Source organism: Medicago truncatula, chromosome 6 (assembly GCF_003473485.1).
Source record: "Medicago truncatula cultivar Jemalong A17 chromosome 6, MtrunA17r5.0-ANR, whole genome shotgun sequence".
NCBI classification, from domain to species: domain Eukaryota; kingdom Viridiplantae; phylum Streptophyta; class Magnoliopsida; order Fabales; family Fabaceae; genus Medicago; species Medicago truncatula.
This window is the reverse complement of record NC_053047.1, coordinates 688,100-825,127: the sequence shown is the minus strand read 5'-3', so window position 1 is coordinate 825,127 and position 137,028 is coordinate 688,100. Positions and strand designations below refer to the sequence as shown.

At 31.9% G+C, this 137,028-nt stretch overlaps 16 protein-coding genes across 22 annotated transcripts; 5 read left to right on the top strand and 11 right to left on the bottom strand.

Moving 5' to 3' along the window:
- Positions 1-25,322: 25,322 nt before the first annotated feature.
- Positions 25,323-30,945, bottom strand: LOC11429371 (phosphoenolpyruvate/phosphate translocator 2, chloroplastic). The gene is made up of 9 exons (XM_003618132.3): positions 30,479-30,945; positions 29,062-29,184; positions 28,786-28,938; positions 28,008-28,093; positions 27,583-27,667; positions 27,384-27,503; positions 27,031-27,108; positions 25,887-26,016; positions 25,323-25,676 (listed from the first exon to the last, which is right to left on the bottom strand). Exons 1-9 carry the CDS (start codon positions 30,890-30,892, stop codon positions 25,594-25,596), a joined length of 1,272 nt encoding a protein of 423 aa, XP_003618180.2. The 5' UTR covers positions 30,893-30,945; the 3' UTR covers positions 25,323-25,593.
- Positions 30,946-33,799: 2,854 nt separating this feature from the next.
- LOC11419675 (isocitrate dehydrogenase [NADP]) lies at positions 33,800-40,828 on the bottom strand. The gene is made up of 15 exons (XM_003618131.4): positions 40,509-40,828; positions 40,382-40,425; positions 39,743-39,852; positions 38,937-38,974; positions 38,472-38,549; positions 37,201-37,254; positions 37,010-37,111; positions 36,794-36,882; positions 36,586-36,689; positions 36,383-36,451; positions 36,178-36,293; positions 35,340-35,374; positions 35,097-35,239; positions 34,664-34,786; positions 33,800-34,249 (listed from the first exon to the last, which is right to left on the bottom strand). The coding sequence occupies exons 1-15, from the start codon at positions 40,756-40,758 to the stop codon at positions 34,156-34,158; spliced, it is 1,449 nt and encodes a 482-aa protein (XP_003618179.1). The 5' UTR covers positions 40,759-40,828; the 3' UTR covers positions 33,800-34,155.
- Positions 40,829-43,168: 2,340 nt separating this feature from the next.
- Positions 43,169-54,022, top strand: LOC11434901 (polyribonucleotide nucleotidyltransferase 2, mitochondrial). The gene is made up of 16 exons (XM_003618130.4): positions 43,169-43,597; positions 45,433-45,588; positions 45,666-45,836; positions 46,686-46,811; positions 46,888-47,049; positions 47,154-47,273; positions 48,075-48,212; positions 48,341-48,503; positions 48,782-48,907; positions 48,993-49,123; positions 49,558-49,777; positions 49,893-49,976; positions 51,747-51,826; positions 52,110-52,253; positions 52,372-53,070; positions 53,480-54,022. Exons 1-16 carry the CDS (start codon positions 43,301-43,303, stop codon positions 53,582-53,584), a joined length of 2,922 nt encoding a protein of 973 aa, XP_003618178.2. The 5' UTR covers positions 43,169-43,300; the 3' UTR covers positions 53,585-54,022.
- A 2,590-nt stretch (positions 54,023-56,612) lies between these two features.
- On the bottom strand, positions 56,613-57,656 carry LOC11433962 (agamous-like MADS-box protein AGL82). The gene has a single exon (XM_003618129.1). It carries the CDS (start codon positions 57,654-57,656, stop codon positions 56,613-56,615), a length of 1,044 nt encoding a protein of 347 aa, XP_003618177.1.
- Positions 57,657-62,611: 4,955 nt separating this feature from the next.
- On the bottom strand, positions 62,612-63,559 carry LOC11439437 (agamous-like MADS-box protein AGL17). Its single transcript, XM_003618128.1, has one exon. It carries the CDS (start codon positions 63,557-63,559, stop codon positions 62,612-62,614), a length of 948 nt encoding a protein of 315 aa, XP_003618176.1.
- A 3,936-nt stretch (positions 63,560-67,495) lies between these two features.
- On the bottom strand, positions 67,496-71,851 carry LOC11425321 (uncharacterized). Of its 2 annotated transcripts, XM_003618127.4 has the most exons (6): positions 71,656-71,850; positions 71,432-71,542; positions 69,646-69,708; positions 69,050-69,315; positions 68,837-68,884; positions 67,496-67,919 (listed from the first exon to the last, which is right to left on the bottom strand). In XM_003618127.4, exons 1-6 carry the CDS (start codon positions 71,750-71,752, stop codon positions 67,794-67,796), a joined length of 711 nt encoding a protein of 236 aa, XP_003618175.3. In that variant the 5' UTR covers positions 71,753-71,850; the 3' UTR covers positions 67,496-67,793. The 2 variants fall into 2 exon arrangements, with proteins under 2 accessions (XP_003618175.3, XP_024641265.2); XM_024785497.2 differs by lacking the exon at positions 69,646-69,708 and having other exon boundaries at positions 71,656-71,851.
- Positions 71,852-74,726: 2,875 nt separating this feature from the next.
- Positions 74,727-76,910, bottom strand: LOC11434421 (sirohydrochlorin ferrochelatase, chloroplastic). The gene is made up of 5 exons (XM_003618125.4): positions 76,570-76,910; positions 76,421-76,482; positions 75,679-75,789; positions 75,377-75,469; positions 74,727-75,126 (listed from the first exon to the last, which is right to left on the bottom strand). The coding sequence occupies exons 1-5, from the start codon at positions 76,799-76,801 to the stop codon at positions 74,998-75,000; spliced, it is 627 nt and encodes a 208-aa protein (XP_003618173.1). The 5' UTR covers positions 76,802-76,910; the 3' UTR covers positions 74,727-74,997.
- Positions 76,911-80,528: 3,618 nt separating this feature from the next.
- On the bottom strand, positions 80,529-85,310 carry LOC11421071 (sirohydrochlorin ferrochelatase, chloroplastic). The gene is made up of 7 exons (XM_003618122.4): positions 85,117-85,310; positions 84,151-84,233; positions 83,833-84,020; positions 83,684-83,745; positions 82,562-82,672; positions 82,297-82,389; positions 80,529-81,261 (listed from the first exon to the last, which is right to left on the bottom strand). Exons 2-7 carry the CDS (start codon positions 84,192-84,194, stop codon positions 81,157-81,159), a joined length of 603 nt encoding a protein of 200 aa, XP_003618170.1. The 5' UTR covers positions 84,195-84,233; positions 85,117-85,310; the 3' UTR covers positions 80,529-81,156.
- Positions 85,311-86,276: 966 nt separating this feature from the next.
- LOC11429372 (germin-like protein subfamily 1 member 15) lies at positions 86,277-87,571 on the bottom strand. The gene is made up of 2 exons (XM_003618121.3): positions 87,351-87,571; positions 86,277-86,846 (listed from the first exon to the last, which is right to left on the bottom strand). Exons 1-2 carry the CDS (start codon positions 87,466-87,468, stop codon positions 86,332-86,334), a joined length of 633 nt encoding a protein of 210 aa, XP_003618169.1. The 5' UTR covers positions 87,469-87,571; the 3' UTR covers positions 86,277-86,331.
- A 3,190-nt stretch (positions 87,572-90,761) lies between these two features.
- On the top strand, positions 90,762-91,744 carry LOC11433956 (putative germin-like protein 2-1). Its single transcript, XM_003618119.4, has 2 exons — positions 90,762-90,927; positions 91,095-91,744. The coding sequence occupies exons 1-2, from the start codon at positions 90,810-90,812 to the stop codon at positions 91,637-91,639; spliced, it is 663 nt and encodes a 220-aa protein (XP_003618167.1). The 5' UTR covers positions 90,762-90,809; the 3' UTR covers positions 91,640-91,744.
- A 331-nt stretch (positions 91,745-92,075) lies between these two features.
- On the bottom strand, positions 92,076-93,618 carry LOC11424092 (putative germin-like protein 2-1). Its single transcript, XM_039826801.1, has 2 exons — positions 93,431-93,618; positions 92,076-92,725 (listed from the first exon to the last, which is right to left on the bottom strand). Exons 1-2 carry the CDS (start codon positions 93,546-93,548, stop codon positions 92,184-92,186), a joined length of 660 nt encoding a protein of 219 aa, XP_039682735.1. The 5' UTR covers positions 93,549-93,618; the 3' UTR covers positions 92,076-92,183.
- Positions 93,619-95,860: 2,242 nt separating this feature from the next.
- LOC11425316 (germin-like protein subfamily 1 member 11) lies at positions 95,861-96,937 on the bottom strand. The gene is made up of 2 exons (XM_003618117.4): positions 96,757-96,937; positions 95,861-96,580 (listed from the first exon to the last, which is right to left on the bottom strand). The coding sequence occupies exons 1-2, from the start codon at positions 96,872-96,874 to the stop codon at positions 96,036-96,038; spliced, it is 663 nt and encodes a 220-aa protein (XP_003618165.1). The 5' UTR covers positions 96,875-96,937; the 3' UTR covers positions 95,861-96,035.
- An 838-nt stretch (positions 96,938-97,775) lies between these two features.
- On the top strand, positions 97,776-107,050 carry LOC11424098 (putative germin-like protein 2-1). 2 transcript variants are annotated; one of them, XM_003618116.4, is made up of 3 exons: positions 97,776-97,957; positions 98,125-98,636; positions 106,903-107,050. In XM_003618116.4, exons 1-3 carry the CDS (start codon positions 97,840-97,842, stop codon positions 106,933-106,935), a joined length of 663 nt encoding a protein of 220 aa, XP_003618164.2. In that variant the 5' UTR covers positions 97,776-97,839; the 3' UTR covers positions 106,936-107,050. The 2 variants fall into 2 exon arrangements, with proteins under 2 accessions (XP_003618164.2, XP_003618162.1); XM_003618114.4 differs by lacking the exons at positions 97,776-97,957; positions 98,125-98,636 and adding an exon at positions 106,034-106,214 and having other exon boundaries at positions 106,391-107,050.
- On the top strand, positions 100,325-104,851 carry LOC11430254 (DEAD-box ATP-dependent RNA helicase 21). 3 transcript variants are annotated; one of them, XR_003013214.2, is made up of 3 exons: positions 100,325-102,426; positions 104,235-104,323; positions 104,469-104,851. XR_003013214.2 is itself a non-coding variant. In XM_024786134.2 (2 exons), exon 1 carries the CDS (start codon positions 100,385-100,387, stop codon positions 102,383-102,385), a length of 2,001 nt encoding a protein of 666 aa, XP_024641902.1. In that variant the 5' UTR covers positions 100,325-100,384; the 3' UTR covers positions 102,386-102,426; positions 104,235-104,851. The 3 variants fall into 3 exon arrangements, 1 of the variants encoding a protein (XP_024641902.1); XR_003013213.2 differs by having other exon boundaries at positions 104,235-104,380; XM_024786134.2 differs by having other exon boundaries at positions 104,235-104,851.
- A 4,795-nt stretch (positions 107,051-111,845) lies between the features above and the next one.
- LOC112422656 (uncharacterized) lies at positions 111,846-115,456 on the top strand. Of its 3 annotated transcripts, none has more exons than XR_005646616.1 (7): positions 111,846-112,124; positions 113,434-113,658; positions 113,757-113,986; positions 114,109-114,213; positions 114,575-114,874; positions 115,095-115,168; positions 115,280-115,456. XR_005646616.1 is itself a non-coding variant. In XM_024785979.2 (5 exons), the coding sequence occupies exons 1-4, from the start codon at positions 113,436-113,438 to the stop codon at positions 114,872-114,874; spliced, it is 858 nt and encodes a 285-aa protein (XP_024641747.2). In that variant the 5' UTR covers positions 112,945-113,435; the 3' UTR covers positions 115,280-115,456. The 3 variants fall into 3 exon arrangements, 1 of the variants encoding a protein (XP_024641747.2); XR_005646617.1 differs by having other exon boundaries at positions 113,429-113,658; XM_024785979.2 differs by lacking the exons at positions 111,846-112,124; positions 115,095-115,168 and having other exon boundaries at positions 112,945-113,658.
- Positions 115,457-133,326: 17,870 nt separating this feature from the next.
- LOC11434424 (cyclin-dependent protein kinase inhibitor SMR6) lies at positions 133,327-134,222 on the bottom strand. The gene has a single exon (XM_003618109.4). The coding sequence runs from the start codon at positions 133,893-133,895 to the stop codon at positions 133,560-133,562; it is 336 nt and encodes a 111-aa protein (XP_003618157.1). The 5' UTR covers positions 133,896-134,222; the 3' UTR covers positions 133,327-133,559.
- Between the last annotated feature and the right edge of the window lie 2,806 nt (positions 134,223-137,028).

Here is a 137,028-nt window from a genome sequence, read left to right as displayed (position 1 = left end):
AGGCAAGAGGATAACAAAAAAAAGGGAAGAGGATAGGAATGATATTGGTGCGATCCATTTTTTTAGTATTAAATAAGTGTACAAAATATTTCCTTAAAAAAGAAAGTGTACAAAAAATTGTCAAAAAAATCCAAAAAAAAAGTATAAAATAGAAGGCATCAAACATTATCATTGATATGCTGATAATTTCTAGAACAAACTTGCAGCATCAAATAAGTGTAGAAAATATTTCCTTAAAAAAAAAGGCAAGAGGATAGAAATGAAATTAGTGTGATGCATTTATTTTAGATGAAATTTGTTTGGTTAAATAATTGCAAACCTAATAAAGCAAATGAGTGGGAAAAAAATTAGGTTAAATTGCTGCAGACCTAACAAAATTAATAGATAATAAATAAGGAGGATATAAATGAAATTAGTGGGATGCATTTTTTTTAGATAAAATTTGTTAGGTTAAATAATTGCAAACTAAATGAGCGGGAAAAATTAGGTTAAATTGCAGCAGACATAACAAAATTAATAAATAAGGATAATGATATGCTCATAGTTTCTAGAACAAACGTGCAACATCAAATAAGTGTAGAAAATATTTTCTTAAAAAAAAAAAAGGCAATTGAGAGGAATGAAATTGGTGCGATGCAATTTTTTAGATAGAATTTGTAAGTTAAATAATTGCAAATCTAATAAAGCAAATGAGCGAGAAAAAATTACGTTAAATTGCTGCAGAACTAACAAAATTAATAAATAAGGATGATAAAATATACTATTATTATCGTCTTAAATTCTGTTACATTCAAAAAAGGCAGTGGCGCGATTCGATTAAAAGAACGCTACTGCATACAAGTCACAAGAACTAAGAAAGATGCATTCCTATTATAGATTTTCTTTTTTGTACACATTCCTATTTTTTTAGAAATTTTTACGATTTTTTTTAATAAATATAATTATACTTATTTCCTTTTTTATAGATTTTCTTTTTGACGCATTCCTATTTTTTGAGAATTTCTTTTTTTTTTTTTTACACATTTTTTTAATAAATAAAATTATAAACCCATGCGCATAAATTGAAAAGTCGGAATTGGAACCTAAATCGTTGCATGGAAGACTCATAAATGGGTAAGAAAATTTGTAGGAAAGGAAATTTTGTCAAATAACCTTCATCCTCCCACCGGTGAGTGATGTGGCATATACAAGTTCTAGAGAGTAGTCTGGTTACTGTCGGTGCTGGTTATCGGTGTCTTGTGTTGAAAAAATTAGACATAGAATTGACTGAGGCGTAAGAAACTTATCAATCTTATTGAAAAATTAGACATAAAATTAGACATAGAATCAGAATAAATATTAACACAAATAAATTGACTTTGAATAAAATAAAATTGAGTATAAGAAACTTATCAATCTTATTGACCGAGGCGTGCAAATGTATTAGGGAGTATTTCTCCCACCACGAATAAGTTACCCAATGCGTTAGGTGTCATGGCTAGTATTCTTCAAGATACAACAGTCATTTTTTACTAGCACCGCACGTGAATTAACAAGGTCTCATGAACAACTTTTTGGAGTTTCATCGGAACTAATTTTTTTTTTATAATTTTCACTTATAATAGTTATAGGTATAAAATGGTATACAGGAAGAATAATCGTAGCCCTCTTCTCCTCATGTAACTCACCTTATCTCTCTTATATATTAAGCCAAAATAATAAGAGTTGAATAAGTATAATTGATATGCATTCAAATTGTAACCTAAATAAAACATGCATAGCACAAGGATATTACTTTGTCATTCCGACCAAGTCAAAAAACTTAATTAAATAATAGTAATTATATTTTAAATACATAATAATTAACTTTAAAATAAATTATAACATAAAAATCCAACATCTTGTTGTTTGTTTTTTGCTTCATTGTTGATCCTTTTGCATTAGTTGTAATTGATAGTGGCTCTCTTCTTTATCTATGGTTTTTAGATTTGAATTCTGCTCTTTATCCAAATAGATTCGCTCATTCCTAAAGTAAATGTACAAAATACACCTACGCTAGTGTTAAATTTGCGTGAGTTAACTCACACTGCGTGACTTAAGTCACGCAAAAAAAAAAAAACACATTGAAATCCAGTGTGAGTTAACTCACGCAGGTTTTGTTTCCATTTCCAATAATTCAATTTGCAAAACCACTACCTATATGTAACAATCCAACACTAGTTATAATCAGCATGCCATCAGAAACTGAGTGGGGTAAGCATGACTATATATCATTTATCCCGAGTGCATGAATAATTGTGGTGGTGAAGTTATTACTGAACATGAAAATCACATAGAAGGAACTGAGTGGGGTAATCAGAAACTATTGGCTTTGTAAATAACAATGACAATCTTAAACCAAATACTCAGCATGAGATTGTAAATAATAGAAAAGAACACTTAAACATGGGGGCTCAGCTCATGCTTGTAAATAGCAACAAAAGGCTTGAAAATGAGCAACAAAACCAGCGTGAGTTAACTCACGTTGGGTTTCAGTGTGTTTTTTTTTTGCAAGTCACGTAGCGTGAGTTAATTCACGCAGTGTGTGTTAACTCACGTTGTTATTTATACTAGCGTGAGTTAACATACGTAGGAGTATTTTAGACATTTACTTTGAGAATGAGCAAAACTGTTTGGGTAAAGAGCAGAATTCTTTAGATTTGGGTATTCAATTGAGGCCTTTTTAGGAGGAGTCTATGATTGGTGTACATTGTCCATATAAGCTGTCATCTAGGCCACTTAATGTTGTATTAAGGAGTTTCTATGGTGTTAATCTTAAGGACATCAAGTGCAGACTTTTGTATGATCTTGAATTTCTAGGTTCCTTTTTAAGAGGTTTTACCTTTTAGTCATTACAAGGTAAATTAAATATCGTCTTTTAATTTCTACGAATATATATATATTAATAAGTTTAATTATGATGAAATTATTAATAGTCTTGCAAATGCAAATTTTGAGGGACTAATATACAAATTCTAGGAACTAGGTTCTCTCTCTTACTTGGCACAAACTTTCTACTCATTCTAAACTTCATCCTTTTGCATGTTCATTTCCAAATTATTTATGGATAGGATGTGACATCTTTACTTGTTTCTAACGGTTTGGAATCAAGATGCATCTTAATTCAAACATCTCCAAATTAAATAATCTTTAAAAATAGACATTACGAGAAGATATTCACACACACAAGTTGAATATTTGATACGTAAAATTAAATGACTGAAATTAATTTGTTTTAGCTATCAATAATACCACATCAATATTAGTATATTCTATAAGAGTTTTCTGCAAGAAGAAATCACAACTCAAAACAACTGATAAGAAAATGACACAAAGGTAAGTTCATAAATTTTATAACTACTGCATGAGGTTCTCTGCCCATGTGAGCAAGTTTTTAACACACTTATAGCTTCAACATTGGGAAACTACAGCTTGCATCCAAAACAAGCACTAAAAGAATTTCATGTGTCTCAGATTAATCCGAGGTGATTAATTCACCCTACTTCTTTTTGACAGGGTTGTAAGATGCTACAAATGTCCTGTGAAGAGCATGATAAAATAGCTGCGAAGAGCCAATTTATAACACACACTACTATAGGCAGGTAGGCTGCACTCTGAGCATTAAATCACATATACTTTACCAAACTACATTAATTATCTCATTTGGATCTAAAATCTTTTGATATCTCACACCTACAACTAAATTAATTATGTCATGGTTTCAACTTTCAAGGTTGTATTTGTGTCAGTGTATCACTGTCAGTGATCGTGTAATGTTCAGTATCGATGTCTGTGTCGGTATTTCATAGCTCGAAGTCTTCTTCTCTATAGCTAAGACAATAATTTGGTTTTGTTTTTAGGGAAGGACAAATTTAGTTATTAGTGGCCAATTTTTAAGAAAAAGAGGGAAATTAGTATATATATTGAGTTTAATTTCATCAAGGTCACTCTAATACTTTTAAAGGCATAAAACAAACATCAAAATGAGACCTTTTAAATAAGAAAAAATTACAACAACAAAAAAATGTCCGAAATTAAATTAGAGCTCCCAAGGCATTACTAGGGTTTGCATCCGAAACTAATTAACAAACTGAGCTGCATAAACAATATGCAAAACATCAACTTTTTGGTTATGGTTATGATAGGAAAGATATGTAGTACTCTCATTTGTTTTTCCTTGTATTCTTTGTTAAAATAGGCCATCACCCGACCTAATCATAATGAAGATTTGAACTTCTGTTCTTGAAACGTGACATTGATCGTTGTTGGAATTTCGAACAAATTTTCTAATATTTGTCCACGTTGACTAAGTGGTCCATCGTAAAAACTTAACAACATAACTACGAAATACAAAGAAACAATTTTGTATTTATGTACCCTATTAGATATATATTTTTTATTTTTCATAATTTTCTCCACCGTAATTCAATGACGAATCATGTATTATAAGTCTAGGTCCTTTTACTAGACCCAACCATTCTGGTCTCCAACATATCAATTAAATAATTACCATTTATAAAAGAGATAATGCAACCATATATCTTTTCCAAAAACTATAGTTTTACGACATAACCGTAAACGCTATATAAAATCAGTATGTTTTTTTGCAGGATAAAATTGGTATGTTAGACACCATATTTGACAAGATGTACCAAATCAAAAAAGCCAACAAGATGCATATAATTAGATTAATAAATTAGCAACTTGAATTCAAACACAAATGGTATCAAATGGGTACTCCCATAAACCAGCACTCTTAAGAGACAAATTATTAACCTTATCCTAGTTATTGGTATCTTTGTTGGACAAAACTTGATAACATTATATATGTTTGTAGTACTCTTGTTGTGTATTCAGGTATTGCTTTTGTGGTTTTTTAAATTTATGAATTGTAGTTCTAAGGTTCTTTAAAAGTTTGGTTTGGTATTAACATGGAGTTGATTAAAGGTTAAATAACTAAATGACCTCTCAAAATATACAAATTTTTGGTTTTGGTCCCTCTAAAATACTCTAAAGTAGGTTTCAAAATAGTATTTGGAATAATAGTATATGGAACAATTTTTGAACAACTTTGTCTCTCAAACTCTCATTGTGCACTTATTCTCTCTCTTTATCTTTCTATTATTTTGCACCAATAAAAAAAAAAAAAGAAAAAGATTGTCCAAAAAATTGTCAAAATATCGTTACTCGAAAAAAAGATTGATATTCTTACTAAAACATATAGTGATTAAAGTGTGTGGTACCTAGATCATAATTCTAAGAGGCCAACTATACTTTGGTGTTTCAATTTGTGTGTGGCATATTCATCCATCCCCATTCATTCAAGTCTTTGGTGAATTACCAACTTTGGTGGGATTACTGCCATTCATAAATGGCTATAATAATAATAATAATAAAGAATGCTAACAAGTACCTTTGGAGTATTTGTTTAAGCAACTAAAACAAATAACTTTTTAATAAAGATCATTTAAAAAAAATCTACTTATTTCATGCATATATGATCTTGATTTAACAACTATCAATACCTCATATTTCAACTACATACAATCAAAATCTGGTAATCGTGATTTCATACTCTAATTTTAAAGAAATGCATATCCCAGTGTAGATGCACGTGCCTGTATATTGCTCAGGTCAGGTTTAATTAACAAAATCCAACATATGATATGGTCAGGCTAAGTAGAAAAAGAGCTAAGAAAAACAGCAACATTTTCCAATATTGGAACTCTTCACCACACACCCTTTTCCTTCAATAAATTCAACAATAGCTATAAAAGGAATAAAAAATTCAACGCATAATATATGCCATAAACAAACAACCAGATTTTCCCCAAAAATAAAATATACACACACTATCTGGGGATTTTCAAGCATGAAAGTGGCGGCAGAATCCTATTTGTTTTGTCAAATAGTTGTGCTGTTCAATCTTTAATGATAGAGAGGGTATTGTCACATTGTTTCAAAACGAAAACAAAAAAAAAAAGTTTGAGAACCTCGATCGATTTATGTGGAAGACAGACAATATGTATGGAGTACAACATCCATGCAATCACATACCATTGATCAACAGCAATATATGAATTGTATACACAATCTCTATCAAACAAAATAATAGCCATAATATGTTCATGAGAGTGGATGTTCATATTCATAGACCCCAACATTTGATTCACAAGATGATGATGTACTTATTGTACCCTAAAAATTCAATGCTAGGGAAAGAAAATTTAGTGCCATATGTAAAAGCTAAAGCAGTTTTACATCAAACCAGCTAAGAAACAAAAGCATACTATTCCTGAAAAACAAACCAAGAATTTGATTCAAGAACCCCAACTACAAAGTCAACTGCACAATACTCTTCAATGCAATCCTGCAAAAAAAAAAATGTAATGAAACATCAAATATATTATTATTATTATTGACACGAGGATAAGACGAGAACACAAACAAGCAGTGCATAATGATGGTGCCAATACACTTCTTGGTATCTAAAAGGATGACTAACGTAGTAGTAGTAGAGCAAACAAATATTTATTGATATAATTTAGATACATTGCAAGGGTTTAAGAAAAAGATTTTTTTAAATCTGATTTTTTTTACTCAATAAACTTTTTACCGTGGGTAAAAAGATTTGTCTTGGGGTATAAGAAAAAATCAGATTTAAATTTAGCCCAAGGGTTGGTGATGTATTTTCCCCATGAAGGCGGCTCACTATTTTACCCCACGAAGATTTTTCACTTTTTATCCTAATAGGGAGAAAATAAGTAGAATAAATTAGTGATTTCGAATAAATTGTTGTATTATTAATTATTGTATTGTATGAATTCTATTAATAAAATGAGATATTGTTATATGCCTCAATTTTTATTCATTCCTTTTTATTTTATATTTTCTTTTATCTTCTAAATTTGTATTTAACGAATAAAATAAATAAAATAAATTGAATATAGTAAATAAAATAATTTGAATTAGACGAAATTAGAATAAATAAATTAGAATAAGTACACATCATTAATTGAAATAAAATAATTAGAATAAATATTGCGATAGCGTGAGTTTGAATAAATATTGCGATAGCGTGAGTTCGAATAAATAAAAATGGCGTATTGAATAAATAAATTCAATAAGTACACAACATTAATTCTTAGACAATTTTATTTAGTTATAATTTCATGTACGTTACATTACATTGTGGTATCAATATATTACATTACGTAAAAGACATGTACGTCAACTATCATTACATTACATTCGGAAAAAGCAGGACTCCGGCATTCGTCCAGAAGTGCTTTTGTTCCATTCCAAATGTTAATTTTTTGTTGGTCTTGGTTTTAACTGACAGTATCCAAGTGCCAACGGAATGAGGTCCAAACCTTGACACTTCGATACCATCATTTAAACGAAGCCAACAAAAAATTAACATTTAGAATGGAACAAAAACACTCTCGGGCGAATGCCGGTGTCCTGCCATTTAACAAGTTTGTACCTTCCAACTACAACAATTGTCTTACCTTTGAATGGGGTAAATTCAAACTGGCAAAACGACAGGACTCAAGCATTTCGCCCGGCATTCATGTTTTCCTTTGAAAAGAAAAATTCTTGTTAGGCTTGGTTTAGATAACGGTATTCAAGTGTCAAAAGAATGAGGTGCATTCCTCGACACTTCAATACCGTCATCTAAACCAGCCTAACAAGAATTTAATCTTTTCAAAGGAAAAACATGAATGCCGAGCGAAATGCTTGAGTCTTGGCCGTTTCGCAAGTTTGAATTACCTCATTCAAAGGAAGACAATTGTTGTAGTTGGAATGCACCTTACCCTAACTAATGACGATCTTCTGGCGGAATCAAACTTTTGATGATATCTTCAGTTGATCTCAGCAACGTCACCCGCATATCGATCCACTGGAACATGCTGTGCTCCCAAAACATGGTCGTCACGTTTTCGTCGTTCTTTAACTCTACCCAAGTGAATGACACCTCCCCTCGTCGAGCTTTGGACGTTTATACCAAACGTATTCCACCCTCCTTGTGTCTCTGGGGTCGACTTCTCGGTTGAATTCACTCAGTTGATCCTTGAGACCTCTTAACGTTACATCAAGGCACCGAACCTTCAACCTCTTAGGTTCTCCGCCGTTGAATTCTGCATGAATGTCGATCCACCCGGCCATTGCTTCAAATCTACACAATAAGAAATTAAACACAATCAATGAAAAACTCATTCCAACATTTTATCAAACACTTGGAGTGCACATTATACATAAACCCTAAAAATGATAACTACAACATAAACATGCAAACATCTAAATAATTAAGCAATATTACTCATTTGCATGTAACATTGTATCATATCTTGCAAAAAAAAAAAATAATTTAAACAAACCCTAAATCTAAAAAAAATCTCTAAAACTCAAAACTACTACATAAACATGCAAACATCTAAACATTTAAACAACACAAGTCATTTACATGCAAACATTGTATGATTTCTTGCCAAAAACACCAAGATTGGAAAAAACTCAAAATCTAAAAAATTTCTAATTTTAGAGAAAAAATCTAACATGCAAACATAAATGGTTAATGGTGTTTGATCATGAAAACTTACTTGTTATTGGAGTGTTGTTTGATTTGAACTTGAAGGAATTTTGGATTTGGGTGATTTGAGAGAGATTTTTTGAGATTTTAGATGAGAAATGAGGAAATGAGCTGCTCTGTCTTGTTTAAGGCAGCACGTAGCGTGAGTTAACTAGCGCTGCGCTAGTTAACTCACGCAGCGCACCTTAAGTTGCGCACAACTTAACACTTGCGCAAGTTAACATGCGCAGGGGTAAAATTGGAACGGCTGCAGGGCGCGAGCAAATTGTGCTGGGTGTAGAGCAGTATTCTACACTCGAAAATGACACTAAATACTACACATAACAACAACATTGAAAAATTATTAGGCTCGTCCAATATTTTATATGTGGACGCACAAATCCTCCAATTCTAGGATAGCTGAATGTATTGTTGGTGAACATTGTGTAAGGACCCACATGCACGTGGGATAACCAGCCAAAGCAATTTGCTGAAGCAAATTGTCACACAAAGTCTCATGCATTTATTATAGGTTGCATTTTTCTTTCAAATAGTAAGCCTATGGTATAGCTCGGTGCAGAAGCATAGCTTGCTAAGTTTGAAAGCATGACATTCATACACAGGTTTCACACTTTTGTTAGATGACTTTGGTGTGAAAGGATTGCATAGCTTTGCAACTTTCACGGTTCACTACATCTATAAATAGAGGTGCATTTGAAGGAAGAAGCATCAGAAGCAAAAACACAACAACAACACAAGTGAGTGAATTACATCAATAGAGAGTAAGAGAAAAACTCAGTGTGAGAATTTTAGAGAAAATTCTTGGGTGTAATTGGGTTGTGGGTAGTTAGAGTTTGTGAGTGTTTGTAAACACATATATTTCCCTTTTTATTAAAGAGATATGCAGCAGTCCGGAGAGTAGGCATTATTGGCCGAACTTCGTTAACAATTTTGTGTCTTATTATTCCGCATTTATTTCACTTCCACTTAATCTGACTATGGGGAAATTGTGCCTAGTTTCCTAACAACTGGTATCAGAGCACCTGGTTCGGTATCCTTGTTAATTTTTGGCAAAAGTACTATTCACGTGAATAGTAATTTTCGTGAATAGTGAAATATTGGTCAGCGTTACCAATTTGTTCACAGAGGTGTTCTAAAGCACATTAGTTCACAAAAATTGTCAAAGAAGATCCAAAGGAAGTTAGATTCAAGTGGAAGTCATGGCTGCTGACGAAGGAGAGGTGAAAATTGAAAAGTTCGATGGTGCGGACTTTGGCTTTTGGAAGATGCAGATCGAAGATTATTTGTATCAGAAAAAGCTACATCAACCTCTCACAGAAAAGAAACCAGATTCGATGAAGGATGACGAGTGGAGCCTTCTCGATAGACAAGCACTTGGTGTTGTGCGATTGTCGTTATCTCGAAATGTTGCTTTTAACATAGCAAAAGAGAAAACCACTGCTGGTCTTATGAAGGCTCTTTCTAGCATGTACGAAAAGCCTCCATCATCAAATAAAGTTCATTTGATGAGGCGGTTGTTTACGCTTCGGATGGCAGAAGGCATGTCAGTAGCGCAACATATCAATGAACTTAATATTGTCACAACCCAATTAAGTTCAGTTGGTATCGAATTTGACGATGAGGTACGAGCGTTGATACTTTTGTCTTCCCTACCAGATAGTTGGAGCGCTATTGTCACGGCTGTGAGTAGCTCATCGGGAAGCAAAAAGATGAAATTTGATGATGTTCGTGATCTAGTTCTCAGTGAAGAGATCCGACGGAGAGAGTTGGGTGAATCTTCATCCTCTTCAGTATTGCATACAGAGTCAAGAGGAAGAAATTCAACCAGAGGAAATGGACGTGGTAAATCAAAGGCCAGACGATCCAAATCCAAAAATCATCGTAGTTCTCACAACTCGAAATCTATCGAGTGTTGGAATTGTGGAAAGACGGGACACTTCAAAAATCAGTGTAGGCTCCCAACAAAGAATCAAGAGGAGAAAGATGAGGCAAATGTTGCTTCCACCTCAGGAGGAGGTGACGCGTTGATATGCTCTTTGGAGAGCAAGGAAGAGTCTTGGGTGTTAGACTCTGGAGCGTCTTTTCATGCTAGTTCTCAGAAAGAATTCTTCAAGAATTATGTCCCCGGTAACCTTGGTAAAGTTTACCTTGGAAATGAACAATCTTGTAAGGTTGTGGGCAAAGGTGAAGTTAAGATTAAGTTGAATGGGTCTGTATGGGAATTGAAAAATGTCAGACATATTCCCAACCTCACAAAAAACTTAATCTCCGTAGGCCAGTTGGCTGACGAAGGCTACACAACAGTCTTCCACGGTGATGATTGGAAGATTTCAAAAGGTGCAATGACAATAGCTCGTGGTAGAAAGAGTGGTACTCTTTACAAGACAGCTGGAGCATGCCATTTGATTGCAGTTGCAACAAATGAAAATCCTAATCTATGGCACAAGAGACTAGGCCATATGAGTGAAAAGGGGATGAAGGTTATGCACTCAAAAGGAAAACTACCAAGTCTTCGTTCAATCGAAATTGACATATGTGAAGACTGTATACTTGGAAAGCAGAAGAGAGTCAGCTTTCAGACAAGTGGAAGGACCCCAAAGAAAGAGAAACTCGAGCTTGTTCACTCTGATGTTTGGGGTCCAACAACTGTCCCATCCATTGGTGGGAAGCATTACTTCGTGACTTTTATCGATGATCACTCTAGAAAGGTATGGGTATACTTTCTGAAGCATAAGTCTGAAGTATTTGAAGCTTTCAAGAGATGGAAAGCCATGGTGGAAAATGAGACAGATTTGAAGATCAAAAAGCTCAGAACCGACAATGGTGGTGAATATGAAGACACCAAATTCAAGAAGTTTTGCTACGAGCACGGGATCAGAATGGAAAGAACTGTGCCAGGTACTCCCCAACACAATGGTGTAGCTGAGCGTATGAATAGAACATTGACTGAGAGAGCCAGAAGCTTGCGTGTGCAGTCAGGCTTACCAAAGAAATTCTGGGCAGAAGCAGTCAACACATCAGCTTACTTAATCAACCGAGGTCCATCGGTGCCATTGGAGCATAAAATACCAGAAGAGGTATGGAGTGGAAAAGAGGTAAAACTCTCACATCTTAGAGTTTTCGGTTGTGTAGCATATGTGCATATTAGTGATCAAGGTAGAAATAAACTTGATCCCAAATCCAAGAAATGCATTTTCATCGGTTATGGTGAGGATGAGTTTGGCTACCGCCTCTGGGATGATGAAAACAAAAAGATGGTCCGCAGTAAAGATGTGATCTTCAATGAAAGAGTGATGTACAAAGACAAGCATAACACAACCACCAACGACTCAGGATTGAGCGAGCCTGTTTATGTAGAGATGGACGATGTCCCAGGAAGTCCCACAGATAAGAGTCCCCAATCAGGGGAATTGGCAGAATCAAGCATCAGACAACCGTCTGACACACTAGTGCATCCTACTCCAGTTCCTGTATTAAGAAGGTCTTCTAGACCTCATGCTCCAAACAGGAGATACATAGACTACATGTTGTTAACTGATGGAGGAGAGCCTGAAGATTATGATGAAGCATGTCAGACCACGGATGCTAGTAAGTGGGAGCTTGCGATGAAAGAGGAAATGAAGTCTTTGATCTCCAATCAAACATGGGAGCTAGCTAAGTTACCCATAGGAAAGAAGGCACTTCACAACAAATGGGTGTATCGAGTAAAGGAGGACCATGATGGCTCAAAGAGATACAAAGCCCGACTAGTGGTCAAAGGATTCCGGCAAAAGGAAGGAATTGACTACACTGAGATTTTTGCTCCAGTGGTGAAGCTCAATACTATCAGGTCTGTCTTAAGTATTGTTGCCAGTGAAAATCTCTATCTTGAGCAGTTAGATGTGAAGACTGCATTTCTTCATGGAGACTTAGTGGAGGAAATATACATGCACCAACCCGAAGGATTCTTAGAAGAAGGGAAAGAGAATATGGTGTGCATGCTAAAGAAGAGCTTGTATGGCCTAAAACAAGCTCCAAGACAATGGTATATGAAGTTTGAAAGTTTCATGCACAAGGAAGGTTTCCAGAAATGCAACGCCGACCATTGTTGCTTCTTCAAGAGATATAAGTCTAGTTATATCATTTTGCTACTTTATGTTGATGATATGTTAGTAGCAGGCTCAAACATTGATGAGATCAAAAACTTGAAGATTCAATTGTCAAAAGAATTTGACATGAAGGATTTAGGTCCAGCAAAGAAAATCCTTGGTATGCAAATCACGAGAGATAAGCAAAAAGGTGTTTTGCAGTTATCTTAAGCGGAGTACATCAACCGTGTTTTGCAAAGATTCAACATGGGCGATGCCAAACTGGTTAGCACACCTTTGGCAAGTCATTTTCGCCTATCCCAAGAACAATCACCTCAGACGGAGGAAGAAAAGGAACTCATGGCCAAGATTCCATATGCTTCAGCAATTGGAAGTTTGATGTATGCAATGGTTTGTACAAGGCCAGACATTGGCCATGCAGTGGGAGTTGTTAGCAGGTTTATGTCAAATCCAGGTAAAGCTCATTGGGAAGCGGTTAAATGGATTTTGAGGTATCTAAGAGGCACCACAGAGAAATGTTTGTACTTTGGCAAAGGAGAGATAAAAGTAGAAGGCTATGTAGATGCAGACTTTGCCGGTGAGGTTGATCACCGAAGAAGTACAACTGGATATATATTTACTGTTGGTACTCGATCAGTTAGTTGGATGTCGCGAATACAAAAGATTGTTGCTTTATCCACAACAGAGGTTGAGTATGTGGCAGTAACAGAAGCCAGCAAAGAATTGATATGGCTTCAAGGATTGTTAACAGAGTTAGGATTCATGCAGGAGAAAAGTGCTTTGTACAGTGATAGTCAGAGTGCGATACATCTGGCAAAGAATTCAGCATTTCATTCGAGAACAAAGCACATAGGTCTTCGTTATCACTTCATTAGATCTCTACTTGAGGACGAGGTTCTAACATTGATTAAAATTCAAGGAAGTAAGAATCCCGCAGATATGTTAACAAAGGTGGTGACTATCGACAAACTGAAGTTGTGCTCAACTTTAGTTGGTCTGCTAGAGTAAGAGGCCGGAGAAGGCTGCTGCATGATCAGGTGTGAAGACCGATTGAAATCAGTCTTCAAGTGGGAGATTGTTGGTGAACATTGTGTAAGGACCCACATGCACGTGGGATAACCAGCCAAAGCAATTTGCTGAAGCAAATTGTCACACAAAGTCTCATGCATTTATTATAGGTTGCATTTTTCTTTCAAATAGTAAGCCTATGGTATAGCTCAGTGCAGAAGCATAGCTTGCTAAGTTTGAAAGCATGACATTCATACACAGGTTTCACACTTTTGTTAGATGACTTTGGTGTGAAAGGATTGCATAGCTTTGCAACTTTCACGGTTCACTACATCTATAAATAGAGGTGCATTTGAAGGAAGAAGCATCAGAAGCAAAAACACAACAACAACACAAGTGAGTGAATTACATCAATAGAGAGTAAGAGAAAAACTCAGTGTGAGAATTTTAGAGAAAATTCTTGGGTGTAATTGGGTTGTGGGTAGTGAGAGTTTGTGAGTGTTTGTAAACACATATATTTCCCTTTTTATTAAAGAGATCTGCAGCAGTCCGGAGAGTAGGCATTATTGGCCGAACTTCGTTAACAATTTTGTGTCTTATTATTCCACATTTATTTCACTTCCACTTAATCTGATTATGGGGAAATTGTGCCTAGTTTCCTAACATGTATAACTGGATCAACAACTACAAAGTTTAAATTAAATAGACCAATCAACAACATAAAGTACAAAACCTAAGGATATCGTGGGTAGGAGACAAGTTTGGCAAATGCTTAGAAAATGTAATCACTTAGAATCAAATGACTACCGATACCACATAATCATTCCAATTTATATTGTTCAGTGATATCATGTGCTCTAACGTTTGTTACTTTGTACTACTTGTTATTTCTTTTAGCCTCATGATTTGACATGACTTCTTTGGTTTATTTTGAATCGCACACTTGACTGTTTATTTTGAATTACACCTTACTTGGAGCATCAAAATAAAATAATGTGTTGCATCTGCTCTAAACCAGTCTTCTTTTCTACTAGTCAATGTTGTCTTGTTAATATAACATATACCGATGTTTGTTCTCAATCCAATATATTCATAATTTGAAGGTTTGAATTTGAATACGATTACATTGGGCTTATACTAATCGCAGCAGAAAGTTGTGATCCATGCACCTAAATACTATAAGAAGATGACAAAGTTTGATGTGCCTATAAAATATCATGTGCTTGGAAGGTTTTTAGGTTGTCATCCACTAGGAAGAGAAAGAGCCAAAGTGTAGCTCGACCAGAGACAACGGAGAAAGCCCTTCTTTTGTATAATAATGTAAGAGGAAGGCGTGGGGTTGAATGATTTCATTTATCAGGACAACCCATTCATCGCCTACAAAGTGCTTACAGTTTAAATTGTTAGGAAAAGTTTTTATTTTCAAATTTATTTTAATTTCTTCTATATTTGCAATTAATATCTATGTTTGTTCGGTCTCTGCGGAATTTGAACTACGAAAAAAATCACTGCATTAATACCAATATAAAATAGTATTATGTCTTTTTTTAACTGCATTGTGGTTGTATATGGTTTCTAAGAATCTTTTTTACTTGCTTTTTAATGAATATGTGGTTAAGAAAATGTGATAAAGTGATAAGTGCTCTACAATTACAATTGGAGATGTCATTGGTGTGGAGCTAATATGATACAATATTGTATTATGATCTTTAGCGAACCTGATAATTATATTTATGTTGAAATTTATTGATATATGACATATCGAGTACTTAGACCATCTACAATGGAGAGTCCTTCCCCTATTAAGCACCATTGTAAATATGCACCCCCTTTGTGACACCAATGAATATGGTGCTTATGAAGGTGGGTGCTTGTATATGCACCCTCTCTCTCCTATTACTCATGGGTCCCCCACATGTACAATTAATTCTATTTTTTTATATATTTAACTATTGTATTATTTTGATATTAAAAAATAATTATATAATAGTTGTAGATAATAGTTGAATTTGATTCCTTAAAAAAAAATAGTTTAATTTGAATTTGCTTGTAGCATAGCCGTTGAAAATTTTAGTTGACATTTCTTGTATTCAATTACTCCTTAAAAATAAGCTTAGTTTTTTTTTTTTTTTGACAAGTAAAAATAAGCTTAGTTGTTATTTAGAATATGCAAATTTTCATCATTCATATATATTTTTTTTTAAGTTGTAACTTTTTCTTATTAATAAAAATAAAATAAAAATGTTTGTTTTTTTAATAATTTATAATTAAATTATTTTAATATTTTAAAATTATATAATTATGAATGAGTATAAAAATTATTGTTAAAATGTAATGATATAGAGTTATTGTTGGGACCCAATTAATAATTAGTTTGTGGTGCTGGGTTGGAGAGATTGGGTGCTTATTATGTATTAATTATAAAACGAATGACTTGTACAGTCGGGACCCATTTAAGCACTCAAATGAGGTGCTGCATTGTGGATGGTCTTAGGATATTATTATTGCATTGATGATAAATTAAATTGGATAGATAATTCATTTCAATTCCAAATGGATGGTGAGCTGAATGGTTGAAACATGAAGAGGAAAATGATGATTGGATTTGTTGAAGCAAAAATCTTTTTGATGAATGTTTTAATGATAACAAACCTCATGGAATAAATGATAAGTTTTATGAATGTTGATCTACTGATGTTTGCACTTGAGTTTTTGTTTAAAGAACAGGAATCACATAAGTGGATAAGCTAGAAGCCACCCACATTGATAAGTGCATTATATCTACTCAACAATGAAAAATTGAGTATATCATCAGTTGAAACAACGAGATCATATCTCCATGAAGATTCATAGCTCAAGAATCATGATGGAAGAACTTACATCACAAGCTACACAAGAGTGTGCTTGAAGTTATGTGACAAAACTCACATTGAGTTTTATGTTATATGATAAAAGGAAATATGCATACAAGCTAGGAAGATTCTCAGAACCTCCTCAAAGAATCACACTTCCAAAGCTTCTGAAGATAAGAAGTTCTGAGTTCAGAATGTTCATATGAACAGAGATCAGAATGTTCATATGAATGGAGTTCATAATAATCATGAACATTAACCCTGAATATATCCAGAAATAATAAAGGATTACTTCATGGATAAACAAGAATATTTAAAGTCATCGGTTGCATGCAATGATGAACTAGATGGAAAGAAATATTCTTTTGGACTTCAAAGAAAGAATCATCTTGTTTGTCAAAACAAATGATCTCTCATTTATATGCTTCAAGTAGTTCTTGAAGGAAATAAATAAACAACCTTCATAAGGTTCAAAGTGTTGAAGAACATCAGAATGTTCAGCACAAAGTACAACCGTAAAAAAGGAAGGAGCCTAGAAGAAACATTTTGAGGTTCATATGTATGAACCCAGATGGAGTTCAGAAGGTTGTTTAGAAGGTTGCTCAGAAGGTTCATTAAGAGCAAACCCATGAATCAATGTCCACACCAAGAACATGCATGAACAGATGTGACGTGAACATATCTTATAATGATTTTGACTTTGGATAAAGAAATCATTAAAGGCATCTATGGTGATTAAAGGATTAATGGACTTTGATAGTTCTTGGTATTTGTGCGTTCTTGAGTGATTAACCAAGACACAAACAAGGTTTAAATAATCCCAAGATACAAGAAATCAAAAGATATTGAATCCATGAACTAATTCTGAAGTTCAGAAAGTTAGTTCAGAATGTTGATCAGAGAGTTGATCAGAACGTTCTGATGATAGTTCAGAAGGTTGTTCATAAGCAAACCCAGAATCATCAAGAACATGACCAAGAAGATGCAAGCTACATTGGGACATGAATGTACGTCCAGGAAAGCATCATTGCATGGGTCAATCAATAACTTAAGGCATTAACAAAGGAAATGTCTAAAGGATCTTTAATGTTCATTCAAGACTATGAACATTAAAGTACTAGGAATATTCCAATGAGAATATCATCCTAGATGATGCATTTACTGCACTTCAGTTGTGTTGTTACTATTAGGTTTGATTACATTAAAAGTTAAGTCTTACAAATCAACCTAAAGTAAGAACAAATGGAACATTCTGAAGATCAGAATGTTCACTCCTGCACATGCTTCCAGCCATGAACAGTGTAGTTGGTGGAAAGAAGAAAAAGCTAGCAAAAGGAGATCTTGCATCAGAGATAACTTGTACTCTTAACAAAATCAAGCAAATCTCCTGGAAGCATGGGCCTGAAGATTGCAGATCCACTATCCTCTCTTCCTGCACAATATCCAAGGCAGATTTGGTTCAACTTTATCCTACTTTATCCAGCAGCTTTTTATGCATATGGAGAAGTTACTTTTTGGTGGATAAAACCTAACAAATCTCATGTCACGCCTTGAGAAAACCCAGAAACTCATCAGACATTCATCATTGATGAACTCAGATGAAGAACATCATGAATATCAACATTCTGATGAAGAACACAACAACATTCTGATGTTCATCCTGGGAACACAACAACATTCTGATGTTCAGAATGTTCACCCAGAATTTAAGTAAAAGCTTGTGGGGTCCAGTACACGTGGCATAACACCATTGGACATCTTACAACGGCTATGTGAGCCCAAAGACTCTATAAATAGAGATCATGGCCTTAGCAAAACTTGCACCATTGCAAAGCATACAAGAAAACAACTTGATGTTGTTTGAAGCTCTTGCAATTGAAATTGATTATCACTGAAGGCTCTCTATCCCTTCTTGTAGTGTACATCAATACTCTTTGTTATCTCTTGCAAAGATAACTTCTTCTTCCCCCTCCTCTGAATTGATCATCACTGAAGATTATTTATATCTTCTTGTAGTGTAAATCAATTATTTATGTTATCTCTTTAAAGATAAATTTTTCCTCCATTCTTCTTTTGTGTGTTTCTGCAAACACTCAAAGTTCAAACATCTTGTAAAGTTTCATCTAGCTTTAGGGGTACTAAAGTGTTAGTTTGAGCTAAAGGTGCAAAAGTCTAAGTGGGTAACTTAGCAAGAAGGAAAGAAAGTCTCATCTAGCTTTAGGGGTACTAAAGTGTTAGTTTGAGCAAAGATTGTAAAAGTCTAAGTGGTTAACTTAGCAACAAGTTGCAAGCCTGCTGAGGCTTAGAGAATACAGAGTTGTAAGTGTTCAGGTGAGCACAAATTGTAAGGTGCAGGATTTGAGAGGTTATCTCAAGCATCATAGTGGAAACTCTCACAAAATTGTGAGGAGTGGACTAACCCACATTGGAGGAACCACTATAAATCTTTGTGTGTCCTTTCTCTCTTCCCTATACTCTTTAATTTCAGTATACACCACACACACAACACAACACACATACTTGATTAAATCAGTTTCTGCATAATCTGCACAAGAACGTCAGAACGTTCTGAAGCAATTTCACTAACTTAACTTTTCCAAGTAAACTACTTGAGAATTAACTTTAAATTGCAGGTTAATTTTTAAAGGATCACAATTCAAACCCCCCTTCCTTGTGACTATTTTATCTACTTCAGGATTTTGGTGTTAAGTTGTAGCATTTTGATTGGAACTGGTATTTGTTATGATGATTTTAAAATGATCATCCACCTATTGTACTAGATAGAATTACAATGAAATATGGAGAACATGTTATCTGAAAAGATGCATGATGTTGTATATGATAGATCATGTTCTAATTACTCACTAATATGTGCTTTAATTAGCTGTCAAATAAGCTTCATCCTCACACTACATCTATGCAACATTTGTAAAAAAAATTCTCATTTACCCGTTTCCTTTTTCCTAGATTTTTCTTTATTTCACACATTCCTATTTTTTGAGAATTTATTTTTTTTACACATTTTTTTAATAAATAAAATTATAAAAGAAATTATAAACTCAGACACATAAATTGAAAAGTCGGAATTGGAACCTAAATCGTTGCATGGAAGAGTCATAAATGGAATCTCGGTCAAAACATTCGATCTAACAATTTTGATATATTTCCCTGTACCAATTTTGTTGCGGTAGTTTGGCTTATTAAAAAAAATCGACATTTTTAGCAGTTGAGTTAGGATAAATTGATCAATATAAATTCATCTTTATTGTTAGATATATTATTATTTGAATTTATGATTTAGATATTCATGTAGTCAAACCTTGACCACCAACAAAAAAAAAAAAGATAGTTAACATGATCAAAATTGCTCATTAGTTCATCCACATCTTTTGTGTATACCGTATAAGTCTCACATAAATTAGATGGACTTCATATAAATTATCTTTTTAACCTTTCATTTCTCATGAAAAAGAGGTATGATATTCCGAATTGCAATATTAAGGTAAATAAAGTAAGGTTAATATTATTCTAGTTAGGATTTGAACCCTTTATCTCAAAGATTCAACTTTGATTGAAACTTATTACGAACAACTTTCATCAAATTCACCGACTACTCATATAAATTTTAATCTATTACAAAAATGTTCAAAAAGTGTATCTTATCAATTTTGTCGACGCTTTTGTTTAACCAACAGAAATTGGGCTTTTTTTTTTTTTGTGTGGTGGTCGGGGTTTGAACTCCGAACCTTGCATATATTATGCATTGTCCTTACCAACTGAGATAAGCTCACGAGGACAGCTGAAATTAGGTCTAGCATATGAGATTGATTTTCCGCAGTAAATTAAAACTCAAATATCAGTTAGTAGATATGCATCTAAAAATAATTAAACTAAGAAGCAAGAAAAGAAACTAAAAAATACAAATTAGAAAATATAGTTACAAGGAAATTTAAAACATGGAAATCAGATAATAAGGTCAATTTCAAAGTTAGAAAATAAATATATAGTAATAAAGTAACAAGAAAATTTGAAAAAAAATTAATATAAGGAAAAAAAAAATTAGAAAATATAGTTACAAGGAAAATAAAAACATAGAAACTAGTGGTAACTATTAAGGAAAATGATGTAAGCAAGGGATCTTTGAGGTTAAATAAAGTATTTAATTGAACTTTAGAACCATATATATTTGTATAATTCATAATTAGGTTAGTAAACTTAAATAAATTGTTATTAGGTCCTTAAGTTGTTTGATAGTTAAGGATAAAACTTTAACATATATTCAATCGTGAACTATTAAGGCATAAAATTTTAACATTTATTTTTTCTCACCGGAAATGCTAATTGTCCCGAGAAACAATTTCTCGAGAACATCACGACCTTTACAAACTAATATTTTTATCTAAATAATTCATGAAAAGTTCGTGATGTTTTCTTTCCCACTAAATAGCATCGCTCTTGTCTCTCCCTTCATGCAAAGCCTTGTCTAAATTAGAATTTCATGACATGCATTACACCAAACTTTTCATTATGAAAATTTTCAAAACCAGCCAAATTCTCTTGTTGAACATTTACTTCCTCGGATGGTTTTCCTTCCTTCATTATTATTAGTTTCACCATAACCTAATACAAACCGAGCTTTGAGATAACAAATGTGTTTATCTAATACATATGCCTCATATTAACATGTTGGTTAGAGAGAGATAAAAAAATGTTCTTTTAATTAGAATAAAAAAATAAATCACAAATGAATCCAAGACCCAAACAAATATAGTGTTACAACAAAAATAAATGGAATTAACCAAGGCAAAATGGGATAGTTGGTATTTTTGTACAGCTCAGAGGCTGAGTCATGACATCTTTTGAACCTTAGAATGCAAATATCCAAATTATATCCAAATCCTTAATTAAAATTTTAAAATGAAAAGGTAAACAACAGACATACTTTAGAAATGAATTCAAATGATTATGAAAAAGAAATTGCCAAATCAAGAAAAGAAGGAATGAACAATCGATGCAAGGAATTCCTCAATCACGAGATCAGAAAAACGAAATTGAAATAAGAAAGGAATCAAGAACGTGACACTGAATCGGAATCAGTGAAAAAAGGAAGAGAAAATGAAGTGAGAGAAAAAAAAATGGAATGAGAAAAAAAAAATGAAGGTGAGAAAATGCAGCGGAAAATATCCTTCAAGGTGGATACCATATTTGCTCTGATACCATGTTAGGAAACATGTCATCCATAGATATAGAGAGAAAAGTTTGGAAAACTATTGTATTGATGATACTTGAAATGATACAAGAATGAGAAAGATCGGTACAAATGAGTCAATCATATGACTTATATAGTAACTAAACTAGTGTCCTAACTACCTATATCATTATTCTTAATATTTACTGTTTCAATTAATATTCCACTTTCTAAGATGTTATTGTGTTTCATTTCATAAATTTATTGGTAGTTTATTACATTGTTGTTTAGTTCTTCCAGCTTTTTCTTCCTTTTCTCAGAATAGGCAAAACTCATTGTTCATTTTTCAAGAAAATGACTAATCCCTCATTTTGTATAGAATGATTATATAAGCAAAATCTAACTTCTCTATACTATCCCTCTCCTTTAGTTTTATATAAATTCTAGTGACCAAATATATTAGCCATTGAGGGTGATTTAGATAACAAAATTAATTTTTTATTGAGTGTATAAATTAAATGTGGTCAATAACTTTTCCTAATATGCGTAATTTAATCAATCTTGGCTTATATTTCATTTCACATTTAGAATCTGACAAGGGTTTTGTTCTAACAATTTTGACGTTGATGACTCTATTTTCTTGGTATTCCAACTTAAATTAACCAATATATTTACACTTATGAACTAAGATTTAGGCTGAGATCATGTGGGAGTGTCACCATCTACTATGATTGACCCAGACAGTACAAGAACAATAGATTGTGATCTAGGATATTTTCTAGTTGAATTCCTTTTTGCCTTGTACAAATTTTATTGAGTAATAAGGGTCCTCTACTGAGAGAAATTAAGAGCTTCATTGCTAATATTAATATTTCTATACTTTAATTATTCCTTAAGACTTGTGCAAGAACTAAAGCATTAAAAGATAAAAAATGAAGGGAGTAATATTTTTTGAGAAATGAAGAGGATCGCTACTTAAATCGGTAATCGGTTGAGGATTGCATATGTCAAGAGTTTGGGCTATACTTTCGACGAAAAACTAAGTTTAAAATTGAGTCATTGACCCTCTTTTATCAATAAAAAAGTCATAAACCAGAATTGATTATCGTATTTTTGAATGCCTTTAATTTGTTGTTACATACTAAATTTGGTACAATGTTATATGATTTGGTGCTAACTTATCAAGTGTTCTAACTTTCCATAGAACACCATGTGAGTTTGTATATGCTGTCCATAATATCTATGATGATATTGTGTGGACTCATGTCTTGAGAGGCCAACCCCCTTTGTTGATCTTTCAGTAAAATCATCAGTTTTCTTTAGCCATGCTTGCACACTTCCTCCTATACTTTGTTTTGCCGAAAGTGGCTAAATCTTTGCCCAAATGCATACACAAACCAAAAGTGAAGCCAACCATTTCCTTTTCCATCTCTACCAAATCCAAAACTTTTGCCAAAGCCTCAAAGAAATCAATCATAAACATATCCCATGGTTACAAAGGTTTACCAATAGTGTCTATATATTAGAAACCAAAATCAAAGGCATTGAGTAGAAAAATGTAGTAAAGGAAGAGAGTGGTTCAAAGGTTGTGGTACGTAGCACTAAATTTCAAAACCAGTAACACAAATATCCCTCCATCTTCAATCATCATCTTAGTTTTGCTGGATTTCAAATAGAAGAAGAGTAATAAGAAGATGTTATGCACAACCACCTCAGAGGAAGGAGAAGAAGAAGAAGATGGGATGCACTCCCACTTCAACCATGTTTTCGACCGTGATTTCCTTGATTAAATATAGGTAACAAAGTTTCTATCTCATAACCAAGCAAAAAATGATAATTTGGAGTTTCAATAATAACTTGCTTTCCTTTTTTCAGCTTAATTAGATTTCTTGTACCTATTTGTTAGCCTTTTGAAATAACAGTGGTTACCTATGAAGCACGGACACAGACACGGACACTGATAAAATTTTCAAAATAATGACATAATTCAATGTAATCACAAGTGTCGGTGTCGTGTCGGTGTCGAACATGATGTGTGTCGGACACCAGGACACACCTTCAATCAGAAGTGTCCGTGCAACAGAGGTGGTTACATAGTGTAACTTTTACAAAATTACACTGGTTCAACTTAGTTTAGGTAAATAATCATGATGCTAAACATACACATAGTTTTAACTGCAACTGTTTGCGTTGTGGAGAAATAAATTTGATGTTGATGTCTAGATTGAGTTGCTGTCTATTAGATGACTTTGAAATGATATTATTCAAACATTTTGGAGAATTACTTTTTTTCTTATATTTTTTGTGCTCCTCTAATTTTTTTTTTTGTGTTATCAGCTCTAGGATCTTTTTGAAAAGACGTGAATCATCATCTTGCAGTTGAGATTCTTACAATCTTTTGTGATGCAATTAAAACAAAATCTCAGGAGGAAAGAACTTGGAATTACAAACCATTTGAATTTGCCCCCGAATGTAGATAAGAAGATGAGACGATTATGTCACATTTAAATTTGCCCTCGAATATAGACAAAGAGACGATTATGTCACAATTTGAATTTACCCTTAGACGAAAAGACGATTATGTCACAATTTGAATTTACCCTTAAATGTTAACTTTCAATTTGAAACCTTGTGCCTTTTCTTTCATAAATTTTTTGTATTCTTTTTTGTTTTTGTTCATAAAACAAGTCAATGTAAATTTATCGTCAAACATATTTGTGAATTATTTTACATATAAGACAGAATTATTAAACTCTTACAAATAAATAACATTTTAGAACAACTTTCTAAAAGTCTGGTTCAACTTCTTTTTAGAAAAGAATCTAAGATAGAGGAGTCAAAACACCATCTTATCTTATCTTAATACAATAAAATGTTAATCCTTAGTGAGAAAGAGGAGCAAAGAATATATATAATAATATAGAGGAGCCAAAACAACCATAATTGTTTTTGTCTATTGGATGCATGAGTATATCAATTTAATGTCTATTTATAAGAGAGATAAATAAGTGATAGTTTTGTGGGATCCACTTAATCACTAAGATATCACATGTCTATCTCTCTCATAAATAAAAAAACTAAATGGAGGAGAGTCAATATCATACTTACGACAAAAAGTGTATCTCTCATAAATAAAAACTAAAAAGAGGAGCCAAAACACCATCTTAATCTTAATACGATACAAAAGGTTAAGTGAATTTCTTTTCCCACTTTGCAAACCTATTTCGGATTATGAAATTCGGAAGGAAAAAAAAAAAAAAAAAAAAGAGGGTGTGTTGTTAACGTGAAGACATTTCAAATTATATAATCCAAAATTTGTAGGGTAAAAAATATCATAAAAAATATCAATTTAAAAGGTTGACATCTTGGCAGATGTTCTTTCAATTAGAAATTCAGTTATCTACCAATTGGATCAATGATGTTGGTACCATTTTACATGATTAGTACATACTAATCAAATATTACCAAAGCTGTTTATGCCAATTGGTTGCATGTGTTTATCAGTTCAGCCTCATTCCAAACAAATTTAACAAGTGATCAATAACATCAAATGCATAAAAAATTGAAACTTGGCATGAAGAAGCATATATCTATACAAGAAAAACCAATTTAAAGACATTTCTTGGCAAATTTTAATATCTGTAATAGTATTCTAAGTGATTAGTTACCAAGATTTGATCATAAAGTAACCTCAAAAAGAACATACTCCTAATATTGAGATCCAACCCCTCACCCAACAAAAAAAGAAAAAAAAACTTGATGGATGAGTTGGTTATTTTATTTCTGAAGTATTTACTTTTCCCTCTCTCTATCTCTCTCTTTTCCTCATTCTTTTGAAAGAGTTAACTATGCTTCCTTTGTTTTTGGCATTGGCTTAATCCTCTTTGCCCTTGAATACAAGAAAACTCCAACAAGTGCAATAGCAGTTCCTGCAGCCAAAATTAGCACCACAAAAAAGTAAATGAAAATGGCGAGAAAATATCGAATATATATTCTATCATGTTTATTGGTTGACGTGAAAATTAAAAGAAGAAATATGGATAGTAAATGGTCCCATAAGTTGTAGCAATTTTTGTGACTTCGAAGACACCAAAAATTTGCAAGTACTTGAAAATATGTGGACCATTAGAGAGACTTACCAAGGGCATTGATAGGTGAGACAGGAGTTTGGAAGAAGATAACAGAAGAGACGATGACAACGACACGCTTAACGCAATTTCCGACTGAGTGTGTCACAGGTGACACTTTCTCTAATATCCCATATGAAACCTGCCACCAAATGAATTAAGCTCCAACATCGATATGCAACAATGCTCAATAAGTAAGTTACTATTACTACGGGAAATGTTCTAACATTAGCAACTAAATATGGTAATCTGTACGTGTAAAGAAGAACACGAGAATATAATAATGCCACCAAAATACCAATGTTACATACTCTAATATGGTCTGTCTATGTTAAGGATCGATGCTCTACAATGCATGTATTAATGTGAAGGCCTAACACTAATTTGAAAATAGTGTCAACCTCCATGATAAGTTACTATTTCCCTTATTTAAATATCAACAATAACTAAACGAAAAATATCTTCTGTTTTACATGAAATATGGAAGATTTATCACTTTTCTACACAAACTTAAAATCAGTCTTTTCAAAAGCTTAAACAAACGAGTCCATAAGTCAACATTATTATTCACACTTTTGTTGAATACTATTCTATACTTGCCTGAATAAAGTACAAAATTCGAAGAAACTTATTGTGTGACAGCGAAGTAAGAAGGTTCAATCAAAGGGTTGATTGTAAGGTAAAGAGCTCAGGATGCAAAGGGGGAATGAGATAGTAAAACATTGTTGACCAGAAAAAAGTTGCATTTTAAAGCAAGAATTTAAATCTAAAGTCTCCATTGCACATGTGACAAGTAGGGTTGCTTATGGATAGAATATCATATAATCAGTCCACATCCATAAAAAAAGCATTTACTATAATCGGATTTTAAAACCAATCCACATAACTAGATTTGATTTCACCGGAAACGTGATTTATCAACAACAAAATCCATATCCGGATATAAAAAAACCCGGATAAAATTGATTGGAATTTTTAGAATGAGCAAGTAAATTTGTATTATTTGATAAGTCATCCAAAATGTCGTAATAAGTATCTTTTGTTTAGGTACAGCTTGTATTTTCCATGCAGATTATAATTAATATGAAAAAATTCTAAATAGAAAATCATTTAATTCACAAAATCAATGCAAAATACAATATGTGAAAAACCTCACCTGCTGGTATGCATGGAAGCAGAAGGCAGCCAAAACGGATCTTATACATAGCTCTCGAACATTCAATCCTTGGCTTGCCTATATAGGAGGTAACATACTATATCTTAGCCACATTTTTCTCTTCCTCGATTATTTAAATAAGTATATATATGTTGTCTATAAAATTCACGACCTTTTATGCTTAGTCCCTGCATAAATTTTATTCAATTTTAGTCCTTGTTTTGCTTTCGTGGGGACTATTGAGTAAAGTTTACGTAGGGACTAAACTTCAAAAGCCGTGATATTATAAGGACTAAAAACATATTTAAACCTGTTCAAAATCGAATAGAAAAATGTAAAGCTCAGTTACATACCGCAGTTTGCAGGTATGAAGGAGTAAACTTAACACCCTCCGAAAATATAGCATACGGTACCAACAAGAAAAATGAAATGATGGTTATAACCGAGTAGAGATTGATATTGTCCAAAGCTTCCTGTCAGAAACATACTTCAAATGATAAGTCATAACTTTTTAACAGAATATATTGTAAGAGTTTCAATAAGTAACGTTACCTCTTCATTAGCCATTAGTTTTTTGCTCAAAACATTCCGCGATTGATTCGTAAGGTTGGATGCCATTGCAGTGCCGAATCCAATCCTATTTTGAGACGAGAACACGTTAAACTCCAGAATCAATCTTACCTAAGAGTAGCAGAACTACATACTATTTGGCAGAGCTTATGAAAACAAATTATGACATGTCCGTCAACTGTTTTCAGCATATTTCTATAAGCTCTCTTAAGATAATTTATGAAAAAAGCTTATAGCTTATATTATTTTTACTTTATTTTATCTTTTATTATAGAAATAGCTTATACATTAGTACTTATACGCATAGGTGCTTAATTAAACAATATAGCCAAACAAGGTGTTATTAGATAACAGATATTGTCCACGAAGTTATTCTTGCATGTAGCAGCTTTAGTTTGATGAATTACCAATTGAAAGAGACTTCAGTCATCGATGCCAATGCCACTCCCCCAACTATAGGTAGAAGAGAAGAAACCACCCATAAAGTAGGCATCTGTTCATTTAGGAATCAAAACTGAATGTCAGAAAACCAAAACATTTAGATATCGGTCACTTTCCCATTTATGAGCATCAATAACAACCGAGTCATTTTCCACTATACAGCCTTCATGTATCGAATGACGCCATATATGTAACAAGGACATTTTCTTAGGGTTAAATATGTGTCTAGTCCATGTAATCATTTGAATTTGGTTTTTAGTACCTTTACTCGATTTTCAGTCCTACAAATTACTAAACTGCGTGTTTTTAGCTGAGTAATCGTTATTTTGGTCCCTAAATATACGGGGCGGTGTCATTACAGTCCCTAAATGTATTGAAATTATAAAAACATCCCCCGGTTTGTCTCTGCTGGTTTTAAACCAAGAAGGAAAGGTGTAGATTGCATGAATCAAACCAACCAATCGACTAGGGAAACCGGCAAATTACAAAAAACATCCATGAGTGTGTCTTTTGTTAGTAAATTGACAGACCAAACTGATGAACGGAAAACACATCCAGGGATCAAACTAACTAACAAAATAGATATTTGAGGACCAAACTAATTAAAGGACACATTCAAGAACTACAGTGACAACGCTTGACACATTCAATGACCAAAGTTGATGTTTTTCAATGGGTACAGGAACTAAAACAAAAAAAGTAAATATTAGTATCTAGTAAAAACAGACTTCAATTCAACATTACCTCACCCAGAAGAAGGGATGAAAGTACAACAGTGAAGAAAGGTTCCATAGATTTGATGGTGTGAGTGAAAGATACGGCAACCTTGCCAAGACTAATGTTCGTCAAAAGGTTCCCTAATGTATGAGCCACGGCAAGTGGAAGGATTGCCGTAAGCTGTGAAACACAAACAAGTCAATCAATCAATCAGTAAGCAAAACAGTTTCAACATTAAAGTGATGATACAAGACATTCACCAAATAATTGGACTAGTCAATTTTCATGTAAAATCAAAATTACCTGTGATCTACTAATTTTTGGTCTGGGATGAAGATTCAAAGTCCATATCAAATTGCTCACCAACGAAGCAAAGCCAAATTGAAATACTGTAACTGTTGCTGGAAATGGATAGACTTTTAGAACCTAGTAATAAACAACCAATGCATTGCAATTGAGAACAACCAAAAGAGGATAAAAAAGAAACAAAAACAAAACAATACAAAGATACATAAACACCTAGAACATGGTTATCAAATCGATATTCAAATCACGAATCAGAAGACCTATTTTCTGAATCATGAGTAAAATCTAACTACGAATCGTAAGATAAATTACCGATAAAAGTATGACAATTTTTAAGGAGAAATAAGTGACATAGCAAACTTATAAGCTAATATATCATATAAAAACCTCAATAATTCACGATTCAAGTCATGAATCAAACGACAATAGAAAATTTGCTAGCACCAATAAAATAGTGACTAACTACAGTTAATTTAAGTAGTGATTCATTTGAATGAATCAGACTTTATCATAGAGTATCATAATTCAATATGGGATTCATGTCCACAATATACTAACTCTCTAACTAATCCAATCACTAAGTTGTTATGCTAACTAACTATAGCAGCTCTTAACTACATTAACTACTCTATTTAGCCATTATTCCATATCCTAACATAGTGATTCAATAGAATGAATCAGACCTTATCTACATAGTGTATCATAATTCAATATGAGATTCATGTCCAAAATATACACACGAGATTCGTTCAGTTTGGTATCGAATCTAGACACTACTAACATGTATCGTAAGATACCGCTAACCATGACCAAATTTTTTTCATGCCACCGGACACGACACTGAAACGTCGACACGGCAATAATTTGGAAAAATGGCATAATTATATGTAATTAGAGTCGTGTTGGACACTGACACGTGTCAGACAACGAATATGCCTTCTATTAGAATGCTGTGCTAAAGAGAATGCAAGTCTATATTTGAAATTTCCAAAATTTCATTGTCAAAAGAAAAATCCATTTGACTTTGACCCTTTTCCCTTCCCACCACAGAATCTAAGTAATTTACTCCTAATCATCCAAATAAATGCAAAAAAAATAAACTTTTTCTCTCAAAATAAATGATAAAAAAATGTTAAAAGTTTTACAGCTTCAACAAATCACAACCAATCAAATGAACAACTTTATGATAAAGATTAAAGGGTTAAACACTGACATTGTAAAGCATTTGTACACTGACAGTGTATACGAATTAAACCTTAAAAAAGGGTTAAAAAACCAATTGAATGACTTAATAAGTAATTATGAATAAATTCAAACATTATTAGTCATATGGCGGTTATGGTTATTGTTGACTGACAGTGTAAAACAGTTTTACACTGAAAGTGTAAACTAATAAAAACCCTTAAAAAAATACCTGTTTGTTGTAAATGTTGAAGTAAATATTCAAGAGATACCAAGTAGCAAACATGAAACCAAGCTGAAGAGACTGAACAAGCCCAGAAGTTTGTTTCCCTTCATCACTCTGTGCCTCAGGTACAGAAGAAGCAGCAAAGACTCTAAAAGAATCCATTTTTGGATTTGAAATGAAGAAAGGTGAAGATTTTCCAACAGTTTGGAAGAAAGAAGAAGATGGACATGCAAATCCATCAATGGTGAGTCTAAGTGGTGAAGAAGAAAAATTGTGAGAATGAGAATTTTGAAAAGGGTGAAATTTTGGTTTGGTTATGTGGTTTGAAAGATGTAAGGTTGAAGAAGAAGGTGAGACATAGAGATTGTGCATGTTGAGGTTTGATGAGAGAAAATAAGGAGACATAGTTGTTTGTTGCATGAAGTGAAAGACACAGAAAAAGGTTGTTTTTTTTATGTTGTCTGATTCTGACATGTGACAATCAAAATGGTAAATAAATATTGAATATTTTTTGAGTGAATTAATAACCTTTGTAGAACAGAAAAGTAGGTGAATTTTGTTTTCAAATTTAGTTAAGGAATTGAATATGTTCCTACCTAATTTAATTTTTTATTTTTTTTTATTATCTTCCTAATTTAGTTTTCTGTGATTTTTGTTGTGATTATTTTCCAAAAATTTTATTTAGTCTATATTTCTAGTAGGCTAAAATATGGTTTTAATCCCTGCAAATATGCCTCGTTTTAGTTTTAGTTTCTGGTAAAAAAAAAAAATTGTTTTTGGTCCCTACAAAATTTTTTGTTTTTGAAAATAGTCCCTGACCCCACTTTTGTGATGATTTGCATACGTGGCACATTATAACTGAACCAATTTTGTAGTTTTTGATCCCTGCAAAATATTTTGTTTTTAAAAAAGGTCCCTGCAAAATTTTTTGTTTTTGAAAATAATCCCTGGAGGGACTATTTTCAAAAACAAAAAAATTTGCAGGGACCAAAAACAAATTTTTTTTTACCAGGGACTAAAACCAAAACGAGGTATATTTGCAGGAACTAAAATCATATTTTAGCCTTTCTAATATTTTGTTATTTGAACTCACCGTTTTTTTTATTGGATAGTTTTTATGATCGAGTTGATGTCTAATCCTCAAATCCAAAGTCGTTAACGAAGCAAATGTTTAATAAGACGCCCGAAATATATAAATCTTATTTGTATTGGTAAAAGACTGCAAAGTATAAAATTAGATGTTCAATTAGTTTGAGCTCTCAACGAAATCAACCAGACACCTTGCCTTGAGCCACAGAGGGGTAATAACCATCAAATGCGCAAAGTATTGTACCTCTTGAGAATCTATAAATAGAGCACCTCAATTCAAAATCACACACGCAATTCTTATTTTATGATATTCTTCAAAACATTGTGAGACCTCACAAACTTGAGAATCAGAGTGCCTTCGCAAGTACACCACCTCATGTCGATGAAGAACAACTATGAACCAACGTCAACAATCGTAGTTGTACCATGGCCACTTCCAACCATCAAACTTATGATCACGTTAACCAATGACTTCGTCTGTGGAAACTTCGTTCTCATATCATTGTTCCCTCATAAAATCAAATAAAAGAGACTATTGTAAATTTATTATTTTAGTTCTTCATTTTGATGATTTTGAGCATTACACAGTTTTAATAAATTGATGCTTAGTACATTGGTAAGAATTAAATTTCCTTACCTATAATTAGGCAACTGAACGGTACAAAAAATCATTCAAGAAGCATTTGGAAACTTTACCAAGAATCAAAGAAGAAATAAATTCGTAAGTGAAAACGAAATGAAAATGTTTCTTGAACACAAAACCCAACAACGACACCATATCAATATACGATGGTTTCAAAGCTTCATTGTCCAAGATGTATAATGTATCTATATAGAGTCCAACTTTAATGTAGGTAAATAATACAATACAACTGAAACAAAAATGAATGAGATAGTATCATAATTAGTTCTCTTAATGGAAAGAATGTCAATTTACAAGCCAAAAACAGCAAGCTAACTTGTTAAAAGAAGAAGAAAAAATAAAAATCAAAGAAACATGTTTTAATTTTGATGCTAACATAATATAATAGACAACAAAAATTGAATTGAATTATTAAATAGTATTATAAAATGGACCACGTTGTCTGAATTTAGAAGCATGCTTTAATTTTGATGCTGATATTACCATGGGACCATGACAAGTAAACTAGGCTACCTGTAATTTCAAATTGTTGTTGCAAATATTTGTGGCTTATACATATTTGTATATCCAATAATAATGCTGTTGTCTTGTAGAGGTGATTGGTTGAAAATCACCTTGAAATACATAAATTAGAGATACACATAGCTGAGTTATTTTATGTGATTTGTATGAGTTTAACGTAGGAGTATAGGACCTACCAATAAAAGGACGTGGGTATTTCTAGCTTCATTTTGATTTGGTAGGTCTTGCGGGGGTAATGTCGGAAACTAAGAGTGTGTTTGGATAGGAAAATGTTTTGAGGGAATGTAATGTTTTGAGGAAATTCAACTACTTTAAGGTGAATTCTATTGTTTGAATTTAACTTAAAGTAGTTGAATTTCCTCAAAACATTACATTCCCTCAAAACATTTCTCCATCTAAACACACTCTAAGTTGATGGAAAATGACATTTGTCTGACTTGATAAAGAAAAGGTGGATCTCTAATTTGACCTTAATTTGAGTTTTCAAGTGTGGAAATTTCTTAATCGAAAAGGCATGACACACGCTGATGTATTTTTTTTAACATATTTAAGGTGAGGTGATAGTGCTTTAATTGAAGACGAAAAAGAGCTTAAAGTTCAAAAAAATTATTTGATAAAAAAATTATTAATTCACAAAAAAATCAAAGACAGTCCTATATAAGGAGATAAAAAAAAATCTTCAAGGACTTATACTTAGAAATGAGGTATTTAATTGTGTAAAACGAAAATCAAACCAAGATAGTTTCTGATTTGGAAGTGGTTCCTTACACAATTCTCATACTTCCCATTCAATCATGAGTTGTGACAAAACTGGGTGAAACAGATGGATCTATCCTAAAATTGTTCCCTAAAATCATGGATTTAAATCATCTGCGGCGTGGCACCATGGCCGCTACAAGGGATATATGTCCACATAACTTCTGCAAAATTATGGTGGCGGTGATTCTAACCAAACATGCACTAAATCATCAAATCAAAATCAATACTGCATGGAATCTATTTCCATCCCAGTTGCCACTCCAGTTTTTTATCCATCCACAAAATACTTAAAAAAACAGGTTCATGCACAAATCTTGAAAGCCGCTGAATCTACACAAATCATATTCCCTCGTGTGCAATTTGTATTTGTTCGCATGAAAATTATTGTTCAACTATTACAGTTGTGTTTCTCTCAACAAAAACCTCTACTGCAGTAGTGTTAGCCTATGTTTGGATAAACTTCTACACATCGTCTTGATATATGTTGGCTGTGATTTATCATAAGTGACGCACCACAAAAACAGACACTAACAATGGGGAAGCCAATGGTAGGCCGAAGTCCCAAAGAATAATTGTACAATTTATCAATAGTCCCCTCTGTTCAATGCTTTCCTAACATTCTAGGGCTAGGGTTTCGACCGAGCTCAATGCATCTATCAAACCATATATGTTAGACTGTTGCAGGCTCTCGGAGCTTTCTCTCAAGATTACTCGCCACAGCATCAATAAATTCCTCGGTGTTCAAGTAAAATTCCCTTGATACCCTGCACACAATCCAATGTCAAAACAATAAGACATGCAATTTACCTACAAATATTTTAACGACACCTTAAACTCGAAAGAAAAAAAAAACTTAAACTACAAACAGACATATCATGTGAAATTAATGTTAGTATGAAGGAAAATAATATTGTAATCAAACAATAAGCAAGAGAGGTTTTAGTAAAAGAGTAACATAAATGATGTTTTATTGAAATTTTGCGGATAAAAATGAACAGAATATTTTGTTTCAAGATCCAGACACATCATCAAATAGTAAAATCTTAGAAGGAATAATTGCTTTGAAGCAGGATACAAGAATTAGGAAGTTAAATTAAAATTTAAAATACAAAGTTCAGAAGTTTGCAATATCAAAATATTGAAATGATTAAACATGGTGGGGAATCAGATTCACTTACTTAGGCCCATGAATCAGAAGGGCAAGATCTTTGGTCATCTTTCCTGATTCCACTGTCTCGACACATGCAGCCTCTAACTTATCAGCAAAATCCAGTAATTTTTCATTTTTATCCAGCTTGGCTCTGGTACATAACAAACTCATGTCAATAACAGATTCAGAAAACGGGAGAAGAAGAAAGGTAGAGAAGTTTTTTTTATTTTTAAAAAAAGTACATTTATAGAAGATCACTTATCTATGGATATCAAAAGACTAAACTTGCTTTCATGAATATTCACACACGCAAATTACATATTAAAATCTATCCAATTATATTCATCTACATCAACTTTGACAAAGTTTCAAAGCAATAATATCCTCAATTGACAAAGGAAAAGTTCAAAAGAACATCAAAATGCACAAGAACTTGTTATTTGAAACAAGCAACAAAGTACCTATGTTCCAGTCCTCGTGTCCATGCAAATATTGAAGCAATACTGTTCGTACTGGTTTCTTGTCCCTTTTGATGAAACCGAAAATGCCGAGTTACAGTTCCATGAGCTGCCTCAGCTTCTAATGTCTTGCCGTCGGAAGATAACTGCAAATTTTTGTTGCAAGCATAACTTATAACACCCAATAACAAAAAATAGAGATAACAGTGCTGCTGAAAAATACTGTAGTAAGAATTTAATACATACCAGCACAGAAGTCATGAGACCCAATGAGCCGAATCCTGCAAACATTCAGATTTCAGAATTATTTATTACACAAAAAATTCAAATGCTCTCTTTTGCATTTCACAAATACATTAAACTAATGAAAATGAAATTGACAACCAGACCAGAAAACACACATTCACAGGGGTAATCGACTACATGAGTTGGCAATAAAAGACAGAAATTTCAAGATTTAAGTAAAAACCAATCAAAAACAAGGACAAATGCTTCCCTTGCCTTGCAACTTTCTGCAAAGTGTAATAATGTTCATTCACTTTGAAGAGAAAAGCAATACCTTTCTTTATGCACAAAAATATACTAAGGTAAATGTAATGCAAAAGGAAGTAGTGTCGCTTGTTTGTTAAGTATAGCACTTGAAACACTTGGGTAATTGCTTATTTTCCTCACAAATGTTTTTCTTACAGAAATTGTTCATGTCCTTTACAAATTGATAAACGTACCCATATTAAAAAATTTGCGTAAGTTAAATTATTTGATAATCAGATGTCAATAAAATAGAAGATTCAAACAAAGCAAATAACGATGGTATGGTCTCTAAAAATAGTTTATTGTCCTCTATAATAAACAGAGCTCACTCAGCTAGTATGCTCCCAGTAATCTGATGTACACACCAGCTGAGCCAAAAGGCTTGGACAAGGATATAATGCATTTCTCTGTATTGGAAAAAAATTGACCACTTTCCATGGCTTGGGTTTCAAGAATCGATTTTACTAGTCATCAAAAACATTGGCGAGGGTTACTACTGACTAATATCATGCAATCATCATGCTTCAAATAAACGATGAGTTCACTATATTACCTTGAGCAAGTAAATCACTTTGAACGTCTCCATCATAATTCTTGCAAGCCCAGACATATCCACCTTCACTTTTGAGTGCATATGCAACCATGTCATCAATTAGCCTATGCTCGTACCTGAAGTAACACAAGTCTCAACCATAAAAGTGTATATGTAATGCATCAAAAGATTCAAAACAATTTGGCTCATAAACATCAAAACAAACCATATTGAGTGTTCTTCAAACTTTTGCCGCCACCTTTCTTCATAAACCTCCTGAAATATGTCTTTAAATCTGTAATAAACTCAAGCTGTAAATCATCTCCAATAGCAACAAATAAAAAGAAAGGCTATCTGAATGAAAGAGAAGTTTTGCATACGAAGGCGACAATTGAAAATATGAACCAACAGAGATATAGCAATAACCACCTGCCATCATATTTCTTGAGAATTGTGTTTTTGGTGCTCAAGTAAAGTGGCCACTTCTTTGTAAATGCCAGTGACATGGATGATTCAGCAAATGCTCGAATTGACTGGCATATTAGGAAAACAAGTGTTTGAATGCAATAAAAAAGCAACAAAAGCAAATGTTGAACATTTAGTTAGCACACACGCTGAAAATATAAAATGGACAAACCTCGTCAACATTATACATAGCAAGAGCTACACCAGGGCCTTTGAAATCATGAACATCAAGCTCCACTGGAGTGTCACCATCTTCTGGGACTGAATTAGAAATAGACAGAAGTTTGTAAACTACATATATGATGTTTAAAACGAAAAATTGACAGAAAAAGAAGAAGAAAAAAAATTTCAACTACAACAGAAAGTGGGTCTTCGGAAACTAACATACCAAATACCAGCTTAAGCTTCCCTGGTCCATTGATTACTGTATCAGTGGCACGATACTGATCACCAAAAGCATGCCTACCAATACAAATTGGTTTCTTCCATCCTGTAAACTAGAAAATTAGTTCCAAATGGTACACTTCGGTATTTCAACTCCATTAAGAATGAAGAATCGAACTACAGTTAAGACATTACCAGGAATAATTCTGGGTATATTGCGGCATATTATGGGTTCACGAAATACAGTACCTGGAAGGAAATGAAAAATACCACCAAGAGAAATTTAGAAATGCTTAATAGAAGTGATGTTTTCAACAAACAAACAGAAAATCAAAGCTCAATCAATTCAGGTTCAAAACGTGTATTCTAATTATCTTCTAGTGTAGTATATTGAGATAGCTTGGGTCCACATAATGTATGACAAGAAGCAATGAAAATTAATTTCCGGAATAAATTCAATACTCCTCATTTCCTCTAATCCGTGTTCAAATTAATTTTAAATGGCCAGCAAAGTTGGCAATAAGTCAAAAGGCCCATCTCCTGTTATCTATCTTATATAATGTGCCACTCAAATAGATTTTTTTAACATTAATGTCTTGTTTAAAACGACTAAACCCTGACTCTGCCATTTACTTTCAGACCTCTTAGGATTTCCATTTTTCCCTTAACTGAAATTGTAAACCGATAATATTTATAGCAAGTCACAACCAATAGCAGTTTATTTAAAGTGAGGGAAATTGATGCATATAAAACAGAATAAAAAAACAACATTTACAGTTACAATGAAATATAAAAAACACCAAGAATATAGGGGTGCCTCGAGATGATAAGAATAAGAAAATGATTACAAGATGCAGTCCCATTTGCGAAAAACAAGGAAACAAACTGGTTTACGCAAGATAGGAATCTGATCCCTATGGTCCCTGGTCTATACCCAAATCCCAGGTGCTTAAGAGCTTAGCGCAACCTTAGGTGGTAGTTACTAATGGTGGGAAGGCAGAGTTAGTAATAGATAGAGCAAAGGGAAACATAATCTGTTTTGTAGAGGAGGAGGAGGAGGAGGAGGAGGAGGAGGGGATAAGGTTTCATTATGTTGAGAGTATTTGTTGATTTCTGTAGCCTATAGAATTCTCTCTGGCTTGGGGGCTTGACTCTTATTTTCTAGTATTATATCATTACACTCAGTAATACGAATTTTATTTCAGATAGTATGATAAATTTAGCATACATTTGTATATGTTCTAAAAATAAGTAATCAAGTGTGAAAATCCCGCGAGTAAAATAAACAAAACTACACACACCAGTACTTTTCTATATGCAGACTAATATCTCTTCAACTGTATTTATGTACATAAATGCACCTACAAAAAAACACATGTGGGAACTGACATTGATGCACAGAAAAGATGATAGCTAACAACACAAGATTTGATGATTGCATTCAATAATATGTGCATACTACAAACCATTTAAAATGTTCCTTATTGTTCCATTGGGGCTTCTCCACATAGACTTCAGTCCAAATTCTTTGACTCGGGTCTCATCTGAAAATTCAGAATAGAGTTCAGATAATATTATTTTGTAAAAAAATTATAAACAAAAGACTTAAGATCATGAGCTAGGGTCCACTTGCAATGCACTATGTAGAATGTTTAATAGTATGAGCTAAATTTGTGAGTATGTACAAGGTCAAATGACTCGTAATACAGAACATTAAGTCTATTTAAGTGTTGTTAATAGCAGACCGCGGAAAAAGCGGTTTGTTCAAATTATGCCATGTTACAGTCTATAGCGCCACTGCAGCCGCTATTTGACAACCCTTTGTACTAAATAGCGTATCACGGAACAATACCGATTTGTTCAAATCCCGTTATACTAGTGTTATAGCACCACTGATTGACAACAAAAAATTGAAGCCCATAACAACTTACCAGGAGTTATGGTTGCGCATTTCACAGCAACATTGTACCTGAAGCAAATAGAAGTTTCAATTAATAAATGGGAATGTTGTTCGAATTTATTTATAAAAACAGAACGGGTGAATGACAGCAAAGGGAGCAGGATAAGAAACTCTCCAGGGTAAAAAGAGAAAAAATGCATTATGTGAAAACAAGGAGAACTTGCAGTAAAGCTACACAATCCCAATACAAGCATGTCAGAAAAATCCCATGAAACAAACATTGGCAGAGCATCAAATACTTAGAGGACAAAAACATAATTATATGCCAAAGGATTACACGAAACAAACACTGCCACATTTTTTTTAGTTCCCCCCTTTTGGTAAACGGTAAAAGTAAAACAAACCATTAAAACTAACCACAAAAATGTAGCTGAAGTAGGAGAACAGGCACAAAGCTTATCAAGGACCCTAAAGGCCTAAACAAATTGAAATCTTCCAGAAAGATCTGTGACATCAATCACCCTGACGAAAATCTAATAAGGTGAACAACCCTAACAGGTTCCCCCAGTAAGCAATTAGTTTATGCCTCAAACAACTTTAATGAAACTATCTAAGGGGCACTACTTGGCTATCAATTCTGACCGTATCCAAAAACTCTAATATATACTTCATTATTTATCTATATTCTTCTAATTAACAGGACCTAGTTGCACCTTCCAATCTAACATTCTCAGCAAAGACACAAATCATTAATAGTAAAATAAAGATAATTAAATTCCAATGTGTTATATTATGCATGTTTTGATGTTTCCATTCATTGAAAAAAAAATCACTCACTTGAGAGTGGCTTCTGCGCTTTCGACAGTCACTCTGTCTTCAGTAGCATCACGATTCAGAACCCCCAAATCAAAATATTTTATGTTCAAATCCAAGTAAGGAAATATAAGCTGCACTCGCATAACAAACAAAAAAAAAACACCTGTTAATGTCATAAGCAAATTGCAGATAGTCTACTGGTCTATTTAGATTGGCTTAGTTGAGCATATCTATTGGTATAAACACTTGTGAGACTGTTTGGATGAACTTATGAAAACATCTTATGACATGTTCATAAGCTGTTTTCAACTTACTTTCTTAAGTCCTCAAGTTAGCTTATGAAAACAGTTTATAGCTTATACAAAAAAAAATTAACTTTATTTTAGCTTTTGTTATAGAAATAGCTCGTACGTTTTCTATAAGCTGCAAATTAAGTTGTTTATCCAAAATGACGTATCTAATTACATTCATCACTTTCATTTTCTCAAATCATTTTCTTAAATTATTATGAGTATCTATCTAATTACATTCATCACTTGCAAATTAAGCTGTTTTGCCAAACAGAGTCTTAATAACTTTGGTTTTCTTAAATTATTATGAGTATCTATCTGGATATAATTTGATAAAAAATAAATAAATAGAGAATTGATTGATTCATACTTTATCCTTGATCATCTTCCATATAATCCTTGTCATTTCATCACCTAAGAAGCAAAAAGAACAATACTAAATAAATAAAGGTAGTAAAGTAGTGAATTACGAAGAGTGTGAGATGGAATATTATTACCGTCCATTTCGACGATTGGATTGGCGACATGAATGGGAGTCGAAGAAGCGAAGCATCGAAGGGGGATAAAGGGATTGTGATTGTGATTATGGAAGGAAAGAGAGTTGGGAGGATGAGGAAGGAAGAGTGATGATGATGGAGTTGAATGGAAGAGAAGGTTGTTAGGGTTTCTGAGAGAACAAGAAGAAGATAGCATTGTGAGAGTGCTGGTTAATCGAAACAGTGATGATGAAGATGATGCTCGAAGCATAACTAAACTAACTTCACTCTCTTCTTTTCTTTCCAGGGTTTTTGACTTTACTCTATGATGATATCACCGTCCAACTCCATTATTACAATATTTTTAGTAATCTCGGTATTATTTTATTAACACTAGATTTTTTATACTAATGCCTTCAAACAAAATGTCTGCTATTTTTTTTAAGGGTTAAATATTTTTTTGGTCTTTATAAATATATCAATTTTTCGTTTTAGTTCCTTTAAAATTTTCTTTCAACTTTTAGTCTTAAAAATTTTTCCATCTTCACTTTTGGTCCCTCCTTTAAAGTAAACTCATATGTAAAATTAATATTTTTTAATAAAATTTTGAATAAAAATTCATAATATTTTAAAAATCTCTCCCAAAAAAATATAGAATTTTTTAACAAAACATGAATTTAATATAAATTTTTATATTTTTATGGTTAAAATTTCATATTAAATTTATGTTTTCTTAAAAAAATTCTAATTTTCTTTGGGAAATATTTTTACAATATTCTACACATTTCTGCATAATTTCATTAAAAAATATTAAAATTAACTTAAAAATAGGGACCGAAAGTAGTGATTGCAAATTTTATAGGGACTAAAAATTGAAGGAAAAATTTAGAGGGATTAAAACGAAAAGTTAATATATTTATAAGGACCAAAAACATATTTAACCCTTTTTTAATGATATGTATATACCACAAACTTGGTCCCACATTTTCCTTCCTATAAAAATATAAGAAAGATGTCCCAAAAAATGTTTTAAAACCCTATAATTATATGCAACACCACAAAAAAAAAATATATATATATATATATATATATATAATCATGACTAATTTTTACTATTGCACTAAATTGAACGAGCTCAACAGATTAAAGAACGACTCGTTGAAATCAACCACAATTTGTTTATTATCTAATATAAAGTTGTTGTTCGTCGCATATATTATATGTGCTCACATCCGACAAAAATGTATCAATTCGACTCATCAAATAAATCACAAAACGAATAAATGTTAGTGTAATTGTGCAAATAATGATAGGTCTAAGGAGATGACCTTAGAAGTTACAACTAATATCCACCTTCTCTATTCCCAAATTGTGGCATATGGTGACCGAGTATAAATCACATATATTTAAAGTTGGTCTGACTTAGTCTCCTCCAAAATTCGTGTACATCTTAGTGATGGATTTATCATGTTAATCCTATTCATATATGTGCTTGTATCTGTATGTATTAGATTATTTATCTCCGCAATGGTCCACATTCGCCCTAAGCGCAAGGCACAAAACAGCTATATGCTTGAAGTAGAAGGTTGATTCATGAAGTCCCAAAATGGCTCTATGCTTAAAGCAGAAGGTTGATTCATGATGTACCCTGATTCCAAAACGTAATTTTCAAATCTTATATAATTACACTGTATATTTGAATTTGAAAATGAAATAAGTTATCAAGGGGGCGTTTGTTTGAGAGTTACAATAATAGTTTCTATGAATCTAAGGATGAAATTAAGTATTCCTCTGTTTGGTAGATGAGAGTAAGAAAAATATGCATATGAATAAACTTTACCACATTTACCCATGTTCCACTTATGTTTTCCTCCCTTTTATTCCCATCAAATAGGTTTGAAAATTTTATTCTGAGGTAGTGTTGTAAACTCATGATCTCTTATGAAAAGTCATTTATGATATTGTCATACTCGCTAAATATTCTCTCAAAACTGCAATTCTAGAGAAATTTGTTTCATTTTCTTTGATTACCGTGGTGTTTATCAGTTGCATGCTATTTGGGTTTTTCAATTTTTGTTCTCACTTCTTGCTACTTAGGTATAAGATTTCAATCTTTATATTTATGAATTCTCTTAAAGTTAATCTCAAGTACTCCCTCCGGTCCTATTTACAAGAGATAATTTATTTTTTAGATACATTAAATAATTTATGTATTTGGTTTAGGTTATTGACTAAATACATACATTATTCAATGTATCTAAAAAATCGACTTTCTCTTATAAATAGGATCGGAGGAAGTATAAATTTATAACCCTTAAACAAATGCCCATTAAAAGTACACGAAAAGGTCACACAAGAAAGTAGTCAATGCTCAATAATTTTAGAGTTGTTTTTTATTTGTTAACTTAATTTTTTGTTTTTTTACATATAAAACATCACACACATACAATTAAATAACAACAATCAAATTTAAACTTCGAAGTAGACGATCATATCTAACTGAAATTATCAAAACAACTGATAATGAACAACTTTCTTTAGATAACGATACAAGATATTGATGAAATGAAATAGGTTGATTATTGTAAAAGAATATTCCTAAACTTGGTGAAGAAGCCAATTGTTTTTAATCATTTTTTATTACAATTTCATTATTTAAAAATAAAAAAATAAAAGAAAGAGAAGCTAAAACCCTAAACCCTGGCGTGAAGAATCTTAACACGCTAGTTCAGTAAGCAGCTACATAGAGCTTTTTCCTCCGGCAAAGCCATTTTCCGGCGAAGACATTTCCCGGCGAACGTTGAATCATTCCGATGTCAATTGCACTGCGGATACGAAATGCAAAGCCACTTCTCCGCACTTTACACCGTCACATCGGCGGCTCCCGCCGCACATTTTCCTCCGGCGACGGTGGTGGTTCGGGAACAAAATTACTCGAAACTTTCACGGAGGAATTCGAAGTCGGTAACCGTCTCATCACATTTCAAAACGGGAAATACGGTCGTTTCTCAAATGGAGCTGTTGTTTTGACGATGGAAGATAACAAAATCCTTTCAGCGGTTAATACCTCTCGAGATGAAATTGCTCGCAATGATTTCTTGCCTCTCACTGTAACTAACTTTTTCTTTCTCTTCTCTTTTATTCAAGTTTGATTTCATTTCTAGATGAGCTAAATTTGATTCTGGATGTGGATGTGTAGAATTGATTCTGACGTGTTTGGTTGCTTTTAAGTAGAACTGGTTTTGGCTCAAGAATTGATTCTACTTGAAGCTATGATTTGTAGCTTTTGATTCTAGAATTGATTATTAAAGAAATTTATAGTTCAACTCATTTTTACAAGAAGAATGTATGGAAACACAAATCACTTTACTTTCAACTTACTTTTAGTTAGAATCAATTTTACACAATCATTTCACTCAAAATCAATTGTTGTGACCACAAAACCAACCATATGATACACTTATTCGGTTCACACACGTTAATCATAATAATTTCCTGTTCAATTAGGATTCACACACCGACTCACATATATAGATGTAACTATAAAATGCATTTAGCATGAAGCTTTCTGATCCCATGAGTTTGTATGTGTGGTGGCGGTGGTGGTGTAGGCTTGGGACCTCGGAGCGTGCTTCTCTCTAGGTCTTAGGTCCAGTCTAGCTAGCGGTTCATGTGTTGGGTTCAATTGGGCCCCACCAGTGGACATTGGGATTGGTCCCAAATTTGTCAGGCCAAATTAGGAATGAAAAGAAAAAAAAGTCCTTGCGGCTATCACGGGGACAAGGCGATTAATATGCACGTAAAATGGATATCCAATTGGGCCCCGCTAGTGGATGATGGGATCTGTCTCGAATTAGTCTGTCATTGGGCCAAATTAGGGATGACCAAAAGACCCGTGTCCGCCATGAATAAAATCCGCCACGAGCACAAGGCGGTTACCTTAATGGATATCCGCACAAAAACTAACCCTATACTTACCCGTTACTTAATGGATATGGATGTGGATGTGGATTTAATGGTACCCGTGCCCGTTGGTATCGGTACCTGTATAAATTATTTAAATATCTTAGTTGAATGTGATGAACTTTGGTTTGGTTAGAAATGGAATATATATTATTATGTATGGATATTGTTATGTTTTGGTAAAAAGAAGGAAATGAATCTAATGAACTTTTATTGTTAAACTGAGAGTGAAATGAATGTGAAGAACTTTTGTAATTAAATTTTAGGTAATTACTAAAAAAGATATATATATTTTTTTAAAATGTTATCTGTGGATATCTGTAAATACCTATAGGCAACTAAAACTTCATGGATTACGGGGGCGGGCACGTATATCAATATATGTGCCCATGGATACTCATTTTCATCCTTGGGCCAGATAGCGAGTTTAAAGAAAAAAAAAAGCTTCAAGCTTTCTCATCACAAATTTGCAGTTGTTACTAGTAAATGCAGTTATTACTGTAAAATGCAGTTATTGCTAGTAGGTTGAACGAGGTAACACAACTCACGAGTTTTTAACTGTAAAATGCAGTTATTACTAGTAGCTTGAAGCTTTCTCAACACACAATTGCAATACTTTCTGGTTGAATTAGGTTTCACACATGTACACACAGTTGTAGTTATATGAACGTAATGTAACTGTAAAATGATATTATTTTGCTTGAAGCTTTCTCAACATACAAAATAAGTTATGGTTGAATTAATTAATTTGCACGAAATTTCAATCATCTCTGGTTGAATTAGATTTCACACACATGCGTTTACAGTTGCAGCTATATGAGTCCATGATTAGTAGCTTGAACCTTCTCAACATGCAATTTCAATTTAGGTAGAATTAGGTTTCACACACATATACACAAATATATGAATGTAACTATACAATGTGTTATTAGTAGCTTGAAGCATTCTCAACATGCAATTGCAATCATTATGATTGAATTAGGTTGATTATGAAGAGAAGCAATTTTCGCATGGCTTGATTCCTTCTACGTACATGAGAAGAGAAGGTGCTCCTAAGGAACGCGAACTTTTGTGTGCTCGAATCATTGACCGTCCTATTCGACCTCTGTTTCCACCTGGATTTTATCATGAAGTTCAGGTATTATGCCACTGTTATTTATTTGTTTATTTATTTTGTTTCGTTGATTTGTGATTGATTTGTTGTTGATTTTTAAGGTGACGGCTAGTGTTCTTTCCTCAGATGGAACACAAGATCCGATTGTGTATGCGGCTAATGCGACGTCTGCTGCACTTATGTTATCAGATATTCCTTGGGGTGGCCCCATAGGAATGATTCGAATCGGTAGGATTTGTGGGCAGTTTGTGGTGAATCCTACGATGGATGAGGTAATTTTCAACATAATTTGAACCGACTTGGAACGAAGTGTCTTTTGTTGTATCATGCAGTTTCATTGATTCCTCTGTATTACAATAACTTGTATGTAGCATACATGACCGGTGTTGTTCAATAGGGGTCATTCTTCTACCGTGGCGGAATGGCGTGGCAGATTTTTTTACACCCGTCATAGGCAATTTTTGAAGGGATTCTCGTCATGGTGATGCCATAGGCTGCATTGGCGTGCTTATATGGTGTTTTTTGTGGCCTTTTGCCATCTGCCATTGACAATATTGTACATGACATAAACACTTAAGTAGTTTGGTTAAATTTATAAAAATAACTTAGGTGATTATCAAATAAGCATGGGAAAATTAGCTTTTGTTGCTTAGGTGATTATGATATAAGCTCTCATGGGATATGTGCTTGACTAGATTGAGCTGTTTACCTAACTTTACTCATCTGTTTGTCTATGTCAGCATTATTAGTTTATCGCGACTTCAATTTTTTGGGTGGGTGCATGGGTTTGAAGCTTTAAAGTTATTAGCAGTTTGGTAGTTTTTAAAATTTTATAGATGTTTTATACTTTTGATAGTTTATTTCGAAGCACATATTTCTTCAGTTTTCTTTATTTCCTTTTGATTATTGATATTTTATTGAAAATGATTACTTTCTGAAGTCTAAACTGTTGTTTGTTGGAAGTTGGTTTGTACCATAGTTTGATACTTTAATCTTGATAAATATGTTTTATTTTATTTTTATGCTGGAAAACAGTAGAGCATGACTTCACTGATAAATATCTTGGTTAGTTGAAAAGCATTCTTCCCCATTTCTCATTGCTTTGTATTGCCACATTGCAGCTCAGCTTAAGTGATCTTAACTTGATATATGCCTGTACAAAGGATAAAACTTTGATGATTGATGTCCAAGCTCGTGAGATATCTGAGGAAGATTTGCAAGCTGGATTAAGATTTGCTCATCCGGAGGTAAATTTTATTGTTTTTATTGTCAGACTCTTTTCATAATTGAATGCTACTGAGATATGTTTCTCTGATTGTTCAGGCAGTAAAGTATATTGAACCTCAAATTAGACTTGCCGCTAAAGCTGGTAAGTCTAAGAAAGAATATAAATTGTCTATGTTGTCTGACAAAACACTGGAGAAAGTCAGTAATTTGGCAGAAGCACCTATTAAAGCTGTTTTCACCGATCCTTCTTATGGAAAGGTGTTATTACTCTCTTTCTCTTGTTTTATTACTTTTACTGATCAAGAATGTTACAGAATTTACACTCATTATATTTATCGATTTTTTGTTATAATTATTTGTAGTTTGAACGTGGAAAAGCATTAGACAATATCACACAAGATGTAAAGAAAGTGCTTGAAGAAGAAGGAGATGAAGAAAGCATAAAGGTTTTGTCAAAGACAATAGACACAGTGAGGAAGAAGGTGTGGAGCATTCTGTTTTATAAATTAGAAATTTAGAGATTATTGCTTGTCTTTTTTTTTTTTCTTTCCAAAAAAACATATCCTAGATTATTCACTCTTAAAGTTTTGACATTTTATCTGAAACCGCAGCTGGTTGTAAAATCACTCTCCATCCATAGATACTAGAGTAAGTATTTCACAGTAAAGACTGATACTTGAGAGAAAGAGAGGGAATGAGAAAGAGAGAGAGAAGGCGAAAATTGAGAGAATTCGAGATAATCACAAACTGAAGTCTTTTTTATTTTTATTAATATGAAAATGTAATCGATTCCAACCGCGATGAGTCTATTTATTGAGATAATTACTAACTCATAATCTAAGTATTTAACTAACATGTCAATGGTAACTAACATTAGAACCTACCAGATCCTTGCTTTACTAATCTTTTAATGCTCAGATCAGCCAGACATAATGTAGGAACTAATTCTTATTTATATGACACCTGACGAAGTGACCCTACAATCTTATCTTATATCAGTGCATAATCCACTATTCACTATAATATTTAAAGAGAATTGATGGGTGAGTTGTATGTTATTAAGAGTGTTACCAGTGCTTTGGTCTCTAAATTCAAATTAATATGTTATATTCTGTTTTTTTGCCACACTCTAGCAGCGGCAACAGATTGTATCAGATTTTTTCCTTGTAACTTCATATCTCCCCGGTCAAAATAAAATTTACATATTTTCTTGTCATGTTGATTATGGAATTTGGATGTACTTATTGAACTTTTGTGTTTATTTATAATTTCAAATAATGTAGGTGGTCCGTAAAAGAATTATTGCAGAAGGATCCAGAGTTGATGGAAGACAGTTAGATGAAGTAAGACCCTTGTACTGCGAAGCTGGATGCATTTCCAAGCTGCGTGGATCTGCAGATTTTTTCCGTGGCGAAACACAGGTCAAATATGTTCTCTGTTTTTCTGTTATGGGTTGCTGAAAGTTAAATGATCGTAATGACATGAAACAATTATTATTTTAAGCGATTTTAGTTTTATCTGAGGTGATATTTTTTATCGCCATGAACAGGTCCTATGTACAGTAACACTTGGAGCACCTAAAGACGCTCAACACTTGGACTCTTTAGTTGGTCCTTCGTCAAAACGGTTTATGCTTCACTATAGTTTTCCACCCTACTGCATAGGTGAAGTTGGGAAACGTGGTGGTCTAAATAGGCGTGAAGTTGGTCATGGTAAATGAGTACCTTGCTAATACTATTTATAATATTATTTGTATATCCTCTTTACGTTTTGGATCATAGATAGAGAGCATAAATATCAAAGGCCAGACCATCAAGAGAAATCTAGAATTAAATGGTCTCCCTTTGGATAGAGTAGTGCCAACACACTTTTTTTTTTAGCACCTTGAACAAGATTACCTCCCATGGAGGGGACATATGTTAATCGGAGTTTGGCTTCACACAGCTTCGTTAGCTAAAGAGATTGACTTTTTGTTGTTTTGCCTTTGTAGGAGCACTTGCTGAAAAAGCTCTTCTTGCTGTTTTGCCTCCTGAAGTTGTTTTTCCATATACTGTTCGTGTTAACTCTGAAGTCATGGCTTCAGACGGTTCAACATCAATGGCAAGTGTATGTGGAGGTATTATTTTAACCAACATCACAGCACAGACCTAGTCTATGTACAAAATAGACAGAAAATTTACTATGAATCTTTCTGTTTGCAGCAAGTATGGCTTTGATGAATGCCGGCATTCCAATAAGGGAACATGTTGCTGGTATTTCTGTGGGTCTTGTTAGTGAACTTGATCCATGCACAGGCGAAATAGTGGACTACCGTATACTGACTGATATTTTGGTATTTTTCTGAACTTTTGAATTATACATTATGCTGTACAATGTCTGTTTACTTAATACCCAATTATAATATCAACCCTTTACACTTGAATCATTACCTGAGTATCATGTGATGCTTAGTAATAATTGTTATCAGTATATTTGAATTTAATTTATATATAAACAACGCTCAAAAAACATGATTCATTTTTTATTATAGATTAATTGAGAACTGAGAATATAATTTTATATAGATATGTGGAGATAATCTAGTTTCCTAGTTTTGAATATGTAACATTTGTTTATTTTAGCGATTACGTTGCACTTTTGACTTCTACTTTCATGGTACCCCCATTCCTGATTCACGTGTTTTTATGTTACCAAGTAGACAGATAGCTATCAAACAAACAATGATTATTGATTTCATCCAAATGTATTACATTTTAATTTTTGAAGGGCTTGGAAGACCATTTGGGTGACATAGACTTCAAGATTGCTGGAACTCGAAAAGGAGTTACTGCCGCTCAATTGGATATGAAACCAGCTGGAATTCCACTAGATATCATATGTGAATGTTTAGAACCTGCACATAAAGCCCATCTACACATTATTGATCACATGGAACGGGAAATTAAAGAACCATGTACCAAGCAGGGCAGTTCTTCTCAACAAATAGGTTGAGATCTTTAACTTCCTTTTCTCCTTTCATTTGTTTGGTAATGTTTTCAGTTAGATTCCTACTTGATGTTTTAGGATACCCTAATGTTTAAAATTTATTTTTGATGATGCAGTCACATTGAAGTACAGCAACGACGCTCTTCGTCGCTTAATTGGGCCAATGGGTGTTCTATTGAAAAAATTGGAAATGGAAACAGGTCATTTTAACTTATAATTTCTTAAAATGTGTTTAACAATTTTTTTTTTTGAGATTTTGCGCGTGAGGATCGCTTTTTTTCTTTTTATTCTGCTGTAATAGTTTTTTTTTTTTCTTTCTTTTTTTGCTCTTGTATTTTGGTTGATCTTTCCCAGGTTTGTAAATGGGGTTAAAGTGAAATTTGATTTGTAAAAGGGATTAGTTTCAATTAATTATGTAAGATGGTAAAAGTAATATGTCATCCGTAAAGGAGGCTAGATCAACAGGTTAAGGATAAAAATACTCTGTTTGAAAGTCAAAAGGATTAGGTTTGATTCTTATTACCAACATTTGTCTTGGTAAAAGATATGTAAACATGATACCAAGCTCTTACCGAGGCTTTTGGTGTGCCTTGGCCTTGGGAATATGGTGGCCTCCACCAAGCTCTTACCGAGGCTTTTGGCATCCTTGGCCTTGGGAATAGGGTGGCCTCCTATTCCTCTAAATTTTTCCTCGAAAAAGAGAAAGGTTCCTTCAGTATTGTTAGATAGACTTGAATCTCACTCTCAAAAGATAGCTCTTAAAATGAGAGTTCCAAAGCACATATACACATTGCACAGCCTAGGAACTTCGGCAATGTCAGACTCAAATACAACTTCACTAGCCACTATCATGCCTAGCGCAGGCCTGGATCCAATTTTCAAATGTCCTAGGGCATCAAGCTCTGATACCATGTGTTTCGGCTATCATCAGGGGATGATATTTATAGTCTAGTGAAAGTCACGTTCTCACCCCCAAATCTCTTAAAATGACTGGTTGCTGTTTAAAGAATTTAAGTGTTGGTGGTCAAAATAGGTGTATATATGCAATGGTTTGACAAACTTCATTATCTGTAGTTAATGCAATTGTTTGACAAACGTCAAAATAGGTGTATATATGCAATGGTTTGACAAACTTCAAAATAGCTGTATAAATGCTCCAAGTGATCTTCATTCACTGCAGATAAATGGATAAATGTTATACATGTCCAGAATTTGATTGTGGGTGGGACCTATCACATTGGATGGTCAATGATCCTTTGCTTGATCAACAAATGAGTGCAAAAAGAATCCAAATTGTCACACTCTTCCTATTACAATGACATTTTACTTGATCACCAATAATATATCTATCACTTGCATTCTATAAACAGCTAACAAAGCCCTTCTAAGATAATTGGGTGAAAACGTTACTTTCACAAGACTAAAAATATTTGCCCCCGATGATAGCTCAAACACATGGTATCTTAGTCGGATTTTGTAGGGCAAGTTTAGGCCCATGCTAGGTGTGAGGGTGGGCATTTGAATCCCACATTCCTAATGTATATATGTGCGGCACCCTCATCTTATATGGTGAGGGTGTCCAAGCACATATATACATTGCACAGCTCAGGATCCTTGGCAATGTGTGGCCCAAATACAATTTCGAACGTATTTCCTTGCACTTTACTTCTAAATAATTATTTTCAGTATTAAATAATATTAACCTATTTTGGCTTTTTGATTCCTTCTTCCTCTGCTTTGTAAATTGTATTCTGGTTCCTGATACAATTTTTTAGGAAGAAGTGCGATTTGTACACTTTTTTTTAACCTGCTAGTTCTGATCCTCCTTGATCTTGTTTTGAGAGTTTTACAATTTATTGTCAAGTTTTTATCTAAATCATGTTAAAGATATTAAAATATTGTCCTTTTTTGGCTTCTAAAAGAAAGTTTTTGTTTTTCCTGCTGAACATGCTATTATTTTCTACAATCAGGTGCCCGGCTGTCTGTAGGAGATGGAACACTTACAATAGTTACCAAGAATCAATCTTTAATGGATAAAACACTAGAAAAGGTAGTTCTTACATGTTGAACTATTATTTTTAATCTAATCATGTTTTTTATTTAGTTTTATTATTATTATTATTATTAGAGTCCTAAGTGAGACAAATGTCTCAGTCCTGATCAGAAATCCATGTTATGATAATATCATGCAGTAATGTTTTCCTTACAGATTTCTCTTGTAAACTACTTTGTTATTTTCATATGCAGCTTAATAACACAGAACTTCATGTATTGAGATATTATCATAGTCCCTTTCCGTCTGTTATTCTAAGTTCAACCTTGTTGCTTGTCAGGTTGTTTCTATAGTTGGCCGGGAAATTGAAGTTGGAGGTATCTACAAAGGTGTTGTCACCTCTATAAAAGAATATGGAGCTTTTGTTGAATTTAATGGTGGCAAGCAGGGGCTTCTCCACATTTCTGAGTTATCACATGAACCAGTATGTATGACTTAACAATTTTAATTTCTCATAATCAAGATCTATATGTTGAATCGCTTTGCTATCAACAGCATAAATTCGATATAATAATTTATTTAAAAAACTGTGCTTTCCCTAGGTTTCCAAGATTTCAGACATAGTCTCTATCGGCCAGCAGCTTTCTTTGATGTGCATTGGCCAAGATGTTCATGGTAACATTAAATTATCCCTCAAAGCGGCTTTGCGTGGTCCCGGAGGATCAGAGACTAATTATATAGCCGAAGTATCTGCCACATCTGCAAAAGTAACTACCAACAGTTGGGCACCAGTTTGGGACGCATCTAGCATTACACAAGAACAAAATTCTGCTTCCAAGTTGCCTATAGAAAAAAATGAGGTGGGCGAAACAAAACCCTCAGCCTCCCAAACACCAGTAATTGTAATACGCAGTGCTGCAGAATGTGATGAGGAGGAGAAATCTATCAGCTTGGATCACAATCAAACTTCAAATAGTCCTCTCATTGATGATGGGGTAAAATTGGATAGTAGTAAGTCGAAATCTCCATCCAAGTCAAAACCTCGTAAATCTCAAGATGCAGTTGATTCTCCATCTCAGTCAGGTTCCTTGCCAAAGAAGCCAAAACTTTCAATGCAAAAAAAGTTGAAATCTGATACTCAAAGGGCAGAAGGGAACGAGAAGAAAGATAAAGACAATGAACCATTGACTGCAAAAGATTTGCCACTTGGAACCAAATTTAAAGCCAAAGTTTTTCAAATTCGTGCACATGGGTTAGTGTTAGATTTGGGTGGAGGAGTTCGAGGAATGTACCGTTTTGAGGTAGAGTCATCTTTATGTTTCATAAGTGGCAGTTTCTTTCTGATATGTATGGTTTCCCTTGTCTTTTACCTCTTTTGCCAAACATTTTTTACTTACGATTTTTTTTTTACAAATCCATTTTTTTGTATGGTTTCTTGTTGCAGAGACCAAAAACTATTCATATTCTCTAGTTAATTTGCACTTTTTTTGAACGTTATCTTAGCTGATCACATAAAGTTGCTTGCACACAGTTTAGTGTCTTGCTTTCCTCTTCATGACTTCCATCTTTGCTATAATTAATCAATTCGATTGTAGCATCAAGAATTCCTTTAACTTCTTAAATCCATACATTATTTTGCTCCATCGTTAAATTGTGTGTAACATGAGCCATCCAATTCCCTTATCGACCCATTATTGTTCTGTATTGCAGGGAGATGGGAAAACGGACTTGAAGGTAGGCGACGAGATGCCAGTAGTTCTCTCAAGCTTTTCTAGCAAAGGAATTCCCGTAGTGTTTCCCGTGGATGATAAATAACTTCAGTTGATGCTTCTTTCACGAGACAGCCCATGGACGTAGACCGCCAAGATGATGGCCTGGAAGAAATTCTTCCAGCTGTAAAACCAAGATCAATAATTTTATTGAAAATCTGCTTTTTGTTAGTTCAATAACATCAATCGATCAATATAACCAACTTCCGGGGTATATTTGCTCAATTTTTGTTGAACTGGTGGGAATGCCTTGGTAAATTTTTGGAATTTTTGCACTACTGCCCTTGGATTAACTGTATGAAGTTTTAGAAAGCCATAGGAAAATGAGTCTTAGAGTTGAATGGTGAACCTCTTGGATTTCCATTATTATAAACATACATTTGGGTGCAAAAAAGTATGGCCTGAATGTATGATTGAATGATGAGTGTAAAATTATTATAACTGCACATATAAAATGAGTAAGTACCATGAATTCAGGGATCAATATTGGTGTTTTGCTGTATGTGTCTATTACTACATTTTTGGAATGAATAGGGGATTTAAATTGAGACATTTTCAAAATTTGTGACATTAGTTAGACATTTATACACCAAAATTCCAAAACTATATAAATCTGTGACTTTAGTTATACATTTATACACCAAAATTATAGCGGTCAAAAGAAAAAAATACAATTAAACTATAGTCATGTAGATGTTCATTTCTTTTAAGAATATGAACATAATCAACACTTACAAATAACTAGGAACACGTTTCTAGTTAATGACCAAAAAGTGTAAGCCTAAAATAAAAATGAAGATATTCTTTGTTACTTATAAATATAAGATAAACAATAATGTTTAAATTGTCAAATTAGTATGAGAAGATTTATAAAACAATTAATCAACTTAATTTTTAGGAACATTTTGTTTTAAACTAAAAAAAGAAAAGTTATCAGTTTCAATGGTTTATAGGGGGTGAGGCATCATGTGTAGGGGGTATAGTGTAACAACTGATCAAAGCATTGAGTTGGCCCAAAATATAGAAAACCCTAAATCAATCCTTAATGCTGAGTATAAATTTTCTTCATCTACATCTCATCTCATGTCAATACTCTGAAATTTCAATTCAACCATTTCACAACTTCCACCCATTTTCTTCTGTTTGTATGTATCCTCTTTGATCGAGAAATGATATTTGAACATTCATTTTGTGACAACTTTTGCAACAACTTTTTCTCTCATACTCACATTACTTTTTACTTTATCTCTCTATTGCTTTGGTTTTCGTGCAAATACCAACTTTTTCTTTGTAAATTATGGTTGTTCCAAAAATTGTCAACCAAATGGTTGTTCAAATAACACTCCTCTTAAAAAAAAAATAGGGTTTTCACCTTTTTAGAGCTGGAGTGGAAGAAAATCTTAAGCTCAAAACCCTAGCAAACCTTGTAGTAAACCCTATGACCTAGCTTTCCAGGATAGGAAACAGGAAAAGAGAAGAGGCATTTGAGAAGAAATGGTTGAACGATTCCAGGATAACTTCAATGTGAATTAACAAAGAATGGGAAAAGCAAAACAACAGTTAGAGAATGAGAGGCATGTATCATGGTATGGATGGATCGTTGTGACTAGGCAGTAGGATTTGGTATTAATTTGAATGTATTTTCATTGGACAAATTGACTTATATTTGATATTAAGTTGAATGTATTTTCATTATGAATTACGGAGGCAATTTGCACTCTTTTGGATCATTAATTTGAATTTGGATCATTAATGAAGTAATTGTTGTTTTGGGTTTTCCATTAACTTGGTTGCACTTTTGACCTCTGTCTGTTTTTCCTGGTATCCTGATGTAACAAGTGTTTTTATATGACGTTTTCCCATAGATTCCTTGATGTTTAAAATTTATTTTTGATGATGTAGTCACTCAAATTAAGATTTCTCGAACACTTTTTTACGAAATTAAGATTTTTTGAACACATTTTCATTCATGTGGGGTATGAGATTTTTTATTTATTTAAAAAATTTCATGGACGAAACTGGAATTTAAGAGATTTTGTAGGGTAGAAATATAATTGTTCGAATATAGAGTAAAATCTTTCAAGAACATGCTTCTAGTTAATTACCCAAATAGAGAAATATATTATGGTAATATCGAACCATATGACGTTTTTTTACGCTTATATCTATCTAGTTGAAGGGAATTACTTAGATAAATAAATTGGATGTAATGGTAGAGGATCATTAAGGTGTTTTAGGTATTTAATAAACTAAGGCGTTTTGTTCTGTAAACATAGTTTAATTGGTAGGACAATACATTATTATATGTAGGGGTCGGGGTTCGAACCCTGGACACCCCACTTATTCCCCTTATAAGATGAATTCTAGCTACTAGACTACCTGACAAAAAAAAAATATGATTAAAATATATAATATTTGTAACAAAACTAGAACCATAACAAAATCATGCATGCCCTCATAACAAATCCCAATCAAAACATATCCATGAAATTTAACGTAAAGTTGTACATGGTATATTATATTTGGCTTGATCTTGCTTTTGCTTGTTATAGTATATATAAGTATACCTAGTTCAATTCGAAAATAATGTATAATCTAATTGTTATTGGGTGCATAAAGTTAAAATAACTTCATTTATGCACATCGACATTAGATATATACCACAATTTTCCTATCAATTATTTTTTTCTAAATTGAGCATATATAGAGAGTACTTGATTTAAGAAAGAAAAAAAGCAAGTTGAGGGACCTTAATCTCCAAAATGGAGCATACATATTTGTAAAATTAAACAAACAATAAAATTGCATGATTGAATATTTGTTCTGTGACATAAATAAGGATCATATTAAATCCTTCATCTATATTAGTACACATATATGTCAACCGAGACTTGCATGCAACAATATAACATTGAATTAACCAAGCAAATTGTTCCACTTAAAAACCAAAAAAAGAAAGTCATACTAGTTCAATAAATTAAACAAATAAATGACAATGAAGTCTAGAAAAATAAAAAACCAAAGTCAACAATCTTATACTAAAAAGTTAGCATGAATGTCTAAAGCATAACCAACTACTTCCTTCCATCCATGTAGTTGAACATTTGAGTGTGAAGAACATCTTTATCATAGGATCCATTATTTAGATGTTCATGGGATAGGTTTGAAAGATTTTGAGAAGGAAGAGTAGACATAGCAATAGGATATGATTGCATTATCATTCCATTTCTATTGTAATAATATGGTGGCAGAATTTTATCATTTTCAGCTTCATCCTTCTTCATATCAATTTTGGGATGATGATATGTAACATTACCATCAACATGATGAGTCCAATTACCATCAATCTGCTTGCAAGGGTAAGACTCCACATGGTAGAAGCTTTGTGCACTAGAAACCATAGGAGAAGGTTGAGAGCTTTGTGCAGTTGAAACCATATGAGAGGGTTGAGAGCTTTGTCCTGATATAAGTGGCCAAAACCCTAAAGGGTTTTTATCATTGATATTCATCAATGGTGGATAAATGTGTGCTTGAGACATGTTGTTTTGCGGGAGATTGAAGTAGCTACTTGGATTTGAGTCCAAGTAAGGAGAACTATTAAGGTTATCAATCTTGTTTGTTTCAAGAGCTATTGATTTTCCCCTAAGATCTCCCTTTAGCATATTCATCTTTAGATTGCATGCATCAAGCTTAAAATCCAAGATGCTAGCAAATAACCTTAATTGTTCATCTTCAAGAAAATTGAATGATTCATCCCAAGTTTGATACTTCATCTTAAACTTCTCTTTGCGCACTTTGGAAATCTCAAATTCAACTTTTTTCATCCTTTCTTTAAAATATTCTTGAACATTATAGGTCTTAAGACGCCTATCAATTGTTGTGTTATAGTACCTTTGAAGAATTCTTTGCAACTCTTTTGTGTCTTTAGGCCATGTTTCAGGTTCATCATACCCTTGGCCTTCAAAGTTGGGAGCATAAAGAATCACACAAGCATCAACATCACAAAGAATGGAAAGTTCCTCAACTTTTGTCATTAAACCAATCTTTCTTGTTTGCAATGATATCTTTCTAGATTTCTCCTTTTGAATAAATTCCACAGATACTCTTCCACGACCCATTTGCTGCGAACACAATATAAGCATGTGTTCATACCATTGTATGATATATTTGGTAAAAAAAACAGTGTAGTATATCTAGAAAAATAATATAATTTTTAATTGTAATTAAAAATTCAATAAAATATTTGTAATTATATACAATAAGCAAGCAACAAGACAACTAGTAAAAAAGAGCAGCAAGGTAAATATAATTACTCAAATAGTGAATGTACACAAAATCAATGGAAGCACGAAAATTGTAACTTATCATGCTGCTTTAAACAAAAATATAGAAGATAGTTCATACGACATTCAAATTAAATCATCCCATAGCTACTCTTTATTACAAGGTATTATTATAAAAGTATTCTATGCTTGAAATCGAATAGAGTTATCAAATTCTCAGATGTACATTCTAACATTATGAGTACTAAAGATATATAGGGTTCAATCCCAGCATATAACAAATAATGGATTTACACGAGTAGTAAAAGAGTTCGACCCCTTAAACAAATGAAATGGGAGAATCAACATTGTGTACCCACAAATTTCACGACAAAATTTAATCATTGATAAACGATGGTGAAAATTTCGTATCATTTCATACCAATATCATGATAATAAAAAGATAAATTTTTTATTTGTATATGGGCTCAAAAGCTCGACTTCTTTTTCCAGTTAAAAAAGAAAAGAAAAAGGAACGTGTAAAAAAATAGAGAATGAACTACAAATGCATGGACCATAATATATTAAAGTTTAATTTTGAACCATTAGTATAAAAAATAAAGAGAGTTTTAGTTAGTAAATTACAATCAAACATTACTTAAAAAAATTACAATCAATCATATGAATGATTTAACACGAAATAATATATATGTATTGACAAATGCAATTGATTTATACCATAAATCGTTAAACACAAACATAGACACATATATCAACACGGATAATAATTTAAAAAAAAATATAATTTAATGTAATGTAATTATAAATGTTGTGTCGGTGTCTGTATCCGATACCAAGACACCCTAATTTGAAGAGTGTATTTTTCTTAGCTACTTGCATAAGACAAAAGAAAGATATTTACTCAAAAGAGTGTCTCCTCACAAAAGCTATTTGTGCAAGTGCAACAAACAAAAAAAATTACGAAAGGTTCCCCCAAAATTATTGAAATACACAAAATATAAAAACATACATACATATGCACCTCTAAACGATAGCCTGAGAAAGTATCAACACTCAAACAAAGAATAAATTATGCATTTCATTGATGGAGATCAAAAGAAAGACCTTGAACATAGTATTTAATCCAAACTATGAAAGAAATTTTACCATCTCGATGATTTTACAAAACAAAACAAAATTATGTTACAGGTTTATTAATCAACAAAACAAAAACAAAAATAAAATTATAGTGGCAAATAAGAAAATAAAAAACAAAAAAGCAAACTAACCTTGTTTTTCTTCTTCTTCTTTTACTTGTGTCTTCGTTTATCTTTTCTAGCCTTCCACACACTGTTTCTCTCCTCTAATTATAATGTTATTTTCTCCACTATATGTTTTACTATATATAATAAAAATGAATCTTCTCTCAAAAATAAATGAAAATGAATCTCTCAAAAAGGAAATAAAAAATATAATATATACGTTTCTCTAATTGTGAATCTCTAAAAAAAATGAAATAAAAAAATAATCAATCAAATTGAAGGTGGATTATTGCCCAATTTATACAATAGGCACGTGATCAAATTAAACTTTTCAATTAAATTGAAATTGAAGTATTCGATATTTTTTTAATGGATTCAATCGATTTTTATGTAACAATGGATTCAGTTGATTAATGTTTTTAATGTGTTATGGTCCGATTATAAAAAAAATAAAGTGATTTCCGTACTTAATTATTTAGATTAATTTCTTGGACCAAACTTTACATATCAAAACTTTGAATTATTACGGTCCCTTTCTCATGAGGCCGGAGTGTCAATAGAAAAATATTAATCAAGAGATTTTCACTTGAATAGAAGGCAAGCGGACAACAAGCTGTGTCGTCAGACGTTTTTGGATGGCAAAATCAATGAGTAAATAGTCAATTTCCCTCCTGAAATTGTAAGTTTCATCAATTACCCCCCTGAAATTAACAAAACTTCAATTACCCCTTTGAAATTTCAACGTTAGTCAATTTACCCCCTCCGTCAAATTTTTCTGTTAGTGAACATGACGTTTTACAAATACCCCCCCTGAAGTTTTGCACTTATGTGCAAAATGCCCCCTAAACTTAAAAATTTATATTATTTTTTTCTTAAAAACAAACAATTAATAGTTAAATATTAAAACTAACTATTAATTTTGGAATTTTGGAAAACTACATGCATATATACATCAAAATAGGCTCCAAAATGGGGAAAAATATGTATTTTTTAAAGTGACAATAATGGGATGATTTGTGGATTAATATTGGGGGTTGTGTAGTTTAAATGGTTTGAGCAAATTGTTGAAGGAGTTAAAAGACTAAGATGGTGAAGGAGAAAATATAAATTTAAATCTTATTATTAATTTGTTTATAAACCTCTAAAAATAATAATTTGTCTATTAGAAATAACCATTATTGTCACTTTAAAAATACACATTTTTCCCTATTTTGATGTATATATGTATGTAGTTTTTCCAAACTCCAAAATTAATAGTTAGCTTTAATATTTAACTATTAATTGTTTGTTTTTAAGAAAAAAATAATATAAATTTTTAAGTTTGGGGGGCATTTTGCACACAAGTGCAAAACTTCAGGGGAGTATTTGCAAAACGTCATGTTCACTAACAGAAAAATTTGACGGAGGGGGTAAATTGACTAACGTTGTGAAATTTCAGGGGGGTAATTGAAGTTTTGTTAATTTCAGGAGGTAATTGATGAAACTTACAATTTCAGAGGGGGAAATTGACTATTTACTCCAAAATCAATACTCGTAAAATAGCAAATTGTTTTGTGTTTGTTTTCTAGAACAAAAATCAGTTTTTTTAAAATGAAAAATCACATAAAATAAATAATTTTTCGATAAGCTACTAATATTAGCTTCTAATTTTTCTTTCTTACTTTTTTTTTTTTGGAAAATATTCAACCAACGAAAGAAAACTTCTAAAAGAGATTTTTGTTTTAAAAATGATTTTTTTTTTTTCATGAAAAAGATATAACAAATGAGCTCTTAATATTCTATTATGGTTTTGATTCCAAATAAGGGTGAAAATAGGTTGAGTCAAGTTAGCTTTACAAAATTTAAGTCAAACTTTGTCAAAAAGTTTAAGGCACTGTATGATATTTAGTTTGGAGAACTGATACATATACACACTTAGCTGGCCAACCCCCTTTTACACCCTAATATGTGGCATTTTTAATTAATTTTATCAAGGGTAATTTTGTCAATTCGCGTTCACCTTCTCTCTTTTATCTGAAACACGTTATTTCTTCCTTCCATCCACTTACCTCTTTCTCTTCACCCCTCTTCACCACCACCTACCTCCTCCTTTCTCTCACCGACCACCGTCAACACCGCCGCCCACCACCTTTGTCCACCATATCAACGTCAGATCTCACCGTTAGATCTCACAACCGTCGTATCCTGTCGTCTCACCCTCGGATCTGACCATCACCACCGTCGTTGGGTATATCAAACTCACCACCAGAACACATGCAACGCCGACGGTCATGAACACAGCACAGGACAAAGGTGAGATTGAGAGTTCCGTGAGAGAGAATTGCAGAGAGAGATGAGCTGTGTGAGGAAAAACAGATTTCAAGGCTTCTTCATTTTCTTCCCAAAGGTTTTGTTCATCACACTTCTTCACGACCAGATTTCAAATTTTTTATTTTATCTCCTCATTCTAAATAACATACCAGTAACAAATAAATCCCAAAAGTTCTACTTGAAAACATGCACAACAGATTGAAAAAAGTTTTGTAGCATAATTAACAACAAAATCAAACCCAAATTTTGCATAATATTAACAAAAATCAGAATGAAACTGAAAACACATAGGTCACAATTGTTGGAATAAATAAAATTCATTCAACTGAAAGAAAAAAAATTGACACTCTCTTAGGCGTTCAACAATCTTAAAGATTTGTCTGTAGAAAATCAAAGATTTGTGTGCCGTGAGAAAGAAAGCCCTGAGTTTTCAGTATTTTTTTAGTATGTTTTATTGTATTCAATAATACTTATTATTTGAACCGTCAGATTAATCAAATGGCTAGAACGATGCAGACAAGATGTTGTGTTGATTTTCTTCTTTAATTAATAAAATAAATAAATGCCACATAAGGAGTGTGTATGGATGGTATAAGGAAAGAGGGTGTCCATGTATAATTATTCTTTAGTTTGCAATAGACTTATTTTTAAATCCTAAGTTTTAACCTTTTGGTATAACTTGTTAGCATTTTAAAAAAAAAAAATAATAATAACATAGAAGTTCATTTCTTTTAAGAATATGGACATAATCAACACTTACAAATGACATACAACATGTTTCTAGTTAATGACCCAAATAGAGAAATACATTGTGATGATATTGAACCATATGATATTGTGTCGTTAAATGTTTTCACACAAAGTCTAGTGTTGAACAACAAACTATAATTTATTGTTAGAAAGTAAACAGACATTTATTTAAGTAAAACAATTATATGACTAAATATTTGTTCCGTGAACATAAACAAAGATAATTTTAATTTTTCATCAATATGAGTACATGCATATGTCAAAGGGGACGTGCATGTGTTAATACATATAACATTCAATTTTCAGTAAAAACATAACAAGTAAGAAAGTTACCAAGCTATTTGTTCCATTTAAAACTAAGAAAAGAAATTGTTATACTAGTTCAATAAACTAAACAAATAAACGGTAATAAAATCTAGAAAAATTATTAAAACCAAATACAACAATCTTATACTAAAAAGCTAGTATGGATGTCTAAAGCATTACATGCTACTTCGTTCCATTCTTGGAGTTGAACAGTTGAGCTTGAATACTATCTATATCATAGGATCCATAAAGTAGATATTCATGGGATAGGTTTGCAAGATTCTGAAAAGGAGGAGTAGGCATAGCAATAGGATATGATTGCATTATCATTGCATTTCCATTGTAATAGTATGATGGCAAGTTTTTGTCATTTTTAACTTCATCCTTCTTCTTCATACTGATTTTTGAATCATAGGTAACATTAGCATCAATATGCTTGCTAGGGTAATAGTAGGAGCTTTGTGCACTGGAAACCATAAGAGAATGTTGAGAGCTTTGTCCCAATCGAATTGGCCAAAACCCTAAGGGATTTTTATCACAAATATTCATCAATGGAGAGTAAATTTTAACTTGAGATATGTTGGTATGCATGAGATTGAAGTTGGTACCTGAATTTGAGGTCAAGTAAGGAGAACTAATAAGGTTATTGACCTTGTATGATTCATCTTTTCGCATATTCATCTTTTGATCACATGCGTCAAGCTTAGAATCCAAAAACCTAACAAATGACCTCAATTGTTCATTTCCAAAAGAATTGTAAGATTCATCCCAAGTTGGATACTTCATCTTTAACCTCTCTTTACGCACTTTGTAAATCTCCAATTCAACTTTTTTCATCCTTTCCTTAAAATATTCTTGAACATCATAGGTCTTAGGACGCCTATCAATTGTTGTCTCATAGTACTTTTGAAGAACTCTTTGTACCTCTCTTTTGTCTTTAGGCCATGTTTCAGGTTCAATATATCCTTGGCCTTCAAGGTTAGGAGCGTACAAGATCAAACAAACATCAACATCACAAAGAATGGAAAATTCCTTTGCTTTCTTTATTAAACCATCCTTTCTCTTTTGCAATGTTATCTTTCTAGATCTCTCCTTTTGAATGAGTTCCATAGATATTCTTCCACGACCCATTTTCTACGAACACAATATAATCAAGTATTCATAATGTAGTATAGTATATTTGGTAAAAAAAAACATGGTATAGTATATCGAGAGTAATAGAATAAATTTAATTTTAATTAAAAATCAAACAAAATGTTTGTAATTATATACAATAAGCAGACACCAAGAAAATAACTAGTAAAAAAAGATAATTAGTCAAATAGTGCATTCTAACTTAACAAAGATGTACACAATCAAACGGAAGCAAGAAAATTGTAACTTATCATGCATGCAAGGATGCTTTGAACAAAAAATATAGAAGACAATTAATAAAATATTCAAATTAAACCATCTTATAACTATACCCTTTACAAGGTAATATAAAAGAAATCTATGTTTCAATCAAAAAGTTGTCAAATTCTCAAAAGTGCATTCTGTTGATATGAGTTGGGACCCTAAAGACATATAGTATTTGATCTTTGCATCTAACAAATTTATAATCCTCTAAGATACAAGTGCGTTAAGTGTAAAATATGGATTATTTTTAAATAAGTTGTTCAAAATGACAATTAAAAAGATCATAGTGGAAATGTAAAGTAGACAACAAATCAATATTGTACCAAAAAACAAATAATTGTCTTAGAGGTGTGTGGTTAGAGCCACATAACGGTCATAACTATCGTTGTAATTTAATCATTAGTGTCATTATTATTAATAAAATTTCTCTTTTTCCCGATTTGTTTTTAAAAACAACATAATATATTAAAAAATTATGATAAACAAAAATGAAATGAAAAATCACATGAAGTAGCATCTAGAAGGTGATGCACCCATAACACTTGTTTGTAGCCAAATAAATAAATACAATGATTAGGGTATTAATTCTCCTAAAAAAATTGATGAAGTATCAATTCTTTCTCTCTTTCCGTAGTATTTTATTTTGCTTATCAATTCTTTCTCTTTTTAAATCCATAAAAAAACGCACGATCAAAGTTGTTGGCACATAATCTTTTATTGTTTATTTTGGATTTTGGGTTCACAAAACTTGACTATTCACAAAAGCTATAATTTACCACATAAAATTTGCCACAAATAAAAAAAAGTGAAATATGTTTCCCCAAAACTATTGAGATACACCAAACATAAGAACATGATACATATGCCCCTCTAAACTAGGGCTTGAGAGAGTATCAACGCCCAAACAAATTAAAGAAGAGGTTGCAAACTCCACTAATGGAGATCAGAAGAAAGAAAAAAAACCTTGAATCTAATATTTAATTCAAAACTACGAAAGAAGTTTTACCATCTTCCATGATTTTACCTTGAACTTTGTAAAATTGATATGACTAAATAGTTTAATTATTAGAAATTCAATTCTTAAAAATAAAAGAGTATTTGTAACGTTCATTTTAATTGAGTTATGCTACGGTTACTTGTAAAACTGTTTTACTAATCAAACAAGTTATTTAGTTTTAATTTTTTTAAAGCAATGAATATTTTTAAAAGAGAATTCATATACTATATGACTTAATCATCTAAATCACACAAATTATCAAAACCTACTATATAATTTATGTTATAGGGGTATAAGAGAACCACTAATTCTACAATTTAGATCACTAGTACTAGTCATTGGATCATCTCTTACCTCTTAATCAAAATAAACACAAAAACAAAAAAAATACAAACAAACAAATTAAAAAACCAAATTTTTTGGAGGTAAATAAGAATAAGAAAAGAAAAGACAAACTAACCTTGTTATTTTTCTTCTTCTTGTCGATCTTTTCTAGCCTCCAACACACTTGTTTCTTTTCTCCAATTATGTTATTTTCTCCACTTTATGTTTTACTATATATACCAAAAATTAATGGGACAAAAAAAGGAAAGAATAATAAATTTTTCAATCAAATTGAAGGTGGATTTTTGCCCAATTTACAGTAGACACGTGATCAAATTATACTTTTCAATCAAATCAAGATATTCAAACTTTTTTTTTGTCAAGTAGTCTAGTGGCTAGAGCTCGCACAATTTAATTGTGGAGAAGTGGAGTGTCCGGGGTTCGAACCCCGGCTCCTGCATCTAATATGCAATATCCCTACCAACTGAGCTAAGCTCACGAGAATTTTTAATGGGTTCAGTTTATTTTTATGGCAACAATGGATTCAGTTGATTAATATTTTTAAGGATTTTATGATTCCAATTAGGGGTTTAAACTAGGCTTTGTAAACTCTAAGTCTAACTGTCCTCGTAAACTAACTCAGCTGGTATAGACAATGCATGATATATATAAGGTTGGGATTCGAACCCCGACCACCACCAAAAAAAAAAAAAAAAAAAAAACTCTAAGCCTGATCAACAAATTTAAGGTTATGTCTCACTTATAGTTTGTCCTAGACTTATTTTCATACCTGAATTTAGCTTATTGAAGGTCTAGTATAACTTATTAGCATGTTTAAATTCCATTTTATAAAAAGTATTTAATCATGTTTAGATAGACCAACAAACTAAAGATACTAGTGTTTTTTTTTTTTTTTATAATTATGTTTTGAGAGGAGAATGTAGCCATAGTTTTTTTTAGGGGGATTGTAGCCAACAGATTACAGTCGAATTTGGGTTTACTAAAATCCATTTCCACTTATAATCCGAATAATCCGAGGGTTGACGAAAAAAAAGACTGGTGCTAGTCACACCAAAAAAAAAAGGTTACACTCAAATTTATTTAAAATTTTACAATAATACCAAAATTGCTCTCTTCGTGTAAATTTTTAAAAATCCATCTTTTATGATCATTCTGAACCCTTACCCCCTTTCATCCACAAATCACCATAGATGTGCAACCAATATCTGAATCAACATCTTTGTTATTGATCTGTACTATATTCATAAAGGTTAGTGAATTTCATGAATTTCATTTTCGATGAGTTTCTATTTGTTTATTGTTTGTTTTGGTATGAGATATGTCTGTCAATTTGATTTTATGTGAGAGGTTAGTGTAAATTAAGTTTACGTGTATGTATATAAAAGGGGTTAGTGTAGTTTACATATGTAGGTTAATGTAAATTCAAGTTTACGTATGTTCAATTTAGGTTAGTGTAAATTCAGTTTACTTACATTCAATCTAGGTTAATGTAAATTGAGTTTTCTTATGTTCAATTTAGGTTAATATAAATTTAGTATACGTATGTATATAAGAGGTACTGTAAATTAAGTTTACTTACGTTTAATCTAGGTTAATGTAAATTAAATTTACTTATGTTCAATATAGATTAATGTAAATTCAGTTTACTTACGTTCAATCTAGGTTAATGTAAATTAAGTTTGTAAATTCAGTTTACTTACGTTCAATTTAGGTTAATGTAAATTAAGTTTACTTATGTTCAATTTACGTTAATGTAAATTTAGTTAATTTGAAATTTTTATTTTAGTTAAATGGTATATTAGTCATTCTAGGGTGTAACTTATTTTTTTTGGGTGTGACTAGCACCGGTCCAAAAAAAATGTGATGATTATGACCTTTACGATTAAAGACCACAGATTGTATCTACACAAACACTCATTACACTTGACGCGATGAACTCATCCAATTTCCTAATCGATAGGGTTTTTTTGTGTTTGTATTGCGAAAATTATGAGATATATTTTTATATGGAAAAGACTCTAGTACTAAATTTTTATTCATCGCTCTACATATATTCTATAGAGTTAAGTTGTAATACAAAAAATATGCTCAAAAAAAAGTTGTAATACAAAAATATATTTTTAAATCATATATTTAAATAAAGAACAAATCCTAACAATATTCTAAACAGAAATATAAATTAAATCCTAATGATATTGTCCCCTAAACAAAAATCTTAATGATGTCGTATATTTATTTTAAATTTAAAATCTAAAAAAATGAAATAAATAACAAATCCTAACAATATTCTAAACCAAAATATAAATTATAAAAAAAATATTTAGACATTTTATTATGAACATTGTTAGGATTTGTATTTCCAAGTAAAGTCTAATTAACCACTTGAGCTCTGATGAAATATAATATTTTTATTTACAGCAAAGTTCCCAAATGGGTTCACCATTCCACTATCTAAAATTATAAACATGAGCTTGTTAATCACACTAGAAGACTTGAAAAAGACAAGCCCTTTTAAAGAAACAAGAAAAAAAAAGTCTATAAAGGTGTAGTTTAGAGTTCGATTCTACTACCATAAATCCCCTCTCCCCTAACAAACTAACCACTAAAACTTGCCTCCTAAGATGGTTAATGTGGTAGAGTCCACCATGTACCAAGAATTCCAACCAAGGTGAACTTGTGATCTCTTACTTCAACATCAGCCAGGCAAAGAAGCTTATAGTCCTGTACTTCAACTTTGCTGGCATAAAATGACTGCAGATAAAAGAAGAATCGCCATTATCAGTAAAATTCTTAGTATATAAAAGTTCTTTACCAAGTTCCCTCAATTTTATTGTTAAAATACACATAACAAATTCACAGTCAGCATATCCAATATATTGAAGCACACATGATTTTACCCGAATATCTAATGTTGCCTCTCGAGACCACTTAATGAAATCTATAGTGGGACAATACTTTGCAAACAGAAATCATATAACTGGGCCATGTTTTGGATAAACAATTTAATTACGTGCCTGTAGCAGAAGCGTTTATCATATAAATGCTTATGTATAAGCTATTTTTTCTATAACAAAAGATAAAATAAAGTCAACCATTTTTACTAACTATCCTGGAGAGCTTATAGAAATATATGCTGAAAATAACTTATGAACATGTCATAAGTTGTTTCCACAAGCTCTCTCACACTTTCTCACAAATGTTCATGACAGTAGATAATCTCAAATAAGTCAATACAAACAAGCCCTAAACAAGCATAGTAATGTGGCAGATTATCAAACAATGTACTCTCTGCCAACATTGGGAAGTATCGGGTACAGCTAAGTGTAATGTAATATGCAGAGAGTAATGGTATTATATAGTTGGGCATTATTATATAGTTGGGCATGAAATTGGACCATTTATGCGATATTAAACTATATGTTCCACAAATTGTCTTCATTACGACGCAAATATATAAAAACATTGGTATCTAAACATAATAAAATCATCCCTCAAAAAAAAAAAATCATGTAATTAAGTGCTAGAGAAAGAGCGAAAGAGATCCATTCCTTCTATAAGTAAATCATAAAATAATATTAGATATCTGTGTAACATACTAACATGAGAGAAAAAACCCGATATAGATTTCCATGCTACAACAAAATCAATTAAAAGAGACGAGGATGCACCTTTCTGTCAAAAAACTTGGTATCTTTGCATATAGATTGTCGGCACAACTGCAATATAAGAATTTGTAAATCAACACATTGTCAAGTAAAACAAAATCACGTGAAGTTACCAAATGAAAAATATTATGACAGTTGAACAAAATGGCAACAAATAAATTCAAGTATGCTGTGTAGTATACACTTTGTGAAATTATTATTACTGCAGTATCTGACCTGATCAACAAAAACATAGACAGAAAATGGATTGGGATTTGTGCTGAGAAGGAATAAGGTAAGTTTGATGAATAATATTGTAAATGGGTAATCCAAGTTTGTAAGCACTGTCGCAACGAAAAAAATTGGCAGCCAAAATCTCCTAACCAATTTCCAGAGATATTCCATGTATCTTTCCAGCCAAATTTTTACAAGTAATGTCGTCAATGGGTAGTCCAAGTTTAATGAATCGCTACGACGATGATCATCCACCAAAGCATCTTCAGCTAATTGTTGGAAATAAAAACGGTCAAGTTATTAAGAGAAATGCAGGTTGGGAGGACAAATTCCAGCAAAATTAACAGAAAACAGGGTTGTCAACTGTGGATCACGGAAAATAAAAATTTGTTCAAATTCCGCTACGCAAAATGATATAGTGCCACTATAGCTGCTATTTGACAATATTTTGTACTATATAGCGTATGACTGAACAATAGGTCAATAGAGATTTCCTAAAACTTCGCTATGTGATAGCGTTGCAAGGCCCACTATTTCCGCTATTTAACAACATGGCAGAAAAGCTAAAGTACATAATACCAATCAAATATGCAACTCACCATTCGTGGCATAAGCTATAGTTGATGCAGTTGCAACCGACACGCCTAAGATGCATCCAATGCCTGGAATATGTACCAGACAACCCAATATGGCATAACAAATGTTATTACTACAGATAAAGTAATCAAAAGGATGTGTTAACTTCAACTTCAAACACAATAAAATTCTACAACGTGTTTGATTTGATGAAAACATTTTCAATTTTCACTTTTAATCACAGAAGTATAACCTTTTTTTTACTTTCTTCTCAGTTTCAAAGATCTAGATCAACAGTAAGGATTATCAAAGTATCTACAAGGAGTACTTTGGTTAGGCTCCTAGTTGATATCGGATTTCAACACTGACTATTTATGCATAGGGTTGGACATTTAGAGCCATTAAGTTTGCAACCCTCAGCATCATCTACGGGTGGCCTAATATCAAAGTTTTATATAGGTTCTGTCACCGGTTTAAATTTAAAAATCGAATGAGCTTAACTCAGCGCAAAAGCTACAACCAAATACTTAGATGATCCAGGATTTCAACAATAATTAAAAATGAAAAAAAAAAATGTTGTTGTCTATTCTGTCATATCACCATGTCGCATTGCTACACAACAGAAACTTGTAAAATTAACAACCCTGCCGCGGCTTAACCACAAAACTAAGCTTGTATAAAAAATCATCTCTAGCTAATTGATTGATACAAGTTGTTACAAGTTTCCTATTGTACAATTTATAATCAATAGTATTGGCAGTCTCCCTACACAGAACTTATGAAACTAAATCTTCTTTAGCACGGATTGGAAAAGTTAAATAAAGCCAAAACCGTTTTCCTATAAGCTGATTTCATAAGTTATCTTGCAAAACTTGCAGAAATAAGCTAAAAACAGTTTATGGACACGTCATAAGTTGTTTTCATAAACTCTATCAACAATCATACAAGTGTTTAAGTCAGTAGATAAACCCAAGTATATCAATCCAAACCAATTCCACATTATCTTGGAGAACTTATAGAAATAAGCTGAAAACAACTTAGGGCATGCATAAGCTGTTTTCATAAACTTTATCAGACAATCTCACAAATGTTTATCTCAATAGATAAGCTCAAATAAGTTAATCCAAACGAATCCCACATTGTTGATCGGGATTAAATGAATACAAATTTGACACTTATCATAATTCACATTGCAAATACGCAATGAATCATTAACACAAACACGGGCACTAGACACACAAATACGCAATGAATCACTAACACAAACACGGGCACTAGACACAATATTGATACAGACACGTCAACACAATGGCATAATCGAATATAATCACATGTGTCGGTGTTGTGTCGGACACTACCATTAAACGTGTAGGTGCTAGACACAATATTGATACAGACACGTCAACACAATGGCATAATCGAATATAATCACATGTGTCGGTGTTGTGTCGGACACTACCATTAAACGTGTAGGTGCTACGTAGCAATTACATGCTTAATAAAACATTGGCTTAAATATGTCTTTCGTCCCTGCAAATATAGGTCATTTGAATTTTCGTCCATGAAGTTACTAATCCTTCCAATCTGCCCCTTCAAGTATTAATCATTTGACTTTTGGTCCTAATTACATCTGATTAGTAACTTCAGGAATGAAAATTCAAATGACCTATATTTGCAGGGACGAAAGACCCATTAATTACCCAAACAAACCCATTTATTCTAAAATCTTACATAACCAAAACCAATATTAAAAATAATGATTAAAACTAATTAAAAAACAAAAACTAACAGAATTAGTTAAAATCTTACCAGAATAGCGGAAATTACGGAGGTAGTTAGAAGTAAGATTAAGAGGTTGTTGAAAAATGAAACCACGTTTTGATTGTGAAAGTTTCAAGATTTTAACTTTCAGTTTCAAACCTGAATCAAAAATGAAGAAAAAAATTATCATAAGAAAAAAATGAAGTTTTAATGATAATTTTTCAATATTGAAGAAGAAGAAGAAGAAGAAGAAGAAGAATGGTACTGCTTACTAGTGGAAGTGAAGTTGTTGAAACGAGAAGTTGAAGGGAAAGATGAAAATTTGAAGAGATTAAGAAATTTTGTGTGACCCATTAACAAATTCTTCATCTTTCTTCAAGTCAAGTATTTTTCTTTCTTCACAAATGACACTTTTCTCAAAGAGAAAATTGGAATTTGTCTCTATGGGTGACAAAAGAGAAATAACGAAGTATTTTCTTTCTTGTCTCTAATTGGAATTTTTTTTTTTTTTTCAAGAAGCATGTTGGCTAGAATTCAGCTTACAAGATGTCTGGAGTTCGAACCTCAATCCCATATATAATAATGCATTGTCCTACTAACTGAGCTATTTGAATTTAATATATTTAAAATCGTTGTAAATTTGAAATTATAGTTATAATCTTATCCAAACACACATTTTCTTAAGGTAAATGTGTAGGTACATTGGAGTTTGGTTAATTAGTCAGATTAAATTTGTTTAATATTTATGTTTATTTTAAAATAAATTAATATAAAAATATGACATGATATTTAATAATCGAATGAGAAGTACATATCCGATCAAATTGAATGAACATCATTGTCTTCACCTTTTTCTATAAGGTTATCCATCCATTATAGGACTATTAATTGTCAAATCACGCTTAACTAATAGCGATGGTGATGGAATACAATATTGAAGAAATGATATTTGTACAACTATTTTATGATAATTTTTTACCAACTATATTTTATACTTAAATTCTTATCCTCTTTTTTCTTTTTTTCCTTGTATTGTTTTTAACCGATAAGTAAAGATAGAAAGAATTGTTGTCACAAAAATTGTGATAAGCAAGTGTATAAATATAATCACTTTGTATATGTAATAGCATTTAGTCTAGCACACATTATTGGTTAAAGAAGAAATCATTTATTGACTTTTTTTTATGTTATGTCATATTGTCCCTTTTAATTTATTTTTTTGACAATCCCTTTTTAATCATTTAATTATTGTGAAAGTCAAATCCTTTATTTTTTTTCTTTTTAATTATTAATATTTTTTTTCCTTCTAAAAGTTGGTTTCATTTTTTCTTAAAAATTAAATTGAATTTTGCATTTCTTTAACGGGTAAAATGAATATTCGTTCTACTCTTAAAACGAGTACTTGACCGCACCAGAGGAGAATGCAACTACTTAGCTTAGTTTACGGAGATAACTTGTATAATAAGTTATCGAGTTAGTTAGTTTGATCTTAGTATTCCATTGTTGATAAGAACAAGCTTGCATTTGTCGGTGAATCCACTCCAATTCCCGATCAGTTTGATTTGAATCGAGGTGTAATCACCTTATTTGCTCTTGGTTTATCAATTTCATTTCTGAATCCATAGTACAAACCATGGTTTTTCATGAAAATGCCATTGATGTATGAGAGGACCTTAAAGAACAGTTTTTTAAAGCTGATAGGATTCATATATCAACTTTACATAACATTATGCAATTAACAACCTCTAGCAAGGTTCAAAATCTGGTTTTAATTATTTCACAAAGATGAAATCCTTGTGAGAGGAGTTGAACTCTCATAGACCTATGTCTAATTGCACATGTGTTCATTTATGTCATTGTGAACCGGTCCGACCGTAAACCGGTGGCATGACCGGTTCGAGCTGCATGATGGATCAGACATGCATTTAAACCGGTGACTAGGCCGGTTTGGTGAACCAAACCGGGTCAAAGCATCACTTTTATTTTTTTGTTAAAAAAAATTGAGAAAAGAGAAGATGGTCTCAAGTAGATCCGAATAAGGGAAAAGACAAAGTAGCATTGTGTGTGTGAATTTGTTGGATAACATAATAAATTTAATACTTAATCCAAAATATTAGAGAGATAAGCATATGAGATGGGAGGAAGAGAGAGGTGAAATGGGTTTTAAATTTTCTCACTTGCTTTGCCTTTTATATTCACTCATTAATTTTTTTATTTTATTTTTTTTTAACAAGGCCCTTTTTTTTTTTTTTTTTTGGTAGATAGACGAAATGGCAAAGCCATTATAAACTCACACACAAGTGGAGGTACCGGGGTTCGAACCCCGATCATGGCATCCGGCCTAACAATTTCGGCATTTTGCCAGTTGAGCTAGAACTTCTGGATACAAGGCCCTTTTTATTTCCTCTAAAAAAGACTTTTTTATTTGTATTGAAATGAATGTTGGTTTTTTTTAATATAGTGGTGGCCTCGGCTATTTTTATTTCAATTTAATTAGCGTATTGTAACGGTGTATAAATATTTTATACACGTATCTAATTGTGTGTAGTCATGTCAATTGAATAATATAAAAAATATAAGTTATCATATTCATTAATAAATATGACAATACATCTACTTCTTCAATCTGGTTTAATTATATGTGTTTTTATTGAGACCAAGTTATATGATCGAGTCATTCGGTTTAATCCGATTCAGTCATGCAGTTCAACCAGTTACTCAATGGTTCGACCAATGACTCAGTGATCCAATGACTTTGCCGAATCGATGACCAGATTTTTAAAACTATGAACACAATACTTTTGTAAATTTTCATGGACTAATGAATTTCATTACTTTGACATTTACGTTGGAGGACGCGATTATCCAAGTTGCAAAACAGAAGGTCATTGGAAAATAAATAAAGAACTAAATGCGACGTCCAATGAATGTTATCCTTGGGGCTCCTAAACATATTCTTCATTGAAATTTATGTAGATCTTGAATAATTAAAATTCTTTCTTTCTCAAATTTTTCTTCTCATTTCTTTTGATGTAAAAAATTCACCTAATTCCTCTTGCTTTGATTTTTGTTTTGCTTTGGACCCCAGTGAGATTCTACCTTCATTGCTGTAATTAATTTTGGATCTTTTCTATGTGATTTTACATGTCTCAACTCAATGGCTCTGTGTATGAATAAAGATCAAAATTGTAAAAAATAAAATAAAATAATATATATATAGACAAATATTATTTGTAAATTAATTTATAACAAAGATTGAACTCTGGACCTCGTGCATAAATTAACCCACTTTATTAGTTTTCGTGAGCTTAACTCGGTTGTTAGGACACACGAAAAATACATATCTAAATATAATGATTCGTTAGCCGAAATTTAGTCAAAATTAATCCACTTTATTAATGGATACATATCAAAATCACTAAATATACAGATTCGTCGTGCGATTTAATTTAGCTGAAACTGTTAGGTCGAAGGCCGTGATCGGAGTTCGAACCAAAACGTCAGACTACTTATTATTTTCGTTTACTTAAAAAAACGATCAACTTATTATTTTTGTCTACTTGAAAAGCAATCTGCTTCTTGAAGTTATGGATTCAGAACTTTTGCAGCTGAATTTAAACATTCCTTTGGCTTCCAGCTTCTTGCTTGAGAATGCATTTTCCAATCCCATCACAAACTGAACACTCTTCTGCATCACCAGCTCCATGCTTTAAGCAACCATTAATCCTATCATTCACAATATCCTGCAACACAACAAGATTGTTTCAAGTTCAAAATGAAAGAAACAATGTAAAATACATCGGTTATTCGGTACTTTAGAGCGTGTTTGGTCGACATGTTAAAAAGGGACACAACAGCGTAGGAGTTCATAATTATGTTATGGTGGCTCACTGTGATTTCGACAAACTCACTGTGTTACCAAACAAGCACTAATTCGTCTCTGAATAGGTGAGTTAATGTAAAAATGAAATAAATTAATAAAAGACTTCATACCACAAGTAGCACATGGAGTCCAAGGGGTGCAGTAATAAGGTATGACACACCAGGGTGTTGCTTTGCTGCCTCTGCACTCAAGGCAGGAATATCCTGCACATAATCTTGCCGAATTAGGATTAAGTTTGAGCATTTGAGACATTTTCAACGAGATTGATTTTGATACACCGTAACAAATCACAACCAACCATACGTGTGACTTTAGAAGTAGTTACGATTAAAGTCGGACGTTTTTAATGATCTAACGGTTATGATTATTTGACAATGTAAAAAATCTAAACTGCAGTTATATGGACATCTACCTCATTAAAATGCTTCCCGGTTGCGAGGAAAAAGGGACTGATAATAATGCGGTGTGCACCTTGCTGAACACAAGATTGAAAAGCATCTGCAATTGATGGTTTTGCTAGTTCCTGAAAATATTTATAAATATTATGAAGCCCAAGGATAATGCTGATAATCATAAGATAATGCCAGACTCAGACTTCTGTTTCGATAAACAACTTAATTAAGCTTTTATAACATAAAGTTTATTATATAAGTGCTTATATATAAATTATGTCCATCATATAAAAGTTAACATAAAGTCAAATTGTTTTAATATAAGCTATCCTAGAAAACTTATAGAAATATGCTGAAAACAACTTGTGGACATGTCATAAGTTATTTCCATCAGCTCTATCAAAGAGTTCTATAAGTGCTTATGGTAGTAGATAAGCTCAAATAAACCAATTTCCTAAAAGTTATATAGATAAGGTTTTAAATCACGACAAAGGTTATACTACAATCCTTGATATATTGTGGAAAAGTACAGTTAAATATGGCTCATCGACCTCAATTATGGTCGGATTGCAGAAGACATAAGGACCTTGACTGATACAGACTCAATCGCGGCCGCGTTGTCGAGACATAAAAACCTTGACGTTACAGTCCAAATCGCAGTTGCAGATGTTTTATGAATTATAGGTATTACCAAAACTCAAACATCTTTCTATCATCAGAGGCCTAACATTGAAAAAAAACAAAGGATTGAAGAAAAATTACCATATGAGCAGGCTCCACAATCTTGTATCCAGTTTTGTTTCTAAACATCTCCACAAATTTACCTGAAATTCAAAACAAGACAACATTTTAAACATCAAAATTAAATCATTCTCAATTTCATATAACTAATTTCAACAAACAATTCTTACTAAGCATGAGGTTGGCTTCTTTCCGATTTGAACCATGATCCACAATTATCACTGCATCACCAGGACCAACCCCAGAAGAGTTTTGAGTGCTTAATAGTGACTTTGAAGAAAAACTGAGAGAATTTGATCTTTGATTTGTTCTTATTTCACATGCAGAAAATCTAGTACATAAAGATAACAGCAAAACTAACTGAAAATTAACATATTTTGTGTGACACAACAAATTCTTCATCTTTTCCTCAATTCTTGTTTCTTACCAATTGACAAAATTTTGTGAAGATGTAATTTTAATAAATTGTAAAATCTCAAAGAAAATTGGTATTTAAATGCCAACTATTTTTTGTGCAGTTGGACATGGACCACAAATATCAGCTTCATGCAGAGTATATTTTGTTTTTACATAAGAGAGTAACTTCTTAACCCTTGGTTTAAATCAATTGAGCTACTCATCCCATGTTTAAAATGAGTAGTACAATCGAAGTAAAAATGAATTACAGTCTCTAATGAAAACAATATGAACCAATTGGTAGCATAGCTCTTAGAAGTCTTCGACCCACTTTGGACGCCCTTTAACTTCTTCCGGTGTCTCCACAACACTCGCTCAAAAAGAAGCAAGAAACCCTACGCGGGCATAACCAATCAAATGCCGAATGAGGCAACAAAAATTTAACCATCAAACAAAAACCACAACGCAAGATTTAACTACTTAGAGTAAGCAGCGATCCAACATTGGATATATTAATCTTCTTGCAAAAATTTCAAAAATCAGAGAAATTAGTAAACCGCTAATTTCGTTATGATCTTACAATCTCTCCTACTTTCTCTCCAACGTTTCCGTCCGTCTCATTAGTCAAATAAATATACAACCAAGGACTAACAGGACCGGTGTGACAAAACGTTAGAAACTACTTATATTTCCATTTACATGGAAACGAAGTAGGAAATAAAAAAAATAAAAAATAAAATGAAACTGGACAGAATCTTGATTTTACTAAAAGGGGTGGAAGTAAAAAAATTCTGATTCATTTCATTACGTTTTGCCTTTGCATCAAACAGTCATAGATTTGTATCCTTTCCACATTCACATACAGTTCATTTTTAATCCCATCGTAGAATCATTGTCAAACTTGAGGTGCAAAAGTGAACATTGACATATTCCACCGGTGCCAACTGATAAGAGTTTTACATTGGATGGAATATGTCATCTCTCACCTTACAAGCCGGTTATAGAGGTAAATTAAGTCCAGCTAAATTCTAAGATTATCCCCAAAAAGTGAATGGTAGAGTGCAAGCAGCATATGAAATGCTTCCAATGAAGAAACTATGTGACCCTTTGCTAGTTTATCCCCATTCTGTTAGTAAATTCAGTCATGTCCTTGACACAATCGAACTCTACGATAAGGCTCATGCTTGTGGCCTATCCCTTGAGAAATGTTACCAATCTTGATTTCTAAAGAGAACTTGGCATAACTTAGATTCATTACAAAGGAGTAAGAAAAAACGAACTGTATTAATGGGCAATCGAAATTAAGTAACATGGAAAAAAGGCGGCTATACATGTTAAATAGTTAACACAAAAACTAATTAACAAGAATTAAGTACACTTCATCTAGGGCAATTGATCGCTTCTTCTTAGATTGGGATTATTGGGTGGACCATAGCTGCCAATCCAACTGCACGTAATGCATTCAAAAATTGCATCAAGCCACGATTCCCTTTATCATCACTCTTACTTCTTGATACTTTCTTGCCACCCTATGAAACTTGACGGATGTACAATATTGAAAGAATGAATTTTTCAATCGAATAAATCTAGACCTTGTATATGTTCCGCTTATAATGATACTCAACATAAGAGGAATCTTCTTTTGGATGCTTGATTTCAACACGTGTTAAGCTTTTTTGGATGCTTGATTTCAAGACGTATTAAGCTTTAAAATGTACAAAGTCTGGAACTACACTAAGTAGACATCATTTGCAGCCAAAGCAATTTGCTAACGTTATGTGTGTAGTCGGATATCATTTGGCTTCATATTTTTTTTTTTTATTTACTGAATGATATAAAAAGTCATAAAGAGAAGAAAAAAAGAAACTACAAAAGAGTTGATGAAGATAAGTAAGAGACCAAATAAATAATTAAACTTTAAATACCATTTTGCTCCCTCAGCTTATTTTAAAAATTCAGTTTAATCTTTAACTTTAAAACTGTTCAATATGATTCCTTAGCTTATTTTGAAATTTCAATTTTGAGTCTTAACTTATGTAAGTTAATGCAACTTAGTCTTTTAATTTATAAAAATTATCGTATCCATCTATTGAGGGACCAAATTGTATTAACTTACATAAGTTAAGGGATCAAATTGACCAATTTTATAGTAAAGGGGACCAAACTAAACCTTTAAAATATATTTTTTACGTAATATTTAAAATAAGTTAAGAGACCAAATTGAAAGGTTTAGAGTTAATGGACTAATATGAACTTTTAAAATAAGTTAAGGGATCAAAGTGATATTTAAGCCAATAATTAACATAGTTGATGTTCCTTGTTTAATTTCAAAGTGGTAGCTAATATAATTTAAAATTTAACCGTAAGATAATAGAACGTTGCAAAATTTTCTCCTCTTTTTTTATATATATATAAATTGATAGATAACAGATATGTAACACATAAATGTAATAGAATTTTAAACTTACAATTACTTTATATTTTTTCCCTAAAAAAAAATTACTTTATATTTTTAACGTATATATTATCCATTTTTATATGACATACATGACTTAAGAGTCATATTTAATACATGAAGAATGACGGGGATGTATACTCTTTGTATTATATTTTGGTGGTTCATGCATGTGGTTAGTTTGTTGTTTGTGATTAAAAATATATGACTCTAACGTTCATATTTAATTCATGAAAATGAGAGAAAATTAATTATGTGTGAATTGTTTAATATTTAATTTTTTTTTTACTTAAAATTAGTGATATACTGTATTAATTGTATCTTTATGATTTCTTTAACTAATAAAGTATGAATTCACCAAAGTATAATAGGTTTTCTTTTTGTTAACTGATTTAAGCAAGTTGAGTGAATCAATTTACTACAACATTAAATATTGCAAGAACTTGAATTTTGGGTGATTCACTTAGCGAATTGCCTTGGCCCGTTTTTTCATATAAATAATCTCATCAATCTCTTCTTACTAAGCATAAGATTGGCTTCATTCCGATTTGAACCATAATCCACAATTATCACTGCATCATCAGGACCAACCCAAGAGTTTTGACTTTGAGTGCTTAATAGAGACTTTGAAGAAAAACTGAGAATTTGATCTTTGGTTTGTTCCTATTTCACATGCAGAAAAACTAATACATAAAAATAACAGCAAAACTAACTGAAAATTAACATATTTTGTGTCATACAACAAATTGTTCATCTTTTCCACAATTCTTGTTTCTTAACAATTGACAAAATTTTGTGAAAATGTAATTTTAATTGTAAAATCTCAAAGAAAATGGCTACTTAAATACTACTTCCTGCATAAATGCCAGCTAGTTGTGCATTTATTTGGATAAGGACCAGCTACATACTGAGTAATTGGAAATAAACAAGAATCAAAAGCATACAGTATGTAATGAAACAAGAATCAAAAGCATACAGTGCTCTGGAATTAACAACCAGAACCTAATAAAAAAGGTAAATAATGAAACAAAAATGCATATTCCATAAAGTATACATAGCAATGCATTAAAAAAAATGATCTGGAAAAATATATATATAAAAAGGATAAAATGGAGAAAAAAAATTTAACAGTATAGGATGTTGTCGTTGAGATCGATGAACGGTTTCAGAATTTTATAATCTTATATTCTTTGCAGAAATTAATCTTTGATAATTTGAAGCACATAAAGGTTAACTTCCAAATGATAATTTTTATTAGCAGAAGCATCTATGTTGCAGTTTAAATTAACATTTAGTTTATAGAAGATTACATGAGATAAGTATTCAACAATTACCTTACAAGTAAAAGAACTCTTAATAAATTTACATATGTTTAAGCAGTCAAAACAGAACATTTTGAGCACTCACTTAACAATCAATTTCATGTGCATAGCCAACATTTTATACACAAAATTATTCCTTCTTGCAAAAACTCCAAAGACAGGAGAAATGACTAAGCCACAAATTTTGTTCAAGAACCAACACTTTCTCTCCTACTTCACCCCTCAAATAAATAAAAATAATTAGTAATCTCTTAACGTTTGTCGATCTTATTAGTCCATAATCTTTTATTAAATGTGCCCGGTTAGTTATATATAACCAAGGACTACCGAACTAGTGTGACAAAGCGTTAGAAACTACTTATTATTTTCGTTTACACAGTGTATGAAATAGGGTGCGCAAGTTAAGGGATGAAACTGGTAGTTCAATCCGAGAAAAGTTTATCTACAAGAACCGATCTGCTTCTTAAAGTCATGGCCTCAGAACAGCTGCAGCTCGATAAATTTACACATTCCTTTGGTTTTTAGCTTCATGTTATCCTCATCAACCTCCTAGAAGGGCATTCAAAACTATGCAGTTTCATAAATTATTGATGAAGTATGCACTTCCCAGTCCCAGCACAAACTGAACACTCATCTGCATCTCCAGCTACATGCTTTAAGCAATAATTGATCCTATCATTCACAACATCCTGCAACACAACAAGGTTGTTTCAAGTTCAAATAGGCAGACATGATGCAAAATAGATCCGTTATTTGGTATTTTAGATTGTGTTTGATCAACGTGTTAAAAAGGGACACAACCGCATACAATGTCATATTTTATGTTTGATATATTTTTAAAAAATGAAACAAACAGAATTTTGATTTTCCTAAATGGGTGGAAGAAAATTTCTGATTCATTTTATTTCGATTTGCCTTTGCATAAAACACTACCATGGACTTGTATCCTTTCCACTAGCAGATACAGTTCATTTCAAACCCCATTGTAAGAATCATTGTCAAATTTGAGGTGTAAAAGTGAACATTGACATATTCCACACCAGCCAATGCAAACTGTTAAGAGTTTCAGATTGGATGAAATATGTCCTGAAAATGGATTTATAAGTAGGAGACATCTCTCACCTTACAAAGCCGGTTTAGTAGGGGTGAGTTAGGTTAAGCCCAACCCAAATTCTAAGACTAGCCCAAAAATTAGAACGGACAGTAGAGAACAAGAAGCATATGAAATGTTTCCAATGAAGAAACTATGTGAACCTTCACTAGGTTATCCCCATTCCATTAATTTATTCAGTCGTGTCCTTGACAATTAGAACTCTACGATAAGGCTCATACTCGTTGATTATCCCTTGAGAAAGATTACCAATCTTGATTCCAAAAGCAAACAAACCTGACTCCTAAAGAGAGCGCTAAAATTCATTTTAAAAGGAGTAACCTAAACCAAAGGGATTAATTTCATGTCTCGTCGTGACAAAATCAAGACTGCTAAAGAAAGAATCTGCTAGACCTTTAATACACTACAATTGGTTCAAAAAAGTACTAATTTGAAATAAAAACCTTTTTGACACGCGACTTTTTAGGAGTGAGAATGGACAATCAAAGTGCTAAAAACGCACTCAAGCTTGAAATTTGGAAACAGGACAACTTCCAACAAGTGCTTCAACAAATTCAACTCAGGATAGGTAAGTTATTAATATAGAAATGAAATAAATTGAGAAAATTCATACCACAAGTAGTTCATGGAGTCCAAGGGGTGCAGTAACAATGTATGACACACCAGGGTGTTGCTTTGCTGCTTCTGCACTCAAGGAAGGTATATCCTGCACATGATATGACCTTATTAGGATTAAGTTTGAGCTTTTAAGATATTTTCAATGAGTTTGATTTTGATACATTTTTCAGTGTAAAACGTTTTACACTGTCAATAAATCACATGATCAACCATATGTGTGACTTTGTGAATAGGTAGAGCAAAGTTATATGCAAATCTACCTGACTCCAATGTCTTCCGGGACCGAGGAAAAAGGGACTGATAATAATACGGTGTGCACCTTGCTGAACGCAAGATTGAAAAGCATCTCCAATTGATGGTTCTGCTAGTTCCTGAAAATTTACAAATATTATGAAGAGTAAAAAAAATAAAGAATGTGTTCTGTGGCTCTACAACTGTAATAAAATACAAAAGTAAAGATAAGGCTAAATGCACCAAAGGAACTCTGTTACTGTTACTGTTGTTTCTAAAAGCCAAATCTAGCTTGAAGATCAAAAAATGAAAGAAAGGGTGCGACTAAGAAACTTGACTCTATTTCTTCATTAAGGCAAATATGTTTTCTTGTTCACACCAAACAACCCAACGATAATGCCAGACTGGGTCACTTGCTAGCAAAATTAATCATAAAAGGTTCTACCTTCCTAATTTCCTAAACGCTATATAGATACAGTTTTAAATCATGATAACAGTGTATTGCAATCTTTGATATTGTGGAAAATCGCAGTCAATTGCAGTTGATGCGGCCTCAACATTTGTCGCGGTGAAGACATAAAACCATAATGTCATGGACCAAATCCTATTCACGAATCTGATTGATGCAAACTTAACTGTGGTTGCATTGTGGAGATATAGAACATTGATGTTACAGTCTAAATTGCAATCATATATGTTTTATAGACAGTACTCAAGACTCAAGCATCTATCTATCATCATTCAAATTCCATATTTTAACTTCATTTTGTCTCTCTATACTTAACAAAATGAAGAAAATTATCATATTCTTGCATTGATTGGATAAACAGCTTAATTAAGCACCTATAGCATAAGTATTTTTATTTTTTTTGACAAAATAGCATAAGTATTTAAGTGCTTATGTATTAGCTATTTCTATAGCTAAAAAAAAGTCAAACTGTTTTTATATAAACTATATGTTGTTTTTGTAACCTATTCGAAAGAGCTTATGGAAATAAGCTGAAAATAGTCTACGGACATGTCATAAGTTGTTTTCATAAGCTCTCTCGAATGTTCTCACGAGTGTTTATGTTAGTTGATAATCTCAAATAAGCCGATTCAAAGAGGTATATCTAACACGAAGAAAAACCGAACAAATTGAAGAAAATTACCATATGAGCAGGCTCCACAATCTGGTATCCAGTTTTACGTCTATACATCTCCACAAATTCATCTAAAATTCAAAACAAGACAACTTTTCAAAAATCAAAATTAAAACATTCCCAATTGCATATAACTAATTTCGACAAACTATTCTTACTAAGCATGAGATTGGACTCTTTTCGACGTGACCCGTGATCCACAATTATCACTGCATCATCAGGACCAACCCCTGAAGAATTTTGAGTGCTTTTACATAAAAATCTTGACTTTGAAGAAAAACTGAGAGAATTTGATGATTTCAAGGGTGGCCATCTTTGATTTGTTCTGATATCACTTGCAGAGAAACTAATATAGAAAAATAACAGCAAAATCAGAAAAGAAAAAATAAAAACAACAATGAAAATATTAAAATTATAGAAAAGAAATTGAAATGAAGTATAGAATGAGAAAGAAAATGGATAACCAAAAATTGAACCTTGTGAAGAGATTGGAAGGAAGTGAGAGAGAGTTCACAAGCATAGTTATCACAGAAAGTCAAAGTCACTTCTTGTTGTTGTGCTGCTTGCAACAGATACAAAATCTTTGATCAATGCAAATATATGAGGGTATTCCAGGATTGACTTATAAAAATATTGAGAAATGAAAGCATTTTCATTTAATCATTTGAATTACCTAGAATTCTAAATTCTTAAAAAATTCTCAATTACCTCATCCAAACACACTCTAAGGCTCTATTTGGTAAAGCAATAAACAAATGACTTATAAGCTATTGAATTTGTAGTGTTTGATAAAATTAGTGGTTGAAGTAGCTTATAAATATAAAATAACATATAAAAAGGTATATTTAATTAATATTTATTTCTTTCAATTAAAATTGCAAGAGTAAAATTGAGGTAAAAAGTGATACGCTATAAGCTACTCAAATTAGCTTATCAAAAAGTGTTATAAGCTATAAGCTCGTGAGAAAATGACGGTTATCAGACAAAGTCTTTTTTAGTCGTATAAGCTTATAAACAATAAGCTATAAGCTCAAATATGTATCCTACCAAACAGACCCTAAGTTCTCCACGATAGCTTATGAAAGTAGCGTAAAACTTATACACAAACTATTTAACTTTATTTATCTTTTTTGATAAATAATAACTTATAACATAAGCACTTATCATGATAAGTGTTTCTGTTAAAAACTGCAAATAAGGTGTTTATCTAAAAAGGGCTTTTAACGGTATATATACTTTTCATATTTGGTACTATATTTCTTGGAGGCATTTTCACGAACACCACATATGCAAAAGATAACTAACAACATGAACAAATACTCCAAAGTATCAAAACACGCAAAATTTCATATACAACATCTACAAAGTCAACATTATTCAACCAAACCAATCACAATCAATTTTGAATTATTCCTCATAAATATGCTAGAGGAAATACTCACCTTGATCAAAAGAATTCACCTGATGAAAATTGAAAAGTGAAAGTGAGTGTAGTGTTCGTTTAGTTTTTGTTCTATGTTTTGGATATGTTTAATCTTTAGTGTTACTATTATTAAAATAATAAAAGTAAGAGTCAAAAAGTTTTTGATGTTAACCCTCCGATTTCCATCCGAAAAAGGCTCTTATGATCTAAAATTCGATCGTAAGATACATTTAATCTGGCTAAAACCAACTAGGATTTTTAGGAAGCCTATCAACCACTGAGTTAATTGTATACTCATATAACATAATACCTTACCTTTGTTCCATTTTTCTTTTTTAAGGGATTATCTTTGTTCCATAATAAGAGACTCATTTGTAAAAACATATATTATTCTAAAATAATTGGCTCATTTCATTTTTCAATGCAATATTAATGATATTTTTTTTTCAATTATACACTCTTAATACTCATTCTATCATTTCCAATGCAATATCATCCACTTTACATTTATGATAAAGATGAATGCATTAATACTTGATAAGAACACTCAGATCCGTTTTTCTCTCTCTGTTTCACTTATGCATTTTCTTGATTCGTGTCAAATGAACAAAAAAACTCTCTTATTTTAGAACGAAGAGTGTATTAATTAAACTCATATTTGTATTGATTTGACGTTCCGGGAAGAAGTTTATTTAGGTGTGGGATCTTTGTTCATATCATTTAGAATTTGGTTTAACTATTTTCCACCATAAACCCACTTGGATTAGTCTGGTGGTATTGACTTAAACTTAAAGTGTGCTTCTCCTTGAGGTCTTGGATTCAATGTTCCCCGATACTAATTTGGGTAGATTAATTTAGCTTCTTAAAAAAAAAAAAAAAAATCTCATTGTAAGATATCTTATCGATCGGTCTTAATATTAAGGTAATTTTCACTACGATGCAAGCGAACATAGTAGCTGATCACTTAAAGAAAGCTTATATTTAGAATCTAGTCCCCAATTATTTTATGTTACTCGTGTACTAATCGATTAATTTTTATATTAATGATATGAACTAGACTCGTTTGCACTAATAAAAAAACCTAAGTTGCATAGGCTACCGTTAAATAATAGTTTACTGTAGAAAAAGATTTTTTAAAAAAAATCAAATAATTCAAATATGAATATAAGATCATAATGTCTTAAATTTGATTTATTATAAATAATCTGGTACTACATATTCTGAAGACTTTTAACTATGTATGAATGTTATTGTCCATTTGAAAAGCCTTGGTGAGAAGTTCTGAATAATTTTTTGGATTAAACTCAAATGTATCCTTAATAATACGGATGATTCCTGGATTTTGACTGCTAAATCCAGAAATTGCAACCGCATTTCCATCTCCTGTATTATGCTCGAAGTGAATGAGACCAATTGGAAACACAAAAACATCTCCTTTGTTGAGATCTTTTGTAATGGGAGTACTACTTTCTTGATTAGAAGTATAAAAGCCAACATTGAGAGTACCATCTAACACCATAAGTATCTCAGTGGCTCTAGGGTGAGTGTGTGGAGGATTTATACCCTTAGGTGCAAAGTCAATACGAGCAAGAGAGACACCAAGAGTGTTTAATCCTAATATCTCATTAACTGTGACTAATGTCACTTGAGTACCAACTGGACTCGATACAACTCCTTCTTTTACTGAGAAAAAGAAATCATCTGCTGTAACAAGTTTTGGATCTTTGCAGTATTGTCCGTTCACCAACACTGAAAATTAAAATCATTAGAGAAAAGTTATTTACTATTATATTACAATGGATGTGTTACATGTGTTTAAATGGATATATAGGAGTGAATAAGATAGTTAGTTCTTGAAACTCTAAGGGTCAATAATGTAGTTCCTCAAAAAATTAAAGAATATCAATCAATTTTATATCTCTGGAAAAATGTTTCTTTAGTAAACATCCATAAAAAAAATGCATTGTTGATTCAAATAGTCTTTCATTCTAACAAAACAAGTAAAGAACCTTCAAAATTGTGATGCAAAATTCGAAAGAAAAATGATTGTTCTTTTATAATTTAAGGGACAAAATTGTTAATCACTCGTATCTTAAATTTAAACAAAAAGTCAACCATATCTGATTCAAATTTGAACCAAATACATTTAACTTTTTGGTTATGCAAGATCTGAGGAAGTATTTTGCAAATTTAAAGGACTAAATTGATTAACCGTTAATAAAAAATTAAATAAGTTGTTATATATATACATACCGCCCGTCTTGATGTCGTTGGTAGCCACACAAAAATCTTGCAGAGGACTGAGATCTAATGCAAAGGCAAAAGATGTCATTGCTAAGAAAGTTGTGAAAAACAAGTAAGTACTCTTCATATTGTTTTTCTATCTAACTATAACTTTTCACAACTCTCTTTTAGGGTATATTTGTTTGTGTATGTTTTAGAAGAGATGAAGTTTTGTAGACACATAAACAATATATTTATAAGTAGAAAACATTGAAATAGCCCTTACTTTTAATAAGAAATTACATTTTAATGTCGCTAAGTCTTATGTGTATTAATGTCATCGTAGTTCGTGTGAGCGTTAATGACATAAAACTTTGTGTATACTTTACTTTTTTCATGATTGTCAATCTTGAATTTTGTGAATCAATTCAAAGATTTTATTTCATTGTACCATAACAAAAAATTCTAGGGAAACACCACTCTTTTACATTTATGTACAATAAATTAGTTTTGACAATAATGATTCCTAAAAAAAAAATAGGGTTAAATCAGTTTTTTTGTCCATGTAAATATCACAAATTTCAATTTTAGTCCATCTAAATATTTTCAACAAGTTTTGACCCTTAAATGTTTTTCAGCATGATTTTTTGTCCATACTTCTAAGTGAACCTTTATGTACCCATCACATTTTTGAAAGAATTTTACAGCGATGTTTAAAATATTATAATAATCTCTCCTACAAAAATTTAATTTTTTTTATTAAAATTAAATATGAAATTTTAAGTGCTAAAAACTTAAAAATTCATTAATTCTTCCTTCGTTAAAAAAAAATTAAGAGAGATTTCTATAATGTATTAAAAATAACTAAAAAAATAATTCAAAATTTCAAACGATAGTTTACTTAAAAGCAGTAAACAAAAATTGTGATGAAAAATATTTAATGGGTCAAAATTTGTTGGAAATTTTTAGAGCAAGGGCACTTAAATGGAATTTTTCAAATTTTTAATGTACATTTGTTAGTGATGAAAAACACTTCACAAGTGCTATTTAGGCAAGGACATTTGTTAGCATTTCTCATATTTTAATTATAGTATTTACAGATATCTGTGGTATTTCTCATCATTTGGTTGTTCTATCGCTTTAAGTTAGGGATTGTAGTATTTGATATTCATAAACCTTTTTTTTTTGATAGGCCAAGAGCAAAATGACATAAAAAAGAATAGTGTCCAACTAAGTTGGGACCCTGCTCTAATCTGTTGTCAATTGTTCATATATATTATTAAAAAAAGAAAAAAATTACAGGAAAAGTTGGGGGGAAATAAAACATGACCCAGTCAACAACCCTAACGGGCAAAACCAAAAAATAAAAAATAAAAAATCCACAAAGTGGATCCAACCCTAAAGATTTCTAACAATTGAGCTCGGGTCTAAAGTTTGGCGAATGAACCGATCGTCAACACGAAATCGGATCACGTACTATCAACTCCCTGCAACAAAGACAACAAGCATTGACGACTCTTCGAGTCCATACAGTACCACAAACAAATGCTTGAAAATAGGGGTGGATTTGACCGCCAACACGGTAATTAACGAATTCACGCGCACCAACTGATTAATTAGCCATTTCTGGCCCACATCAAGTGAACATACAAACACAGCCGAGGCACATTGAGGATGACATATGAACTCGACCGCCAACACAGTGACGAATATCACACATCCACAATTTACTGTGACAAACCACACAAATTCACGGCCATTTCTAGCCCCACAATCCAAAATCGATCACGAGACCGAATCAGATTTTTAAAAAACGGCAACAACCCAAAGTAGTTCATCCTTTGACGCGGTCGATGCAAAACTGAATTGTGAAAACCTGCAGAGAACAGAGAAACCGAACCTGCAAAGAGACAAACCCAAATCTGCAGCAACCATCCAAACCGAATAGATGTATATGACAGAACCTCAAACCTAGTCACGGCGGCACGATTCGAGTGAACCCAAATCGTCGACTCTACCGATGGACCAAAATAAACCTCGTCTAAAACCTGTACCACCGTCGAGAACAGGGGAGAGCTGCGATGCGGATGGCATACCCACCACCATCGTCGCATCGCCAACCACCACCATCTACATCTGGACGGAACAAGAAGGGAGGGCAACGTGATTGGGCTTTAGAGAGATGAGCTGGATACGGCGGCGAGAGAACAGAGAGGAAGGAGAGCGTTTGTGTTCAGATATTCATAAACTAAGACACGCTAAATGTAGTGAAACTTTACAAACTAAAGTATCCTCTTGGTCGATTATATATTGTCAAGGTTAGTTGATTTGTATGATAGAATTATGTAACTATAAATTTAGCTTAAGTCTAAAGAGTTTTTGTCAAGCACTCTCTAAATGAAATAATCAATTTAGGAGTTTCATGTCGAAAAAAAGAATTAAGAACATAAATAATTCACTGATATAACGAAACAAAGAATATATATAATCAGCTAGAATCATACTTAAGTACACATAATCCCAACAAAAAAGGAAATTAGCTTCTTATAATCATGCCCGTTGGTTAAATAAGATAGGATGATACTATTTGATAATTAAATAATTTTCTGTTTAACCTTTGATAAGGATATCAATTCGATCTAAATTGCACTTTATATATTTCCTTTTTATTATTATATATATGATACTTTCAAATAGTTCTCAATTAATCTGCAAATAAATTATATCATATTCAACTTCAATAGAGGTCAAACATAGACATAATAGAAGCATACACACAATTGACTATATCATCAGTATATATTTTCTTCACGTTCATGAGAAGGAATCAAAAGAAGTAGGAATAATAAATCGACCACTGGAATAAGAAAATATTAACTATGTTCAACTGCTCAAGACTAATTCAAGTAATTTTTAATAAGTAAACTTTTTTGGAACTTAATCAAAGATATATTTTATGAAATGACTACTTATTCTACCTCAAACAAACAGATATATGTTATGCCGTAGGAAACTAAATCTGTCGTATGAATAAGGAAAATTTCAAACCTACATGATATATTTCACTTTGTGGTTCTTACCAATTTTATACTTCAAACAAATATTAAGTTGGTAGAGACAATACATTATAATATGTAGTGATGTAGAGTTCGAAATATGGACATCTCATTTATTCGTCTTAAAAGTAAAATCTAACTACTATACTACTTGATAAAAAATTACTTACTTTTACTAACATATATACATGACCAATGTCCATGAATATTCAATTTGTTCTTGAAAAGAATAATGTCCAACTACTAATAAAAAATGTATGCTTTGATTAATTAAAATTTACTAGGTCTTTACACGCTAGTGCAACTAAATTAACTATGGACTTGTTCAATGTCACTTGCTTATAAATAGACATTATGTTTGCATTGTGAAATATATCATCCTTACATAAACATATACAAGCAAATTACACGAATAAAATTTCTAAAAAAAAACATGAAGACTACTTACTTGTTTGTGACAGCCTTCTTGGCCTTAGCATCATGTGCCTTTGCCTTTGATCCCAGCCCTCTACAAGACTTTTGTGTGGCTATCAATGACACCAAGAATGGTGGTATGTATGCTCTTTTAAATTAACAATATTTGGTTAAAGATTTCTTTATCTATTTTTAGTTTTCTGGTTCAACTAGTTGAGTCAATTGAAACTATCATCTAGAAATTTCATTGATATATACATATATAAGAGTAGTATATGATTTCTTTAATGAATTTGTTTTGCAGTTTTTGTGAATGGCAAAGTCTGCAAGGATCCAAAGCTTGCTACACCAAATGATTTCTTTTTCTCAGTAAAAGAAGGAAACACATCAAATCCACTGGGTTCAAAAGTGACACCGGTTACAGTTAATGATATACTAGGACTAAACACTTTAGGTATCTCTCTTGCTCGCATTGACTTCGCATCTAGGGGACTAAATCCTCCACATACTCACCCTAGAGCCACTGAGATACTTATAGTGTTAGAGGGTACACTATATGTCGGGTTTGTTACTTCTAATCCAGAAAACCGTCTCATAACAAAAGTACTAAACAAAGGAGATGTGTTTGTGTTTCCAATTGGTCTCATTCACTTCCAATTGAATGTGGGATATGGAAATGCAGTTGCTATTGCTGGACTTAGCAGCCAAAATCCTGGTGTAATCACAATTGCTAATGCTGTATTTGGATCTAATCCAAAAATCTCTTCAGAAGTTCTCACCAAAGCTTTTCAAGTTGACAATAATATAGTGGACAATCTTCAAAAACAATTCTGGGTGGACAACAACTAGAAATTGTATTTTATGTTTATGTTTATGCTTTTATTGATCATTGGAATAGTTATGATTAAATAAAATGCAAGGCTCGATATGTACCTTGCTTCTTTCATTTTTGAAGGGAATGTACCTTGCTCTTATATTCGAATAAAATATGATTTGATTTGGTTAAATAAACTCTCATTCGATAATTTAAGATAGGGAAATGTTAACAAATGCCCTTGTGGTATTTGATTTATTGAAATAACAAAAAGTAACATTTTCTACATAGAATTTAACAAAATTGTTTCCTTCTTTTGTTAACATAACCCTTTAAGATAAATGAATTTTGGATGTGGTTCTCGTTAAATATTCTCTTTCGTTTTAATCTTTTTAAAATTTTGGAATATTGTTTTTACTTGCTCCTTCTAGTTCTAATTATAAGAAAAAATAGGTGATAGAAACTTATGACTTAAACTTTAAATTTCAGCTCTCAAAACTTGATGAATCTTTGGCACACCTCACTATGTGTTTATTTTAAATTCATTTAACAAAAAACCAACAATAATTGAGATAAATTCTAATTGTTGTCCAACCAGAATTGTTTCTGAAGATTGTCAACTATGTTATTGTCCACTTGAAGAGCCTTGGTGAGAAGTTCTGAAGAAATTTGATTAGACCCAAATACCTCCTTAATAATAGTGATAACTCTTGAATTATGGCTGTTAAGTCCAGAAATGACAACCGCATTTCCATCCCCCATATTATGTTGGAAGTGAATAAGACCAATTGGAAACACAAAGACATCTCCTTTGTTAAGAACTTTTGTAATGAGACGGTTTTCTGGGTTAGAAGTAACAAAACCGACATTGAGAGTACCCTCCAACACTATAAGTATCTCAGCTGCTCTAGGGTGAGCATGTGGAGGATTTAGACCCTTTGGTGCAAAATCAATACGAGCAAAAGAGATACCAAGAGTATTTAATCCTAATATCTCACTAACTGTGGGTAGTGTCACTTGCGAACCAAGTTGACTTGATATGTTTTCTTCTTTTATTGAGAAAAAGAAATCATCTGGTGTAACAAGTTTTGGTTCTTTGTAGCATTTTCCATTCACCAACACTGAAAATTAAATTGATCAAAGAAAAGTTATACTGTTATAATACGATGGATGTGTTTAAATGTATATATAGGAGAAAAAAGACATTTTAGTTCTTGAAAATGTTAGGATGGATAATTTAGTTCCTCAACTATATGAAACACTAAATTAGTCCCTCAAATTAAAGAATGTCAATCAATTTAGTTCATCCATCAAAGTATTTCTATAGTAAATACTCATCAAAACGAATAAAATAATATTTCATTGCATCAAAATTTGAAAAAGTGGCTAATTTGATAGAAATTTATCTAATTTAAGGGAAAAAGTAATTAATCTCTTTTGTATTATATATAAGCGAAAGTTCAAATGTATTTGATCTAAATTTGGATAAAATACATTTGACCTTTTGGTTATATCTAAGATCAGATGGAGTCTTTCGCAAATTTGAAGGACTAAGGGTCCGTTTGGATTGACTTATTTTAAAGCTTATGCAAATCAACTTATGTAAATAAATAAGTTTCTATGTATTATTTATAAACTTGTAAAGGTGGTTTATGAAGATACAATTATGAAAAAATAGTTTATGAAGATACAATTTTTGTTAGTGAAAACTTATAAAGTAATATATAAAAGTTTATTTATTTGTATAAACTAATTTTCATAAGCTCAATCCAAACGGAGCCTAAATCAATCAACTGTTAATAAACATAAAATAAATTATTAAATACCCCAAGTCTTGATGTCGTTGATAATCACACAAAAGTCTTCCAGAGGATTGGGATCAAATGTAAAGGCAAAAGATGTCATTGCTAAGAAAGTTGTGAAAAACAAGCAAATACTCTTCATATTGTTCTCTATCTAACTATATATTTTAGCAACTCTCTTACAGGGTTGCTTGTGTATGTTTTATGAGAGATGATATTTGGGAGATAGAATGAGAGTATATTTATAAGTAGAAAGTATTCAAATAATCCATACTTTTACTGAAAATTGTAAAGAGTCTTATGTGTGCATTAATGATAAAGAGGCGCGGTATGCGTTAATCACATAAAATTTTGTGTCTTCATTAATTTTTACGTCATTGTTAATCTTGAATTGTGCTCACCAATTTAATGATTTTTTTATTGTACTACCAAAACAAATATCTACAGAAACACCACTTGCCTCTTGTTACGATTAAATGTAAAAGAGTGACGTTTCTGTAGGTATTTTTCGCCCGGAGGGATTAACCCTAATCCCTCTTTTACATACCCATAATCATATCTAGGGAGGGATTGAGAGAGGGGCACCCAGGGTTGGGCCCCTCCATCTCAGGCAACAATATTCAATTATATATCCCTAAAAAAACATACGATTATCATGCAATAACATTTAATTATATATTCTTAAAAAACATTCAAGGCTTAAATGCTCTTTTGGTCCTTAACTATTTAATTGGTATCGCTTTGATCCCTTAACTAAAAAAAAGATTGTTTGAGGATTTTAAGTTTTTTTTAGTCTCGTTTTGGTCCCTTCTGTTAGGTTTCCGTTAGTTTTAATAAAAAACGTTAAGTGTGGACACGTGTCACCTTGTCATTGGCTCTGAGTGTTTTTATTTTTTTTTTATTTTTTGATAAAAAAAAATTAATTTTTTTTAATATATATATTTAATTTTTTTGTAAAAAAATCTCAGAACCAATGACAAGGTGACACGTGTTAACTCTGGGACACGTGTCACTGGCTTTGGGATTTTTTCTTAAAAAAATATATATTTTAAAAATAAAAAATAAAATTTTTGTAAAAAAAAAAAAAAAAAAAAACTCAGAGCCAATGACAAGGTGACGCGTGTCCAGGAGTTAACTTTTTTTTAAAACCCTAACAGAAGGGATCAAAACGAAACTAAAAAAAACTTAAAATCCTCAAACAATCTTTTTTTTAGTTAAGGAACCAAAGCGATACCAATTAAATTGTTAAGGGACCAAAAGAGCATTTAAGCCAACATTCAATTATTTAAGATTATTATATATGTAACCAAAAAAAATATGATTATTTTTTATATATTTTTGGTAGAAGAGTATTGTATATTATCTATATTACAGACAATTATGAGAATTTAATTTAGATACAAAGTTCACGTAATTTTTTTTTATGCCATCAACCAACCATAATCATTAAATTATTAAAAATATTTTATTTTAGCTTTAACTACTTCTAAACTCAACATATGAATGGTAGTGATTTTGTGATTTTGTTAGTAGTGTATGAAATTAATCCCAATCATATATATTGCATATTTTTATAAAATATAACAATTGTGAGTTTTATTGAAAACTCGCAAACACAATTGAAGGAATCATAGATTTTTTTTAGTCAATAAATATTATTCTCGACAAGTTTGTGTAAGGCACACAAAACCCACGGATAAATCAAAAACAATCGTACAATATAAGACGTCGTATATATGCGGAACACATATAAAGACAAACAAAACCACCAAAAGCCCACAAGACTCCAATGGACCACGCCAAAAACAAGCTGGCAGCTCTAAACCAACACCAATTATGATGTCGAAGCATATATCAGCACTGCTAAAGAAAGGAATCAGAGTTCTAATCTCTGATCACGACGTTCAATCTGACAATTTTACAATTTTTACTGATTAAGATAGGCGTATGGACAGTTGATTATTATTCTTATTAGAGGGAAAGTTGAACACATAACTCTCTTATGTTTCTTCCTCAAACCCCAATACGACACTTCCATATTATCGAACATATTAAAACCAAACGACCCCTGAATAATGTTGAACACATAACTCTCTTATGTTTCTTCCTCAAACCCCAATTTTCATTTTGTATTTATAATGTTAGCAATTTCACACCAGCAATACAAGTATAAAAACGCAATAAGTTTAAGTAAATTACACTATTTAATTGATAAAATATCCAAAATACCTCTAATATTATAATAAATTTTCAAAATAGTCATATATGAATTCAAATTTCCTACGATCATCAATTGTACACATTCACTCCTTATCAACTAAGTTCCATTTTCAAAGAGCTATAGTGAGAAATTCTTCCGTATCAAAAGTAAGTTACAAATGCTACTATACAATATATATTATATTAAATATAAATACTTGATCAAAAACTTAAATAATAATAGGTTGCTCCAAGTAGCCTATAAAACTAAACGTTTTTATTCAAATGATTTAGATAAGAATATAAGAATCCAACCTTACATTTAATTTTATTCTAGTCTTTTAGTAAATATAACAATATCATAGGGTAAAATAAAGAACAAATTTAACAATAAATTTAGTGATTCAAGCACATATCACAGCCTGCAATTCTAGTTGTTGTCCACCCAGAATTGTTTTTGAAGATTATCCACTATATTATTGTCAACTTGAAAAGCTTTGGTGAGAACTTCTGAAGAAATTTTTGGATTAGATCCAAATACAGCATTAGCAATTGTGATTACACCAGGATTTTGGCTGCTAAGTCCAGCAATAGCAACTGCATTTCCATACCCAACATTCAATTGAAAGTGAATGAGGCCAATTGGAAACACAAACACATCTCCTTTGTTCAGTACTTTTGTAATGAGACGGTTTTCTGGATTAGAAGTAACAAACCCGACATAGAGAGTACCCTCCAACACTATAAGAATCTCAGTGGCTCTAGGGTGAGTATGTGGAGGATTTAGTCCCCTAGATGCGAAGTCAATGCGAGCAAGAGAGATACCTAAAGTGTTTAGTCCTAGTATATCATTAACTGTAACCGGTGTCACTTTTGAACCCAGTGGATTTGATATGTTTCCTTCTTTCACTGAGAAAAAAAAATCATTTGGTGTAGCAAGCTTTGGATCCTTGCAAAATTTGCCATTCACAAAAACTGCAAAACAAAATCATTAGATAATTAAATAATATGTTCTACTTATATATGTATATATCAAAGTTGTCATACATGAGATCAAACCCGTGAAACTTTTGTATCATAGTTTAATTGGTTCAACAGATTCAACCAAACGAGTAAAAATAAATAAAGAAGTGTTAAAAAAGTATACATACCACCATTCTTGGTGTCATTGATAGCCACACAAAAGTCCTGTAAAGGGCTGGGATCAAAGGCAAAGGCACAAGATGCTAAAGCTAAGAAGGCTGTCACAAACAAGATTGAAGTCTTCATGTTTTTTTGGAACAATTCAATTTATGTATTTTGCTTGTATATGGTTGGTTATGCAAACATGGTGTCTATTTATAAGCAAGTGTGACATTGGAATAGTTTTACTTGCACAAAGCCTATAAAGACCAAGTAAATCTTAATTAATCAAAGCAGCGTATAATTTTTTTATTATTAGATGAATTATTCTTTAACAACTCCATATATACTAATTCTTCTTTCCAAGATCAAATTGACTCACTCAAAAACACACATATTTGTTAAATTTTTATGTTCCCATTCTTTGGCATGGTCTTATATATTTCTTATTAGTAAAAATAAGTGCTATCAATACAGTTTTAATGTGCTCTTTTTCATTATTTAAAAATCTATCAAGTCTCTTTAATGTATGTGTGCATACGTGAATTTAGTAAAATCCATATGAGTTCCAATTTTTTTTTTTACTAATCAATAATTACGTGATTTTTTTTTTACAATTAATGTTATTTTATTTTCAGTGGCCGATGTATTTTACTTACTTCTTTCAAAAACCCCTTATGTTTTATTTTTAGTAAGAGCATAAAATATAGACAGATTCAGCCTCAAATATTAACAAGCTTAATCTTCAATTACTCATCTCTATAATTGATAACATAAATCAATTGATTGAATCATACAAATTCAACAGGTAACGTGTGTGACAAGTTAATCATGAAAAATGAATGAGAACAAGTAGCTTGCAGTTGTTAGAAGATTAATTGGACAAAAGTGTCTCACTAATTAAAAAATTATCAACAACTTAATTAACTACGACTTATTTACCAGGTCTTTAAATGTATTTTATAAGTAAAAATATGGACTACTTCAATGTCTATAATACCTATAAATAGTCTCTCTATATATATCTCCAAAATATCATCCCTCATAAACATATACAAAGTAAATATATACAAGAGTTGCTAAATAATACATCCACCTAACTATAGAACAATATGAAGAGTATTTACTTGTTTTTCACAGCCTTCCTAGCATTGGCATCTTGTGCCTTTGCATTTGATCCTAGCCCTCTACAAGACTTTTGTGTGGCTATCAATGACACCAAAACGGGTGGTATGTATACTTTTTAATACTTTTTTATTTATTTATTTTGACTCGGTTGGTTTAACCTGATAAACCGATTGAACTATGATACAATAACTTCACGGGTGATCTCATGTCTAACAACATTCATATATCCATATAGGTATTATTTAATTATATGATGATTTTTTTTGCAGTGTTTGTGAACGGCAAATTCTGTAAGAATCCAAAGCTTGCTACACCAAATGATTTCTTTTTCTCAGTGAAAGAAGGAAACACATCAAATCCACTGGGTTCAAAAGTGACACCGGTTACGGTTAATGATATACTAGGACTAAACACTTTAGGTATCTCTCTTGCTCGCATTGACTTCGCATCAAGGGGACTAAATCCCCCACATACTCACCCTAGAGCCACTGAGATTCTTATAGTGTTGGAGGGTACTCTCTATGTCGGGTTTGTTACTTCTAATCCAGAAAACCGTCTCATCACAAAAGTACTGAACAAAGGAGATGTGTTTGTGTTTCCAATTGGTCTCATTCACTTCCAATTGAATGTGGGATATGGAAATGCAGTTGCTATTGCTGGACTTAGCAGCCAAAATCCTGGTGTAATCACAATTGCTAATGCTGTATTTGGATCTAATCCAAAAATCTCTTCAGAAGTTCTCACCAAAGCTTTTCAAGTTGACAATAATATAGTGGACAATCTTCAAAAACAATTTTGGGTGGACAACAACTAGAATTGCAGGTCGTGATATGTACTTGTGATACTGTGATATTGTTATATTTACTAAAAGATTAGAATAAAATTAAATGTAAGGTTGGATATATCTTGTATTCTTATCTGAATCATTTGAATAAAAATGTTTATTTTTCTATAGGCTACTTGCATCAACCTATTATTTATTATATAAGTTTTTGATCATGTATTTATTATTTAATATAATATGAATTGAATAGTAGCATTTGCAACATACTTGATAAAGGAAGAATTTCTCACTATAGCTCCTTGAAAATTCAACTTATTTGATAAGGAGTAGTGAAACAAATAGAGTAACACATATGCCTTCTTCCATCTGATCCATCCTCTCCTTTTTTTTTTTTTTCTTCTTCCGACAAAACCTTCATCTTTTTCTTGCTTGGTTAAAAGTCTTCTTTCTTTTTCTATTGGAAAAGAGAAAACTCAAATTAAAGAAACTTTAAACCTTGTAACAATTGAAAAAGAAAACCCAAATAAAAAAGTTTTGTTAAACCTTGTAAGCTGTAACAATGGTCGAAGCATGACAGTTGGTTAAAAAATACAATTCAAACGAAATTCACAACCTTTAACATTTAGATTTAAAGATTTGGTTTAATTTTTATTGGCAATTGGTAAAAATACAATAATTGGAAATCTTATAATTTATTCATGAGAAGATTTTTATCGTCAATTTTTATGTGCTTCAATTTACATGCACAACTAATGCCTATTTTTCACAACCAGCAAGCAATCGACAACACTGATGAAATCATGACAAGACACCAATCTAACTTCTTTAAAATTATTTGAACAAACTTCTAATCAACCAACTATACAGAAGGAAAATTGAAGAATTACAAGCCACAAAAGCAACAAGAATGCATCACAAATTTTAATTGTATTGTTATTCCTTCTTGATGCAAAATTTCCTTGTTACACGAACTCTCAATCAATTACTTATTTTTCGGCCATTTAAGATTGCAATAAACTGATTTGTTGAGGAAAAAGAAGAAATTAGTTAATGTTAGGGTTCATAACATTTTCAGAATTGATGGTTTGAGTTCAGGAGCCATTTTAGGATAGGATTGAATGTGAGTAGTTGTACATATTTCATTTTTAATTTGAATAAATCTGAACCATCTATTTAATCTATTGGTATTTTTCTCGTGATCCATCGGTGAGGGATCTAATTGGACCCTCATCCTAGAATTCACCCAAAAGAAATGGAAGTTGAAGAATTTGACAAGAAAAGAAAAACCTGGCATGGAAGATGACGGCAGATAAGGGTTTGCAAGACAATGACAAAATCTCAAGGATTTGTGTGAGATTGTTGGATGAGAGTATTATTTATATTTTTAACTAAAAAGTCTCACAAAATCCATTACATCCAAGAATCCATCAAAATCTATAGACTTTTGAATACCAATAGACAATTCATAAGTCATGAGAAATTTCAATTGAATACCAACGGATTTTGTTGCCTCAAAAAAAAGTCATGATTGTCTTGATTGAATACCACAAGATTTATTTACATTTTATAAAAGTTTTGATTGAATACCACTAGATTTTTTCATTATAAAAAAGTCTTTTAAAATCCCTTGAAATCAATTGGATTTGTTGATTATGGTGGTTATTTTTTTAACAAAGACAATGTTTTGATTTGTTTATTGAAATTATTATTTGTGGTTGTATTGAAACCCAGCGTTACTAACCACCATGAAACCCGCCATCCCCAAACCAGTTTTCCTCACTAAAGCCCAGCGTGAACAAGCAGCACTGGAACGCCGCCACAATCAAGTCGCCGCCAGTCACAAAAAAGAACTTCTCCTCCGCCCCTCTGATTCCGACCGCCGCAGTTACAGAGAACGTGATAGGGAAAGGGAAAGAGATAACAGAGATCGGGAACGAAGAAACCGCGATAGAGAGCGTGAAGAAGAGGATAAAGCTCGTGAACATGCTCGATCGGAGAAGCTAGCGGAACGAAAACGTGAGCAGGATCTTGAATCGATTAAGGAACAATACCTAGGTTCAAAAAAACCTAAAAAAAGGGTTATTAAACCTAGTGAGAAATTTCGATTTTCATTTGATTGGGAAAATACTGAAGATACTTCACGTGATAGGAATGATCTTTATGAAAACCCTCATACGGCTCAGCTTCTTTTTGGCCGAGGGTTTATCGCTGGAATGGATCGTCGTGAACAGAAGAAGCTTGCGGCAAAGCAGGAGAAAGAGATGAGGGATCAGATTAGGAAGAAGGATGGTGTGGAGGAGAAGCCTGAGGAGGCTGATGCTCAAAGGCGGAAAGAGGAGGCTGCTGATGCTTATGATGCTTTTGATATGAGGGTTGATCGTCATTGGAGTGAGAAGAATCTTGAGGAAATGCAGGAGAGGGATTGGCGTATTTTTAGGGAAGATTATAATATTTCGTATAAGGGTTCAAAGATTCCGAGGCCTATTAGGAGTTGGGTTGAGAGTAAGTTGAGTCAAGAGATTTTGAAGGCTGTGGAGAAGGCTGGTTATAAAACCCCTTCACCGATTCAGATGGCTTCTATTCCGCTTGGACTTCAGCAACGCGATGTTATCGGTGTTGCTGAGACGGGTTCTGGGAAGACTGCTGCGTTTGTGCTGCCTATGTTGAGTTATATCACTAGGCTGCCGCCTATTAGTGAGGAGAATGAAGCTGAGGGTCCTTATGCTGTTGTTATGGCTCCGACTCGTGAGCTTGCTCAGCAGATTGAGGATGAGACCGTTAAATTTGCTCAGTATATGGGGATTAAAGTTGTTTCCATTGTCGGTGGTCAGTCTATTGAGGAGCAAGGGTTTAAGATAAGACAGGGTTGTGAAATTGTGATTGCGACTCCTGGTCGTTTGATTGATTGCTTGGAGCGTCGCTATGCGGTTCTTAATCAGTGTAATTATGTTGTTCTTGATGAAGCGGATCGAATGATTGATATGGGGTTTGAGCCGCAGGTCATGGGTGTGCTGGATGCTATGCCTTCGAGTAATCTCAAACCAGAGAATGAAGATGAGGAGCTTGATGAGAAGAGGATTTATAGGACTACTTATATGTTTAGTGCAACCATGCCTCCTGGTGTGGAGAGGCTTGCTAGAAAGTATTTGAGGAACCCTGTTGTGGTGACTATAGGTACTGCTGGAAAAGCAACTGACTTAATCAGTCAGCATGTGATCATGATGAAGGAATCTGAGAAAAACTATAACCTTCACAGATTGTTGGATCAGCTTAATGACAAGACTGCGATTGTGTTTGTCAACACCAAGAAGAGCGCTGATTTTCTTGCTAAGAATTTGGAAGGGTATCGCGTGACCACTTTGCACGGAGGGAAATCACAGGATCAGAGGGAAATTAGTCTTGAAGGATTTAGGACCAAGAGATATAATGTGCTTGTTGCAACCGATGTTGCTGGACGTGGTATTGACATTCCTGATGTGGCTCATGTTATCAACTATGATATGCCTGGGAATATTGAAATGTACACCCATCGTATTGGGCGTACCGGCCGTGCAGGAAAGACGGGTGTGGCTACAACATTCCTGACTCTTCAGGACACTGATGTCTTTTATGAACTTAAGCAGATGCTCATTCAGAGTAACAGTCCTGTTCCACATGAATTGGCAAGGCATGAAGCTTCCAAATTCAAGCCAGGATCTATTCCCGACAGACCACCTAGGCGAAACGACACTGTTTTTACCCATTAGAGAACTTTCTTGAGGTTTAAAGGCATATATGCATATTGCAGGTAAATATCAATGAATATTTTGCAAGTGATGCTTAGGAGCCTAATATGTGCGATTATATATAGGATCTTGTATGAAATTCAATTAAGGCATTCCTTTTGTCCTGATATCATTGCCATTGCTATTGTTATGCCTGACTAGAGTTGCTACCTGTTTATTATATTTCTAACAAGAATTGATAGTTTTAGATGACAATCTTTTGATTGGTCTTGTTATTTGGTGTTAATCTTTGTTTTATGCTTATTATGATATAATGCTTATTAGGTTAATGTTTGTTTTTTATGTTTATAGCTGCTGCTCATAGATTCTGCTTATAGATTTTGTTTTTTGCGTAAGCGCGCACGTGTGTGTGTGTGGTGTTTTGAGATCTATATGTAAGTGAGTATGTGTCTACCTTGAGAATGTGAAGGATCAATATTGGTAACAACTGATAAACCATTAAATTGACATGCATCTTTAAATTGATCCAATGTTTTTGATAAAACATATTAAGTGCGTATGAAGCATTACCCTCTGTGTCTAAACCACGACAAGAAGAATAAGGAGCCAGTAAGATCACTATAAGTTTTTAAATTATGTTTGAATGTCTGAAAAGACAAGTCACAATACTGTACTGGGTTGAGACATCTGCATAAAAAAAATATCAGTTTTTGTGCAGATGTCAGAAGGAATCATTTAGTTATTTTATAATTGTTCTCTTTAAGATTGTGTAGCTACAGAAATAAAAAGTGGTCTACCGAGGAGATAAAACAAAGAGAAGGTGACATTACATGAAATTTCTTTTGCTTTCGATATATAACACTGGTGCAAACGTTTAAATGGTGTAGGGGACATTTAAATGCTCCTTCTTGAAACTAAAAATTGAATATTCAAGTTCTACTATATACCATGGGAAGTAACATGACAAGGCCAATAAAATATTTTCCAGGTCAAAGAGTGCACCATCCATTAGACCATTACCAAATATCAAAGTGTTATAAACTTCTCCAATAATGATATACCTCAGAAATTCAACAGAGGTGCATCTCTGTGAAATCGTTTTAACCCCCTCATCAGTCACACGTACACACCTATTGCATAAATTAGATACAACTCCGTTACTATCATAAAATGTGACATGGATATTTGAGTTGATCATCAATTTACAAAAGATTGAGGGATAAAAGGTTCTTGAATTTTGAAATTTACTTAAGTCCTCAATCTGAGATTCTGCAAACCAAACTTATTTCTATTAGCGGTGTCTGCAATAGATAGTGTTGTGCAGATAAATCTTCAGAAACCGAAGATTTTACCTGAGCGCCGCAGAGATCCTAAAACGTTAGATGTGTCAAAAGGCATATTTTCCTATAAGCTTCAACTGTGAAACTGAATAAGAGTAATGTTCTATGATTAATTAATCAAATCTGAAGGCAAGAAAACTTGAACTTCAATATGTTGAGTTTCAGTGCCTACACTGCATAGAGATTCTAATTCTGAAGTGATAGACATTTGTGCAACAACTGCTTCAGACCCTGGTTGGTTAACTTGACACACCTATGCGTCAAATTATGAGATATATGTATGTTATTGAAAGAATTAATGGTAATGGAAATAGGAGAGAATATTTTCCTCCAGGGTTCTTTCTTCTGTGCAATGCTCTATTCACTCTTTACTTATGTCCTACTTATTATGTAAGCTAACTTATGTCCTACTTATTATGTAAGCTAATTATCTGTAACTAATCAACTAACATCTACTTATCTTCTATATTGTAAGTCCTAAAAATGTACTAGAAAAGAGGTATAATATTTCACCCTAATGTTCCTTTCAGTGTTATCAATTGAGGATGGAGGACCATGACAGAGAGACAGTAATCCACCATTCTGAGTCGCCAGTCGCCATTTCATGTGATCTTATCATGTGAGTTATTTCTTGCAGGCTGAAGTAGTTTTTAGCTCTTATTTCTGTGGTGCTCAGGTAAAATCTTCGGTTTCTGAAGATTTCTCTGCACAACACTGTCTACTGCAGACACTGCTAATAGAAATAAGTTTGGAGTTTTGCGCAGGATATGAAACCACGAAGAGGCAACACTACTCAACGGTTTTGATGGCCATAAACATGGTGTAAGGAGTCTGAATGCAGTTGTTGATTGGCTGCGCAATGCGGTTATCTAGTATATGGTTCTTTGAATATGATTTGGAATAGGGGAATGTCTCCCTCTTCCCTACCAATGTTCTAAAATAGAACCTGATTCTTCCCTCACACTTAGATGTTAATGATGTTCTAAAATAGTACCTTGAAAAGGGAATTATTTTGTTAATTTCTTTCTTCATAAATATGTACCAAGATTGTTCCACTCAATATCTATGAAGAGAAAAAACACAAAATTTCACAACCATGTTGTATAGTTTGCAGAAGCACAAATTCCTTATACAAGTGTTTAAATCAGTCAATCACCATATAATTATGCAATTCAATTATCCATGCATGGAGCTTAATTTTGAATGGCACTTGCATAGTTTTGTTTCCTGTAAAACTAAACATAGAACTTTAAGATTGCTACTTCAAAATTCAACTTCAACTATACAACTTAGTCTATGATAAGGTTGGAGTTTGATATAGAACTTTAAGAAACTAAGTTCAAATTTCATCTGGGTCAATTCTAAAATGATTATCAATGTTACTTTAATTAATTTTCTCCTTCCAACTTATATTTCCTTTTTTGATATGATATTTTTAAATATTTCTCAATTAATCTGCAAATAAATTTTATCCACTACTTATACCAAAGAAAAAAATTTATCCTCTACTTAATCATTTTAGAACTTGTCTTTGTATCTATCTAACATAAGATCATAGTCAACTTCAACAGAAGCATACACACACAATTGACCATATCATCATCAGTATATATTTTTAGCTTTTGAGAAGTTTCACATTCATGAGAAGGAATCAAAAGATGTAAGTAAAATAGATCGCCCACTGGAAATAAAAAAAGAACATTAATTGTGCTCAGGACTAGTTCAAGTAATTATTAATTAGTAAAAAAGTTTAGAACTTAATCAAACATAGCTGTTATGAAATGACATATTCTACATCAAACGAACAAAAAAAATAATATGCAGCATGTATGTTATGCCATTGGAAACTAATATTAATGTGAATATGGACAAGTTCAAACCAACATGGTAAATATATATTGCACTTTTTTTTGTAAGAAAATATTTATACATTGCACTTGTTATCCTTAATTTCCATTTTGTAATTCTTTTTTAAATGTTAATAATACACCCTCTAACACTAGCTCCTGCTAGTTAAAATTGATATGGATTTCACTAAATTCATGTGGTGCACCCATAAATTAATAAGACTCGTTTGAATTTAAATAATGAAACAGAGTTCATTAATGATTTTATTGCTAGCACTTATTTTTACTAACAAGTATATGTGTTTTTGAGTGAGTCAATTTGATCTTGGAAAGAAGAATTAGTAGTATATGGAGTTGTTAAAGAATAATTCATCTAATAATAAAAAAATTATACGCTGCTTTGATTAATTAAGATTTACTTGGTCTTTATAGGCTTTGTGCAAGTAAAACTATTCCAATGTCACACTTGCTTATAAATAGACACCATGTTTGCATAACCAACCATATACAAGCAAAATACATAAATTGAATTGTTCCAAAAAAACATGAAGACTTCAATCTTGTTTGTGACAGCCTTCTTAGCTTTAGCATCTTGTGCCTTTGCCTTTGATCCCAGCCCTTTACAGGACTTTTGTGTGGCTATCAATGACACCAAGAATGGTGGTATGTATACTTTTTTAACACTTCTTTATTTATTTTTACTCGTTTGGTTGAATCTGTTGAACCAATTAAACTATGATACAAAAGTTTCACGGGTTCGATCTCATGTTTGACAACATTGATATATACATATATAAGCAGAACATATTATCTAATTATCTAATGATTTTGTTTTGCAGTTTTTGTGAATGGCAAATTTTGCAAGGATCCAAAGCTTGCTACACCAAATGATTTCTTTTTCTCAGTAAAAGAAGGAAACACATCAAATCCACTGGGTTCAAAAGTGACACCGGTTACAGTTAATGATATACTAGGACTAAACACTTTAGGTATCTCTCTTGCTCGCATTGACTTCGCATCAAGGGGACTAAATCCTCCACATACTCACCCTAGAGCCACTGAGATACTTATAGTGTTAGAGGGTACACTATATGTCGGGTTTGTTACTTCTAATCCAGAAAACCGTCTCATTACAAAAGTACTGAACAAAGGAGATGTGTTTGTGTTTCCAATTGGTCTCATTCACTTCCAATTGAATGTGGGATATGGAAATGCAGTTGCTATTGCTGGACTTAGCAGCCAAAATCCAGGTGTAATCACAATTGCTAATGCTGTATTTGGATCTAATCCAAAAATCTCTTCAGAAGTTCTCACCAAAGCTTTTCAAGTTGACAATAATATAGTGGACAATCTTCAAAAACAATTCTGGGTGGACAACTACTAGAACATGATACTACCATGTTGATAGTTATAATTGAAAGTACACAATTGATATGTACCTTACACTTATATCAGTGTTTGTATTATTTGAATAAAATATGATTTGGTTTTTGGTTCAATTAATATACTTTTATTCGATCATTTAAGATAACTGAATTTTGTATGTGCTTCTCTTGAAGATAGCTTATATTTATCAATGTATGTGAATGATATTTGTCATACCCATCTAGTCCTTTATCTCCTCCATTCTCCGTATATTTTCAAAACTTAAATACCATTTTTGTTTCCACCACTCAATGTTATTTCCAGTTTTACATAAGAGATAAATACAACATGATTTACATAGTAAAAAATATATTCCAAAAAATATATTCCATAATATGATTTACTTGCACAAAATCATGATTTACAAGATATTTTAATACATACTTTTCAACTCACCATTTTTTGGTTAAGATGCACATGAAACCCATCAAATCATACGGGTCCTTACAAATTCATCGGAGAAAGTGTGTTTGACATTTTAACTAATCAAAGAAAATGTGTTCAAACGGATGTGTTAAAATATGTGTTGTTAGTTACTAGCATTATTCGTTTTTTTTTTTACAAAAAAAAATTGACATTTATAAACTTATTGTGTAATATTTATGTCCGGGCCCTAGGACATGAGAGTCGTTGCGGAAGTATGAAAAATATTTAATTTAAATTGCCTTCAATTTTAGGTTTTGGAGTTCAACATTAACAATATGAGTTTATTGAGACATTTCAATCTATAAACTACCACATTTGAGCCAAACTTACTCTAATCAACATCTAAACTACAATTTCTAACATATTTGATTATTAACAATCCTAAAAACTAACATGCAAATCAAATCCCTAAATATGTGAAATTTTCTTCAACAAAAAAAACCAAAATTTAAACCATAAAAAACCAATGCAATAGGATAATAAACACTTACTTAATTTTGGAGTAGAAATTGACGTTAATTGACTCAACAATTAAAAAAATCGCACAAGAAGGGAGAAAAATTGTATTTGATAGTTGAGAAACATAATGGTTTATGTTTTTGTCTTTTCAATTTTATATCATAACACAACATAACTTAAATAAAGTTGATATGTATTGAACATGAGTTAACTTACATTGGTTCAACGTGACTCACGTTGATATATAACAAACAGAAATGATATTTGGACACATAATTTTAGCCACAATACCGACACTATATACCATATTTTCCTTCTTTTTTTCTTCTTCTCTTTTTCCCCTTCTTCCTCTCCATCTTCTGCAACTCTCTCTCTCTCCATCTTCAATTCTCCGCTCTCCTTCTTCTTCTCTTACTCAACTCTGCAACTCACCAGAAAGAATGAATTTTTACTGAGAACCATGATTTCGCTCACGATGTGCCGTCACTACGAGATCAGAGTCGGGTTGTTCGACGGAGGAGGTCGCCGACGTGAACGAATCAGTGACGGCGTGAAGGAGAAAAAGAGGTCGTCGGTGGCGTGGATCTTAGTGGTGAAGAAGAAGAACGTCGCTGTGAGGCAGAAGAAGAGGCCTCCTCGACACCGTGAGTTCCAGATCTTAACAGATCTGAAGGGGGAAAGACGATGGTGGAGGATGGAGGGTGCAGTGGGGAGGACGGTGGTTGGTGGTGAGGACATGGAGGATGGCAGGAGAGTTAGAGAGAAGACGCAGAGAAGAGAGGAAGAAGGAAGAGGAAAGACTGTGGTATTTTTACAGAATTGCCCCTATTTTTAAGTTTGAAATGTCCAATTTACCCATGATGTCTGTATTGTGTCCAAAATTATGTGTTCAGTTATCATTGCTGTATAACAAATGTAACTCAAATCATGTTGAGGCTATTTTAGATAGTTTAAAAGGGAATGAACAATTTTGTTTTTAAGAAGAGTAATTTTCGTGCCTAATTGTCGGTTTGTCACAAGCATGAACATGAAGCATTAGAAGCAAGCAATATGTTAAGTCAAGTCCTACAAATATTTGCATTGAAGTGAGGGACAAGGCACGTCATCATAATGATGAGTTGAAGTGTAGGAAAGACCTGCTGCAGATAGGGGCATAGGGCTACCACATACTATGATTGCCAACTGCTGCTTCTGCCTTATATCATCATCATCTTGCTAAATTTAATGCAATATTTCTCATAATACTTTTACTTATTAAATTGTTCTCGAACCTTTTACTACAAAATATAAGAGGTATGTACTATTTGAGTTTTGGTTAACCCACTTGAAAAAGTGAGACGATTTAGTTTAGTTTGAATGCGATGCACCTGTGATATATAACAATTACAAATTCAAATTATTTAACAAACATAAACATATATGGGAGGTTTAAATGCATCTTTTTTTATTCCTATATTTTTCAAATCCACAACATTAATCCACAATTTTGATACCATATCGGATGGTTTAATTTATTCCTACCCTAGTCTGTGATATAATAAATAATTTAGCTCCTTTAAAAAACAAATAAGTTAGTTGATAGGAAATGAACCTAAAGAGAATAACATATAAATTAGTTGATAATTTTTTTCTCTTTGATAGAGTGTGTTTGATTCGGCGGTGGAGGGAATTGATTTTGATAGAATTGAGTTTGAAAGAATTGATTTTAGTTAAAGTGAGTTGGATAAGAATTGATTTATGTTTGGATGCACTTTACTAAAAGTAATTCTTATAAGTTAATGTTGTTGGATAGTTTGAATCAAAATCGATTTTGAATATAAAATTACCAAAATGGGTATTAATATCTATTTAAAATTAGAATTCATGTTTCTTTAGTAAACTTCATTTTTATTTTATATAATGGTTCAAGTTTACAAAAATGGGTATTAATATGTATTTAAAATCAGACTTCATTTTTCTTTAATAAACTTTATTTTTATTTTGTATAATGGTTCAAATTTATTTTGCATTATTAAGTTTATTATTTATAAATTAGTAAAACTTTTAAAACAAAATGTCTATTGTATTTTTGTCAATAAATTAAAAGATGAATATCGTATAAAAAACTTTTTTGCTAGGTAGTTTAATATTTTTTGGTTACGTAGATAGTTTAATTTGATTTAAATATATTATATTAAATTTTTATTGAAAATTATTATTCCAAACACAATTTTTTTTAAAATAACAGTCAAAATAAAACTTAATGGACTTTTATGTTCAATTCCAGCTTCTTCCCTAACCTGGAGAAAGAGAGATTACTGAAGCTAGGTTGCATTGCTGCAACTGAAGGCTAAATAAGGTGAGTAAACAAAAATTGAGGAATGAAAAATCATCACTGTGGCTGTTGATTAGAAACAACTTGTTTACAAGTTTGTAGGAAAATGATAAAGATGTCATGGGTAATTTCGGAATATAGATATGTCATAAAAAGCAAATCTCCAAAACGCAATTTCAATTGCCGCAGAAGCTACAAATTCCAGCTTTGAGTAAATGTGAGTTTGAGGTCTAAACCACGTTCAAGTGAATCGCTTCTGTAGTTTGCCAAACACCAGAAAAAACTGTGAAACCGCGTTTGAATTTATAAACGCACATTTGAAGTTATAAAATGTGGAACCAAACGAGTGCAGAATTTATTGTTTAATTAAATTAACTAATAAGGATGAAACCTTCAAAACAAAAGGATGACCTTTGAGTGAAAAAAATTATAATCTATAAACTCAAATATATGTTACTTGTTTTTTTTTTTTTTTTTGAGAGAATGTTACTTGTTGTAGTAACTCATAAAAAAAGTTAAAAACTACTAAAATTGTCCTATGAACTGATGAAAAAATTGTTAGCAAACAAGTCTATTTTGTTATAAACTCAAAAATTGATCTTAACAAACAAAACAAACCGGTTCTTATATCGGAATACGGAGTTATAAAAAATAAAAAATAAAACATAATCTATAGATATGTCATAGGCTATATTTCTCTCGAGCAATTTCACATGTGATTATACAAATAGATAAACTTCAATAACTCAATTCTTAATCTCATGTCCCTACTTCTAAATTTTCAATTACCAGTATGTTTTTTAAGTTTAATGTTGATGATGGTGCACCTGTGAACAATAAATGGAGCATTGTAACTGTTATCTGTGATACAAATGACTTGGTGATGGTCACGATCACTTGATCTTATTTGATAGCCTTCCTAATTCTGATATTATGGATGTTATGAGTTTGTTTTTGACATTTATTTTCGAGCGTGTTATCTTTAAAGGAACATCTCTTAACATTATTTGTTTGTAGAGGTAGGAATAGGTCAGGCTGCTCGTCAGGGACGTATGGTTTGGTCTATTAAAAATTCGGTTCGGTCTAGCTCGTTTAATAAATGAGTCAAGCTTGAGCTTTTTAAAAAACTTATTAATTTAATTATGTCAAACTTAGGCTTATAAAAAAGCCTATCAAACCTATCAGATCGACCCGTATATGATTATATTACATTTTTCCACATTTATTATTTATATTTATATATGTCAAAAAGAATTACTAATGCTTCAAATTCTCATACCACAATTATTATTATTTCAATTTTTTATTTTGTATTTGGGATACAACACAACTCTTGATGTTTCGCTATGTTTGAAAGCGTATTAAGTTATAATTTAAGACTTATATGGTTATTTGATTTGTATAAATTGTTAAGGTTTGTTACTGATATGTCACTACAAGAAAATTGCCATATACCTACGGAGGTTTATAGTGACGGACGAAAATCTGTAGGTATTGATATGTTTTACCTACGGAAGTGGCCGTAGGTATAGGTATCTTAAAAAAAAAAAATATATAAAAAGTAATACAAGAGAGCGCGCCTAATGAAAACTATAGACCGGGAAAGATCCCGCTTTTTTCAATTTTTCCACCTCTAAATTGAAAATATATAAAAAAAAACTCTAAGAAAAACAAAAAAAAACCCAACTCTTCCCATTCCATAACACGGTTTCATTCTTCACCCATTTCATTCTTCACCCATTTCAGAATCCAAATCAAAATCTCACTCTTCCAAATCCTGAAATGGCCAAATCAAAACCTCACATTTTCTTCCCTGATTGAAACCTCATCCTCTCTTGTTCTTCCCCGTTCCCAAATTACAACACTTTTCACACCCAAATCGAATTCCTTGAAGATCAACTGAAAGAATCTGAAGTCAAATCCCTCTGTCTCAAAGCAAACGAGATCCTGTAAGTCATCAATTTTCACGTTTCTTCTGTTTTTACTTTCTATAAGTCATCAAAGGACAAAATTCTGTTATTAGGTTTTCACTATTTTCACTTGATTTTTTGATTTATTTTTACTATAATATTTGTTGATTTTTTGATTTGTTTTGATTATGGTTTTAGTATGATAGTAACAATTATCTTTCAAGGAAAGTTAGTAGGTTTATTTTTTGATTTGTGTTGATTTTTTGATTTGTTTTGATTTGTTTATTTTTACACAGCAGCAACAATTATTTTAATGAAAAGTTATTTTATTTTAAGGGTATCTTTCAAGGAGATTTAGTAGGTTTGGGTTGATGTATTTGCTCTTATATACTGGCATAAGTGTTGTGAGACTGTTATTTGGCAAGAACTTATCAAAACAGCTTATGACATGTTCATAAGCTGTTTTCAGCTTATTCTCATAAGTCATCGAAGATAGGCTATTAAAATAGCTAATAGTTTATGCAAAAGCAATATAACTTGATTTTGGCAAGAACTAATAGTTTTGTAAGACTGTTGTTTGGCAAAAACTTATGAAAACAGCTTATGACATGTTCATAAGCTGTTTTTAGCTTATCCTCTTAAGTCATCGAAGATCTTGATTTAACTTAGTTTTCCATTTAAGAAAATATAAAGAGAGGTTCTGTGAAAAGTAATGACAATGATGAACTAAAGACATATGTAAAAAAAACTGGTTAAAAAGACAAATAGCGAAGTAGCGAGACTGAAGCAATTATGGCCAAATCAACAGTTGTAACTCATTCACATATTTTCATGAATTTTCATTTGCTATATTTAGTCCCACATTACTTTTAATTTACATGTCATTTATTTATGTTATACCATTTGGAACTAGGTGTGAATCAAATGACGCATATAGTTTGAATGTTAACAGAAAGTTGAAACAATTAATGAGAGAGGTAGAGATGCTAGGTGTTAGTGTTGAAACTGAGCTGCATTTGTTCTTCCCTGTTTGGTTAGGCTTCGGTGTCTCTCCTTATAAGTCATCACTCATCAATGTCCACTGATGTAGTTAGTTGGATGTATATAATAAAGGTATATTCTTGTTGTGAGATACTAATATTGTGAAGGTAATATAAAACCAAACATATTAGTATTATACATCTCTGACTTAAATTGATGGAGTAAGTCTGTAACTTTGTTTTGATCTACGGTTGTAACTCATATTACAATTACTTAGTTATGATGCTTTATGGACATCTTAATATTACTTTGTGTGCTAATATATTGAGTTGAGATTATTTTAAAAATATTTTCATATTTAGAGCAGCAATGGCTAAAAGAAGGAAATTGAGTATTGGGCATCGAGAAAATAGTAATGAAGGAAGACAGTCCATTCCCACTAATTCAAACTCAACCAATGTGCAAGGAAGTAATGGTGCAGAAACTGGTTCTGGTCCTAGTCATACAGAAAGTGTCATGCCTGAGTCTGTAGAATCTCACTCAATTCCTTCTAACATAGAAGCTGAAGAAGAAGAAGAACGTATTGTGGAAGGTATAAATGTTATATACCATTTTCTATTTTGTTTGTTTTGTTAATTCTTTGAATTTGTTTTTATGTTATTATGTCTTTCCTTTTACTTGTGGATGTAGGACCTAAACGACGTAGAGGTCCAACAAGAATGTTAGATATATGGGAAATGGAGGATGATTTCATAATTGTTAAGTTGGATAACTTTGGACGACCAATTGGTGATGAAGGGACAGCTTTTACTCGTTACTTAGGTAGTATTGTTAGAAGGTCTCAATATGCACCCATCAACATCAAAACTTGGAAAGATATGCCCTCAGATAATAAAAAAGCGATGCTGAAACAAATAGAGGTATTAAGTTTGCAAGTTTTTTAATTATTTGTGTATCAGAATTTGTAATATAACTTACATTTTTCATTGGATGAGTTGTATTTAAAAACAATAAACATATAACCTGTTTGTTTGGTTTTTAGATGAAAAAGGGAAAAGGAGTGATGCCTGGACGTCAAGATATTTACATTGAAACTCGCACACGTAAAGATGGGTCAATTGTCAATGAAAAAGCTGCAAGAATGATTGTAAGCATCTAACATTTTTGGAACGCATAATGATTCTCTGTTTTTCTGAATTTTGAATCGAATCCCTGTTATACCATTTGAAAGTATGATATCTTGCTGTTGTTTGATTTCTTGTAGTAATTATGATTTGGTGAGATATGGAAAACCATGAGTGAGTAGAGTATTGTTTGTTGTGTGGCTTGTAAAATATAGTTTAGGTGCTTTAGCATGTTAGCAACAAGATCAACAAATTAAATGCTTGAGTAAATATTTTTGTCACTATGTTTTGCCAACTGCTTGTGTATTAATAGTAGCGCCAAGAAACTCTCGTGCCTTTTCATGCATGATTGCCAACTGTTTTTAATTATGTTTTGGGTTTCAGGAAGAACTAAAAAAACATAGTAATGAAGCTGGAACATCTCAATCAACTCAAAACAATCAGGGTTCTATGTCATGGAAGGATGACATATTTTCTAAAGTACAAGGAGCTGCAAAGAAGGGGCGCGTGCGATGTATGGGAAAGTTACCTAAATCTAAAAAATCAAAGGTTGATTTGTCTGAAAATGAAGAGCTGCGTGATAGAGTTAAGACTATGGAGGGCTTGTTAGCAAATGTCATGACTTTGATTCAAAGTCGATTTTCTGGAGAAGATGTGAATGAGATAATGCAAGTTGCTAGATAGGTACTTCTGAATTTTCTAATCTTCATATAAAACTACAAGTTGCTTCATTGATTTAAGAGAACATGGAATTTATATAATTACCTGTTTATGAAAACAATGTTGGTTTTGTGTTTGAGTTACACAATTCGTTGAATTTCGCATGTGGTGGTTCGAACCATTTAGCAATACTCTTGATTTAATACTAATCTTTATCTGCAATTTTCAATTTTCTGTGATATAGGTTACTGATGCTTCTAGTGTTCCTAACCCTTTGAATTCCCCTAGTCCAAGCAATAATGAAAATTAATGAAAATGGTATCCAATTAAATATCACTAAAGTTGTTAATATTTTCTTTGTTTTTTTAGGAGTGATATTCTCAATGTTGAATTGTGTTATTATTCATCTTTTCTTTTTATTTCTTGTAGGTGAAGATGAGGAGGCTAATATGGAGACTTGAAGATGAAAATTTGAAATTGGAAACTAGGCTAGACATTGTTTTGGTTCTTTTCTCTATTGACATAGTTATATATAAGGCTTTGTATCCCGAATATGGATTTGTCTTGTTTTGGTTAATGCTCTAAAGTACAATAGGATTGACATGATTTAGCTTTTTTTAATTTCTATGTTTGAAAGAACTGGTTTTAATCTTCAATATATATGGTATGGAATCTATTTTTGATTTCAAAATATATCCATTTAATTGCCTAGTTTGTAATTTGATTAATTTCATAAAATAAAATTTTCAAATGATATAGCATCAAGAATGTGATGTGTACATTAATTGCAATGAAATGCGTACGGTAACAAATTTATACCAACAAAGGATAGGTCTCGGCAAGTTTATAGTGACGGAAATGTTTGTAGGTAAAAACCATTTGCAGTTCTATACCTACGTCCAAATCTGTAGGTAAAAAGTTTTTGCATTTCTGATTAAGTTCTATACCTACGCCAAAAATCCGTAGGTAAAACATAATTGTTTTCTCCAACGGCTATAGATTCCGTAACTATAGGCTGTAGCGACGGCTCAAATCCGTAGGTATAACACCAGTATCCACCACGAAAAAAATTGCCGTAGGTATAGGTAATTTGGCATATACCTACGGTAAAAGGATATTTACCTATGGTTTTCGGCTGTCACTGAATGTCAAGTTTCTTGTAGTGTGTCTAAGGTTAAATATGGTTATTAGATTAAGTTTAAAATCCTTGTTGTTATAAGACATGATTATTCTTGAGTTTCTATCCATCTATAAATTTTACAATTGTGTTTTATTAATTTAATTTGTATCTAATTAATGTTTACCTCTATATTAAGTACGTTGCACAAATTGAAAGAAAAAAATTGATGAACGGACTCTGTTTGAAATTTGTAACACAGACCAGACTTTTAAACAGGCTAATAGGTCATACCAGACTTTTAAAAAGGTCAGGCCAGACTTAAAATAAATCCTTTGACATGGTAAAAGGCCAAGACTTAGGTCTTAGTTTTTTCAACTAGGCCTAGCCTATTTAAGCAAAGCCCGACTCGATCCGACTCATTCCCAGCCCTAATTGTTTGGAGAATGCTTGCAAAATCCAATGATTTCCCATGTTTCGGTTTGGTGATTTTCTCTTCTTTCTAAATCAAGAGCAAATGACATAGAGATTAAAAAACGTCCCAACTAAATTGGCACCTCACTCTGATCCTTTATTAACTGCTCATATATATTATTAAAAAATACATAAAATTAGGGGGATATAAAACCTGACACAGTCAATCCAAGTAAATCAACCATAACAGATAAGACAACAGAAAAAAAACAACATAATGGATCCAACCCTAATCAATTCTAACAAACGAACACAACCTTTACGAGTCAACCATGTCTATAGCTTGGTGATTGTTTGATTGTCTAAAGATTAATGATCTCCAAGTATCGTTAATAAGTATCATAAAATATTATTTAAAGAACCAACAAAAAGAAATTTCGTCTTAAAAATATAAATTAAATATATGTAAAAGTTATAAATTATGTTTGAACATTATTTTAATGACTAATTTTGATTGAGGGTTGTCATCCCTGTATTGTCTATTTTATTTTAGGCAAAGAAATTAAGTTGCATAAAGTTTTTCTAGCCGAAAGTCAAAGATTAATCCTTCAATCTATATAGGTCCACTTAAGAGATGTAACCCTTTTAACAAAATATTCTTTCTTAAGCACCAATCAAAAATATAAAATACGACCACAAGATTAAGAGACTCAATTCAATTATTTGTTAATTAAGTAACATTGTGTTGGTTTTTTCTTTAACCAAATTAAACCATCCAAGATTGACACCATTGTGTTGGTTATTTTAGCTAATTTAACTATATGCTATGTTAACAAGTACCCCAAAGGCATTAGTTAAGGAAAAAAAAGAAATTTTTTAAATTGAAGATATCATTTTTTGGACTTTTGAAAAGTTAATAATACAAATTTCAATTTTATATTATTATATTTGTTTCTTTAACCAATATTCTGAAGCATAGGTTAGCATTTGCCTTAAAGTATTTTACTAAATTTCGGTAAATACCAACAAAATTCAATAAGTGCTTTATGACTGACGATGGAAGAAACTTGTAGGTCATAATGATGGACGGCAAAGATTTGAAGAAAGTGGGACCCAAAAACAGAGTACAAAGGACAATTTAGTCAATTAACATACCACGCCATTTTTTATGTTGAAAAAAGACAAGCCGCCACAGCCCCGTATTTCGCGGGCTACAAAACATAGTTTTGGCGCCAACCGACTTTAGGTTTCAAATTCACGGGCAGTTCGGGCAGAACGGGTAACAGGATGTGACCAAAAGAATCCAAAACCGCGTTACAACCAAATTACACTAGCCAGCTATTAGAAACTAGTAGGAAATAAATTACTAATTAAATTATTAAAACTAGAGAGAGATAAGTGTATTATGTTTTTTTGTCAAAAAAAAAAGGTGTATTATGTTTCTAAACCTTAACTCAATTGATCAAATATTTTGGGTTCGAGTAGAGTTACGAGAATGCAACGATGTTAAATTTTTTGATAAACAATATTTTATCTAATTTAAATGATTGTATTTAAACGATAATTGATTAAAAAAATTAATTCAATTGATAATGAGAATGTTACTAAGTTTGACATATTTATTCATACTCATATCGCAAATGTTTTTTATTTTGAAAAACTTAAATTAATCAACTTAAATTAATATCAAAAAATCCAACCTCACATCTGAAGAGAAACATACTTCAAGGTTTCAAGTTAGTATCATCAGACTAATTCAAATAATTTTCATATTAGATGTACTTTATCCAGTCAAATTTATAAACAAAAAAACAACTTTTTAAATTCATTGAATAACTAATATGTATAATCACATTTATAAATTAGATGTATTAATTATTTAATTTGAAATGATCGGATTGAACATTATAGTTGTGTGTATGAATTCCATACTGCTTTTGTCATTTCATTTGGAGATTATTATGAGTAAATAGTAGCATCAATGTTAAGTCATAGACACTGTTTGGTTCTAAATTTAGAATCTTTTTATATGCTTAGGATTCCTCAGAGACCCATGTGTACGTGTCTCCACTTCTTCCTTTATTTCATAAACATTGGATTCCTCTTTTCTTTACCCAATTTTTCTCTTTCCAATCTCTTCTTTCTTCATCCAATTAATACTGCTTCCCAGCCTCCAAATTCTATCAACCTGTCACCCTTAATTTATTTCCTTATTCTTTTCTGTATGCATAAAAATCATACTATAGCCACCAATTAAATGTTGTCTATAGTAATATAGTACTCCCTCCATCCTAAATTGTATGTCATTTTAGAAAAAATATTTGTCCCAAATTATATGTTACTTTATAATACCAATGAAACATTAATGTTACTTTTCTATTATAACCTTAACTATTTATTACTCTCTTTTCTTTCAAGTTTTTTATTTATCTTTTTAATAGGACAATTTTGTAAAACAACTTATAATATCTCTTTTCCACACAATATTAATTATATTTCTTAATATGTGTGAAATGCTTAAAACATCATACAATTTGGGACGGGGGGAGTAGTAATAGTATTTTTTTGGTATATAGTAGTAGTAGACTAGTAGTATGTTTTGCTTAGTAGAGTACCATGCAACTTTTTTTCTTTCTATTTGTTTTAGTTCTAGTTTCAAAATCCATATTAAAAAGAAAACAAACATTATGACTTTGGTTGATAAAAAGTAATATTGTAGTATATGGATCAACCACTTGTGAGATTATACATAGTAATTGATCTGTTCGGTGAGGATGGATGAGTGGTAATGGTGGTAGAAAGTGTTTCGTTGTGATGGTGACAGTTTCTGGTAAGGTGATGATGAATCATTGCGATAGAATGAAAGGTGTTTGCAGGTACATTAGCACTGCAATGCTCAAGTCAGTAATGGAACTGAGAAAGTGTGTGTATAAAGTGTTGTGAAAAGTGAATCGTACCTTGAGGCTGATCAAGGTCACCCTTATATAGGCGCACGTTGATCATAATCGTCTCCGAGTTTTGCGGCGTGTGATTAAGGACAGTTAGAGGATACGTGAAGGGTGGTCCTCGCGCGGGGACGTGCTCTTGTGTGGCACGGTGCACTTGAGCAGACATGTACCCTCAGGTGCGGAGTCTTAAGGCGGTGTAACTTAGGCAACGTGTCGACGTGTGATTTGTCTTCTGACCGGTCCGTAACACTAACCAATAAGATAATTTTTTTAAGCAAACAAATAAGAGAGTTTATATCTTATATATTAGAAGATTAAATTTAAAGTGTTTGATAAAATTAGATGCCGAATAAATTGATTAATGAGCATAATTATTATGATTACCAAATTAAAAAACACCACTTCCTTAAACAAGCTAGCTCGTGTAAAGTTTGCTCAATATTTTATGTGTCCTAAGGTTCAACAGAATTATGTGTAGGTGCGTGGAATGTTTCTAAGTTACATTATTGGTAGAGTATATATATAATCTTCATTATTATTAAGCAATTGCATTATTAAGCAATTTTGTCAAGCCAATTAAGGATAATTGACATATAAAACAAAGTAGTACTATAGTTGATTAATTGTTATATGGTAGAGTTTTGGAACAGCCTACAATCCGTAGTGATAAGTCACGTCATTGGTTATATACTACACCTACATAGATAGATTGGGGCTCAGAATCCTGCAAAATGTTAATCAGTGACACCACTATGTGTCAAAACTCTACTCACTTCTTTATGTACTTCAACATTAATTTCACCCCTCTTATTATTATTATCAGACTATTTGAATTTTTTGTCTTTATTAAAATTGTATTGAAAAGAAAAAGTTAACTACAATGGAGTAGTTAATATTTTTTGTCTTACTTTTTATTTTAAAAAGAAAAAGTTTATATTTAACATCAAAATTTTGATATTTAAAAATCATTCAACTATTGAGTATTACCATTGAGGCATTGACATCATATTCCTGATATGTAAGTACTGCTGCTAGACAGAAGAAGACAGGCACGTCATGTGTACGAAAATGGTAAATCTGCAAATGACACTAAATCAAATTATTTCTTCCATCCTCCGAATCAGTTTTTAAAATTAATAAATAAAATATTAACAAATAGTATATCAAGATTTTTTCGAAAATTAAACAAATACCTTAATATTTTAAAATGTGTATCATAAATTATAATATTTGGTATAATACTTATATGATACACTGTATCATCTAGAGTGCATGATCCTAATAGGTCTCTCACTACTTTTGATCTCTACTTTTTAGTAAATTATGTCTAACCTTCATATTAGAGTCTCCTTCAATAAGAGATCTATTAGAGTCATGCACCATGATACACATTAACCAATATTTAGTAAATTATGTCTAACCTTCATATTAGATGTACCCATATTTAACGTGTCATACACCTTGAACATGATTACCTATAAAGTTCGGATACTCCAAAATGGAGATGTACCCGTATCGGATACCGATACTCCACGGATACTCGCGGATACGTATCCACGAAGTATCAGAATTATTTATTTTAATTTTTAATAAATATTTTATCAGATACTTATGTTATACTCAACGGATACACAAGGATACTTCTAAGATACTTCACGTATACGTATCAAAGAAAAAGATGAAGAGTAAAAAAATGAGACAATGCTGTAAAAATTCATTATAGATGTATATTATTCAATTTTAGATATGCATCAATATAATTGTTTCTCGATGAACCACTTAAAATTATACTTCTTGTGGATGAATGTAGCAAGAAAGGTGATTCAGTTAATCATTAGATAAAATTTGTGTCGAGTTCTTTTAATGATGTTTCTCTCGATATCCTAACATATGAAAATGTAATATGGTTTATAAGAAAACTTTCAAAATTTGTTATTTTGATCACATGCATTATTTTTAAAAAATTGTAACTTTTATAATACAATAATGAAGAGCAATAATCAATGTTAATTTTCTTCAATTATTTTACATACATATAAATTTTATTATAAATTTTTGGTATCGTATCCTAACCGTATCATATCCTAAAATTAAAAAAAATTGTATATCCGCGTACCTGTATCCGTATCAAGGTTTCATAGATGATTGCCTTCTATGAAGAAAACATATGGGAAGTAAAAAAATTAATACACTACAAATTACATTTTTTAAAATTCAACACAATTTCATAATTTTACAAACACAATATAGAGAATCTCATATTAAATGTTATATGGTCTAAAAAGTGTTTATAATTGAGAAACTCATATATATATATATATATATATAAGTGGAAGAGTTGAAGTTTGAATTCCAATCGCAACGTCTGGTTTAGGAATTTCGGTATTTTTATCAATTAAGTTGACTCTTGTGTATAGAGTCATGCCCCACTTTACAAATCATTTTTGTGAAATTGAGTTGGGGAAACAAATTCTAAGAGGCAATATAAAAATTTCAAAAGTTTGACTACGAATTACTTCGTTCGTCTCATGGTATGTTACAAATATTGTGGGACAGAGGGAGTATATTTATCCTTAAAGAAAAAAGGTAAAGTGAATTTGTTTTTTATTATAACAAGACTGTATAGTGAATAACTCTTTTGATAAATCACATTACATCAAAACTCGTTTATTTCTTACATATTTCTCTCGTCTCACACTCATTCTCTCTTTCTAGTATTTTCTTCTCACAACCAAACATATTCTTCGCTAATATTCAAATTTTCTTAGGGAGTTCATAGTGTTCTCCCTAATAATGTGGGGCTGCATGCGTTACAATTTCGGGGTTCCCACTTGTTTCGTAAGGAAATTCTTCTTCTTTTCATGTCATTTGGATGACTTGTATTTGAATCATTTGAAAGGAACGGAATTCTCGAATTTTTTGCAACAAAATCTCATCTAAGCTTTATTAATGGTAGACGGTTCAAAGCTCAAAAGCCTTACTTATTTTTTGACTTTGATATATGATGGTCCAACGTTGATGTCGGTATCGAGTATTCAATCATGTGATGTACCCTTTATGTTGTTTTTCTTTTGTTTGAATTCTTGTACACCTTTGATCCCCTCTTTAGCACACCTTATGCTTGATTGGGTTGTTTAATCAATATGTTTTTGGCTTCTTAAAAAAATCAAATTATGATTCATTGAACCCCCTTTAAAAAAAAAAGGTTAATAGTGTTTTACCCCCTGTAATATTAGTCATTTCCGGTTTTACACCCTGTAAAATATTTTGTTTGGATTTCGTCCTTGTAATTTGAAGATTTTTGATTTTGGACCTTCATAAATTTTGACTGTATAAAATCGAAGATATGGGAGGGGGTAAACCGAAATTTGCTCAAATTAACAGGTGGTAAACTGAAATTTTCTCAAATTACAAGGGGGTAAACCTAAATTTGCTCAAACTAAAGGGGGTGAAATTTTTCATGAAGGTCCAAAACCAAAAAAAAATCAAATTACAAGGATGAAATTCAAAAAAAATATTTTACAGGGAGAAAAACCGAAAATGACCTATATTACAGGAGGTAAAGCACTGTTAATCGGAAAAAAAACATAGCACTTTGACATTGTACCCCCTCATGCGCTAAACTAAACTCAGATCAATAAATTTCTATTTTCAATTTTTTAATGGGTATTATTGTACAATTTTAATCACTATGTACTTAAAAATTGATTTTTTTTGCTTATAAATGTGATCGGATAGAGTATATGTTACTTTGTACATGTATTTAATGATGTTTTGGTACACCAGTCAATGAATATGAAAACATTGACAATAGGGTCAATGGGTATCCATGAGTATGAGTAATATGATATATGTCCCCACCCCGTTGGATAAATATGGTACCCGTGCCCGTCCCCGTATCCGTGCGGGTATCTCTATACGGGTAATCCACGGGTATTTAGATACCCACGGGTATCAGCGAGTACCCATGAATTTTTTAATTCATTTTTTTATAAATAAAAATACTTTTTTAATTACCTACAAACTTCAGCTTTTAGAGATCCACACATAACATATTCCATTCAAATTTCATAATTCATACCATAATCCAATAAAAATCATGATTCTTACATAATTAATCCCAAGCAAATTCATCATACCGTAATGCATATGATTCTTACATAATCTATACAAATTCTTGAAATAAAATATAAGAAAAACATCCAATCCAACATCCAAAAAGCATAAAAACCTCCAAATAAAAGTGAGAAAAAGCTAAAATTCAAATAAACATAAAAAAAAAATGCATATGCATTCCAAGCTATTTTATATACACATGGATATTTTTATAATTTACTTAATTTATTAACGGGTACGCATACCCACGGACACGAGTATCGTCAAATCTGTATCCGTGTCCATAAAGTAATAGGTAGTTAAATACCCATTTATTATATCTGCGAGTACCCGTTTAACTACTCGCCCCGTGGCCATGACGGATTTTATCCACGGGCACGAATTTTTTTGCCACCCTTAATTGACAACACATCAATGTATGTGTAAAATAAATTTGCAATGTCTGAATGTAGTAATTAAACCCTTGTTGTCCTACTATTTTGTTTACGTAAAATTACACTTTTAGTCTCTTAACTTAATTTCAGGTAACAGTTTAGTCCTTTATCTTTTTTTCATTTCAATTTGGTCCTTTTTGTCCATTTTCATATGAATTTTTAAGCTTAAAATTCATGATTTCATTTTCTTATAGTCTTTCAATCTTCAAATCTATGATCCTCGTCTATGTTTGCATAAGAATATTAGATTTGAAGCTTGAAAATGTATATAAAAATGGACAAAAAGAACCAAATTGAAATGAAAAAAAGATAAAGGACCAAATTGTTATCTGAAATTAAGTTAAGGGACTAAAAGTGTAATTTTACCTTTTGTTTATTATTATAAATTATTAACAAAAGTGACATTATAGATATATTTTAATTTATACATTTGAAGACTCTAGTGGTATCGTTTTATATGTTGGAGATCAAAATGGTTGTTTCCTCAATTGCGTATAAATGTTAGTGTTCATAATTAACTTTTGCTTATATATTTTTTTTGGTCAAGAACTTTTGCTTAAGTCCAAGAAATTTAGACAAATTTTTTCTTCTTAGTAATTGGGTATTGAGTAGTAGTACTTCATAAATGGCTTTTAATGACTTTCAATGACATGCGTATGTGTCAGCATTCTTGTCTGCTAGTACCTAAACACATTGAACTCAATCTACTAGGTCGAGAAATGCCAACAAGTGAAGTTGCAAAAAGAAAGGGAAGAAAAAACAATGCATAGTTAGTTTTGCAACATGCAATGTGCCCTCTCAAATTTGATACCAAACTGTTGTCTAGTTCTAAACAATAATTTGAGTGAAACGAACTTCGAATTATCAAAGTCTGTTTTCCTTAAAAGACAGAGTTAACACAAATAAATAACAATAATGCTAATTATAATGAATTATGATTTCACGGACCATAGCGCATGTGTATTCCACAAAGTCATGTTTTGTTGACTACCATGTTTCTTTAAGTGCCCTTGAATTCCGTTAAGGCACGCTCTCTCATTGGTTGAAAACATTTTCACCATGTGTTCATGGGATTTTATTTCGTTGAATACAACATTAATGTTTAAATAAAATCTTACTAGACCCGATCTATCTGCATCACCATCCCCAATCATGAACATTTCTAACTCATATATATACCTCTTATTAATACTATTAATTTGTCTTAATATATGAAAAATTAACAATAAAAATATAAATTTAATTAAGAGTAATCGAGTATAGTTACACACATATAATTTTCATTTTGGGCGGCTTCGGCCCTCTATTTATCCAAAAATAAAAATCAAATGTGTTGCCCCCTCAAGTAACACATATAATTCTTGTATAAACTTCTATTTTTAGCCTAAAAAATTGGTGATCTTTTCCCCCAAAAAGTAACAATTTGTTGTCCTAATTTTTCACATTATTTATACATATACAAAATATTACATATGAGTGAAAGACAAGAGAGCATTAAACCGTGTTGTTAAGCATTTTTTATTTTAAATACTATAAAATACCACTTGAAGCTAAAATCTATCCTTTTTAAGTTGAAAATTTGATGTTGGAACCAAAATTATAACAAATGTGATACTCGATAGAAAACAAGATTCATTTTAAACTTGTCTTTTTTTATTGGCTTAATATATCATTTGGTCCTTTAACTTATTTTCTGTTTTCAATTTGGTCCCCTACCTATTAAACGTTTCAAATTGGTCTTTTATCTTCTTTCCTTCATTCAATTTGGTCCCATTTTATTCATTTTAATCCAAAAAAAAGAGACCGTTGAATAAATGAGGTCTATCAGATCTAACTGTATATCTCCAACACCTGATTTATTTTACTTTTCTTCATCTTATTTCCTCATCTTCATCTTCATAACCTATCATGAACAATCCTAAAGAAGAAGAAAAGTAATGCCGATCCAGAATCAGCATGGTGACATATGTATCAGTTTTTATTTTGTCCTATTGATTCAAAATTTCCAATGAATCCATTTTCTAGCTTTCTTGCAATGTAATTCCTTCTAGAATTAAGAAGAGATTCAGTTGAGTCAAATTCCTCTAGTTCTTATTTTTGAATCAAAAAAATAAAATTAAACTTAATCAAATGAACTAATAATTAAAAACAAATTCAGTCAAATTCCTTTTAAATTAATCTCAGTCCCCTCAAGAAAATAAAGAATAAACATAAATTATTTTGACAAAAGAATGAAATTTCATTAAACTGAAACTGCATTTATACATGAACATTAAGAAAATAAAACCAAGAGGCACAAGAACTTAACCATTAAAATGGCAACAAAAACACATAAACATAACCCTAAAAAATTAATTAAACGACATTAGTGGATAGATAAACCCTAATTTCTTCATAATCTAAAAATCCTCATCCAAAGTAAAACAATAATCAGCACCACCATTCATAACAGAAGCTTTCTGATACTCCCCAACGCGCTTATCAAAAAAATTGTTTTCCCCTGAAGCAAAATCAAATCCATCCAATCAAACGGATTATGAACATTATAAACCTTCTCACAACCAAGCTCATCCAATAACCTATCAGCAACAAACTCAATATACTAACTCATCAATTCACCGTTCATCCCAACCAACGCGCAAGGATTTTGGTGAGAGAAAATTTCTTTTTGGAGTTAGCGGATTTTCGTGATCCATTTTGAATGATGGTGGTGGTGTTAATTATAAATTTAAAGGTTTGATTATGTGGTTTTTGTTGAAGTTGAAATGATGAATTTTTAAAAGAACAAAAAAAAAGTTGAAGATGATGAAGGTTGTATGAAGATGAAGATGAGGGAAGAAGATGAAGAAAAGTAAAATAAATCAAGTGTTGGTGATACACAGCTAGATCTGATAGACCTCATTTATCCAACGGTCTCCTTTTTTTGTGGATTAAAATGAATAAAATAAGACCAAATTGAATGATGGAAAGAAGATAAATGACCAATTTGGAACGTTTAATAGTTAGAGGACCAAATTGAAAACAGAAAATAAGTTAAGGAACCAAACGATGTATTAAATCTTTTTTATTTTATTTATAAAAATCATGAATTTATTAAACCAAAAAGAAAAAAGGACATGCAAAAGTTGGCTACTAAAACAAATACCCAACAAAACTAACAGAACCTAAAATCTGGTCAGTCAAGAGCATCTCTAACAAAGCAATTCATATTCATCCTCATAGCAGTACAATTGCTCCATCTACTTCTATGTCTCCAAGGTACCAAACTGTTAATGTAGAAAGCCAGCACTAGAAATGAAAAGTTTGATTTTAAAATGGAAAGGCTATCAACATGTTTTTATATCATTTGCGTTTGATATTTTTGATCTCCTAACACCGGAGAATATTGACAAATCTCCTATCAAATGATGTTGAAAAGTTCAAACGATCATGCATAGTAATGTAGGGTTTTCTATAGATTCTCTCTATTGGAGGCAATCCTATATATCTGTCAGATACTATCATTGTGAATACCTCTTTCAGTAAAAATTCAAACATCGACTCTACATGTTTTAACTTCAAAATTAATTTTAATCAAATCAATTTTACAAAATTAAAATTAATTAAACATTATTTTGTCGTCTCGTATATAATTATTTAAGTGGAAATAACGTATGATTTTTTTTTTGTACATTTTTCAAATGTGGACTTTAAAAACTTGAAATAATTAGTCAAATGACATATGAGAGCTCAAATATATTCCTTAATTAATTGCATGAATGTTTCTAGAGCAAAAACACACTTGAGATTATCCATATCCCATATAAAATAATAGAAGTGTGGCAAGCAATTTTACAAACACCAATGGGTAATGGATGATGTTCATATTCCTTTGTAGTGGTGGAGTTAGACGAGAACAATATTTAGTTTCATTCAGCATCTGGACCACCAATATTATATTAAGGGTTCAACATTTTCTTGTAAAGATCAACTAATTCTAGGGCGCGTTCCTACATCATCGTCGCCTTTAAACACTTCTAAAAGCATCTAGAACGCGCAATAAACATAAAATGTGTGACTTAAGGTCTAAGTTATTTAATATATAAGTCACGAAAATACAAGTCTAAGAAGGATTATAAATACCTAGGCACATCTAAAGAGATACTAAACCCTAATTTTAGATAGGCTTAAATATGTATTTGATCCTTGCAATTAGGGGTCGTTTAAAAATTGGTCTCTGTATTCGCTAATCCTTGCAAACTAGCCTTGCAATCATTAATCATTTAAAATTTCGTCCATGAGCCCAGTTAATTACTGCCACGTCACTGATTAGCTGACGTGGCACAAATATGGCTTGAAAGGACAAAAGTACCCCTGAGACTATCAGACAAACAGGAAATTACGAAATTGCCCCTTCAATCATTCATCTTCCTCCTCCTCCAACCTTCCTCCTTCGAAGTTTTATTCTTCTCCTCCAACATTCGGCTCCATTAAAACTATTGCAGATATGGAAAGTATGACTTTTGTTCATTTTGATGATTTTAGAGAGAATGGAAAGTATGATTTTTGTTCCTGCATTCATAAACAAACCAATTTCATACATAGCCTTAAACCATTTCCCAGATTATGAATTATGTGGTATAGTGCCAACTTAGTCGCACCTCTGTGATCCTCTACGAAGCGGCGAACTTCATCCAACCATTTCCCAGAAAAACCCTTTGATTTTGCATTCGGAGATAGAATCTGCCACCTTTCCAACTGGGTATTGACGATAACGATTTGATTCGCCGGCGCCGCCGTGGTAGGTGGTAGGTTTTGTGGCTCCGAATTGAAGGTGGAGCTACGTGATGCGTGTTTAACAACATTTTCGAGGAATTTATTGGAATTGAAGAAACCCTAGAAATTGAATTTGGGGGAAAACGATGAATGAAGATGAAGCATGGAAACGAAGATGCGGAAACTGAGTTGCGTTATGTTTTGTTCTGATTGTTCGTTCTTCCTTTCTTCAGTAACTACATCAATTATCAATTATTAAATTAAAATAAAAATTGATAAATAAGAAAGTGGAAAATTGTGAAAAGGGAAAGGGAAACAATTAGATGTTTAGCTGTTTGTATTGTTGTTATAATTGATCAAAAATGATCTTTAGCTGTTTTGGGATGTAAGCAAAGCCTATGACAGATGGAAAATTAACCAGAGATGAATTGTTGGATTGTGGTAGAGATGAAGATGTAAGGGTAAATGTGTCATTTTGCGTTTGGCTAAGGCCTCAGGGGTATTTTCGTTTGTTCAAGCCAAAATATGTTGAGTCAGACTGCCACGTCAGCTAATCAGTGATGTGGCAGTAATTAACTGGGCTCATGGACGAAATTTTAAATGATTAATGATTGCAAGGCTAGTTTGCAAGGATTAGCGAATACAGAGACCAATTTTTAAACGACCCTTAATTGCAAGGATCAAATACATATTTAAGCCTTTTAGATATTATACTCACTACAAATACAACATGTGAGGTTTATTTGTTTACTTTCTGTCTTCTATTGATCTTTCACTTTGGTGCGCCCACACAAAACAACAGTTTAACTTACGATAACTCCAAAATACTTGTTAAGAGATTTTTCAATATTGACAACCATTGACTCGTTGTCATATTAATGCAGCTAACTCAACAACAAAAATCAATCAATGGTGACATTGTACACTGGTTGTCCTTTAACTATAAGGAGTAAGGACTGTTTGATTATTAGTTCCAATTAGGAAATAGAAATCAAAAGCTACAAAAATGTACCTTTATCATTTCCGTAGTGAAAGTAACTAGTATCTAAACATGTGAACAAATGTTAATTTGGCGACATAATGTAGGTATGCACGTAAATAACATCAAAGTCACTCACTCATGACTCAAATTTAGGTTTTCTTTCTTCCAAAAACAAAATGTTATTTATTCATTCAAATTGATAGAATACATCAGATACAATAACATAATCAACATTGCTAAAAACGTAAAGGGTGAATCTACGAACAAACTCACAACACCTAAGTTAATAGCATACAACGCAAAATGTTTGCGAATAATATGATAAAATCTAAATCGTCAGAATATTCATGCTTCCAGATTTGCAAAGTTGGCGCTCAAATCATTGATTGAATATGTGATTGACTGAAACTGACCTTTCAATAAAAACCAAACGAATACCACAACAAGACGCAAAACTAAACTACGCCGCATAAGATGACGAACAACACTATGCTGCACTCGAACGACGAAATCACGAAGAAAAAAAACAAGAAAAAACTTGATATATGTGAAAATCGGTTATTTAGATTGAAAGAAAGTGGAAAAAGGTTGAAAATGAGTGATTATGTGTCAAAAATGACCTAAAACCACCCATTTTCGATGAGTGAAAGAGAATTTAGAGAGAAGGTGAAATTTCTCGCAATAAAAAACTAGGGTCGATTTCTACCAATCTTGTTTTTCAATAGTTTTAATTCAACAATTGATCCGACTCAAACTAAAGTTGAGATTGCTATGTGCAAAGGCCTAGAAAGATTTTATTTTTACTCCTAACATTGTATATAAGATAATTTTTATTAGTCATCATTTTTTTATTCTAAATTATATGTCCATCTTAGAAAACAAGATCATCCCAATATGTAGAAGATGCAAAGCTAATAATTATTAATGTTGCCTTGGTAGGGTAAGAATCTAGAATGTTAATTTTTTGTCTATTCTTTTATAAGTGATATAGTAACTGCTGAAATTATTGAGGCTACCTATTTTGTAGGCTTAATTGGAATTTAAAAGGTGTAGTGATTTTGACAGTTAGAAAACAGATTTATATGTTGTAAAACTAATTTGTTTAATATTTTAGTCATGCTAACAAAATTGACATGTTACTAAGAATGTGATTTTTATAAATAAAATAGCAAAAAAAAAATCTCAAATATGTTGTTTCCTAGTAGGAAGCAAAGGGAAAAAGTCCCAAGTAAAATGGGATAGATTCTTTTTCTAACAAAGAATCAAAAAACTGCATCATGTGGTGTCCATTTAGGCCACCATATAGTATAGAAACCCATTGTTAAATTAAATATCCAATAGTAAAATGACCACAATGTGACAAAGAATGACACTAACATTTACTACTACACCATTACTTTGTGCTTTCTTAAAAGGATCCTAATCCCTAGAAACCTTTCTTAATCTCATATTAGGTAAACTGTATCATCGTAATCTTCTAAACAAATCCCTTTGGTCATGCAAACTGAATCCTGTCACTTTTATAAAAATATTTGTGATTTTTTTAAGCATAAACTATTTGTATTTTTTTTAGTATAAGGTTATTGGTGTAAAGTATCAAATATTGATTGATTTTATCAATAATTAACGTTGTTGAACTATGAAGCACATACACTCCTCAGATTAGGAGTGTCTCGGACTCGGACACGACACCAACGCATATAAATACACTATATTATATGATTTTCTCAAATTATTAACAGTGTCGGCGTGTCAGTGTCTGTGTGTCTGTATCAATGCTTCATAACCTACGAACAATCTAACAGACTACTTTTTAGTAAGGTCTCTTCTTCCAACCACATTTTTTTATCCATAACTAAAACATTGCTTAAGGGATAGAATATTATTCCACTTATACACATATATTTGTTGTTGTGATATGCAACAAAATCTTATATGCATAGATAGCTTTACACAAAAGAGTAAATGACATTAATGGCATTACATAAACCGTTTCTTTTGGAACAACAATAAATAATCACATAGGATTCTTATAAGTAGCTCTTAAGTATTTTTCTCATTTAATAATGTGAGTGGTATAATGAGGGACTTGACCTTGGCTTAATATGGTGTGGTGGGGTCTAAAATGGTTGGAATATATTTGTCACAGTCAATCAAATTTTTGTAGCATCTTAGTCATTAAAAAGATTTTCTTTTGCATGTGTAAGGAAACTTTTGGCTACTTAGTGAAACATTTTTGACCCGTGTGTGTATGATACTATACACGCTTGTATTAGTTGAGAAAAATTATTGAGTTGAAACTTGAAACTTATGAGCCCCCATTTTCTATTTTGTAACTCAAAACTATAAATGTCTTAGGAAAATAATGTACAATTAAACATATTTTCCTTTGTACCTTAAAAAGAAGCAAAAACATGCATTAAATAAATTTTACTCTTATTAATTGAGTTAAGGGTAAAATAGTACTATACGTATTTATCTAAATTTATTGTTTCTTCATATGTTTGCACAAACTTTAAAAGACCATGGCAAATGGAGGACAGAGAAATCACATATATCTTGATCATCTAAGATCATTTATATTTCACCTTATTTTCTTCTATTTTTGTAAAATATCTCAATCATCTCAAGCTATTCTATTCCCATCTTTCTTTTGGTTACTCTCTCTTTTCACTTTCCCTCCATTTTCTCTTTTCTAAGGACCTACACTCCTTGTGGACTCGTGGTCGAGACTATATCATATTAGCGCAATCTCAAGCACATTTAAAATGATTTTAGCCTAAGTAACTTCTATTGAACTCAAGGATTTTAACTAGTTTACATCACAAGCACACAACTTTGTTGGCGAGTTAAGAGACACGAAATGTATTATTGTATCAATAATACATGAAAACCCAAGGTTCAAACACCAAAAATCAACCCAACTCACTAATTTATTTACATACTAAGATTTTGTCCATCACAAAAACAAATCAACTTTTTTTTTAGGGTAAGATTAAAGAAGAAAGATAATTTGTTACTCAAAGAAAGAATAGATCAGAAAAAAGCCACTAAAGAATGTCAAGAGCAATATGTAGGACATGTTATAGTAGTACATATACAAATAGGGCTTTCATCAAAATTTGTTACCTTTGTTAGCTAACTCCATCTAGAAGAAATTTTTAGGCTTTTTAGCTTGTCCCATGTGAGTGCATCAAATTTCATATGAATCAATGATTAAAAATAAACAAAAATAAGGTATTGAAATATAAATCTTAGGTTGTAAAATTAAACCTTTTTTTTGGCTTTTGAGTATACCATTTTAGGTATAGAGCAAAGCTAGAGACTACAACTACAATAGAATTATTTCCTTCAAAAAAAAAACTACAATAGAACTATTGAACTAACTAACTTAGCTAAAATGATGTAAACACAAAAATCTATACAAATTCATCAAGTATCGTTATCCAAGAAAACAAAATGTTACACTAAAATACTCACACATAGAAATCAGCACACAAATCCAAAACAACACCTTGACTATGACCTATAGTCTATCAACTCATACTCAATCACTCTCCATGCATAATAAATAAATTAAATCACAAAATATTAAAATAAAAAAAACTTCTCATTAATTAATTAAAAAAAAAAAAAAAAAAACAGAACCAAACTACACTACATACTACATAGTCTCTAATAATCTCAAATTAAAAAACACAAAAACAAAATTAAATTAAACAAAACTAAACTACATAGTCTCTAATTTTCTACTAACATGTAAATATTGAAATTGAAAATTTTTCATTTATACATAGGTTCTTGTTTTTTTTTTCTTTTTCTCTTCAAAGAGGAACATAACATAACAATAAGAATAAAATCAAACTCCATAAATTATTTTCCTCATAGAATATGAACCCTAATTTCTCAAAGTTTGTTGTTAGTTGAATAAACTTTAAACAAATCAAACACTCTTCTCAACTCGAACCTTGAACACTGTTTCCAAATCAGGACACTTGAAAAACTCTCTACCACCAACAACATTGTTACACTTTGAAACTTTCTTCTTCCTTGGTGCCGGTGGACACGACATGTTCACCGGTATCCTAGCTTCTTTCGCGGTCGGTGTTGTTGAATTTTCTTCATCTTCTTCGTCAAAAACTGCGCCGTTTTTTGTGCTCATCTTTGTGTTTATGGGCTTCAATGACCTGAGAGAAATTCCAGCAATTACCCATTTCTTAGCTTCAGATTCCAAACTCTTCTCTATTTGTGTTTTCTTCGAATTCTTCGAAAAACCCATTTTTTATCCAAGTAAATTTGTGATAAAAATTGAATCTTTTTCTTGTGGGTGTATCAGAATCAAAGAGAATCAAAATGGGGTTTGAGAAATTTGTGAAAAGATTGGATTTTTAGTGAGAGAAACTCAAAGGGTTGTTGAAAAGATTGATTTTTGAGAGAGAATCTGATGAAGAAGAAGAAAAATTTGATGCTTGAGAATAATGAAGAAGAAGAACAAGGAATAAGGTAAAAGGGTTTGTCTTAGGTTGTTGTCTTTCTTAGAGAGAGAGAGAGAGAGAGTGAGAAATGAAAAAAGTTTGGAGATTGAAATGAAGAATGAAAGAGTGAGAGAAATAAAAAGCAAGAGATTTTGAGTTTTAGAGAGAGAGAGAGAGAAGGGTCTGACCGAGAATTTACGGGCAGGGCAAGTGGGAAATGAAAATTTGGCGCGAAAATTTCATTGAATTGAGAAGCAACGGCTCTAATTCCCGCTCTATGAATTTTGAGATGAAGAATTACGATTTTAACCTTGGATTTTTTTATATTATTGAATGAAATAATGATGATGACAGAGTCTGTGCGACGACGTTTTTGTAGCTGAATGTGTTTTGTTTATCTTTGTGGTGTGCGCCACTTAATTTAGTACATTAATTTATATATTATGAATATTTATTTTTGTACAATACTATTATGTTATATATGTTTAGTTTAGATCATATATTTATTTTGTTTTAAATTTTTTTTGTCATAAACTAAAATTCGAATTTCACTTGAAAGAGATGTTCGTTTTTTTAGAGGTGAAAGATATACTTATCTTCAGTGTTTGATGCGTGATAAAAAATATACTTTTTTTTTAAAGAGGAAGGAAGGATAAAAGATATACTTATATTTAATGTTTGATGCATATCAAATAATGTTAACTTTAGTGGAAGAAATTTGTGAATAAACAAAAATTATTAAAACTAATTAACTATTTACAATTTTTTTTATTTTTAGTGTTAAAGAGTTTAATATTAAAACTGGACATTGCGGATTCGAACATGCATTTGACCATAACAAATGTCTCGTCAGTCTTTTAATATTGTGTATAAAATTTTAATTATTCTCTAAACATGTTCTTTCGTTATATACTTTCTCCGGTCACATTTATAAGCAAAAAACAATTTTTTAGATTCATTGAATAACTAATATATTTGGTCTATAAATATGAGCAAATACATTAATTATTCTATCAACCTAAAAAGTTGTTTTTTCTAAATGTAACCGGAGAAATATAAATTTACAATAAGAACGAGAAAATCGAAGGAGAAAAGAAAATCGCACTAAAACTTTGTATTATTCTTTTGGTATGGATGTCACACAAATATACATGCATCTGCCTTATATGTCAAGATGTTATACTTCTTTTGGTATTTTGCAATGTGATAGACAAGACAAGAATGAAAATGTGGTTGATGTATTTAATGATTTACTATTATAAAATGTTCAAAACCAAGAAAGAAATCAGGTAAGAGCTGCTCACACATTATGTATTTTTTATTTTAGAATACGTTCAACAACCAATGATAAATTGATAATTGATTCCCTTTTTTTTTATTTTAGAAAGAACTTAATTCACGTATATTGTAACTATGAAGATATTTACATATTATGATCATCAGATTATAAATATTTGACTAAAATCGTAAGAACTTTCAAACACACACAATTATAGGAGCTTAGAAGATTAGGGAGATATAAGCTCTAAAATCATGGACATGTCGCAAAGCTTGATCTCCTAATATGACTACAAATATATTTTTCTTCTCGAATCATTATTATGTTACTTCAAGTATATTTTTATTACTTCAAGTTTCTTCAACAAATATATTTTTATTACTTCAAGTATATATAAGTATATCACACTGATTAAAATATATTATTATTTCTCAAAAGGTATACTGGATCAGAGATATCTGAACAAAGATATACAGCTACTCTCATTAATCAATTAATATTAACGTAAATTAAAACAATTTTGTTTTCTTTCTTTAACAAATATAGGACACTAGTATCACCATAATTTAAAATAAAAATATTTTTATAAGAAGACTTGAACGGTAATGATACACACGCACGCACATAGACAAATATATATATATATATATATATATATATATATATATATATATATATATATATATATATATGGCATATCAAGTGAGCTCTTGATCATAAAGATAGAAATATTGATCCCATCAACTCTCTCCTTTTGAATCATGGTTAAATCCCTTGTCCAAATCGAATATGGGTGGAAACTATAATCACTATGTTTAGTTGAATTTTCTTCAAAAAACTATGTTTAGTTGAATTAGAATACGAATAAGCTTTGCATCCACGGAGGGAGTGAGTGTGGGAACTCACTTTGATGCAAGAAAAATTGCACTCTTCCTCTTATTAAGTGGATGGACATGTCATTGTTGGTGAATATGTATCCAACCAAACTCTAAAAAGTGCTCAAGTGTTCGCCTAATATTAAACTATAATTTTTTTTAGAAGAAATATTAACTACAATTTAAATTTGTATATTTGGTTAAAACAGATTAGTTTATAATGGAAAATTCTATGTTACCTCTAAAAATTGTGAGTGATTTACTTGACACTCAATAAAAATTAGACACATATACTCCACTAATTCTGTTTTGAATTTTCTATTTGACATAAGATAATAATAATATGTGACTTGTGAATACTTAACATGGTTTGACATATTGGAAAAATAATTAATGTATCTCTTTGCAAATTCGAAAATGATTAAGACTAATTGATTTCTATTTCCACCTTGTATATTATATGTATCCTTTTTTTTTTGTTTTGAAAGAATATTACATGTATCCTTTGATTAATCCATTGTACGCAATGTAATTCCTTAATTAAAAAGAAAAATAAAAAATTAATTTATCGATTGTAATTTATTATTATTTCTTGATTTTTTTTTTTGAAGGAATTATTATTTCTTGATTTGATTTATAGTTTTCACCCACTTAAGTTCGTTACTAGCATGTTGTGTATTAATAGATGAAGAGTAGTGATATCTATATCACATTGAAAAATTTAAATTACAATACTATGTTGAACCTCAATTATAAGTAAAAAAACAAATTTCTTTGTTTATT

Bases quoted from the DNA above. Each gene is read 5' to 3' on its own strand.
- LOC11429371 (XM_003618132.3), bottom strand. From the start codon at position 30,892: ATGCAACAAACAACTATGTCTCCTTATTTTCTCTCATCAAACCTCAAC. The intron at 28,939-29,061 runs GTAATTTTGATT...TGTGTTTCACAG, and splicing joins CAAAAATTAGTAGATCACAG to CTTACGGCAATCCTTCCACT. The intron at 26,017-27,030 runs GTGAGGTTTTTC...ATTTGGTGGCAG, and splicing joins GCTTCCATGCATACCAGCAG to GTTTCATATGGGATATTAGA.
- LOC11419675 (XM_003618131.4), bottom strand. From the start codon at position 40,758: ATGCTTCGAGCATCATCTTCATCATCACTGTTTCGATTAACCAGCACT. The intron at 39,853-40,381 runs GTATGAATCAAT...ATGCGAGTGCAG, and splicing joins GGAAGATGATCAAGGATAAA to CTTATATTTCCTTACTTGGA. The intron at 35,375-36,177 runs GTAATATAGTGA...GAATGTTTGCAG, and splicing joins AAGTGATTTACTTGCTCAAG to GATTCGGCTCATTGGGTCTC.
- LOC11434901 (XM_003618130.4), top strand. From the start codon at position 43,301: ATGTCAATTGCACTGCGGATACGAAATGCAAAGCCACTTCTCCGCACT. The intron at 48,908-48,992 runs GTATTATTTTAA...TTCTGTTTGCAG, and splicing joins AATGGCAAGTGTATGTGGAG to CAAGTATGGCTTTGATGAAT. The intron at 53,071-53,479 runs GTAGAGTCATCT...TCTGTATTGCAG, and splicing joins GAGGAATGTACCGTTTTGAG to GGAGATGGGAAAACGGACTT.
- LOC11433962 (XM_003618129.1), bottom strand. From the start codon at position 57,656: ATGGGTCGTGGAAGAGTATCTGTGGAATTTATTCAAAAGGAGAAATCT.
- LOC11439437 (XM_003618128.1), bottom strand. From the start codon at position 63,559: ATGGGTCGTGGAAGAATATCTATGGAACTCATTCAAAAGGAGAGATCT.
- LOC11425321 (XM_003618127.4), bottom strand. From the start codon at position 71,752: ATGAAGAATTTGTTAATGGGTCACACAAAATTTCTTAATCTCTTCAAA. The intron at 69,316-69,645 runs GTGAGTTGCATA...TCCAACAATTAG, and splicing joins TATAGCTTATGCCACGAATG to CTGAAGATGCTTTGGTGGAT. The intron at 68,885-69,049 runs GTCAGATACTGC...CTTATATTGCAG, and splicing joins TCTATGTTTTTGTTGATCAG to TTGTGCCGACAATCTATATG.
- LOC11434421 (XM_003618125.4), bottom strand. From the start codon at position 76,801: ATGAAGAATTTGTTGTGTCACACAAAATATGTTAATTTTCAGTTAGTT. The intron at 76,483-76,569 runs GTAAGAATTGTT...TTTGAATTTCAG, and splicing joins AGAAGCCAACCTCATGCTTA to GTAAATTTGTGGAGATGTTT. The intron at 75,127-75,376 runs GTATGAAGTCTT...GTTGTGTTGCAG, and splicing joins GACTCCATGTGCTACTTGTG to GATATTGTGAATGATAGGAT.
- LOC11421071 (XM_003618122.4), bottom strand. From the start codon at position 84,194: ATGCTTGTGAACTCTCTCTCACTTCCTTCCAATCTCTTCACAAG. The intron at 82,673-83,683 runs GTAATTTTCTTC...GTAAATTTTCAG, and splicing joins TTGTGGAGCCTGCTCATATG to GAACTAGCAGAACCATCAAT. The intron at 82,390-82,561 runs GTAGATTTGCAT...TATCATGTGCAG, and splicing joins CCGGAAGACATTGGAGTCAG to GATATACCTTCCTTGAGTGC.
- LOC11429372 (XM_003618121.3), bottom strand. From the start codon at position 87,468: ATGAAGAGTACTTACTTGTTTTTCACAACTTTCTTAGCAATGACATCT. The intron at 86,847-87,350 runs GTATGTATATAT...TTTAATTTTCAG, and splicing joins CAACGACATCAAGACGGGCG to TGTTGGTGAACGGACAATAC.
- LOC11433956 (XM_003618119.4), top strand. From the start codon at position 90,810: ATGAAGACTACTTACTTGTTTGTGACAGCCTTCTTGGCCTTAGCATCA. The intron at 90,928-91,094 runs GTATGTATGCTC...TTTGTTTTGCAG, and splicing joins CAATGACACCAAGAATGGTG to TTTTTGTGAATGGCAAAGTC.
- LOC11424092 (XM_039826801.1), bottom strand. From the start codon at position 93,548: ATGAAGAGTATTTGCTTGTTTTTCACAACTTTCTTAGCAATGACATCT. The intron at 92,726-93,430 runs GTATTTAATAAT...TTTAATTTTCAG, and splicing joins CAACGACATCAAGACTTGGG to TGTTGGTGAATGGAAAATGC.
- LOC11425316 (XM_003618117.4), bottom strand. From the start codon at position 96,874: ATGAAGACTTCAATCTTGTTTGTGACAGCCTTCTTAGCTTTAGCATCT. The intron at 96,581-96,756 runs GTATGTATACTT...TTTGTTTTGCAG, and splicing joins CAATGACACCAAGAATGGTG to TTTTTGTGAATGGCAAATTT.
- LOC11424098 (XM_003618116.4), top strand. From the start codon at position 97,840: ATGAAGAGTATTTACTTGTTTTTCACAGCCTTCCTAGCATTGGCATCT. The intron at 97,958-98,124 runs GTATGTATACTT...TTTTTTTTGCAG, and splicing joins CAATGACACCAAAACGGGTG to TGTTTGTGAACGGCAAATTC. The intron at 98,637-106,902 runs CTTCAAAAACAA...ATAGTGGACAAT, and splicing joins ACAATAATATAGTGGACAAT to CTTCAAAAACAATTCTGGGT.
- LOC11430254 (XM_024786134.2), top strand. From the start codon at position 100,385: ATGAAACCCGCCATCCCCAAACCAGTTTTCCTCACTAAAGCCCAGCGT.
- LOC112422656 (XM_024785979.2), top strand. From the start codon at position 113,436: ATGGCTAAAAGAAGGAAATTGAGTATTGGGCATCGAGAAAATAGTAAT. The intron at 113,659-113,756 runs GTATAAATGTTA...TTGTGGATGTAG, and splicing joins AGAAGAACGTATTGTGGAAG to GACCTAAACGACGTAGAGGT. The intron at 113,987-114,108 runs GTATTAAGTTTG...TTTGGTTTTTAG, and splicing joins CGATGCTGAAACAAATAGAG to ATGAAAAAGGGAAAAGGAGT.
- LOC11434424 (XM_003618109.4), bottom strand. From the start codon at position 133,895: ATGGGTTTTTCGAAGAATTCGAAGAAAACACAAATAGAGAAGAGTTTG.